The sequence below is a fragment of the Lineus longissimus genome, chromosome 12 (genome assembly GCF_910592395.1).
Source record: "Lineus longissimus chromosome 12, tnLinLong1.2, whole genome shotgun sequence".
Classification (NCBI taxonomy): domain Eukaryota; kingdom Metazoa; phylum Nemertea; class Pilidiophora; order Heteronemertea; family Lineidae; genus Lineus; species Lineus longissimus.
In genome coordinates this window covers 8,025,383-8,140,486 of record NC_088319.1, presented here as the reverse complement: position 1 = coordinate 8,140,486, position 115,104 = coordinate 8,025,383, and the positions used below count along the sequence as shown (strand labels likewise).

General features: G+C 42.3%; 2 protein-coding genes and 1 long non-coding RNA gene across 4 annotated transcripts in view; 1 reads left to right on the top strand and 2 right to left on the bottom strand.

The window, feature by feature from the left end:
- The first annotated feature begins 19,326 nt into the window (after positions 1 to 19,326).
- On the top strand, positions 19,327 to 56,567 carry LOC135497139 (uncharacterized). Its single transcript, XR_010448771.1, has 3 exons — positions 19,327 to 19,363; positions 19,677 to 19,778; positions 56,429 to 56,567. It is a non-coding gene; the product is annotated as an uncharacterized LOC135497139 (long non-coding RNA).
- Positions 56,568 to 85,971: 29,404 nt separating this feature from the next.
- On the bottom strand, positions 85,972 to 86,598 carry LOC135496512 (uncharacterized). The gene has a single exon (XM_064785872.1). It carries the CDS (start codon positions 86,596 to 86,598, stop codon positions 85,972 to 85,974), a length of 627 nt encoding a protein of 208 aa, XP_064641942.1.
- A 17,342-nt stretch (positions 86,599 to 103,940) lies between these two features.
- Positions 103,941 to 115,104, bottom strand: part of LOC135497081 (uncharacterized) — a 17,395-nt gene continuing 6,231 nt past the window's right edge. For both annotated transcript variants that reach the window (XM_064786790.1, XM_064786789.1), the window contains exons 3-10: positions 114,138 to 114,303; positions 112,861 to 113,034; positions 112,219 to 112,249; positions 111,382 to 111,455; positions 109,700 to 109,816; positions 108,099 to 108,192; positions 107,165 to 107,293; positions 103,941 to 104,770 (exon numbers count right to left, since the gene is read on the bottom strand). In XM_064786790.1, the coding sequence (XP_064642860.1) occupies positions 104,211 to 104,770; positions 107,165 to 107,293; positions 108,099 to 108,192; positions 109,700 to 109,816; positions 111,382 to 111,455; positions 112,219 to 112,249; positions 112,861 to 112,977 (1,122 nt within the window). In that variant the 5' untranslated portion in view covers positions 112,978 to 113,034; positions 114,138 to 114,303 and the 3' untranslated portion in view covers positions 103,941 to 104,210. The remainder of the gene's footprint in view (positions 104,771 to 107,164; positions 107,294 to 108,098; positions 108,193 to 109,699; positions 109,817 to 111,381; positions 111,456 to 112,218; positions 112,250 to 112,860; positions 113,035 to 114,137; positions 114,304 to 115,104) is intronic.

Here is a 115,104-nt window from a genome sequence, read left to right as displayed (position 1 = left end):
GGGACGTACTGTACCTGTCATTAAAATGTACCTGGGGCAAAACAAAAGGCATGAAAAGGTAGCTCAGATCATGTACTTTCAATTTCAATAGGCGGTGTTTAGTGATAATTCTGTTTGATGCACGAAAATTGACAAAAGACTTAGCCTATTTTGAGGGATAATGCATGTTTTTTTAAAAGGAAAATGAGTAGGAAATGGTTAACAGCCGTACCCCAAAACTGTGGGGTTATATTCGAAACCAATCCACCAGCCTTCATAGTACCCTAGGACAGGTCTGTGGTAGAAATTACAACTAGATCTGTTGACCCCCCACCTTGCCACCATTTGCATGATCCTGCATGGTGGTATCATGGACTGACACTTAAAATTACCCATTGGCTTTCTGATATCTTCATGTGACTGACGTTGGCTCATCGCTTTTTTCTGCGTGTGGTCCAGTGAACACAGTAATTTAAAACAAGGAGGGTCCAACGCTTTTGAGAGGCCCTCTTGAAATTAGCAAATTTGAATTGATGAACACACACCCAGCTTATCTTGCTTATATCGTTTTAGAGGCCTTCTCAAAAGCGTAGGAGACAGGCCTATGACTTTTAAAGATGATAACGCCTGTTGAGAATTGTAATTGTTTGCCATGACCACGTGTATGCTAGGCTAATAGCACATGATTATCTGTTTTTGTTTATTTCTATATTGTTTTGTTTGTCAGGGAGTCGAATCCATCACGCACTATACAGAGAAGTGTCGAACAATATTGGTACACTAGACTAGCCCTATATAGGCTATATAGATTGTTTGTTTCAACTGTTCGAAATCATTTTTGGCATATATTAGCCACTTTCAGATCACTGGACTTTTTATCAATGTCTGCACCCGCTTCAGGAAAAGCAGTCGCACTCACACAAGTAATTACTCGTAATTACCTTAATTACCGGCGGTAGGCCTCTCTTTCTAAATAAAAAAACACAGAAAGACTTTGATTATGCAACAGCCCAAAGCCAATATTTGCCAAGGGAATATTTGCCGAAATTGTGTGGCTTTTGCCTAACCAAAGTTTTTCTGTGAATCACATTAGGCAGATCAATTAATCGCTATAGGGCCTAGGGCCTAGTGCAAAGTCCCGGTGCAAAGTCAAGGAGGATACCGCGGTGACGTCACATCACGTGATCCCGACCCATATTAGTGATCGCTATGGCCAATCAGATTCAGTCTACTGACAGCACCAGCACTGAACACATCTCCACGGCTCACTGTCTGGTGCGCTCCTGTACACAAAAACACCAATAGACATGAAATATTGCAATACCTAGTATGGATTCTTCCTGTGTAGAATAAAATTTACAGAGCAGATTAACTTCCACGAATAAAAAAGACGTTTGGCGTGGCCAAAGTGCGGAAATAATGGGAAATAATGTATCCGCTAAAATACACTACGAAATACACTAGGCAATGCACTACGCGATACACGGTAGAGATGCAGTTGAGTTCGTTATTGTTTTGACTTAGAAGCCCGCCCATATCATAATATATTCATGTATTCATGAAGTATGAACTCATTTCTGTCCCATACAACTCTAAGAACAGTCAATTTCTCCTTAAATCATCACCGAAACCGCGATATCCGCAGGAAGATTTCGTTCTAGTGTCCGAAAATGCATGATCTTACAGGGGCGCTCACTCGACAAATAGAGGGGATCTATGGGGATCTATGCGAGTTTTAGGTATTACAGGTCTCGAACTTGTAAAATCTGTAAACATACCTCCAAATCCCATTATGATAATGAAGAGATTGCCCCATATCTGGGAGACTGTTTTGAAACCATCGCTAATTTTGGAAGATCGGTGCCGGCTATTTGGTTTAAAAAACCCTATTTTTCCCCATCAAAACAGCACTTTTCATTATTCAAATGATAGCTTATTGTCTGAAGACTTATTTCATAGCAGAAAAGTACTAATAACTCTGATTTGATGCGAAAAATCTAACTTTTTTGATGACTTGATTTTCCCTTGGCCGTGGATCGAGTTTGTTTACAATATGAAGCGCCATCTTGGAAAAGCCGTGACGTCACCGCGGTATCCTCCTTGGGTGCAAAGTGGTACATTTCCTTGACGTGACCGTTTTTGCTGGAGCAGGCCTAAGAAATCCTGACAACAAAGATGGATGGAGGTCATTTGTTGTGTACTGGTCGACCAATCCACTGCCAGTGTAAGCTTTCCCATTGTTACATACATTAAGAGGTTGAGCTCCCAGGGTAAAGTAGTATTCAATGATTCATGTGGTGGCCGAAAAAGAGGCGATGTACGGTGTATATCGTGTTCCCTTTCCTAAGACATCCACCTGAGCTGGCTAGTTTAACTGAGAGGCGGACATTAGCCAGGTTAATAGCGAGGTTATACTCCCGTGGTTTAAAAACATAATTCGATCACTCTGCATGAATATTAATCAGGGTACGTCTTCAAGTGGGCGAATTTAAATCCCCGATGAATGCTCGCCTCACAGTTAAACCAGTCAGCACAAGTGGATATCCTAGGAAAGGGAGCACAACACCGTAGATTCACTTTTCTAAGACCAGTTCATTACCTTCATAAATTAACATTTTGGAAAAATAGCCACACTCATCACCAGGGAAATAGGTGGTAGGCGTGTCACACAGGCCTTCTAGCCGTCATGACGACTGGTTGGAGTGGCCAAATGAATAATAAATAGTGGTCAGTTTTTGCATATTTGGCAGTGGTATTAGAAAAGTGAATCTGCGGTATGTACACAATAAATTGTTGTTCAATGTTACTATAGGGAACGCTTGTGGTGATGTCCAGTCAAACACCATTGTTTCAGTTCCAAAAGTTCTCCCTAATCACTCTTGCTCTTGTAGCTGCGCCATCAGCATCATCGTCTATGACTGGGTTGTTCACATCAAGGTCAGGATTGCCACCAATGACGGGGCCTGCGCCGGGGGGGAACTGGCACACCACGTTCCTCACAAATATTGTGCAGCACTGCAGCGGCAACAATGATTCTGCAACAACGCTCTGGGCGGAGTTTGAGGACACCACCTGCAAATAGAAAGGGTTTCAAAAATATTTGTTTGTTTGAGATTAAGGGGGGGGAGCAGCAAAACATTTTAAGAACTAGAGCTGATTTATCAAAATAAAGAAATCGAAATACTGACACAATGTAGCTTGCCGTTATGTGTGCAGTTGAGTCTTTTGATTTTGAATGAGCTCATGTTGTTCAGAAATTTTTTCCCTTTTCATTCACCTCAATATTTCAATAAATATTGGGTGCCCTATCATTTATTTTGATATGTTGTTTATTACATGCGTACTTCGTGACAATTACTATTTCATGGGACGATTCAACGGTAATAAAGGGCATTTTGATAATTCAATGTAACCTTACCGTCCTTGTGTAAGCATTGCCATCTCCTTTTCCATCTGCTAAATGTACCCTCTATCCTTTGACGCATCCTTCGGTGATGGACGTTGTACCTGCGCTCAGCTTCATCCTCAGGGTTCCGCACGGGTGTTAAAACCCAGGGTCGAAGTGGGTATGCGGAGTCCGCAAGAAGATAACCATCTCCGAGACCATTGGCCATTTGTCGGTTGAGATTGGAGTGGCTCCAAATGAACGCATCATGGGTGGAGCCTGGCCACTGTACTACAATGTTAGTGAATCTTTTGTCATGTGAGCAGACCCCCTGTACGTTGATGGCGTGATAGTGATGTCTGCATATGTAGGCAGCTTCTTCTTCGGAGGGGCATTTTATTTCGACGATTGATCCATCAAGACATCCTAAAACGTTCGGGATTCTGTGTCGTTTATCATAGAAGCCTTCCTTGATACGATTCTGTGCCACACGGTCCCGAGGAAACGCAATGACTCGGTGAGAAATCCTTTGAAGTGCCGTGGCAACTCGAGTAACAATCCGGGAAACAGAAGGTTGGCTGATCCCACTCACATCGCCAGTTGCCAACTGGAATTGACCAGTTGCAAAGAATCGCAGGGCTACGAGGATCTGTTGAGTTGCAGGGATTGCATGTGACCGCCGTGTTGGGTGCTCAACTTGGTCTCGGATCAAGTCAATGACTTCAACCAGGACGTGCCTCGGCATTCTGTACCTGTCGATCAAATCTACATCGTCGTAGATGTCCAGGGGTTGAGTCCGATCGCGGAAAATGCGTTGCCGCCTTAATGCTTGCCGATTTTCTTCGGCAAAGAGTACAAACAAGGCCGCCATTTCAGCTGTTACGGAGCTTCCGTAGCATTTACGGGTACTCTGTCGCTCCCGCAAATATTGGCTGGTTTACGGTCGTGATTTGCGGATGCGTAAATTTACGGAAGCTTCGTGAATACCACATAAATCGTTACGGATGCCTTACGGTACCATTGGTGCTTACGGAAGCTTTTGTAATGTCCTTTGATTTGCCTTCTTTGGTACTCGATATACATGATATAGTGAACTAATGAACTTGCAAATCGGCTTTAATTCAACTCGTACTTTATTGTCTCGTCTCGCCCGTCGACTACAATAACAACAACAATGCACCGTTTTCGCCCCGGCCGCAACACGGGCCGAAGACAGACTGGGGTCGCTCGGGACACCACACCATCCCCCACAAAATTTGGTCAGTGTGTAACTGACCACAATGTTACAGAATTCAATTCACTAACATAACAGGGCTTTCATATGTTACCCAAACATAAAACACAAAAATAAGAGTTAGCGTCTTGCTGAGTTGGTTAGGGATTATCCTCCATCATGTCCATCCTCAGTATTGTCTTCTCCAAAATCATGATAATAATAATACTGAAATGATTTTATAATTATCAAATATAAAAAAAAACCATTACTAGCTCCGATCCTGAGCAATAAAATACACAAAACTATAGATCCAAGTACACGCAATAGTACATGAAATGAGTCCTGAGTCCATTTCTCTGCATAGAACAAGGATATACAAACACAACAAATATATCCAAAAATAGTCTTAACATGTGTTGATCAAACACACTAAACGAACAGATTGTCTCTATAGGCTTCCCTCAGTGCACTACTAAATGAATTTAAAAGTCTCTTATCCATTTACTAAGTCCTTATTGCTTCAGAACGAAAATCCTCCTGTGAGCGGCAGATCAAAGGCACCTTAGTACCCTGGCATGAGGTAATGTAAATCTACACCTCTCCCTTCCCGGAGTACAGAGCGTCCCAGGTATAGGGGTGCCAGGTTACAAGTTACCAAATTACTTTTCCGTGGCCTCCATGAATTCAGGAATTGTTTAAAGCTACAAACAGGTTTTCACTATTAAGTCGTTGCTGAGATGCGGTTCAATTTTAACTTTCTGGCGCGCTTGAGCCATCGCATTTTGTTCTGTTGCATTGATGCGGAATCGCGTTGGTTTGTGTCACGCGCGGCGCAATCGATTGACAAACGGAAACGTGCAGGCCTCTGCATATCATTACGTGGTCTTAAGCAATATTTGTTCATGGGTACTTCGTCTGCTGGATCATACACAGATGAATCAATTGAAGAGGCGGTGCCATCCAGGTCTGGGTTTGGAATATCTATTGCAGATTCCCCATCTGGTGGATCTACTGCTCCATCTGATGGTCCCATCCCTGGACGTTGCACGTCGGGGGAACCAGATTGAGAGTTAGGGGTACCAAAGCGGCCCTTCCCTTCTGGTGTATCTAAAGCAGCACCAAGAGGGTCCCTCAAATCTGGTCTTGACATCAGCTTGTCTTGTCCACGAGATTCTGGGGTTTCTTCGCAAGACCTTCCTATAGGCAGTTTCAAAAATTCTAAAGGCATAGTCTCTACCTCTTCTTCAGACTCAGTCTCAGAGTTCTCAGCAGCTGACTCCATTTCAAGTTTCTCAATGAAATCCTTCTTCTCTGATGTTTTATTAGGATGATCATCCACCCGACGTGGCTCATCCTCCGTTCTAATGTAGAAGCGCCGCAAGTTGTTCAGATGGACCACTTTTGTTTGCTTGGTTTTCCCATCGAGAGGCACAATCCTATAGTTCACCTCTGATATCTTTTCCTTAATCTTATAAGGTCCCTTCCATGGCTTGTGGAACTTGTTAACCTCATCTGGCCGAAGATGATAGTCTCTCAAGAGGACTAAATCATCCTGGGAAAAAGAAGAATTTTTCATCTTCTGGTCATAGTACTGTCGCTGTCGCCTCTGAGCCGTCTTCAGGTTGTCCCTGGCATTTCGATATGATGTTTCAATTTTCTCTCGGAGATCCTTCACATATACTGTTGTTTCTGGGGAAGCAGAGCCACATGTAGATGTTCCAATCATAAGGTCAAGAGGTATTTGCATTTCAGCTCCGAAAGTCATTGCAAAAGGAGTTTCCTTTGTTGACTCATGTATACTGGACCTATATGCCATGAGTGCTGATGGTAATCTGTCATCCCAATCCCGTCCCTTTTCATCTACAAGGGTTGTTAGCATTTTCTTCAGGCTTTTATTCAGGTTTTCAACCTGACCGTTGCATTGCGGGTGATATGCAGTTGTCCTAGTCTTCTCAATGCCTAATAAGCTGCACATCTCTCCGAAGATTTTTGATTCAAAATTCCCCCCTTGGTCGGAATGTATACCCTCGGGTGCACCAAAACGCGAGACATATTCGTTGACTAGAACTCTTGCACAGGTGGAGACTTTCTGATTTTTCATTGGCCATGCCTCGGGCCACTTGGTGAACGCATCTTCCACCACCATGATATAACGGTTTCCCCTTCTGGAGGGTGGATTAATGGGCCCCACAAAATCGATATGCAACCTTTGGTTTCGTCTGCCCACTGGAATACTCTGTAAGGGGGCTCTTATTCCCTTGGGTGGTGATTTGCATTTCTGACACTTGGGGCATGTGCGAACAAAGTCTTCAACTAAACGCTTTAAGCCTGGTCGCCAGCAGCGAGATCGAAGTTTGGCATAGGTCTTCCTCATTCCCAAATGGCCACCAGCAAAGCCTTCGTGAGCTTGAACTAAGACTGGCTTTATCAATGCTACTGGGAGAACCAAACGGCTTTGGGTTGACTGATCCGGAGACTTGAAATACAAAACTCCCTCCTCTAGTTCCAACAATTGTCTCTGGGCCCAAACTGCCCGTGTCCGAGTACTGCATCCTTGCAAAACACTTTGTGGAATTATTGTCTCTTTGGAAAGGACATGCTGATAAACTTCGTTGATTTCAGGGTCATTGACCTGAGCTTGTCCAATTTTCTCAGCGGTCCAATCCATAGGCAGTTCCACTAGGGTTGGTACTTTTCTCTGTGGCTTGGACTTTGCACTTGGTTTTGCCTGGGTCACTGCTACACTTGCTAGGTTCACCGACTGAGTTTTTCTGTCCATTGGCGTTTGCTGATCGATTCTCTTTTTGTCAGTGGGCCCACATGATGGGCAATCTCCATGTTGTCTGACTCTACTGGGCTTTCTAGACAGGGCATCAGCATTCCCGTGTAGCCTTCCTGCACGATGTTCAATCTTAAAATCGAACTCGGCTAGGCACTCGAGCCATCTGGCCACCTGTCCGGATGGGTCTTTGAAATTAAGCAGCCAACGGAGCGCAATGTTATCTGTTCGGACCAAGAACCTTTTTCCCAGGAGAAAGTACCTGAAATGCTTAACAAATTTCACGAGAGCTAACATTTCCCGCCGTGTGGTGCAGTAATTATTTTCTCCACCTTGCAAACTCTTGCTGCCATATGCGATCACCCTTTCAGAGCCATCTTCTTGACGCTGGGACAAAACGGCACCTACAGCAAAGTCACTGGCATCAGTGTCCAAGACAAAGAGACCCGCATCTTCGGAGAAGTCAGGGTATGCTAAGACTGGTGCCTCAATCAATGTTTTCTTCAGTTTGGAAAATGACTGTTCACAGGCTTCTGTCCATTCGAAAATTGCATTCTTTCCAGTCAACTGGTGAAGTGGGGCTGCTATCTCTGAGTAGTTCTTGACATACTTTTGATAATATACAGCCAAGCCCATGAAAGATCTTACTTCACCCACATCCTTTGGAGTTGGCCATTCTTGGACCTGACGTATCTTTTCAGAGTCAGTGGCGATCCCGTCCTTGGACACAACATGTCCCAACCATTTCAGACTCCGTCGCAGCAACTTACACTTCACTGGCTTCAACTTCATGTTGGCCTTCCTGAGGCGCTCAAAAACCTCTCGTAACTGCTGAATATGCCGGTCAAACGATGGTGTATGTACGATTATGTCATCCAAATACACGAGACAGTACTCTACCCCCCCTAGCACGATGTTCATGAGCCTGGTAAAAGTTGCTGGGGCTCCAGTCAGACCAAATGGCATGGCCAACCACTCATATTGCTTAACTCCTGTCACAAATCCTGTTTTCTCTCGATCCTCGGGAGCCACGCCCACTTGCCAGTAGCCACTGGCACAATCAAGGCTGCTGAACCAACAGGACCCAGCCAGTCCTCCAAGTGTATCATCTATTCTTGGCAGTGGTTGTGCTGACTTCACAGTGCACTCATTTAGCTTTCGGTAGTCTACACATAGGCGAAAACTCCCATCATGCTTCTTAGCCAGTACGATAGGCGAGCTCCATGGTCCAGTAGACTCCTTTATGAGATTTTTGTCCAAGAGGTCTTTGGTTGTCTCATCAACAAAATGTTGTTGGTGGGGTGGTACCCTCCGCGGCCTCTGCTTTATCGGGACAGCATCTCCGGTGTTTATCCGATGTTCAACCACTGTGGTGTGCCCAATATCCAGATCATCCATTGAGAAAATATCCTGATATTCCGCTATGAGGGAAATCAGCGTGGCACGCTGTGACCCAGTCAGATCTATCTCGTCTATTTCCAATTTTTTCAACAGTTTTCCAAGTCTTTCTGATTGCAAAGGAGATTGGACAGGGTCTGGGGTACAAGGCGTCTCAACACTGGTTACTGCTATGGAAGCTGCAGCCAAGTGTCCCTGTCCGAGTATGGGAGAGTATACAGGGTCTGGGGTACAAAGCGTCCCAGCACTGGTTGCTGCTATATCAGCTGCAGCCAAGTGTTCCTGTTCCTCTCCATTCTCCCTGGCCCCTACATGTTTGTCGTCCTGATGTCCACTTATTTCTGTGACTGGGTGAAACCATCCCAATGTCTGATTGGTCCTCATCCTAATAGGGCTATCTGTGAAATTGGCCACACGAATGGGGAGTTTGCCATGGTTTGACTTCACCAAAGTACGCCCTGTCGTGAACGATGTCGGGCCCCTTTTTGCTTCAATCATTCCTGGTGTCAGATGACTAGCTTCACCTCCCCTAGCAAGTTTTCCTGGCACAATCATCTCAGTCTGTGCTGGGATCTTCACAGATCGCCCAAGGATGACTCGACAAATCTTAAGTTCATCTCTTTGGTGACGCAATGGGATTTCTTCATTGCCAACCTCCAATGTAGCACTTTCATATCGAATGGTACACTGGTGCTTTGCAAAGAAGTCGCTTCCCAAAAGACACGAGTGGCATAGCTTCTTGACCACCACCACTGGATGACAGTAAACATTGGATCCAATCTGTAAATCGGCATCAACCATCCCCATAATGTGCAAGTCTTCCTTGGTGGCTGACATCAGGGATCCCATTGCAGGTTCAAGGGTTTTCTTGGCCGAATCGAGACGGTCCCATAAATCACTACTGATCAATGTTACTGCTGCTCCAGTATCCAAAAGCATGGAAGTTGACTGGTCGTTTACTTTACCACTCAAATAGAGGCTGCTGTCAGCCAGCTGTATACTCCCAATAGTGACGTGTGAATGCCCAGGCTTGGGCTCAAACACTGTCGCCTTGGGGTTCAACATTGAATTCTCCACCAATGTTGAATTTTCTGCCGGGCTAACCTTGTTTTCTTCTTGGACAACGGAATCTACATGTGGGGCCACTACTGCTTCTTCGGGACTGTGCTGCCCCCCGACAATCCCGCCGCCTCGTTTCCCTGCTTGTTGGGGCAATCTTTGGAAATGTGGCCTTTCAAGTGGCATATGAAACACTCGTTTTGAGGGCATCGCCGAAATCTGTGATCACCGCCGCAGGTTTTGCAACCATCTCCCTTACTGGTACTGTGGTTTCCCTTTTGGCCTTCCAATCGCAAGATTCTCTCATTCATGGTGCTCAACAATTCTAATACCTTTGACATATCGGACATATCGGAGTTCTCCGCCGGCTTTGGCGCAACGCTCGCCACTTTCTGTTTTGGCTTGGCCACCTCCTGCTGGCTCGACTCACTTGCCCCCTTTTTCATCACTAGTTGGGCTGCCTCTAGTTGCCTAACCTTGCGAATGGCCTCGCTCAGGGTGGCGGGTGAACTCATTAGCAGCTGCTGTTTGACTGCATCTTCTGCTGTAACTCCGAGAAGAAACTGGTCAAGGGCCATTTCTTGTTGTAGTTCGAACCCACTACTTGGGTACGCGTTAAGGGCAAGTTCTTGGAGGGCATCTGAGAAAGTCTCGTATGTTTCATTTCCACGCTGTACTCTGGCTCTCATCTGTAACTTGTAATCCTCCCTTGAGGTATTATGAAATCGCTTCATTAGTCGAGTACAAAAATCCTCGTAGGATAGGCTTTCCTCCAGGTGTAAATTGTTGACCGCAACATAAGCCTGATGTTCTAGTCTTGAAAGGAGTTGTTCCCGACGCTGTTCATCAGGGATCTTGGCTAACTTCACAAAGTTGTCAAACCTTTCCAGCCAAATTCGGAAGTTTTGATTTAACTGGAAATTTTTCGGTGCCTGAATTTTCACATTTACGGCGGTGGTTGAAGCTGTAGTTGCCTTCACTGTTTCTGGCCCCATTTTGGTCCTCATCAGGTTGGTGAATGTTTCCAAAAATTCTGTCATAGCATCAGGATTAGCCTCTGCCCCTTTTGGGGTTCCACCTGGCCTCATCAGTTGCCTCGGGGTAGTCGCCCCCCTTCCACGTCCTATTGGAGTATCCATAATCACACTAATAGACCTACTTTCTAACAGAACACACTTTCTGTCTCCAAAAATAAACCCTTCAGACTTGTGAACTCCCACAAAATAGGCCTGCAACCACAGCTCAGTGGACTTAACCTGACCAAAATTTATTTATTGATCTTGCAATAATCTGCTCCCCACTGACACACTATACTACTATCAATGTATCTGTGACGACATGCCAGCGTATCGAACTCACTTCGGAAACTTAGGTCACCACGATTTCAGAACAGTGCATAATAATATCAAAAACAGTTCACCCTAACCGGCCTCCGTACAAAAACAAGCATGGGGTTCAAAAACAGTTTGTCCTAACCGCAACCGGCCTCCGTACAAAAACGAGCATGGGTTGGTCAATACGAACGCATGTACAATTACAAACGCAGTTTTCGGCTCTATTTTTGCTGTCACGAGTCTTTAACTAGCTTACACATCATGTACACATGCTAAATTACCGTAAGCAAGTTTCTATACGCGTTGCTTCATTGTATTTGACGGCACAAACAGGACAAATCTAGCTGTGGTCTCCCATTATGTTTACATGCATTGCATCACAATACGCGGGTCGAGCGCGGCAACCGAGCGCGATGACACAACCATTCCTGCCCTCAAATTTTAATTTGGGTTCTTTTTAAATCCTATACGCTGTCACCACTGTAATGTCCTTTGATTTGCCTTCTTTGGTACTCGATATACATGATATAGTGAACTAATGAACTTGCAAATCGGCTTTAATTCAACTCGTACTTTATTGTCTCGTCTCGCCCGTCGACTACAATAACAACAACAATGCACCGTTTTCGCCCCGGCCGCAACACGGGCCGAAGACAGACTGGGGTCGCTCGGGACACCACACTTTGTGAATACGGACCCTGGCCTCTCACAATTGCCATTACAGTAGGTCCCTGTGTGGATTCTTGAGCATCAGATGACTGGAATTCAATGTCAGGCTGACATCTCTCGACTGCCATTACAGTAGCATCTTGTTTCAATTCTGGATCGTCTGGCTCTAGGGGTGCAATAGCAGGGCACATTGGCCAACTCTCTGGTGACTCGCTCAGAAATCCTGGTCCACTGTAGTATTCTTGGCATTGGAGAAACTTCTCAACCGTCAGTCCCCGACTGCAGATGTCAGTTAATTCTGTGGGCCAGGAACATGCCTGATTTGGATTCTCAATTTCTGTTGTAGCTCTCGGATTTCGTGCAGCCTGTTGGCGCAATACGGTAAGAATCGCCTGCTCTGGTTCTTCAACATAGCCAAAACTGCTGTACTGTCTATCCATTGGTATATTTCACCCCATTTCACATCAGTCTGCTGTACATGTACTACAAATTCGATAGCTCTCATGGACAGTAATGCTGCTTGCAACTCGATCCTAGGGATAGTCTTAGTCTTCTGTGGCGTAACCAAAGCTTTTCCCACCAGGAAACTGACATGGATTTCATCTTCTTCAGTTATGTACCTTGCGAAAAGTACATAGCCATATCCAGTTTCAGATCCATCCGAAAATGCATGTAACTCACATCTGGCTATCTTCGCTCCTTTTGGTGCTGTGTTTCTTGGTCTTTTCACACTACCAAGCTTATCCAGGGACTTGAGCCGTGTCCTAACTGCCTTGGCCTCACTTGGCAATTGATCGTCCCATCCCAGTCCCTCTCGTCATTCTCTGTAGAATCTGTTTTGGTTCCAGAGTCACCAGTGCAATCGCTCCCTCGGGGTCAAACATTGACGCGACGTAGCCCAGCAGACCTCGTCTCGTGAGTGGGCGCTCCTTCTTCCTCATTTGGAATACAAATGCGTCCTCCGCCACATCCCATCCAACCCCAAGAACCCTGTCCTGGTGATCTTGGCTAGTTGAGGATTGTCCGAACTCTACAGCCTGCATCGAAGGTGCTCGCCTCTCATTTGTCACGAACTGGAGTAATATCGAGTCGTTTACCACACATTTTGCTAATGTGAAACCTCCTTCATCCAGTAAGTCGAAGATCTGCTCGATTATAATCCTAGCTATCTTTGGGCTGGCTGATTTCAATATGTCATCTACATAACAGTTGCGCAATCCTGTCTTGACGACCTCTGGCAGGTATTTCTCGGCATTATCCTTACAGGTTTTTCGCAATGCATATCCTGCATTTTCCGGAGCATGCTTTCCTCCAAAGAAGTTATGGACAGGTTGAAACTCCACGACTTCGCCATTGAGATTATTATCTTCAAACCAAAGAAAGCGTAACAGATTCCAGTGATGTCTCGACGTGATGGAATGGTACGTAGTTGACAACTTCATCTGTCTCTATCTCATCTGGAGGTATCATCCTGATATAGCCTTTCTTCCGATAATCGTTGAATATTTCGCAGTAAGCCTGATACTCTGTCTTGGATTCTGCTATCAGCCTCCCCGCCATGAGCTTTTTCTTTACTGACATCAGCCTGTTCTGCGCTAACGTTCTATTGTTAGGCATATTGACGTGAGATTCTTTCAATGGTATTGGTACATAGTAGTGTTGGTCACAGAAGTAGGTTCCCTCTTCGAATATCTTCCTAGCCTTGACATCCTCAGCTGACATGGGCTTTTGAAAATCATGCTTGGTTCCCACGTACTCAAACTCTGCCATCTCTATCAGCTTTTGATCCAGGGCTTCATAATCCTGATCCTCTGACTCTGAGATAAAGTTGCAGCTTGACTCCCCAAGTGAAGCTTCTCCTAACAGGGTCCATCCCCAGATGTACCTAACAGCAGCTGGGTCTCCTTCTTCAGGTCCTGGCTTCCACTCGAGTTGTCTATGAGCTTCTGGAACATCGCTCCCCACTAACAATCTCACATGCTGCTTTGGTGCTGATGATATGGGCACCTCCCTGAGATGATCGTATTGTTCCCAAACTGACCGGCTTATGCTTTTCTCCTATGGGCAGTTTGTCCCATGAATGAACGTCCTTCAGGGTGATCTTGGAATTAACGTCATCATTTAATCCTGTTTCGACGAGCTCGACTCTGGTACTCATCCCAGTCATCGCACCATGCATTGTATTCAAGAGCATGGGCTCATCATCTTCTGTGAGGTCCAACTCTCCAAGTAATTCCTTGTCACAAAAGCAGGCAGAGGAAAATGAGTCAATTCCCGCCCATACTTGTACTGTTTTACCTGTTACTGGAGAGCGGACAAGAAAAGGAAAAGCCGGGAAATAAACATTCTCCTTAACATCAGAGCAGTGTACCTCAGCATCAGCGTCATCTTCCCTTCTCTGCCTTTCATCGAAGTGAAACAACGTGTGATGTTTCCTGTCTGTTCTGCATCCCTTGACTCGGCACTCCTTAGGCAAAGGGCATTTTGCAACACCAGAGTGAGGCAGCTTCTCATCCACACTCAAGACAGTTGAAGCACACATTCCGTCTCTTGATAACTTTATGCTGCTGCTTGTATGGCTTGGCTTTAAACTCAGTGCACTTCCACAATGCATGCGGCGCTCCCTGACATAAACATTTCTTGAGATTTTCATCGGACGACTCGATCTTCCTTCCTGCTGAAGTTTCCCTTCTAGTTGATGAGGGCTGTTCCTTCTGTTTTGTTCCTCGTTTCTTCTTGGATGCATCATTCGACTTAACTGCAGCATTGGTTGTCTTATCGGAAGTGAAGTACACCTTTAAACCAGGCTTCTCACCCGTCGTCTTCTTGCTAGTATTCTGCCTCTTGTCGTCGCCTCCCTTCTTCTTATCCAGCAGCATTGCAAATTCAGTGTCGTTGACCTGGCATGCTAAATCCTTGACAAAGACTACAACATCTTTAAAGGTAACATCTCTGCCCGTGTCCCTGATCCTAGCAGTCTTCTTCAGCCATGATCTTCTGTCTGACAATGTCAACTTGCCGACTATCTCCAGCAGATACTCAGAGTGATCTAGAGCAGACTGTTTTCCTAAGCTTCTCAGTTATATCTCAACTGTTTCCAGTACGTCAGCAAACTTCTTGAGATCTCCGCGTTCTCCATATCTGATCTCTGCTGTCTTCTGTAGCCTCTGGTGAAATTCGTGAGTGGTCAGGTGAGGTTGACCGAATCGACGCCACAACTCCTGAGTAGCTTCATCATATGCAGTATCCGGCGGTAACATATCGAATTACTTGATCGCCTCGCAAGCTGCTCCTGTGCAATATTTTCTCAGGTTTTGGTACAATTCAGCTTTGGTCTGGGTGCTGGATTCAACGCCATTTCGAATCTGGCAAAGTCCAGTGGATCACCACTGAATCCTTTGATCTCTGGCTTTGGCAGCTCCAGTCTATTTTGCAAGTTGCGAAGGTGAGCAACCATCTCGGCCTCCATGTTGAACTGGCTCATACTGTTCTGGCTCCCACCATGTTGGCTCGTACTGGTTTGGCTCCCACTACGTTGGCTCATATTTGTCCGATTTAAAGACCTCTGGTAACCATCTGATGGCTTCCCACCCACAGCTTGACGAGTTGACTGCTCCAGATCTGGCGGCTGGTTACAGCTGGGCGACATCTTGCGATCTTCTGAGGACAACATATGGTGCCTGTATGACTGACTTTCAGGCAATGGCTTCACACCCTGAGATGACAGCAACTCCTGACCCGGCAACCTCTCGTTGTGGCCATTTGACGGCATCTGGTGGCATGTGGATGACATCTGGCGACCTTCCAAGGACAACATCTGGTGACCGTGTGACTGACTTTCAGGCAACGGCTTCACACCCCGAGATGACAGCAACTTCTGACCTCGCGACCTCTCGTCGTAGCCATTCGACAGCATCTGGTGGCATGAGGGCAACATCTGGCGACCTTGTGATGACAACGTGGCCATTTGACGGCATCTGGTGACATGTGACGAAATCTGGCGACCTTGTGATGACAACATCTGGTGATCGTATGACGACAACATCTGACCATGTGACTGACCTTCAGGCAACGGCTTCCCACCCTGTGATGACAGCAAATCCTGACCTCGGCAACCTCTCGTTGTGGCAATTTGACGACATCTGGTAACATGTGGACGACATCTGGTGACCTTCTGGCAGCAACATCTGGTGACCGTGTGACTGACCTTCAGGCAACGGCTTCCCACCCTGTGATGACAGCAACTCCTGACCTCGCGACCTCTCGTGGATGCCATATAACGGCATCTGGTGGCATGAGGACAACATCTGGCGACCTTGTGTTGACAACATCTGGTGATCGTATGACGACAACATCTGACCGTGTGACTGACTTTCAGGCAACGGCTTCCCACCCTGAGATGACAGCAACTCCTGACCTCGCGACCTCTCGTCGTAGCCATTTGACAGCATCTGGTGGCATGAGGGCGACATCTGGCGACCTTGTGATGACAACGTGGCCATTTGACGGCATCTGGTGGCATGTGGACGAAATCTGGCGACCTTGTGATGACAACATCTGGTGATCGTATGACAACATCATCTGACCGTGTGACTGATCTTCAGGCAACGGCTTCCCACCCTGTGATGACAGCAACTCCTGACCTCGCGACCTCTCGTCGTGGCCATTGGATGGCATCTGGTGGCATGAGGACGACATCTGGCGACCTTGTGATGACAACATCTGGTGATCGTATGACGACAACATCTGACCGTGTGACTGACCTTCAGGCAACGGCTTCCCACCCTCAGATGACAGTAACTCCTGACCTCGCGACCTCTCGTCGTAGCCATTTGATGGCATCTGGTGGCATGAGGACGACATCTGGTGACCTTGTGATGACAACATCTGTGGAGCGTATGACGACAACATCTGACCGTGTGACTGACCTTCAGGCAACGGCTTCCCACCCTGTGATGACAGCAACTCCTGTCCTCGCGACCTCTCGTCATTTGACGGCATCTGGTGGCATGTGGACGACATCTGGCGACCTTGTGATGACAACATCAGGTGATCGTATGACGAGAACATCTGACCGTGTGACTGACCTTCAGGCAACGGCTTCCCACCCTGTGATGACAGCAACTCCTGACCTTGATCGCGACCTCTCGTGGTGGCCATTTGACGGCATCTGGTGGCATGAGGACGACATCTAGCGACCTTGTGATGACAACATCTGGTGATCGTATGACGACAACATCTGACCGTGTGACTGACCTTCAGACAAAATGACGTCAAAACCTGAGACCACATCTCTTGGCTTCCTGGGGATCTCCGTTTTCCCCATAAGCATTGATCAGCATCTTCTTCTTCACCGTTGAAGCCATTGGCCCTCGAGTCTTCACTAGCAGATGTCGACCCAGCATCATCGACCAACTTGAGCTTTGCCTCTTAAGCCCTACGCGTAAGTTCCAACTGGGTGCGGTTTCTTTCGCAGATCACCTCGGCATTCTTTCTAGCTAGTGTGGCTTCCTGCTCTATCTCCAACAAGCGCTGCTCCGCAATCACCTCGGCCTGCCTCATTTCTATCCCTACTGTAAATTCTCTACTTCTTCTCGGACAAAATTCTAGCTGAACTCCTTGGGTTTCTTGAATAAACTCTTCTCTTTAATACTTCTTCACCTTACAAGTCCTTCCAAGGATCAAAAACTGTTTTTTGCCCTGGTAAACGTTACAATTCTTCTATTTTCATCATCTTGTCAAAAATGTGTGTGCAGAGTGCTTGACCCGCCATGCTAGCGCCAATCTGGACAGCCTCCAGTACTGAAGAAGAGCAAAGTTCTTGAAGGCGCGAAATTTGAATTATAAATGGTTGTCTTAAGACGGGCAGCCTCCAAAAACTTACAGACAGTGGCGCCCCTCTCGGGACAACTAGGTAAGTGGGTGTTCAAAAGTCATAACCATGTGCCATGTGACCAAATTGATACTCTCAACTTTTGTGATTATTTTCCTCCTTATTCAGAGTCTAAAACAAATAAATTTGAACTGTTGCTTGGAATATGGTTAAAAACATGTTTTCATAACTCAAGCGAAGTTAGGTTACTGAATTCCTCCAATAATTGAGTTTTGTGTACATCAGTGTACTTTTTTGTACAGCATTGTATACCTCTGTTTGTAAACAACCCCTTGCAGGTCACGCATCTGTAATAAACCAATCAGCACGCGGTTGTAATACGAGACAAGACCACAATTGATTTTTAAGCCTTTTAGCAGTTAAATTGTCAATGTTTGACGCGACGCATCAAATAATGCGTGGAGTTGTGATACTGAAATTCGGATATGATATACGGGTTAGTCTTGCGAGTAACTGGTGCGATTTAAATTGGTGATTGACCACGGAATTTTTTTTTTTAATTGACAAGTTTGACACAAGTGGACATTTTTACCCATTTCGGCCATTTTCACTCCAAATTTGAACCCCCCAGGCCAGGTTGTCAAAATTCAAAATTATTTTTTTTACCAAACAATTTATTTATATCTGTAGGCTTGCCACAGCAAATATTTTTTCAATACCTCTCCAAATATGTACTTGAGAGTAAAAAACATGCACTCGTCTAATTGATAGGCCTCCAACCTATGAATATTCATTAGTGGTCTTGTCTCATACACGAAAATAGTTCAGTTTGAGATCAACGCGTGGTCTCACCATACCAGTTAAGATAATAATTTCTCTAAAATTGAGAATAAGGTGTGTTTAAAATGAAGAAAATTATGAAGTTTCAGTCCAATTGGCTACTTATGTGGTTTTGAGGCTCAAATTCAACCCGTCGTGGTGAAAAAGCTGACTCGCGGGTCAAAAGCTGTAAAAAATCCCCCCCCCCCCCCACTTCAGACCTCCCAAACCCTGAAATTATCATGCATAACGTGCGTGTAACCCCTGCATGCTATTTATAGCTCAACAGGAAGTTGATAGAGACTGGTTCCTGTGACATTGCACATGTTCTCAAGATAAAATTTCGTGGGCAATCTCAAACAAAAGCAGCAACGACACCCTATTTTTATATAAAAGATTGGAAGAGTTTACAGTTGGCTTTCTAAAGGTGATGAGTAGATGTGTATGAAGTTTTTTTCACCATCCTTGATAATCTTGAAGTTATAAGGCATAATGTTAAAATTTTTCAAATTTGTGTTAACATACAGGGTATCTCATGCATTGTGATTCATCAGTCTATGCATGACTGTATGTCTGTCTATACGACGTTGAAACTTGGCCAGATGTATTTTAGAAGTGACGAGCTGTGCAGAAATGTATAGGTTTGTGTGAAAGTAAGGTACTGCCAAGTCTACAGCAGCCGCTGGAACAGAGGTATGCATGAAATGACGTCGCGTCTTTTTTGGAAGCAGGTAGGCTTGGCCTCCGCACTGGCTAGTGAGACCTTAATTTCGGCACTGGGGCGAGCTTGCCGTTGATCGGGCTGCGCATGCTAATTATACTAAGCTCAAGAGGAAGTTCGTATAGACCAGTAGACTGGTTCCTGTGAGGTTGCACATGTTTATTGGTCAAGGTAAGATTTCGGGGGAAAAAACCACAACGATACCCTATTTTTATACAGAAGATTGAAGTTGTCATTTGGCTTTCTCAAGGTGTTGAGTAATAGATGTGTATGAAAATATTTTTTCACCACCCTCTTGAAGTTAGGCATAAAAAAGGTGAAATATTTTAAATATTGACGTCCCATTCCTGCATTGAATGCATTGTGCTGCATCAGTCTATGCATGACTGTATATCTGATATAGTGTATGTCTAGACGACATTTAAACTTGGCCAGATGTGTTCTAGAAGTGACAAGCTATTCATAAGTGTATACATTGTACTAGGTTTGTGTGAGAGTAAGATACTGCCAGGTCTACAGCCGCTGGATAGAGCATGCAGGGGTATGCATGAAATGACGTCGCATCATTTATTTGGACTGGAGGCAGGTAGGACTGGCCGCGCACTAGTCGAATAAACATAGACGTATAGGCCTATTGGCTGAGACAATCGGATTTACGCCATATATACATCGATGCAAGGATGTCAGAAATACCGCGTAGATGAAAGCACGTAGAAATGTGCATTTGCATATCAAAGAACCCGGAAAAACGCTACGACTAGGCCTATGTGCAAATTTTATAAAAAGTGAACATGTTTCTACAGAATCTACCAAATTAATATTGTTCTTTATGTAGCTGTACAGTGTTTATATGCACCAAATTCGAAATCAACTAAGGCCATTCAAAATTAATTTTTAGATTTACGTCACTCAGATCTGAAAAATTTGGTTGAAAAATAGCGTCTGACAGGTGGCGCGCGCTTGCAATATTAATAGTAACTTCAAAGACCGTTGATTTTTTTATTGAACATGCGCGCCGTACGTGTGTTCAGAGGCTGGCAACTTTATTAAATATTCAAAGCATCCCTGTAGACAGGAATTATCGCAGTGACTGCATGAAATTTTTTGAAGGTTGCCTACAATAGTTTTCCCGCCAAAAACGAAGCCGCTCAGTCGTCTGTCACGTGTACGCGGCAACTCTACCCGATCATTAGTCCCAGTACGCTATCTTTCCAAGTTCATAACTCAGTTCATATTGTTCTAATATCTTTGTCAAAGATATCATTTTGAAGCTTAGGACTATACTAATTGACTGAAACGCAAATTCGCGGCATCCGTGTCCTCCTCATGCAGCGGTCAATTGTAACTCTGACCCCCCCCTTCAGACATTCGACACTTATGCGACACCTGGAAGATATAAGGACGTCCAGGAATCGACACTTGTTCACCCAGAACTTTTAACTTCTACTCCAGGATTTCACTCTTTCTTCCTGTGGTCAAGTTCAGAACGTCACCTTTTTTCCACCTGACAGAATCCTGAAGTTCAGAATGTCACCTTTTTTTCACCTGACAGAATCCTGAACGCCAGGAATTCAACACCAACTCACAGGTATAGCATATTAATCGGCCAAATTGACGATCTCTCAACTGCTTCCGGTCGGAGACATGGAGGCCGCCATCTTGGAATATTGTCAATTTTGACGGCTCAATTTCACACAAAAACCACCTCCGAACTCCGTGAATCACCAATGTCTTCGCCAAAAAAAGGAACCATAACAATCTACAGATATCCCGACGCATGACACTGCTGGAGAGATCAATCAATCTTTGCACTACAGCTGGATATACTAGAAAACATTCTAAGCACTCCACTCACCTGCTGTCCATGATGCTGCCCAGCTCCAAAAACGTGTCTGGGCATGTCTGGGATGGGCCGTGGCAGTTCGTCAGGAATGCGACGCTTGTTCGACATGCCTGTCGCAACTTCGTCGACAGGAATTCACCAAAGACAATTGCTTTTAATATCAGACCTACGACGGAAATTCGATGCTACTCTTTTCCCAATACGCCAGAGGTTCGACTGTCTGATTTTTTCTTAACCCTCAGGAAGCGACACTAATCCGGCGTCGCATTAGCGTCGACGCCTGAGGTGGGGGGTTCAGAGTTAGAATTGACCGCTGCATCAGTTCGAAAAAGATGGAAGAACCTTTCACTCTAGTCTATTCCCGCAATGCGGCGTCGGTATACTATTGCGTACTACATCTAACCGGAGTTGGATATTTTGGCTAGTAATTGGTCATATAAGCACTGTACCGAAGCTATCCCTTTGAGGAGTTGTGCCAGTAGGGCCATAAAAAAGGTTTCCAATGGGCTTCAAGACTGAACTAATACAAAAAAAGTTTTTTTTTAAATTTAGCAAAAAACAAAAAAATATTGGGATGGAGGCAAAAACCGGGGCGGGCGGTAACGTAAATCTAAAAATTAATTTTGAATGGCCTAAGAAATAAAGTCATATTATTGACGAGAAAATCGCAAAGCCGGCATCTTCCACCGTCAATATTATTGTCACGTGCAGTAGGCCTTATCAATCTCCACACCAAAGAGTCGTTCTCTACCCAAGTCTTTCATCCCTGGCAGCAATATGTGAGGAGGTGACCGATAACGATTGAATAAAAACAAAAATTACATCAAATTTCTCAATAGGGTCATTCCATTGGTGATAGATAATATTCTTTTGTAATTTCAGAAAGATAAAAAAATATATCTTGATGCTCTTTTTTCTTCACTGCAATTTTGATGATGTTAAAAAGTGCGCCATTTTGCACAAAATGGCGCCGTTGTTGTCAGCGGTTTACACATATAACATGCAATGACATGTTTTCCCGAGGAGATGTAATCTCTAAACCTATTTTTAGACTGTCTGAAACGAGCCGTCTTCGAAATCAAGTTGGTTTCGAAACGGCCTCCAAATTCACTTGAGATTTTAACCAATTTCCGTCTATGGATTTGACTTTAAAATAAGTTTTTCATCAACCGCAAAGGGTACTTGTGTACTTAAGTGTTTTAAAAGCAATTCATGTTATGGTTTAAGCGCATGCAGTGTGTTTATTACGTCCTCGGTTCGACTACGTTTTTTCTGACTAATGGCCGCTGTTGAGAGAGTTAAGACGGTAAAAGAAGCTTCTTTGAACTTACCGGTAGTGTTTTTTAGCTCAGCTGACTAAGTCAGCCGAGCTTGTCAAATAAGTTGTTCAGTGGCGTCCGTCTGTCCATCCATCCATCCATCCATCCATCCATCCATCCATCCATCCGTCCGTTAAACCCATGGTGCACATTTTGTAACCGTAAGACCTAGAGACTTCAATTTTGCATTTCTGGATACTTCTGGTCAAACTCTACTTTCAAAACAAAATTTGTCGCCATTCGACCTACTTCCTGCGAGCGAGAGTGCATGAAGGAAACTGGCCTATATCGGCCTAGGAGCAGCAGAATTAGTCGAAATATGCTCTAATATTAAGATAAAATTCTTGAAAATCTATTTTATTGAGAAAAAGTTCAAAATTTTAACAGGAGAGGGCGCTACCTGCCTTTTAATTATTTCTGCCGATTCAAATTCCCGCCCGATGACGTCAGCCATCAATGAAGTCTCCTATTTGCCAGTTCTCAAAACATGGCAGCTACACAACAAAAGCAGTAGCTCCAGGAATAAATCACTGTTCACTTCAGCTTCGTAATCGATTGTACCCCCACTTTATTGTGTTTTGTGTGGTGTTCCTATTCAATCAACGATGTAAGGCCTTATTATGTTGGTTTTAATTGAGAAGGTGCATTATAAGCGGCGTACGAAATACCGAAGCAGAGACAAAATGGCGGCATGTTGTTTACGCTATGTGCAATAATCTTGGAGCTCAATGACACTCAAGTACCCAATTTTCTGCTTAAAAAGTAGTCTGGTAGGCGATATTATCACTAGTTCGTTTCAGTGGTAGTCATAAGGTCTTTAGGGACTAAATTCAGAAATTAGTTCTTGAATATTTGGCGACATTTCTGTGAAAACGATATCGGAAGTGCATGCTCTGTTCGCGATGACATCGCCGATGTATTTTGAAGTGGAGAATTCCCACAGTATGTGCAGTGAATCGGCATGATTCTGTTCGCCTATTATGTTTTAGTTCTACGATTCTTTCATGAGTAAAAAGTAGACATTCTAAGCAATACAATAATGTCACTCCCATAAAAATTGATTGGAAATTGAGGGAGCTACGGCATTCTCTTCGGCAACTGGCAGCGCTGAAAAAATACATTGCATACTGTACAATACCAAATGGCACATTTTAAAAAGCGCTCATTGGACAACGTAGGGAATCACCAGAAATGACGTCATCGCTGGTCTAAATAGAAAACTACGGTGGCGCAGTAGAGCACAAGAAAAGGTTTAGCATTAGCTTCAGCAACAAAACGATTTCTCCTGAATGATTTATTTGATCATCATCAGCTTGTTTCCCCTGATAGATAAAAAAATGATTTACAATTTCCATCAAAGTTTTCTATTTTGTGTATAGTCACATGTTATTTAACTGGCAAGGAGCCAAGCAGTTTTGAATATTCGCGGGAAAATACTTCGTACTTGTAAACGAGGCTATGACAATGAGTATCCTCATTCATGGCATAAACTTCATGTTTCGGTAAATATTTTCATACGATGATTTCACCCGAATTATGGTCAGGATTGAGGAATGAACAGTGGCATAATTATGTCAACCAAAAACATTGGTACCGTAGTGAACGCAAAAGGATACTAAACACCGGGAAGATATTAATGATATTAACTCAGCTGAGCGCCAGGCCCTTGGGCCTCTTGTTTCTTTTATCGTCTTAAGTTTTAAGACTACCTCCGCACTGGCTAGTGAGACCTGTCTAATTTCCCCCACAAAATCAACCTCATTTACCCAGGGGTCATCACATGCTTCTATGGTCGCTTTCACTGCGCCTGGACCTATGGTCACTTGTTAAAAGTAAAACATTGATTGGTCAACAAATAACGTTTCACAATGACGTGCAATTCGAATCTGCGAAAAGGGCGACTAATCAGTCTACAAAGCCATTTATCTCAATGGCAATTCGATCACGGAGATCACAAATAAAATGACGGCATGAAAGAACTTAATAGACACGGAAAATATTGTGAGCTAATGCTGATATAAAGCAATAATTGCCTTGACAATAAAATTGCGTCTTTTACTTAACTTAGTCGGGCACTTGAAGCAAAAAGACCAAAGGAGCATGTGTTACAAATGTCAATCGCGAGCAACTACTGTGAAAATATTTTTTCAGAAATCCCTACAGATAATTTATTTTTATATAAGGATAAGGACTCTTTATCTGTATACTCCCTGAAGTAATTGCTCAGTTTCAGTCACAATTATTTGTTCGGCCCCAAACGGTTTTGGTCATGTTGAAACAGTGCTGGCACGTGAAGTAGAGCCCGAATAGACGGGTCATAGGTCAAACATACTATGTCACCCCCAGATTTTGGTGGTGACACGGCATGTGACGTATGGTCACACACCTGTATTAAATCAATCAGCACGCGGTTGTAGTACACAAAAAAAGTTCAGTTTGAGATCAATGCGTGGTCTCACCATACCAGTTGAATGGCATTTTCCATTTAAGACATAATTTTTCTTAAATTGAGAATAAGGTGTGTTTATAATGAAGGAAATGATGAAGTTTCAGTCCAATTGGCTACTTATGTGGTTTTGAGGTTCCATTCAACCCGTCGTTGTGAAAAAGCTGACTCGTGGGTTAAAAAATGTAAAAAATCACCCCCCCCTAACTTCAGACCCCCCAAACCCTGAAATTATCATGCATAACGTACAACGAAAATTTCCAGGTCTGACAGGCTAGGATAGGTCTTTTTGGATTTGAAAGCGTTCCTCCTGGATTACGTCTCGAAAAAAAGTTATGAGCATGTAGAAAGTACGGTTTTAAAGGGAAAACGGCTTAAAACTTTATTACATTTACAGGTGCGTGGTCTATTAGGTCACGCACTTCTATCAAAACAATCGACACGCGGTTGTACACGAAAATAGTTCAGTTTGAGATCAATGCGTGGTCTCAGTCTCACCATACCAGTTGAATGGTATTTTCCATTTAAGACATAATTTTTCTTAAATTGAGAATAAGGTGTGTATAAAATTTAGAAAGCTGACGTGTGGGTAAAGCCGTAAAAAATCACTCCCCTAACTTCAGACCCCATCAAACCCTGAAATTATCATGCATAACGTTGTAACGAAAATTTCATGGTCTGACAGGCAAGGATAGGTCCTCTTGGCTTTGAAAGTGTTCCTCCCTGATTACGTCTCGAAAAAAGTTATGAGCATATAGAAATTACGGTTTAAGGGAAAACGGCTTAAAACTTTAGTACAGGTATGTGGCCGTATGGGTGTTACCAGGGGCTACGATGCAGCCATTTTGAATTTCTTATCGAGTAGTCCCAGGTTGGAGAGGTTGCCACAAAATTTGTGGACCCCTGAACTTCAGGGAAATTGCTGTATGATCCCTAGAGTGCCTCATCCACTCTCTCTATCTTGACGCTAGAGGCGCTGATCCGGTTCCTTACAAATGTAATTTTCATCACAGTGCGAGTTTGCCACTCTCTTGATTACATGTGGCCGCCTCAGTGCCACCACACTGCACGTTTTTGCCTCAAATACTTGTGGCAACATTGGCACTGTGGTCAATTTCCATTCTTATGAAAATACTTATAGTCCAAATCCATGGTCCAAATCGCAGGGTAAGATTAAGAATAAGGTTTTACCAGTCAGCACATTATTTTCAAACAAGAAATTTTGGAAATTTTAAGCATATATGTACAGTGACAGTGACAGTGACAGTACAGTTTATTTTGTACACAAAATTTTCACCATGATGATGCATGTACGGTACCGGTAGTAATTTTTGTTCAGCATTGGAATTCTCAGAAAACCACGATGGTGAGAGATTGGTAGAGAGTTTGAGACCCGCAACTTATAGCAAAACTTATACGTATACAGTACAACCTCTCTATTGCGGACACCCATGGGACTGGACCCAGGTGTCCGCAATAGAGAGGTGTCCGCAATAGAGAGGTTATGCCAAATCGTCCGATAGGTGGATTTGAAGTTCCCGCCTTGCAGGTCTTGGTTTTCTCTGTGTCGACATCTAGCGTAGAAACTTTAAACCTGTTGGCTGATCGGTATTTGCTTGTGATGTTGCGTTGAATGACGTGAGGTACTTTGGAACTCAGAAAGTGAATAATCTCTCTAGTAAAAGGTGCCCCTTTTATAGCAAAATCTCCTTGACATGTAATAATGTGTGAAAAAACACCATAATTTCTGTCCATCAGCCACCTTTGATTGATGATTAATTTTTATGCCTCCGCTTTAGCGAAAGCGAAGGCATTATATTTTCGGTTTTCCATACGTCCGTCCGTACGTCGGGCCGTACGTCCGTCCCGACCAAACTTTTGGTGTCCGTTAATTTAACGGAGAACGATTGAGCAGATTGATTACATTTTTGGATGGTACATTTGTACATACTGGGGGAATGTTGCTTTCGAAACTCGGCATCATCAAATGACCAGTATGGCCGCCATGGCAGCCATCTTGATTTTGGTGTCCGTTAATTTAACGGAGAATGATTGAGCAGATTGATTACATTTTTGGTGGTACATTTGTACATACTGGGGGAACGTTGCTTTCGAAACTCGGCGTCATCGGATGACCAGTATGGCCGCCATGGCAGCCATCTTGATTTTGGTGTCCGTTAATTTAACGGAGAACGATTGAGCAGATTGATTACATTTTTGGATGGTACATTTGTACATACTGGGGGAACGTTGCTTTCGAAACTCGGTGTCATCGGATGACCAGTATGGCTGCCATGGCAGCCGTCTTGATTTTGGTGTCCGTTAATCTAACGGAGAACGATTGAGCAGATTGATTACATTTTTGGATGGTACATTTGTACATACTGGGGGAACGTTGCTTTCGAAACTCGGCGTCATCGGATGACCAGTATGGCCGCCATGGCAGCCATCTTGATTTTGGTGTCCGTTAATTTAGGCCTATGGGATAAGTTGAAAAGATGAGTAAACAAATGCCGCGGCTTAATTAGGATACAAAAACACAATACCATGGAGTAATTACGTTGATTAATTACGCAAATATCACACCTGTCGGGCTTAGAAACCATTGTTTTTGCCTATTGTCCGTAATTGGGAGGGAATTGGACCAAAAATTGGCCATCGCCCTGTCCGCAATTCGAGTAGAGAAGTGTCCGCCGTACAGAGGTTATTGGAAATGACTTAGAAAAAATCGGGACTGGCCGGACGTGTCCGTAATGTCGAGGTGTCCGCCTGGCAGAGGTGTCCGCTAAGGGAGGTTCTACTGTACATGTGCTTATAGACATCTGCTTACGTTGGAAAGTATATAAAATTGAAATGAGAAAACAATGACATGTTCATACAATAATGTAACATGCTGTGTGCTTACACTGTCACTGATGACTATGAGACACAGCTTCCTTGAATAATCCTCGAATATGAACAATTATTAAATCCACTTAAAGGGAAGCTATGGGAATAATTCCCCATTCGACCAACAGTTACAACCTTAACATCTACGTAAACTGCGTATTCTTAAAAACAACTGTGGCGTTTTAATGAGTGAAATGGATGATTTTAATTGCTTATTTTTGAATCAAGTATGCCGCCATCTTGATGGATTTTAATCTGGTCTCTCCTCCAAACGGAGAGCTAATGATGTCATGGATGCAGCCATTGTGACAATCAGCTGTTCGAACAATGGCGAATGCTTGGAATATCAGATGACAGTTCTTCGATTTCTTCGGGTTCTTCGTCGACGTCCAGCGATGAATCCTTCGATTACAACCGTGCATCAGCAGAAGAACGAGCAGGTCTAGTTCCCTATGCGTTTGAGCCAAGGTACCAGGGCAGAAAAAGGTCTGGAAACCTTGTGGAAACTTTTATCAGGTAGCTAAATTTTGGAATACTAACGCGAGCGCGGTTTCAGGTGCACCTGGGGTAGCGAGCATAAAGGGGTCGTAAGCCTACGTCCGGACTAAGCCAGGCGTAGAACTTAGGTCGTAGAGTTAATATGGTGAGCATAAAGGTGGGCGTAAACTGCGCCTGGGTATAAATCTGGTTGTACCTCTACGCCTGCTTGGTAGGAGGCGTAAGTCATTTCAGACCAGTCGTAAGTCGATGGGTCATATTAATAAAGTCTGGTAAATGCTTTTATTTAAGAATTTTACGAGGTTCACCAATGCATATGTACAGCCGAATTCAAGTAAAAGCATTTACTAGCTTTTTTCATATCGTATACAAGAAGGTGCATTTGGAATAGAGTTTAACTGCGCCGATTTGGGCCGCATTTACAATACACGGGAATGCATGTACTTCTCGAAATCAAATTGCCTATGAATTCGTAATGGCCAGACTTATACGGCTTGCGGATGAGTTTGGGCGTCGTCAGATGAGACGTGAGAGGGTTTTCAGGGATAGAACGAATCCACTCGAACGGTACGATGATAGCGAGATCTATGACCGATTTCGATTTCGGAGGGAAGACATCTTCGAACTGATGGACATGCTAGGGGATGAAATTAAAAGTCAAACTAACAGAAACCATTCGATTCCGCCAGTTTTGTGCATGCTTACGGCACTGAGATTCTACGCAACCGGCAATTACCACCTTGTCACAGGAGATTTGTTCGGGATACATCGAACCACTGCATCAAGAATGATCAGACGGGTTTCGGACTCTCTGGCACGCAGATTGGACGAGTACGTTCATTTTCCACCCGAGGGAGATGGCGTGAGGCGTATAAAGGCCGCGTTTTTTGATATAGCAGGATTTCCAAACGTATGCGGTGCCATCAATTGCAGTCACATCCCCATTCAAGCACCAAGTCAAAATGAATTTGAATATGTGAATCGGAAAGGGGTACATTCTATCAATGCTCAGGCAATAAGTGACTCGGGAAACATATTTCTGAATGGTGTGATTCGATGGCCTGGCAGTACCCACAATTCCCGCATCTTAACCAACAGTGAAATATCCTGCGACTTCGAAACTGGACGGATAAGTGGCTTCCTAATCGGAGACAGTGGGTACCCTCTTCGACAATGGCTGATGACGCCACTGTATGTGGCAGCAAATCGGAAGGAGAGGAATACAATACGTCACACAAGCGAACCCGTAGTGTTATCGAGCGCACATTCGGCATATGGAAACGTCGATTCCATTGTCTTCATAACAAACTACGAATGACACCAGAGAGATGCTGCGTAGTGATCGCTGCAACTATGGTATTGCACAACATTGCCATGAGGAAGGGACTGCCAGATTTTGATGATGAAATCCCAGATGAAATGGAAGATATACATGGTGAATACGACGGACAGGAAAACGGACAAGAAATAAGGCGACAGCTCATTGACAACGTTTTTGCGTAGGTAACATTTAATTATCATTTTGACAGAAATGCACATAAAATCTGCTTTTGTAATTACATCAGAGCTCTCCCTACAACCTAAGTTGTTATGTCCTTTCTGTCCATTTTGTCCATTTCCAGCTTTAGTTTCTTCTCTTCCAGCTGAAGCACCTTGCTGTAAGGTACGGACCTGCGGGCGGTAGCAGGAGTTGCAGACGCGTCCTCTTCCGAGTGATGTGAGGAACTGAATGAGGCTTCTCCATCACCATTGGAGTCGCAGTGTGGGGACTGGTTGCCTTGGGTGAAGGCGGACTCATCTGCACCATCATCTGATGTAGCTTAAAGTAAAATAAGAAACATTTCCTAAAATATGCAAGTGCTGCTGATAAAAATAACATTCTAACATGATTAGCACTTATTACTGAACTTTATACTGCTTCTACCCTATTGTATTGAAAGAGTTAATAACATGTTACTGCCGCATGAAAATTTTTCAAAAAATTATTTTGTCGACTTTTTGCTATGAAAATGTTTCGTCTTGTTTCCAATTTGTAAAATACATATTGGATGATGCCACCAATTTTCTACCACCTCCAATTTTCGACCAGGTGGTGTTATTCTTTCCAGTTGATCAAAATATTTTCGATTTCATGAAAGCTCTACCTTCATGTGCATGTCATCTCCACATAAAAATCAAATATTTTTAATCAGACATAAGAAAAACGCGCCTTGGTCGAAAATTGGAGGTTGTCAAAAATTGGTTGTACTGACATACCTTCTATTATGTCTGCTGCCGAGGTCGCCGCCGGTGCCTCAGGTCGAGTAGCCGTTGGCATCCTCGGTCGTTTGGCAGATACCGACGAATGGATCAAGGCTGTGGTGATCCCGGGTCTTAAGGTCGATGTCGGTGCACGAGATATAGTAGCCGTTTGCATCCTCGGTCCTTGGTTAGATATTGATGGGCGAGTTGTCACCGGTATGGTCATTCTTGACCCATGGGTTGACAGTGGTAAACGAGATGTTGAGGGTGATGTGATCTTTTTCTGCTGAGCAATAGATGCCGATCTAGGAGGCTTTGACATCGGTTGACTTTGCAGTATTGCTGCTTTGGTATGGCGCGTGCGGCTCTCAACGCCCTTTAAGCCTGTGAATGATACAGCATCATCTCCGTAGACATCCAAAATCGAAATATCCGAAATTGGAGTTGCTGGTCCTCCTCCAGTGGGCGGGTTCTTGTTTTTTGTGACCTCTTTTTTGGCATCAGAAAGCATGTCTTTCCATTTTTTCCGGACTTCGTCTACTTCTCGTTTCGCCCGTGGATTCAGCGCGTTCACTTTGTTAGTCATTTCCGTCCAAATTTGATTCTTCCGGGTATTCGTAACTGTATTGGAATGTCTGGACGTTAATACCTCGCGGAACTTCGCGAATTCTTCCACAATGCATAGCTTTTCTTCCTGTGAAAAATTCGCCTTTCTTTTGCCACGCTCGGCCATCCTTTAACGTCTCCTGAACAAGGCGCATTCAGAATGCCCCCTAATATAAACGCAGATGGACACCATTGCCCATAAGCAGCCCATACACCATTAAACATTATTATTGGTCCATATGAAGAGCCACGACAATTTAAATCTATTGTTAAACCTTGTTCATACCATTATAAAATTCTACCATCCCATTCTGAAAGGCTTAGGTAATCGGTAATTAAACGCGCCATTCATAGTTTCGCCAAAGGTGCGCCTCCGTCTTAGCGTTATATCATTACGACCGCTTTTATGCTCTCCTTCTAAATCAGGGCCGTAACCTTTATGCTCACCGACTAAAAATATTTACACCTGGTCCTACGTCCAGAGTTACGACCGACTTTAGGCCCTGACTTACAACCTCTTTATGCTCGCTACCCCTGAAGCCTAAGAAAATGTGCAGCCTAAGAGCTGCTGCAAACCTGACTGTAAATGCTGGTATTATTCTACACACTTTGCAAAGACCACAAGCACTTTTTTTCCTGAATGAATATTTCCACTCCTTCCTTGGAATGAATCTCCTGAATTATTCAAATTGAATAATGATACGCTTGCCTTCAGTCAGATGGTAGCTGCAAACCATCAATCTTGACAATACTTCACAACCTGATGACAGCCTGCTGTTGGCGTATCTCCTCGAACCTTTTCTTCGTTGCAGGTAGGTTTTCACCGATCATTTCAACGTATGCTTTGACGTCCTGTGCCAATTCTACCTCGGCAGTAGATGGCGAAGATAACGGTGCTCTGGACAAGGCATAAGCAGTGTACAAATCTTTTCCCAGAACATGTACAATGTCATACGAGTAACGCATCGTACGCAGTTTGAAACGTTGAACTCTTGTGGGTAATCCGTCGACACTCTACGTCCCCAGAAGAGCTAGAAGTGGCTTATGATCTGTTTCTAGAGTAAAGCGCATACCTAGAAGATAGACTTGGAACCGGTCACAAGCCCAAGCTGAAGCCAGTGCTTCCTTTTCCACCTGTGCATACCGTTTTGCGTTTGTTGGCAATTTATAAGAAGAAAGGAGGGTACACGTAGTCTCAAATAACTACTGTCAATCGAAAAGTTTTGAAATCACTGTTCAATTGCACCATGAGCTGGAGCTCACTTTACATTCTCTTGGACTACACATACCTCAGCCTTCATGGGCAATCCAGGGTTCCGGAGATAAATGGATATTTACTTTCAAGTGGAAAATATCTAGTCGTATGATACAGACGTTTGGAGAGAGTGTTCAGCATGTTCAGGGAAACCTGATCAAGCCACTCCCAGTGACAAGGAAATCTGCACGAAAATGTGATCGCGATAGGAAGCGGCTGTTGGAATTCCTTGGGAGAAAAAGAGAAAAGAGCAAAGACCAACGTCGAGAAAAGTGCTGAGGAATTACCTAATATAGTAAGTTACAAGAAATCTGATAATAGTGTACTCAATATAGATGCTGTCCCGTTTAAATCCAGCATCACGGAAGTGGAACCGTCAAACAAAGACTGTAAATCCTTCACACGGGACCAGCAATCATTGAACACTGGCATGCAGACTGATAACGCTATTCAAGAAAGAAATGGTGCATTTCCGAAATCATCAGTTAAGCAATTCAAGTCAAATGCCAGTGGTAGTTTGTGTAGCCACACTTAGCCTTCAAGCTCAACGTGTGGTGGGGTTCAAACACTCTAAAAAAGGAACACGCACAACTTCTTGTCTGAATCTATCATTTTTAAAACATATCAATACAAGAGGTTAATAATCATGACTTATTTACAAAATTATTACTTAATTGAATTATTATGGGCCCCAGACCAACAGTCTGGGGACCATATTGAGATTGCTGGAAGTTCTACATTATTCTATCTGTTCACCCACAAACATTATTGTGAGTGTTCTCTAAAACACCTAAATAAACCAAAAATCTTTCTTCCGTATACCACCAAACATAACCCCAACCATTCATCGTCACCAAAGACTTTTCGAAATTTGGATAATTTTGATGACTTTGAAGCGTTTTTATGCGCCTTTTTTTTTTCTGATTTGCTTTCAAATCTCCGGCACGACACGTACATTAGCATATAAGCTCCGCCCCGTAATGGTGACGTCATATCCTCATGCATCATGGCGGCGGTATCTCTTTGCCGAAGTGACGAGCTGTCGAGTATTTTGAGCAAAGAACGACGGTTGAATGTAGGAATAAAATAAAGGAATAGCCTTAAATGCTTATCGATGATCCATCCTGCCCATCTGAAAAGGTTAGGGTGTTGTTTAAATGTTATTGAGCGTGTGATTTTGAGAAAGCGCGAGCGTGTTTGTCCGGAAATAGATCATCCGCGAAACGGAATAGACTTCAATCCTCCATACGTGTAGTGTGTGCGCCCGTGGGGGCTATCAAATTTGCTGACAAGCAAATTTCAAATTTCTAGTAATCTCTTGTATCTTTGTTATTCATATTCTATCAAAAGTATAAAAAAGGATTTAATTGAATTGTCATCTCAAAACAAAACGTAGTACAGTAGACCTCACCTTAGTCGAACCTATTGGGACCATAGATTTTTCTTCGACTTACACAAAGTCTACTTGGGTGATGATTATTCAAAAGAAAAGCATGAAATTTGCTTCAACTTAATCAGATCTCGGCATATGCAAGTTCAACTTTGGCAAGGTTGACTGTATCTTTAATTTTCATGACACGGCATACCTTTTCAAATGACAACTCAATTATTCCTAAATGGACCAAAGCAGCTGTGCCTGCCATGAAAACCACCACCACTAGCCAATTCTGAGGAAAACCAGATGCTGCTACTATGTTAGTCCTATGGACAACTCCAAAATACAGAAGTACTTGATTTAATCCCACAAAGCAACTACCTTCTTTGCTCTTCTACCCAGGTGCCTCCCTACCTCACAACTTCCATTGTACATCGTCACACCTCCCTCAACCCTAATAAGTGGGGACCATTCAATTTGCTGCCAAGCAAATTCTTAGTTCTAGTTGAAACATTGTTCTTCCAATCACCGGAATAGATGGACCTTCAAGTCTGGAAATACCGCGCACAGGTACTACATATGAATAATTAACGCGAAAGGATAATGTCCGCGCGGCGCGACACGAGTATGCATACGCGAGGGCCCTATATATATATAATTGTAACGAAGAAGCTCTCACCAGCTGGACTGTCCAATCATATCCGATATATCCATCATCCTTCCGAAACTCTGCATGAAAACTGACTATCACGAGCCTTAATCACACATCTCGTGTATGAATATCAACGTCTAACCGCCAAGCAGACACGTCTTGCCTCTCCCTGTTCCTCTGAACAACAACGTTCTTACAATACATGTAGCAAATTGCAAAAGATAAATAAAGAGCCAATTGTTCTCTTAATCTTAAGCTGGCCCCTGGGGGTATAATCATGTACCCCCAGAAGTAGCATGATTAAATCCTCCTCCCAGCCGGAAATGATTTCCCCTGAAATCACCTTATATCAAAATAATCGGAACGATAAGTCTATTTTAAACTTCGTGAAATACTTCGGATAAAATGTCTCCTCATTTGAATCATACGCGCAGAATATATACTCTGAATAAGAATGTCTTTCAGACGGATGACACTTAGCGGAATACTCTGAATAAATGTTCTTCAGGCAGGTTGTACTCGCGGAATGTTCTAAATAAAACGTCCTTAGAATGATCTTAGAAATGTCAATGAGAAACTTCATTTCTAATCTACATAGTCCAAAATGCATATAAAAAGTACTTGACAAGCGCAGTTAACTATCAATGTTATGGTCACGAAATTCTAATCATATAATGTTGCAAAAATCATCATCTTCTTCGTGAACTAATATCTCAAAAGTCCAATCATTCACTAAGCTCTACAATGCGCTACAACATATAAACCTTTAACTGTTATCAAAAGTAATGAGTTCAAAATACCTAGTGGTATATACGACTTATCAACATATAGCAAGTACCAATATATATATATACAAACAGTCATACAAGACAACCCATGTTATCTTGAACAACTAAAACACAATATACATGTAAACTGTTCACAACACAAATTAAGTCCTACTCATCAAACCACGATTTGCAACAAGCATTGACGACCTCTGATAACTGAATTGAACGACTTAAACCATTGACGAGTATTTATACTCATCCAAACAATGACAGAGGACATATTGTACAAATACCAGAATCGGACCACCGAGCTTATGAAAGAACCGACACCGCCTTATATAAAAACTCTCCTCTGAGACGCTCCACATCTAAAAGAAAGAAACAAAACATACCAAAGATTCATGAGCTACTTCTAACACAGAAGCAATCTCAATATACCTGTAGATACAATGCCAATCATGCAGTGACCCAAACAGGATGCAACAACACCATCAGAATCATCATTATTTCAACGGCAAACTCTCACATAGGAATTATTACTTTTCCCAGTAACCAGATGATGTCATGGAAATGGACCATTTTTAATAGGGCCGACATCAAACAACCATCAAAACTTCTAAATTCAAGAAACAACTTGATCTCCTAGACGCTTTAACAACAAGGTAAAGAAGCATGTGAAAACAGAGAATCAAATTCAAAACAAAACTATCAATCAATATGGATTTAAGAGCAACCAACCGATAACAACCGAAAGCAGCTCGAATACAAATCAATGAATACAATTCTTATAGATGATGGAATGATCAGCAAAATAATTTCAAGCGAATGTCAATTTTTACCCAATGAAACTTACTGGGTATTTTGGGAATTTTTGCTAGCCTGTTGATAAGCCTAATCCAATGTCTTCCTAAGGTCCTTAACATAGGTTGATGTAGTGCCTCCGTTCTCGTTCAGATCCTGGTAAGGTAATTGGAAGTACCAATCTATTGGCAGTCGTACCTGACGCTCAAACATGAGTTCGAAAGGGCTGTAACCAGTGGCGTCATTCCGTGTGCAGTTGTACGCATGAACTAACGGCTTCAAGTGCTTTGACCACTCAACCTTCTTTGGCTCGTCCAGCGTTCAAAGCATTTCGATTAGTGTCTTATTAAACCTTTCAACCTGCCCGTTACCCTGAGGATGGTAAGGCTTGGTGAGAGAACCCTTTACACCAACTAGACTGGCCAACTCCTTTGCTAACGAACTGGTGAAACTCGCGTAACTCACCTAGCGTGAGTGATGGAAACTGCATGACAGCTTAACACACAGGAATTGTCTCTATGGCGGGAATACCGTCTGCCTCCATTACCGAGCTACTAACTTCCGCGAATGTAGAGAACTGTGACGCTTCAACAACCTCGGAATCCATGTGTTGTACCCTATCCAGAAGACTTGCGATACGCCTGTTTTCCCTAACCTGGTCAGGGTCAAGTTCCCCGTCCTCGCCATGAGGGATACGTGAAAGTCCATCTGCATCGGCGTTTTTACTCCCAGCCCGATACGAGATTGTGAAATCATAATTCGCCAATTCAGCCAACCACCGGTGACCTGTTGCATCTAACTTAGCTGTTGACAAGACATAAGTCAGTGGGTTGTTATCAGTGATGACCCGAAAGTTTGCACCATAGAGAAAATCGTGGAACTTGTCACAAACGGCCCACTTGAAGGCTAGAAACTCTAACTTGTGGGCAGGGTACTTCTTTTCAGAAGATTTAAGACTCCTGCTTGCATAGCAATTGGGTGGAGCTTACCATCCCGTTCTTGATAGAGAGCAGCACCTAACCCAATACCACTAGCGTCCGTGTGAAGCTCATAAGGCTTGGTGTAATCTGCGACGATAAGTGTGGGTGCCTCCACTAACTGCCCTTTCAGAGTAGTGAAAGCCTGCTCACATTGAGCAGTCCAACTCTCCCCGAATGGTGCATTAACAGCCTGGTGGTCGGTCCCGATCTTATCATTAGATTTCCTGCAAACATAACCCTTTAACAACGCATTTAAAGGGTCCGCTATCTTAGAAATGTCCTTCACAAACCTCCTATAGTAACCACAGAAGCTTAGAAAACTCTTCAGTTCACGCATATTCGACGGACGGGGCCAATCTTTCACTGCAGATACCTTCGAGGGGTCAGTCTCCACTCCCCACTCTGAAATCATATGTCCAAGATATTTAACCATCCTGCGAAAGAAAGAACACTTCTTCGGCGACAACTTGAGTTTGCTCTTACTCAGACGCTCGAACACCTTTCGTAACCTAGCTTCATGCTCCTCCAGCGTAGCAAAAAAAACGATCAAATCATCCAAAATTGCTAAAACCTCCCTCAAATTCATGTTCCCGACACATTTCTCTATCAACCGCTGAAATGTACTAGGGGCGTTGGAGATGCCTTGGGGCATACCGACCCATTCATAGAAACCAAGAGGACAAATAAAAGCTGTTTTAGAGGAATCTGAAAGTTTCATCCTGACCTGGTAATACGAAGATTTCAAATCCATAGTTGAAAACCACTTACACCCTGAAAGCTTTGTGAAAGCGTCTTCGACCCTAGGTAAGCTGTAATACTTGCAGTGTAAGCATCGCGAACTGTGCGACTGTTCAAACGCCTATAATCTCAAGTTAAACGCAAAGAACCATTTCGCTTCCAACATAGGACGATAGGCGAAGCGTACGGACTAGAAGAATCCCTAATGACACCAGCATCCAGTAACCCTTGAATGTGCTGACGCGCATCCTCAATGTCTGCGGGTGGAATGGGACGAGATCTTTCCCAAAATGGACGAGAATCCGTCAAGTTAATCTCATGCTCAACATCTATGGCCTCCCCAAAATCCATGTCATGCTTTGAGAAAATGTGATCATATTCCTTCAACAAAGAGAGTGCTCTATCCTTCCACTCAGATGAAAGTGATGGATCAAATGAGTCATGATCAAATGGAAATTTAAAATCCTCCGTTTGGGGAACCTCACCAGACTTCTTAGGAATAGTGGAAACATTGCATGTAGCATCCCCCAAGCCCATATCACTCGCAGTATCCTTTCCAACAGGACAAACCCACTGAGGCAAGAACAACTCCGCGATGATGGTTTTAGGCTGAATTGTGATTGTGCGCACTGATAAATTCCGTACAGGGACCCTAATCTTTGGCCTAACTATGCCTGGAATTGTCAATAGGATACTCTCTACAAACAACCTCCCTGAATTCGTGTATCCTCGCTGTGATCGAGATACGCAGGATATGGACTCTTTGCACCTTTAACATTCGCTATACAAGACACAAAGGCTGATGCGACAGGTTCTTAGGTGACGCCCTTGTCGCCTAAAATCCTAACCTTACCCAGACGACCAGTCTCACGATCACAAAAAGACGCCGAAACCTTTACAGAATGGTGCAAGTTCTGCACTGAACCAGGTAACTTCGAAAGTTCACCAGGACAATTCCTCAAGATGTTCGTCCCAACCAACACAGGGACATCCTTCGAATACTGGGTGTCCGGACAGACGAAAACAAGTGAACTCCCAGCCTGAGACAGGGAATCAGATTGTATTAAAAGCACCAGGAAAATGTACAACGGCCTCTATAAACCCGAGATAAGGAATGAGATGACCACCTGCACCAGTGATGTTGATAATACAGTCCAACCCTCGTAACATCACCCTGGGCCTGCGCGAAGCGAAAACCCCAGTTAGTTTCTCTGGTTTTGGCGGGAACTCCTCTCGGCTCGCTCCAACAACTTTTGCTGGACTAGCTAAGCATTTGGCTGCCCTGTGCAGTCAGACATATAAAGTGAGTCTAAGCCACATTGATAACAAAAACCTCGTTGCTTCTGTCTTCCTACAGGCGCCGGCGGCTGATCTCTTCCCCGGGGCCTATTCTCAGGTGGGGCTTTGTCTCGTGCTCTCCCTCGTCCCGCACCATTGGACGGCGCAAATCCCTTCATCGTGTCAACAAGTGTCTTCGTGTGAGCGTTGAGGGCTTGTGCAAAGACGTCGCTTAGTTTCTCAATATCTGATTTCTCCGGCAAAGCAGTTGCGGCAGCTGACTTGACATGGGCAACCTTGCTCTTCTTGGCCTCGCCTGGCTCGTTCTTGCGGATATTCTGTCAGTCTTCTCCTTTTTCTTCAGTTCTGCTGCTTTTACTGCCGAGAACAAAGCGCAGAACCCTGGGAACTTATCCGGCTGCGACTCAATGCTAAGGCCTTGGAGCAGTAAATTGTCGCAGCAACCCCGACAAAATTGTTTTCGTAACGATGAATGTTCGGTTTCTGTTGGGATTTCTGTTGTGTCAATGACTTGACGCAACAAGCGTTGCAGCCGCTGAAGGAAATCAGCACAAGTCTCATCCTTGCGCTGAACAGAATCATAAAACCTCATCAAAATGCTATGGCCATCCGAAGGTGGACCATAAGCGACCTGCAAGACCTGAAGGATCTCTTCGAATGAAGCGTCAGGGCCTAAACTCCTGACCAAACCAGCAGCAGGTTGGACCAGACTCTGTACCACGATGGATATTTTAACATCCGCTTCCAGTCCTATCTCATCTTTGATCTTTTCAGCCTGGAACTTCCAGGAATCAAAGTCAAGTTCGCCAGAAGATGGGGACTTTTTTCCAGAAAAAGATTTTAGACGTCTCATCAAGTCAAGGCCCGCTCATCAACCCTGCGCTGAGCGACGGCAGGACCACCTCCCACAGCTCCATTGTCATCGTCCCCAGCCATATTGTGAAAAAAGGTGGGATACCTGGGCAACACCATAAGGGTAAAAAATACTGACTGGGTCACTGCACAATGCTACCTGTGAAAATCCTGGGAGTATAATTACAGTACTCCCTATTTGAAACAAGTAAAACCTCTACACCTAAGTTGCATTTCTAAAGAACCCAGGAAGCAATCCTACAAAACAATGCCAGCAGCACTTCTCAGAAGTCAACCTGATACAAAGGACTCAAAGTACCTAGGATTCAACCACACCCGACAAAGGCTGACCATGCCGAAAAACTACAATGGCCCTTATACAAATAATACAGGGTAGCTCAAACAAAATGGAGCACATACCATTGAACTTAAAACCTGATGAAGACAAGAAATTGTGTGTTTCGAAATACCACTCTCAACATTATGGATTAATGCCTGCTTGTACAAGTTTGACCAGATCAATCCACCTCAAATTTTAACGGGACAAAACATTTGAAAATATTATGCCCCACGTTGGGTGCCAAATTTGTAGCCACACTTAGCCTTCAAGCTCAACGTGTGGTGGGGTTCAAACACACTAAAAAAAGGAACACGCACAACTTCTTGTCTAAATCTATCATTTTTAAAACATATCAATACAAGGGGTTAATAATCATGACTTATTTACAAAATTAATACTTAATTGAATTATTGAAACATTGTTCTTCTAATCACCTGAATAGATGGACCTTAAAGTCAGGAAATACCGTGCACAGGTACTACATATGAATAATCAACGCGAAAGGATAATGTCCGCGCGGCGCGACACGAGTATACATATGCGAGGGCCCTATATATATATAATTGTAACGAAGAAGCTCTCACCAGCTGGACTGTTCGATCATATCCGATATATCCATCATACTTCCGAAACTCTGCATGAAAACTGACTATCACGAGCCTTAATCACACATCTCGTGTATGAATATCAACGTCTAACCGCCGAGCAGACACGTCTTGCCTCTCCCTGTTCCTCCGAACAACAATGTTCTTACAATACATGTAACAAATTGCAAAAGATAAATAAAGAGCCAATTGTTCTCTTAATCTTAAGCTGGCCTTGGCCAGGGGCGCAATGTTCCCTGGGGGTATAATCATGTACCCCCAGAAGTAGCATGGCTACATTTGCATGCAGATGAACGAGACCATCATAAAACAGGATACACAGATGATCCACAGACCGAGTCCGACAATCACAACTCTTTACCAACTCAGAGCATGCCATTTCTCGACACAAAAATACTCTGGAGATCTGAATGATGCAACCCCTATCACGGACACATCAAGCATCAGAAACAGTCAGACGACTACATGTACCTCATCAGTCTCCAGTCTTGAAGTTTTATCACACCAAATCTACTGTATTCAACCCGTTGCATGATGACTGAACTATCGGCTGTGACGCTCTCAATGGACAAGGCCTCCACCATTTCTGACTGTGTAAGGCAGTATAGCGAAACTGTTTTGAAGACCAGGAAACATATGTTCGAAATATCAGTTCATTTTAATCCTTTTCAAGGCAAGGAATTTGAAATAACAGACTGCATTGTGCAAATAGGAGATATACCTTAATGACACCAGTATTGCATCTGACTTTCAGATGGTAACCATTCAATCATAGGATGCTGTCATTTTGGGATACGTGACTGTTTCAGTGTCACAAGGAAGGATTCGTGTAAAGACTAGAATTGTTATCAAAGAGAAGAAAATATGCTTGTCACACCAAACGTATTAGGACATTTCAATTTTGGATGTATGGACAAACTATTTTAATGATTTACCTGACTTATGAAATTTTAGATATCTGGTAATTGTTTCTATTCAAGTGCAGGCCACGCATGCTAGGTTTTGGTTATTATTGTAAAGGGTCAACGCTCTCGCTGGACTCACGGATGTTATTTTGGTGAATCGATTCTTTCTCGAAGGGGGGAACTGTTGAAGAGCCCAGCTCTGATAAGAAGTGATCGTAGCCCTTATTCATTATATCACCGAGACCTGCATTTTGACTTGTGTAAGGTTTGATAATGTAGACTTTGAATATCGAATGATAGTGTTTATCAGGTTGACCTGGGGGATTTGCAATATCGGCATGTAAATTAAACGGCAGTATGGAGTGCGATAGCCAGGCAAACGGATCGGAATCCAGTCTTTGAGGCCTAGTGTACCGACTCAATTCCCGATTCGTCTATTAAAGTGACCTTGATATTGGAAGATTGACGTCAAGAGTATATATTACTACTGATGTTCACCTCGGATCTTCTATCGTTCCGAGGGAGAACAAGGACCCGTTGGCGAACCACGACATAATACACACTCTCCTGTTTCACTGTTATGTTCTCACAGCCAACTTGGCTTTGGTCTTGGGACTTACTCTCCCCAAACATGCCTTCAGGCCTTCATTGTGCTCCATTTCAGGTCTGACTCTGCTGTCAAAGCTAACTTCCTATCTTTTCGTTCAAGCCCAGCATTGTCCAAAAGTTTGAAAGATAAAACTGGGTCTGGGAGCTCCATCTTATGCTTCTTCCACAGGTGGTCGAGTCTTTCAAATTCTAATATATAATCTGTCATGCTTTGAGCCCCAGTTCTTCTGTAATTTTAAAATATTGTGTACAACGAATACGCGAAATCAACTTCATCTAGATTGTATCACTTGTATTCTCTGCTACCATGAAAAGAGGCTCAGTTCGATCACGATATACTCACAACACAACTCTCAGTCTTGTTGGAAACCATTACTGCTTTGTCTCCATAACCACTGGCGTTTCCTCTAACATGTATAGCGATACACATGTATGTAATGCAATACATGCGGCTGAATACACGTCTTGAGTCTCCTCGTGATTAAACATGAAACCCTGAATGAATGCTGGCTGGCCAGGCTCATGTCCCGTTCAGCAATTCGTGCCAATACTTTATAGATATAGCTTTGTCTCAAATAAAACTTCGGAATTAAAACGTCCCAACACCAACACCAGCTGAACTCCGACTGTCCGAAACTGGTCTCCACAAAAACACCCCCTCTCCCACTGCGCATGCACCAGTACACAAAGCTTTGTTATTATCATGAATAAGTCTTGTATTGAGTTTTGTATTTAGGTAAGGGCTGCATATAAGACTTTGACGGATGGAACACAGAAAAGGACCCACAAAACGAGCCTTTTTTCTCTGTCTGTGGTTCTGTTGGCGGTTGTAATTTGATATGAGCTAATATAGTTTCCTTACTTATTGAAGTCGTGTTTTCCATTCGTGAGTCAACAGTCCGAGCATTTTGATCCAGGCTTGAAATTCGACTTAAATGTGCAACTTATGATGGGAAAAAATCAGTCCCATATTTGATGTCGTATTAAGTTTTGTTATAAGTTGCAGATCTCAAACTACCGATCTCAAACTCTCTAATAGAGAGTTTGAGATCTACAACTTACAACAAAACCTACATATACTTATAAACATCCGCTTACATTGGAACGTATAAATTACTTGAGAAAACCCCGACTTATTCATACGATAATGTAACATGAATGCGGGTGATTCCACCAGTGCCTTGTGACCAATTACATCTCGCCTTACAAATGCACGATATTTTGGTGTACAATAACGCAAGAAATGTGAATTATCATACACATTGTCATTCGAGGCCATTCAATGTATTCAAACTCAATCTGGATGGACAATGGGTTGGCCACACAAGTTGCCCGATGGTTATTACGTTACCGGCTGTGCTGTCTTCACCTTTGTGTCAATTTGACTAGTCAGAGTCTTTCAAATAATTTATTTGAAAGACTCTAGATTAATCAACGAATATATGGGTCGATGTATACGCCAGCTCTTATACTTATGAGCTAGATTTTGAAGGTACGCTGTTCATCAAACTCATTTTTAGCTCACCTCTGGGGAGGTTATACAATACTGTGGCGACCGTCTTCCATCATCTTCGTCTGTTGTCGTCCGTTAGGGGAGCGCGTTTCGTCACCGCTAGGGCTAGATGGCTAGAACTTGGAGTGATGGTAGCTTTGGGCAATTTGTCACAACCACTGAGGTACGTTTCATAGACGACATTTTCTAAATCTGGACACATTCAAGGGAGGATTTAGAACACTATAGCTCACCTCAATGGCAGAATACCCAGCATTAAGTTCACTGCCGAGATTTCAGATAAACAGGTCAGCTTCCTGGACACCATGGTCAAAATCGACCATGGGTCTTTTGTGACTGGACTATACTCCAAACCAATGAACTCTCACAATTATATATTCATGTAAAAGGGGTATACCATGCTGTCAATTCCTTCGCATCAGACGCATCTGCAGTCGACTGGAGGACTATGACACCCACTCAATAGAACTAGGGGTCACTTCCTCAGAAGAGGATATCCATTGGACCTAAACGAGGTGCAATGGTGAAGGCTAGAAGGAAAGACAGACACAGGCTACTCAATGGAGGTGGCCCATCATTCTACTTCATCACAACCTTTGCTGGTCCCACAACATTATTAAAAAAAACTGGGACTGCCTTGCCAGATCCAAAACCACACAAAAGGTTCACCAAGCTCCCATTATTTTTGGCCATAGGAGACCAAAAAACCTGAGGGACTTGTTAGTCAGGGCGAAACTGTCTCCACCACAGGGGACACACCCAGGGATCATTGGTCCCATCCCTCTTACCCAGATTGACCAAGGGCTCAACACCTCTCATCCTGGTAGGGGGTTACCTCCTCCCCCCCCCCCCCCCCCAAAGATCTGGGTGCACTTGAGCATCATGTGGATACTGCATCCTACTCGACACCTCCTGCTCTATTCGCAGCCATGTCACGTCTAGGACATACACAACCAGGACAAACATAGATTGTGAAATGTCTATCATGCATGACATGTGGACTACAATATGTGGGTCAAACAAAAAGAAATTACTGTGCACGACTTTGCGAGCACTTCAGGAACATCACAAAAACAATAAAGATGACACTGTGGGTAGCGGTTCAACACCCCGAGACATAAGGGTCTGGATGACATCAATGCGCATGTGCTGGCCATCATCCGTCTTCCACCGAACTCTCAGGAAGCCCTGCAAAAGAGATTGATGACAGAACTTGACTGGATCCACCGCTTACACACACCAGCTTCTTTTGGTGTAAATTTACTGGACTAATTATGCCCCCGCTAAAGTGGGGGCATTATGTTCTTAGGTGGTTTCCGGCCGCGTCCGCCGCACTGAATTCCAGACTATAACTCAAGAACCCCTTGCTCGGCTGACTTGAAATTTTTAGGGGGTGTAGGCCTAGTGTGTCAAAGGGTCCCTATTGTTTTTTGTCGCGTTCCAAAATCCAATATGGCCGCCAGCCGCCATCTTAGATTTTCGCATTCCGCTCGTTTACTAGAGAACCAGAGGTCCAACAGTCTTCAAACTTTTGTGGTGTGATGGTCTATGGTAGGGGAGGTTCCCTATCGATTTTGGGCCCGAACCGAAATCAAAGATGGCCGCCAGCCACCATCTTAGATTTTGGCATTCCGCTCGTTAACTGGAGAACCGGAGGTCCAACAGTCTTCAAACTTTTGTGGTGTAATGGTCTATGGTAGGGGAGGTTCCCTATCGATTTTGGGCCCGACCCGAAATCAAAGATGGCCGCCAGCCACCATCTTAGATTTTCGCATTCCGCTCGTTAACTGGAGAACCGGAGGTCCAACAGTCTTCAAACTTTTGTGGCGTAATGGTCTATGGTAGGGGAGGTTCCCTATCGATTTTGGGCCAGACCCGAAATCAAAGATGGCCACCAGGTCCCCGACTTGGTGATTTGTATTCCGCCCCGTAAATTAAAAACCGAGTGAGTGACAGACTTGAAACTTATGTGGTGTTATTACCTAGTGTAGGGGAGGTGCCCTATCCATTTTGGGCCCGATCTGAAATCCAAGATGGCTGCCAGGCCCGACTTGGTTTTTCGCATTCCGACCTGTAACTCAAGAACCAAGTGAGTGACAGACCTGAAACTTATGTGGTGTGATGAGGTTGTGTAGGGGAGGTTCCCTGTCGATTTTGGGCCTGACGAAAAATTCAATATGGCTGCCAGCAGCCAACTTAGATTTTGTTATTCCGATTGTTAACTGAAGAACTGGAGGTTTGACACACTTCAAACTTTTGTGGTGCAATGGTCATTCAGGGGATGCTCTCTATCAATTTTGGGCGTGTTCCAAAATCCAATATGGCTGCCAGCAGCCAACTTAGATTTTGGTATTCCGATTGTTAACTGAAGAACTAGAGGTTTGACACACTTCAAACTTCTGTGGTGTAATGGTCTTCAGTAGGGGAGTTTCTCTATCGATTTTTGGCGCATTCCAGAATCCAAAATGGCCTCCAGCCGCCATCTTAGATTTTTGCTGAGATGAGATAAGATAAGAGATGAGAAAAATTAAATAGCCACGCAGTTGCTATTCATTGATATCCGAGCATTGGATATTCTGTGACAGACATCAGGAGATGAGATAAATAGCTAGGCAATTCCTATTCATTGATATCCGAGCATTGGATATTCTGTGACTGACACCAGGAGAAGGGATAAATAGCCTGACAGTTGTTATTCATTAGCATGTAAGCAATGGATATTCTGTGACTGATTCTAGCAGATTGCACTAGCTACCCGGCAGTGACTAGTCTTTAACTTCCTGAGTACCAGATATTCTGTGACTGATTCCAGGCGATCGCATAATTGATGCTGTTCCAGTAACAGGGTCAACAGCTTGCCCACTGATCTTCTGTGTAAATTGCTAGCAGGCAATCGCCTTGGAAACGGCAAAAACTTAAAAGATCAAGGAGATGACAACGGCGAAAATAGTATAGACCACGCTTCACCTCTGTAGTGAGTAAATGGGAAAACCAACCTCTGCTGTTCACGTGCATGTCTATTGTCAGACCAACTAGCCCAGTCAACAGCCATATTATTGTGGATGTCATTTGAGAGCCTCCACAAAATTTCATAAATAGCCACAGAGAAGATATTATCGTATTTATGCGCTAAAAAGCGCATTGCGCTTATATTCGAGGTGCGCTTATAGCCACAATTTCATATTTATAGGCTAAATAACGCGCGCAATGAACATATTAACACACCGAACACACCAGAGCGGGGGCATACATTCGCAATTTGCCCCAATTGCGTTATATATTTCTAGTTAGTCACCTGGTGTGTGATACCTAACCTCGTCCCAATATATCAATGACCAAAACTGTTCTCCCCATATCCGCTGCAAATGACATGCGTTAACATTACCCAAGGTGAGCACATGGTCGGTGGACCATTTCATTTTGCACTTGCCACCTATTTTTTTGAGGATTTCACAAATTCAGACATGAATTTTTCAATTATCTTTATGTATTGTTGGTATTCAAAATCATGTATTACAAGTTATATTCATATATAAGCTAATAAAATAAAGAAATTATATATGAAATATTTTTTTTTGGGGGGGGGGTCAACTTTTGGTGAGCTTGACAAGGATGTCAGATTCCCCATATGTAGAGGTCCTAAATCATCATCAGAGTCATCGAACTTGTGAATAATTTGATCTAATCGTTGTATATTCCTTGCTTTCTCAGAGCCAAACTCACTTGATCGCTATAGAAAGATGCAAGTGACAACCTTACTGCAAAAAAATGGGCCCACAATCCGGGGATTCCCCATCGTTATTCCCCCCCCCCCCCGTGATTCCCCGACTCCAAGAATAGATGCCCACATATTTTATTCCATATTCGGATAGCCCGGTGCATCGGCTCAATAATTTGAAAATGATGACGGGGGATTCCCGTTTTAAAGGACATTGTCGATATGGCGGTTCAGCGTGGTCGGGTTTGTGGTCTTGACGTTACACAGTGCAGCATTGTGAATCATGTTAAAAGTGGCCTTGCTACATAATGTATTAGAAAAACAAAGTTCGGTGAATATCCAAAAAATCGAACTGAGTTTGGTGCATTAATTTGGGTGATGTCGATTGAAGTAGGTTTTGGTATGTTGAGCTAGACGCAAGGGCCCAACGCGCCGCGTAGCGGCAAAAAAGCGAAGCTGGCGAAACATTTATAACGGGTCACCGTCACTTATTATTGGACTTATAGCGCATTTACGGGGTTGCAACTATTTTGCTTTATAGTGTCACCAGGAAAGAAAAGCATGCGACCTAACGCCGATCTATTTGTATAAAGTGATAATTGGAAGGTATATAGTAGGAAATATCAATAAAATAATCATTCCATGTCGTCTTTTGAGGGCATTTTTGATTGTAAAAAATATATGTGTACGTCACCGTAGTCTCTGCAATGATAATTTTATCAGAGCAGTCTCGCGCAAGTAGAAGTTCTTTACCTATTAGTTCTTCACTTATTAGTCTCAACGTCTGGCGCAAAGCCAGACGTTTTCCATTACGATTTCACTACGATGTTTGACAAGAAGGAGCAGTGCGCGAGATATGCTAATGAGCAGACTTCCCTCGCTTGAGTTTCTGAAGAATGTTCCATATCGCGCTAAGCTCATCACTGCTGATTTATGACAGGCGTGCAACGGTAGGTATCTGCTCCCCAACTTCCACCCGAATACGGTACAATAAGTTACCATTTGATGGGAATGGGACAATGCCCTCACTGTGTATGGAGTCATAGGGATAAGAAGACATTATTCATTAGTGTTGGTACAAGTGATTTTGCCCAAAAAGCATGCGCATTCAAAAAACAAAATATGCAAGGTATCACGTACATGACCATGACGACGTGCAGAAAGTGCACTGGCCAGTGCATACCCTATGGCTATGTACTAGTAAACATGGTAAACATGGTAAACATGAACAACATCATTATTCATCGGCAGTTCATTTTACTCCGAGCTTTTCCTGAAACATATAGCCATGATGATTTATAGGCCTACCATGTACCATGACCAATAACAGCACTAGATCATGTAGATGTCAACAAGTTCACATGAACCGTATAATCCCGCATGGCGCATGTGGGGCATGCGTCTAAACCAAAGCCCCAAAATCACTTGTTTTGGTCTATTTCACTTGTGTTTCCCCCGTCTCCCAGTCCATAATACATTTACAGTTTACAATCCCCGATCATGGCCCAACAAAAGGTCATCGGTTGACTAAAGGAACACAACTGTTCAATGGATTTATAGTTGAATGCGATCAAACTACGTCTTTTCAATCATGGATTGTAAATTTAACCCCATGGGCCTAGGGAAGGCCCTATAACAATACTTTCGACACAGTTATTATCTCCGCTGCCTCCACCATGTTACACACAGTGCTCACTGCTGATTCTAAAATGCGCCACCTAGTCAAAACAGGACATATGTTCTTCTAGGAATAGATCTCTTTCCAGTATTTCGTCATTCCACTATCGTCATCACCTCATCATACTTTCATTGACATTACAGGCACACATCCACAGAGCACTCTTCAAATCATCTAGTGGTTATCCAACTAGGATTATAAAGGTAATTTCTTAGCCCCACACAGTGGGTTTCAGTCTTGATAAAGGGGCACTATTGCTAGCAGCTAGGTAGGCAAGATAAAGTTAGCCGAAGTAGCCGATAGGGGTCTCTCACCCCTGAAAGTCGTCACAACTATTCAAGCTTGTACAAGGAATACATGCAGCGCTGACTCTAACAAGACCCAATGGGAATGTCGCACAGTCATCTGTCAAAAACAAGACCTATGTTGTAGTATGATCTCTTGCCAATATTTAATAATTGCACTATCGTCATCACCTCATCATACTTCATTGACATTACAGGCACACATTGACATAGACCACTGTTGCAATCAACAACACAGTCGCTATCCAAGTAGCATTATAGAGGTAATTATCATTGTCATACCTCATTAGCATGTGAACCAATCGCGTCGCGTCCTTTGCGATCACGGCAAAGCCTCATGGAATAATGTCTTTCACCGTTGAATAATTTTTCATATTCCATGCCTACAACTTCAATTTCTTCATATTCCATGGCTAGAAGTTCAATACTAATATAATATCCAAGATAAAGTTACAAGAAGTAGTCAATAGGGGTCTCTCACCTCTCACTGTATGTCCACACTATTCACGCTTGTACGAGGAATACATTCAATGCTGAATCTAACAACACCCAGTGCCCTTACTCTGTATATTAGTCACTGGAAGATGGCCCATTTCACTCCTTGCTTCTACTTCACCTATAGTCTCATTGCAAACGCCTCAGTTCTATGATATCACATTCACTTTCAGCTGTCATGCAACGCAACAACTGTGCTATCTGCCATCGCACATCAACGAAGAAGTGCAGCCGCCCACATTCCACCTCACGTCTGTCCGACCAGCTGCAATCCTCGAGGACGCCCCACTGTACCACGATTTCACTACGATGTTTGACAAGAAGGAGCAGTGCGCGAGATAGGCTAATGAGCAGACTTCCCTCGCTTGAGTTTCGGAAGAATGTTCCATATCGCGCTAAGCTGACCACTGCTGACCATGACAGGCGTGCATTGGACTGGTACAGGTTGGAACTGAACATTGAATATGCTGGTGGTGACGCTTTCTGATGAGAAGTTGGTCGTGACTGATGCAGTATCCTTGGACTTGTCCACAGCATCGTTCAATCATTGCTCTCTGAGCTGCCTTGATTCTGTACTTACCCAAATACTAAGACCAAATGCCTCTTGACTGTGCTTTAAGAGAGACTGGCGCCATGCCTAGAGATATGACTGACCCCTATTGGCAAATTTGTATGACTTTATCTTGCCTACCTAGCTGCTGCCTATAGTCTCCCTTTAACTGCGGAACACTTCAAAGTCGATAAAATGCCATGTTCCACCTTTTAATGTGTTCAGACTGCCATTTTCAAAATAATCAAGTCAGGACACTGCCTTCTCGTCTCATAATAAATTTTGCTTTCCTCAATAATAACATTTTCTTCTTCTTCAATGCTTTCATCATTCCAAACTTCTCCTCCTCTGACTTTTACAGGGGTACAGTCATGGCAATCAAAACCCAAATACTGAGACCAAATGCCTGTTGACTGTGCTTTAAGAGAGACTGGCGCCATGCCTAGTCTCTCTTAAAGCACAGTCAACAGACACCAACCCCCTCAGACTCAGAAACCACAAACGCCCAACCCTTCCTGCTACCTTAATACTTCTGGGTGATACAGTTTGGATATAAGGCTACATGCCCGCCAGGGCTTGATAAAGCTCCCCATTATGCTGTGAATTTATCTGCACCATACATGTACATGACGAGTAAAACTGGAATAGTCGAATCGGCAGGTGCTAGCTTGAAGCTTGGTTGGGCTATAACCAATTACCTAACTGGCATATTTAAAGTCATTTTTGGCTCACCGTATATGACACCGCAGTGTCCGTTGTCGTCGTCGTCCATCATATTTTATTTCAAAAACAGTGGCACGTTTCTAAACCGCTGAGGCAATGGACTCAAAACTTTGTATACATGACCCCCTAGGTCAGATGACCTTTGACACTTAATTTTGGTCCGGTCTGATTCTTAACTTGGCCACAAGGGGGCCAAAACTGAAAACATAGATAGTGTGATATCTCACTTATTGGCTCACCGTTCGGGGAGTCTATACAATAGCGCTGTGTCCGGCGTCTGTCGTTGTCGTCGTCCGTCGTCGTATCCTGTGGCACGTTTCTTAACCGCTAGGGCTAGATGGCTAAAACTTGGTGTGATGGTAGCTTTTGGCAATATGCCCAGATTTTTTTTTCTTTTTCGCAATATGACCTACTTTCTGGCCTCCAGGCGGCCATCTTGGAAATTGGTTTTTTGCCTTTTTGAAGCTAATGATTGTACGTAGAGTGACAAAATTTTTATAGTGCGTGTATCTAATAAGGTTAAGTAACATATCACCCGGGTTTTTGATTTGACCCAGGCGGCCATCTTAAAAATTAAGCAAAGTCCGATTCAAACCAAATTTCATGTGATTGTGTATCTGTGTACTCTCTACAACGTCCCTGATTTTCAGTCAAATCCATTGACCAATATGGCTGCCAGGCGGCCATCTTGGAAAGTAAACAAAGTCCTATTACTCCGAAACTAATGATCGGATTGCAACCAAATTACTTGTTATTATGTATCTATGTAGTCTTATCAATATCCCTAATTTTCAGTCAAATCCCATGACAATTATTTGCCGCCAGGCTGCCATCTTCAAAATCCAACAAAGTCCTATGATGGAGCGGCCAGCCATTTCTTTGTTGATCAATGATGAAACGAAAGTCTTGTGCCATTTCCTATACACACACTATGTGTTCTTTATTTACATACTGTATGTGCACGTGGTTTTCTGAAATAAACAATAATGAACACTACTTAATAGGGCTGTTTGGACGACATGAAAAAAACCACATGCGATCCGATTGAATCCGAATGCGTTTTAAATTTTTCTCGTCTAAATGCAAAATGATCCGGATCAATGTGGTCCCATCCGGATTAAAAGAAAACCATCGATCGAGGTAGTTTTAATCTGGATGCATCCGGATCAATAGTGTTGTCTTAACCCAAATTGATACCCAATCTGGTTTCATTCTACCTGGGCGCATGCGCACTAACGTGTGAGTTGTTACTTGAAACGTTTTGCGTTGCACAAGAATTGTGTTTTTGGCGCGGAGAGTGAGATTGTGAGTTGAAGTGTTTTTTTCACGGACTAATTTGCGATTTTTTTCAATCAAGCTATGGCTAAGGCGGATCGGTTTACGGATAGCGATGTGTTCGATCCCGCGAAATTTCCCGCGAAGAAATGCGGTGCAAGTACCAAACCAATTTTTTTACACCTCCACAACCAACAGGTATTGGAGAGTTCCAAAGCTATAGAAATGCGTCCAAATGAGCTCGGATTGCGCTGATCGTCTAAATGCGCGCAATTTTCGAGACCTGAATGTGGTTCAATCGGATCGCATCCGATCCAATCCAAGTGTGGTTTTTCCGCCTGCCGTCTAAATGGCCTTTATATTAAATCTCTTTAACTCTTTCGCGTCCGCTCCCGGGCATGCCGGGTTGCGTTCCCAACAGTTGACAGCCGCTCCCGGCCATGTCCGGGACCCTATCTTCCCCGATTCAAATGCTTGTAGAGCCTACTATGTGTACTAGGGATAAAATACGAGCACACTGTCTGCTTCGTAGATAGTATCGCCATCTATACAAATTTTGACACCTTATATTGGCGGTTTGGGAGCTGGTATTGACCTTTTAGTCGGGCATCTTACCACGTGCATGGTGTGATATTTGTTCCTGGATTTCGATTTTGCTAGCCATAGGTAAAAGCCCTATTTACACATGTAACTGTTACTAACACGTAGTTTTAAGTCCAGAAGTCTCAGAAATACATTGATTGCCAGTTTTAGCTAGGATTTGAGTGGTTTTAGTGATGTTTTTGTGAGGCCACGTGCTGAACAGTTCAGGCCTATGCTATACAGCCTCCCTTCTTCATCAGATTATACGATTTGTACACTATATTTTTCTCTCTTGCATGTTTTATGCATTTCTCAGTGATCTCAAATGCATCCTGAGGATTGTGATTTGCCAAGGTATGGGTGTTTGAAGGCTTCAGGTACCTTTTTGTTGGAGTGGCCCAAACCCTGAAGTATAACAGGACATATATATTGTAATGTTTCTCATCATCAAAGTGCACTTGTCCCTGCAGGTATTTTGTGAGCCGAATCAAAGTGGCTTAGTTAGAAAACACTTACCGGTATTCTTTTCAGAAAAGATGGAAACTGATGAGATAGCCCAGATTTTTATGCATATGGATTCTGAAGATGATTTTGGGGGAGATAGCGACGATGAAGACGATCAGATGGATTATCAAAGTGCAAGCCCTGAACCTCTGATTCTCTGATGCAGGAGATGCTGTGAGGCTGGAGGCAAGATACTCTGAGCATTGGCCTGAAGATCTTCCTTTTCAGGATGCTACACCTGGGATGAAGAGACGGAGGAAGTTGCGCATTTGTGCACAATGTCGAAAGGATCCAAATCCATATGTTGTGAACCACGACCTTCCACGTGCTCTCCCCAGGCCGGAGTCATCAGTCCAATGCCCTAAGTGCCAGGTAGCCCTCCACATCACCCCCTGCTTCAAGCTGTGGCATACATCTGCCTAATTAATTCAACAAACAAGCTGGTAATTGAAAAGTGTTTTTTTTAGCATTTATCAGCTATGATCCGAATCATGCCCCCTACGACCCCCCCACGACCCCCAAGCCCGGGGGGGGGGGGGGGGGGGATACAACAAAAGCTTGTCTTCTATATTGTTCTTTGAATGTTTCCTCCCAAAATTTAATGTTTTCAGTGATAAATAACTAAAGGTAAACCATTTTGATTCATTTCAAAACCGTTCATAATCATTGAAAAATGTGAAAAAAATTTCGACCCTTGCACTCAGTTACTGTAATATTTTGCCTACAAGGGTTTAATCTTTTGACCTGAAACACTACATGCTATTAGCTTATGTTCTTATCATCATTTCCTGAAAGTTTCAAAGCTGTATTGAGTGAAATAAACTTTCTAAACGTTTTGAAGTAAAAAATAAAAAAAAAATTCCCTTTTTGCACCAAATGACCCCAGATTTTAGACCCCAAGGGGTTAAAATTTTTGAAAACTTTGACTATGTTCATGTAGCTAAAGGTCTTGCCATTAGTTTGTAAAAGTTTCGCCTTCATATTCCAAGCAACAAAAGTTCTATGATTTTTTTAGCAAAAAATTTCATTTTCTGCATTCTTCCAAAAAAGTATGCGGCCAGAGACTACGGTACACTATAAAAGTATGTGGACGCGAAAGGGTTAAATGAACTACATGTGCTTCTTCTGTATATCAACCTTAGTTAACATGGTTAAGCTAAACTGAAGCTACTTTCCCGGGGCTACTTTAGGACATTACGATGGATTGTTCTGTACATGGTATATCAACACACACTTACGGATGTTAAAGACCCTACGGCTGATGGCCTCTCCACCGTATACATTATTTTCTTTGCCCTGAAGTGATTCTTTTAACATCTTTTGACATTTCTTATACAGACAATGCAACGCATGGCTAGAAAAACGAACATCCCATAATATTCTTACGGAAATTACGTCACAAACAAATACTACCCGAAACACGGGCAAATCAAAATTACTAAGGATAAAGCGGGTCAAATATCTCACACCTATTACTCCTAAACTGTTGAACAGATGTCAACCAATTTCCATGTGACATGTACACTCTTCAATAACCCTGAAATTTAGTCAACTTTTTAACCAAAATGCTATAGTTAGATGGTACCGGTTATTTTCTCTTCTGCCTTTGAGCCAAGAAGAATAATATTATTCAATGGAATCAAAACTGGTGAAACTAGCCAGAAACTGTTCTCCCCATATCCACTGCAATTGACATGCATTACATTACCCGAGGTGAGCAGATGGCCCCTGGCACATGGCCCTATTTCATTAGTGATTTGTTTTTGATGAAATTTTTATGGTAGGTATTCCTAGCAAGGATATATCACATATCATACGAGTTTTTAATTTGACCTACTTTTCAAGGTCACAGAGGTCAAATGGCGTAAATTTGCTGTTTGAGTGTAACTGTGGCACGTTTCTTAACCAATAAAGCTATGAATTGAAATTTGGTACACATGACTCCCTAGGTCAGATGACCTGTGACACTGATTTTCGGTTCGGTCTGATTCTTAACTTGGCCACCAGTGGGCCAAAACCAAATATTTGAATAGTGCCATATCTCGCTTATTACTGATTCGTTTTTTGAAATTTTTTTATGGTAGATACTGTTGGCAAGGATTCATCACTTATGATATGGGTTTTTGTTTTGACATTCTTATCAAGGTCACAGAGGTCATATGGCGTAAATTGGGCATTTGAGCGTAACTGTGGCGTGTGTATTAACCCCTAAGGCTATGAACTTGAGACTTTGTGCAAAGGACCCTCTAGGTCAGGTGACCTCTGACCTTGAATTTCAGTCTGGTCTGATTCTCGACTTGGCCACCAGGGGGCCAAAAGTGAAAACCTAGAAAGTGTGATATCTCGCTTATTAGTGATTCTTTTCAATAACATTTTGATGGTAGGTTTTCCTAGCAAGGATACATCACATATCATATGAGTTTTTGATTTGACCTGCTTTTCAAGGTCACAGAGGTCAAATGGTGTAAATTGGTCGTTTGAGTGTAACTATGGCATGTTTCGTAACCACTAAAGCTACGAACTTTGGTACACATGACTCCCTACGTCATGTAACTTCGGACACTGAATTATCTGATCTGGTACTCAACTAGACCACCAGGAGGCTAAAACTAAAATAGGTAAAAAGTGCAATATCTTGTTTATTAGTGACTTGTTTTTGGTGATATTCTTATGGTACTTACTCCAAGCAACGATACATCACATGTCATACCGACTTTGGTTTGACCTATATACTATACATGTACAATGTTTCTTTACTAGGATGAATTCCAAAGCATCAAATAACTATATGATGAGCACAATGGCCCATGGCTGTTTCATTAAAGTCATATTTCCAGAAAATTAGTGAATGAGTTCCTTTTTCTGCTCAGTTTCAGAAGTGAAATGAACATGATTAGATCTGTTAGTCATCTCGCAGCATTTTGCAGCAGCTCCTTATCCCAGAGGATTTATGGTAGATTTGTATCATCCACCTTCACTACATCTACGAGAAATTTTGCCACAGATTATGATCCTAATCCTGAGTTCAAGTCGCCATCTCCTTACAAGAGTCCAGAACAATACAGATTTGGTTATAAGGGAAAGATATACACGGGAGGTAAGCAAAGGCCAATAGTCCTCATGAGCTACAGTCAACCTTACATGAGTCGAAATCATTGGGACAAGTAAGTTATGAAAAATTCGACTTGTGATTTATGTGTAGTTCTGTCGTAACCAAAATGTTCTGTGGATAAGTGTGAAAAGATTTTTGGAGAAATTTTATCTGGTATTATTGTAATTGAACAGTACTGAATTATGTAGTAGAACAGACACCTGTCATTTAAAAGCCAATATTTCAGTGCGCCCTCATCACATTTAAATGAAATCTTTTACTAGTATGACTTCTGATGCCAATCCTTCTTTGCCTTTTAGTTCCAAAAAGTGCCACCAGGGGCAAATCTACAGTTTTTTTAAATGGGAATTTTGCTCTCCTTGAGATTGCATAATTGCTAAGAAAAGGGATAATGGGGCTGAACCCCACTTAAATCTTTATAGGACTGTTAGTACACATACAGGGCTACCTGGTGAATAGATTTCATTCAAATGTGATGAGGGCGAATGAGATATTGCAATGTTTTCAGCAACTTTGGCGCCACCTATACTCTCACACCCTCATTGTCCCACAATAATTTCAAGTGACATAGTATTGGACAAGCTATTGGAATCCTGTCATGCATTAATAAGCTTGGGTTGTTGAGGGTGCAGTCTAGGAATGCCTGAAACTAAGTGAAATACATGTGTCATGTCAGAAAAAGCATTGTTTTGGAGCGCCCCCCTACAGGCCACGCCCTCAACAACCCATGGAAACTTTTCAATTTTCTGCAGCTCTTTCAATTATAGACTGACATCTATCAAAATTAAGCTGGGCAGTCACTGGCACTTTAAGATATTTCAACAAAAGTTATTTTTAGCTCACCTCTTAGCAGAGGTGAGCTTATCCCATGCCGTGGCGTCCGTCGTCCGTCGTCGTCCGTCGTCCGTTAGCAGGGCACGTTTCGTAACTGTTAGAGCTATTGAGTTGAAACTTGGTACACATGTACCCTTATGTAATGACACCTGGGAGACCAAGTTTCGGTCCGATTCGTTTCATGGTTTGGCCACCAGGGGGCCAAACGTTAAAAGTGAAAATATGCATTATCTCCCTTAATAGTAGTCGGGAAAAAAATATGGTAGGTACTTCTAGCAAAGGTGCATCATATATCCTCCGGGTTTTTGAATTGACCTCCTTTTCAAGGTCACAGAGGTCAAATGGTGTAAATTGGCCGTTAGGATGTAACGATGGCACGTTTCTAAACTGCAATGACTATTGATACCAAATTTGGTACACATTTACCCCTTAGTCAGGTGATCTCAGGGACCGAAGTTTGGTCCAATATGATTCACCACTTGACCACCAGGGGGCAAAATCCAAAAACCTTAAAAATGTGATTATTCCTTAACTTCTTGCCCGATTGCCACCAATTTGATATCATGGGTACATCTAACCACCATACAGTATATGTCACACAGGTTTTTAATTTGACCTTCTTGTCAAGGTCACAGAGGTCAAATGGCCTAAATTCGCCGTCAGGCCGTAACTATGGCACGTTTCTTAACTGCAATGACTATTGATCACAAATTAAGTACACATGTACCCCTTGGTCAGGTGATCTCAGGTACCGAAGTTTGGTGCGATCTGATTTGCCGTTTGGCCTCCAGGGAGGGGGCCAAATCCTAAATTCTTCAAAATGCCATTATCCCTAGTAATGACTTGCCCGATTGGCACCAATTTTATATCATAGGTACATCTAATTCTAACAACCATTCAATGTGTCACCCGGGTCTTCTTTGATTAGACCTACTTTTCAAGGTCACAGAGGTCGAATGTACTGTAAATTGGCCATTTTGGGGAAATTGTAATTGCTTGGACCTACATCAAACCTAACACTACATGACACAAGACCATGCTCTTTATCCATCTTTCCTCCACATGAGGTGAGCACAATGGCCCTGGCCATTTCATTTTACCAAGTCCAACTTTGACCCTCTCATGCTAGGAAACAAAAAAAGGGATCCATGAATGAGTCTGAAGAAAGCAAGCCCAAAAAGACCAATCTTGTGAAAAGCCAATTAAAATTCTATTGTTCAGATGAACATGAAAAGGTTTCGTTCTTTAACATAATTGTCAAGTTGAAGTTAAAGTTAGGGAGTGTAAAATGCTCAATGATGTCGAATTACAAGTTTCTAAACCGAGTGATTGACTTTTACATCGAAAACAACAGCACGGAGAGCAACAAAACTGCTGAGGATAAGTCTGCTGTCCCCAACAGCGCACCAGCTTACCAGCTCACGACAAACCACACGAAGGATTTCCGACATGATGGACATGTAGGATGTATCAATCTCTCATGCCAAGGAACAGAGAAACATGATATGCATTGGGCATCATCTCCCCACATCAAGGAAGGACAGTTCTAGTGAATGTGAATGCAAGAATAGCGCATGGGTTTTTTACCCCTCAGCCCAAATGGGCTAGAGGGGTATTGTCGTCACGTGCGCCGTCCGTCCGGGCGGCCCAGCGGGCGGGCGGGCATCTGCTACTTGGTTTCCGTTGATTTCTAGGAGAACGGCTTTGACAATCAATTCAATTTTTGGTGTGTACATTGGGGGTGACTAGAGGAAGGTTCCTTTCGAAAACGGGCTTGTTCCGATTATCAATATGGCCACCAGGGTGGCGTGTTTGAAATTGGTTTCCGTCCATTTCGAGGAGAACCGTTCGTCGCAAGTTTCTGTTCCGTCAACAGCCCGCTGCCCGTTATTTGCACCTGGTCCATGGAGATTTATTTCTGACATTTTGGGACTTCCCCATGAAGCTGTGAAGGTAGTTGGAGAAGGCAGCTTGAAGATAGACAATAACGGTGTGTGGCTGATGAGAACCACTGTTAGGCAGGTAAAACCTGACCTAATCGTCGTAGAGTTGGGAACTAATGACCTGGCGGAAATGGACTGTGACAGATTGTAAATGTGTGGACTATTAGTTCTGTAGTACCACCTGTCCTACATGAAATGACAATAGGCTTGTGCTTGTTGAGTTTCTGCACAATAGACTGAATTTCATGATTTGGTTGTTCATAAACGGGGAATTGTTTCACAACAAGTGACAATGCAGCCTACTAGTGTATACTAGATTTACGGGATACGTTTATACCATGTTTCACAGCTGTTTCAGCTAGAATTGACATACAAGTTTTACCAGAATACGCTCTACAGGGAGGTGCGACACCAAAGGGTTAATTGCTATCCCAATCAGGCATGAGAGTTTTCCGGTAATTTCGGTAAATCCGGTTATGAAGTATCCAAAAAGTTGGGTCCCGAGATTCGCGCAGATCTGCAATAAAAATTAGGGGGGGGGGGGTGGGGGGGTAGAGGTGTTGACCTGAACTGAAGAGCCAGCCACAAAACTTTCCGCCCGGCATCAAAATTGTCCGCATTATTCCCGCTAAAGCCAGAGCTAAAGCCATTGAATCACCACGCGCCTTGGCATTAGGCAGGCCGCATAATGTATATCGCGCTGTAGCCGTCAGTCTCTGAATCAACCGTGTGACTCGGCCTTGACAGTGCTGTACCGCCAATGGAACGCATGTGCAAGAGACTAAAATATTGATCGATGCCGTGTGCTGTCTAAAAATAGCGCTGACCTCATCTTCACCGTACAAACAGCCAACGAACTGACGAAACTTGGGGAATCCCCTCACAGCGCAAGGCACTGTGGGATAGCCTCGCCTCATGATCGAAATGGCGCCATGAACACTTATAGCTAGTTGGGTGAATAATGGTGAATTTTAAAAAGAAACCACGCATGAAATCTTTCTGGGGAGGACCCCCACACAATAAACAGAGCAGAATAACTCTGTAATTTGCCAGAAATTACTCCCAATGCATTTGAAATTTGAACTTCTTCAGCGAGTAAGGCACCCCCTTGAACCCTCCCCATCAGAAAAATTTTCAGGTTGTGACCTCTCAGCTCACTCTCATGCCTGCCAATAAACAGCCCAGTTCCTCACCCCAGACAGCTTTCGGAATGTGCGAAGATTACATAATAGGCCTGAATTCACCCATGTATGCCCTCAGTTTTGCTGTAGTAATTAGGATTATATGTATTGATTAGAATCAACTTGGCGTGAACCAAGTTTTGTGTATTTTATTTCGGCTGCCATCTTGAATAGTAGGCCTGGGCCAGCATTGCGAAGTTAGCTAAGGGATGACTTTGATGGCATTTTTCTGTGCAAACGTTGATGATTGTTTACACTCCCTTTAAGTTTCAGCAGATGCACTAAATCTTCAGAAAATGACAATTATATCCATGACGGAGCATATATCCGTAACCATAAATGCTGGGCATTTCATCTCTTGGTGGTTTGAAGTGTTATGGTACCATTGTGCCTTTTGGCAGTTTTGACGGTTTTCGACCTACACTTGGCCCAAGAGGGCGCTTTATGCGCAAAAACTACTTATGGCATTATCTCATGAATTATGCTAGCTTGAATAATGATATTTTTTACTGAGGACAGTACTCATGAGACTACATCACATAATACCCGGGTTTTTGATTTGACCTACTTTTCAAGGTCACAGGGGTCAAGTAGCGTAAATTGACCATCAGTGGTTTCCGGAACAAATATCCGTAACCATAAATGCTGGGCATTTCATCTCTGGGTGGTTTGAAGGTCTTATGGTACCATTGTGCCTTTTGGCAGTTTTGACGGTTTTCGACCTACACTTGGCCCCAGGGGGTGCTTTATGCAAAAAACTACTTTTGGCTATATCTCATGAATTATGCTAGCTTGAATCATGATATTTTTACTCAGGACAGTACTCATGAGACCACATCACATAATTCCCGGGTTTTTGATTTGACCTACTTTTGAAGGTCACAGCGGTCAAATAGTATAAATTGACTATCAGTGGTTTCCGGAGCATATATCCGTAACCATAAATGCTAGGCATTTCATCTCTGGGTGGTTTGAAGGTCTTATGGTACCATTGTGCGTTTTGGCAGTTTCGATGGTTTTCAACCTACACTTGGCCCCAGGGGGCGCTTCATGCGAAAAACTACTTTCGGCTATATCTCAGGAATTATGCTAGCTAAAATCATGATTTTTTTTGGTATGTGCGCTCACATCCTCAAAATAAGTTTCCACAATTTTTATTTCCATATGCAAACTAGCCACTCCACTAAGCCAACTTCACCATTATCTCACCTTCAACCTTAATAGGCTGAGGGGTTATGCTCGCTTTGCGATGCTATTTTTATATGATGGGTACTCTTTATAAGGATACATCACTTATCTTGCGGGTTTTTGATTTTACCTACTAATCAAGGTCACAGAGGTTAAATGGCATGAAATTTGGCTATTTTTGGCCATTTCATTATATACCATAGAGGTTATTCACTGATGTTACATGATGACATTACCAATTTTTTTGCACTGCCATATTGGCCGTCACACGTGGTGGTCATGGCGTAAAGGAAATGCATTCGCAGGTGGCCGTCAAAACGTCACGTCGTGACGTCACATGAAGAACCTCAGTAGCCATTTTGCTATATCCATAGCCACTTGGCTATATACTGTATGCCACGGTTCCTAACTAGCATGAATTCTGAACCACCAAATATCTATACGGTGAGCACTGTGGCCCCTAGCCTTTTTATCTACTAGCTGAAACAAAATTGGAAAAGCATCAAACACGTTCAGAAAAATAGTTTACCGATGAACCAGAGGTACAACAATCCGCTGCAGTAAAAAGCCGCCCATTCCTTTATCTGTTTTCATGCCAAAACTGCTGGAAAGAAAGTGTTTATGTCTCATTTAAATATCTGCTTTTTCAGGACTCTTGCCGCGACATGATGATGTTGATGTTAAACCACTTCCTCTAAATGATTACCGGCCAAGAGATGTGTGGGCTGTGAAGAGAGGACTGTTTGGACAGAATGATTATATTGGTGAGGAATTGAATGCATTTAATTTTGAACATGTTGAAACCCTATGTTTCTGACGCATCGCTCTTTTTGGTCCGAAACGGTTTAAGCAAGTTCTTTTATCAAGCTCTGAACATAGGAAATAAATTGTGTTTTTACCTCTATGCCCATTAAGCCTACAGGGGTATTGGGATGGTGGCTGATGTTTGTTTGTCTTCCTGTCATACTTGTTTCTGGAGCAGGTCTCAGTTTCTATTGATACTGGACTTTAATCTAACGGGTATGAAGGTCCTATACAGGGCGAGTCCAAAAAACCCACATTTCTAAAATGAATTGTCCATTATTCATTGATGGGACTATGAGTATGAGCAAATGTGGTATATTCATGTTAAGTGACTCTTCCTGTTTGATTAGCAACCACATTTATGGAGTTTTCCTTCACGGTTGACTGCACAGCAATCAATGTATGTAGCGGGGCCAAAACCTACTTGTGCCAACTGTTTCAAGTGAGCAGAGGAAGAAACAATTAGGTGATTTGTTCTTTCAAATCCTTTATTTAAAACATTTTGGCTTTACAGTTAACTTGGAGTTTAGATGCAGCTATCCTCAACCACAGTGCTGTTATTCATCTCATTCCTAATCCTCCATATGTCCCCCGTTACATTGCACACAAAGTTGAGCATGACAGATCATATCCTCATAAGCTCGAGGTATCAGTCCCCTGTCTTGCCGAGTAATGTCCACTTCTGCAGTAATTCTTGCCTGCAGTTTGTCAAGGCTTGCTGGAGGGGTCTGGTACACCTTGGATTCAGATCATTGCGAGGTAGTCATCACCATTAACATTATCCCTGAAGAAAAAAGGTCCTATGAGGGTTCCGTTTCCAATAAGGCCTATTTAGACTATAGGTTTTTGGCAACAGTCCCTTTTTAGCTCACCTCTTAGCAAAGGTGAGCTTATCCCATACCTTGGCGTCCGTCGTCCGTCGTCGTCGTCGTCGTCGTCGTCGTCGTCGTCGTCGTCGTCGTCGTCGTCGTCGTCGTCGTCCGTTAGCAGGGCACGTTTCGTGACTGTTAGAGCTATTGAGTTGAAACTTGGTACACATGTACCCTTATGTAATGACACCTTGGAGACCAAGTTTCGGTCCGATTCGTTTCATGGTTTGGCCACCAGGGGGCCAAACGTTAAAAGTGAAAATATGCAATATCTCCCTTAATAGTAGTCGGGAAATTTTGAAAAAAATATGGTAGGTACTTCTAGCAAAGGTGCATCATATATCTCCCGGGTTTTTGATTTGACCTCCTTTTTAAGGTCACAGAGGTCAAATGGTGCAAATTGGCCGTTAGGATGTAACGATGGCACGTTTCTAAACTGCAATGACTATTGATACCAAATTTGGTACACATTTACCCCTCAGTCAGGTGATCTCAGGGACCGAAGTTTGGTCCATTATGATTAACCACTTGACCACCAGGGGGCAAAATCCAAAAACCTTAAAAATGTGATTATTCCTTAACTTCTTGCCCGATTGCCACCAATTTGATATCATGGGTACATCTAACCACCATACAGTATATGTCACACAGGTTTTTAATTTGACCTTCTTTTCAAGGTCACAGAGGTCAAATGGCGTAAATTCGCCGTCAGGCCGTAACTATGGCACGTTTCTTAACTGCAATGATTATTGATCACAAATTAAGTACACATGTACCCCTTGGTCAGGTGATCTCAGGTACCGAAGTTTGGTGGGATCTGATTTGCCGTTTGGCCTCCAGGGAGGGGGCCAAATCCTAAATTCTTCAAAATGCCATTATTCCTAGTAATGACTTGCCCGATTGGCACCAATTTTATATCATAGGTACATCTAATTCTAACAACCATTCAATGTGTCACCCGGGTCTTCTTTGATTTGACCTACTTTTCAGGGTCACAGAGGTCGAATGTACTGTAAATTAGCCATTTTGGGGAAATTGTAATTGCTTGGACCTACATCAAACCTAACACTACATGACACAATACCATGCTCTTTATCCATCTTTCCTCCACATGAGGTGAGCACAATGGCCCTGGCCATTTCATTTAACCGCTAGAGCTGTGAACTTGTACACAGGACCCCCTGGTCACATTTTTTTGCATGCTGTTTGCCACACGTGCTTTTTAGATTCGTCCCTGCCATACTGCACATGGGCAACGGGAGAAGAATCTCATGTCTTGACTTGAGGGGACAGATCGACGCAGTTTCGATCAAGGATTAGAAACGTACAACTGCGCTCTGCATCGGCATAGGCATACCTCCTGGTAAAGAGTCGACCGGAGCGGCCCTTCCCCCCCTTCCTGTCTATGTACATGTAATACTTAAACAATCCCTTAGCAGCCATACTCACAGAACCAGCGAAGCTACCAGGCTGTTAGGCCTCTAGTTTCTGTCGTGTCATTGAAAGTTTTGTTTGCTATCAATTTAAAGTTTGGGAGAAAATAGTGTTTTTGTCACCATTTTCGAGGTTATTTTCAAATGTGATGGTTTGCGCATGATAACTGTCTTTAGAATCCGTAATGAGATTTTTGGCTCACCTTAGGCGAGTCTAATACCGCTGTATCTGTCGTCGGCATCGTCGTCGTCTATCCTGTTTCAAAACCAGTGGCACGTTTCTTAACCACTACAGCTATGAACTTGAAACATTGTACAAAGGGACCCACTATGTCAGGTGACCTCTGAAACTGAATTTCGGTCCGATCTAACTCTTGACTTGGCCACCAGGGGCCAAAAGTGGAAACCTTAAAATATGATATCTCTCTTAGAAAGTGATTTGTTTGAGTGTAACTATGGCAGATCTCTTAACCACTAAATCTATGAAATTGTAATATGGTACACATGACTACCTACATCATATAACCTCTGACAACGAATTTTGGTTCGATCTGAATCTTGACTTGGTCACCAGGGGCCAAAACTAAAAAAGGTCAAAAGTGCAATATCTCGCTTCAATGATATTTTGATGGTAGGTACCCCTAGCAAGGGTACATCAGATATCATACGGGTTTTTGATTTGACCTAATTTTCAATGTCACAGAGGTCAAATGGCGTATATTGGTGGTTTTAGTGTAACTACTAACTATGGCAGGTTCCTTAACCGCTAAACCTATAAACTTGAAATTTGGCACACATGACTCCCTACGTCATGTAACCTTTGACACCTTTGATTCTCGACTTGGGCACCAGGCGGCCAAAACTGAAATGAAACGGCCAGGGGCCATTGTTGTCATGGTATTGAAAGGAGTGGTGGTAAGGAATTCATCCTGGTTAATAAATATGCATGTATAGAACATAGGTCAAACCAAAGTCAGTATGACATGTGATGTATTGTTACTTGGCGAACCTACCATTGAAATATAATCAAAAACAAGTCACTAATAAGCGAGATATTGCACTATTTACCTTTTTGTCTCATCATAGGAGCGTCTATACAACAGCGCAGTGTCTGTTGTCCATCGTCGTCGTCTGTATCTGCCCCCTTGTGGCCAAGTAAAGAATCAGATCAAACCGAAATTCATTATCAGAGGTCACCTGACCTTGGGGTCCTGTGTACAAAGTTTCAAGTTCATAACTCTAACAGTTAAGAAACGTGCCACTGTTTTTGGAACAGGATACGGACGACGACAGACAACGACGGACGACGATGGACACAGCGGTGTTGTATAGACTCCCCTTTGAGCCTAAAAGGAAAAAGTGCAATATCTCACTTATCATGTCCAGTAACTATGCTGGACATATTGAATCCGCTTGTTTTCTTTCTTCATCCCATTTTTGGCTCACCGTAGGGGAGTCTATACGATACCGCAGTGTCCGTCGTCGTCGTCGTCGTCGTCCGTCGTATCCTAGTTCAAAAACAGTGGCACGTTTTTTAACCGCTAGGCCTATTAACTTTGTACACATGACCCCCTAGGTCAGATGACCCGTGACACTAAATTTCTGTCCGATCTGATTCTCTACTTGGCCACCAGGGGGCCAAATGTGGATATCTAAAAAGTGTGATATCTCGCTTATTAGTGACTTGTTTTCGATAAAACTTTTGTGGTAGGTATTCATAGCAAGGATACATCATATATCTTACGGGTTTTTAATTTGATCTACTTTTCAAGGTCGCAGAGGTCAAGTGGCGTGAATTCGCCGTTTGAGTGTAACTATGGCACGTTTCTCAACCACCAAAGCTATGAGCTTGAAACTTGGTACATATAACCCCCTATATCAGATAACCTCTGGTGCTGAATTTCAGCCTGATCTGATTCTTGACTTTGCCACCAGGGGGCCAAAACAGAAAAAGTAAGAAGTGCAACAGCCTGCTTATTAGCAAATTGTTTTTGATGAAATTTTTATGGCAGGGACCCCTAGCAAGGTTACCTCAGATGTTGCACGATTTTTCGGATTTGACCTACTTTTTAAGGTCGCAGAGGTCAAATGGCGTAAATTTGCCGTTTGAGTGTAACTATGGCACGTTTCTCAACCGCAACAGTTATGAACTTGAAACTTTGAACAAATGACCCCCTAGGTCAGTTGACCTTTTACACTGAATTTTGGTTCGGTCTGATTATTGACTTGGCCACCAGGGGGCCCAAACTCAAAACTCAAAAAGTGTGATTTCTCGCTTATTACTGATTTGTTTTTGATAAAAGTTTCATGGTAGGTACTCCCAGCAAGGATACATCACATATCTTACGAGTTTTTGATTTGACCCACCTTTCAAGTTCACAGAGGTCAAAGTTGTAAACTTTACTGTTCTTGGTACGTTTTGTCGTTGTTCAATGTAAAGAGTTTTAATTTTGTGTAATGATGCATCTAAGAAGCCACTATTTGTATGCCAAGTTTCAGCCAGATCGGAATTCAAATATGGCCGAAATTGCATGTTTTGTGGGTTTTTCCTCGTATTGTGGCAATCCAAAGGTCATGAGTTCAAACCCCGGTCAATATAAGGACAGCCAAAAATATTTTTATTTTTCATCTTTTCCTTTTTAGCTCACCTCTTAGCAGAGGCGAGCTTATCCCATACCGTGGCGTCCGTCGTCCGTCGTCGTCGTCGTCGTCCGTCGTCGTCCGTCGTCGTCCGTCGTCCATTAGCAGGGCACGTTTCGTAACTGTTAGAGCTATTGAGTTGAAACTTGGTACACATGTACCCTTATGTAAAAACACCTTGGAGACCAAGTTTTGGTCCGATTCGTTTCATGGTTTGGCCACCAGGGGGCCAAACGTTAAAAGTGAAAATATGCAATATCTCCCTTAATAGTAGTCGGGAAATTTTGAAAAAAATATGGTAGGTACTTCTAGCAAAGGTGCATCATATATCCTCCGGGTTTTTGATTTGACCTCCTTTTCAAGGTCACAGAGGTCAAATGGTGTAAATTGGCCGTTAGGATGTAACGATGGCACGTTTCTAAACTGCAATGACTATTGATACCAAATTTGGTACACATTTACCCCTTAGTCAGGTGATCTCAGGGACCGAAGTTTGGTCCAATATGATTCACCACTTGACCACCAGGGGGCAAAATCCAAAAACCTTAAAAATGTGATTATTCCTTAACTTCTTGCCCGATTGCCACCAATTTGATATCATGGGTACATCTAACCACCATACAGTATATGTCACACAGGTTTTTAATTTGACCTTCTTGTCAAGGTCACAGAGGTCAAATGGCGTAAATTCGCCGTCAGGCCGTAACTATGGCACGTTTCTTAACTGCAATGACTATTGATCACAAATTAAGTACACATGTACCCCTTGGTCAGGTGATCTCAGGTACCGAAGTTTGGTGCGATCTGATTTGCCGTTTGGCCTCCAGGGAGGGGGCCAAATCCTAAATTCTTCAAAATGCCATTATTCCTAGTAATGACTTGCCCGATTGGCACCAATTTTATATCATAGGTACATCTAATTCTAACAACCATTCAATGTGTCACCCGGGTCTTCTTTGATTTGACCTACTTTTCAAGGTCACAGAGGTAGAATGTACTGTAAATTGGCCATTTTGGGGAAATTGTAATTGCTTGGACCTACATCAAACCTAACACTACATGACACAATACCATGCTCTTTATCCATCTTTCCTCCACATGGGGTGAGCACAATGGCCCTGGCCATTTCATTTCTTTTCTGAGTTCTATCTTACATTTTCTTCATTTTTAGCTCACCTCTTAGCAGAGGTGAGCTTATCCCATACCGTGGCGTCCGTCGTCCGTCGTCGTCGTCGTCGTCGTCGTCGTCGTCGTCGTCGTCGTCGTCGTCGTCGTCGTCGTCGTCGTCGTCGTCGTCGTCGTCGTCCGTCCGTCGTCCGTTAGCAGGGCACGTTTCGTAGCTGTTAGAGCTATTGAGTTGAAACTTGGTACACATGTACCCTTATGTAATGACACCTTGGAGACCAAGTTTCAGTCCGATTCGTTTCATGGTTTGGCCACCAGGGGGCCAAACGTTAAAAGTGAAAATATGCAATATCTCCCTTAATAGTAGTCGGGAAATTTTGAAAAAAATATGGTAGGTACTTCTAGCAAAGGTGCATCATATATCTTCCGGGTTTTTGATTTGACCTCCTTTTCAAGGTCACAGAGGTCAAATGGTGTAAATTGGCCATTAGGATGTAACGATGGCACGTTTCTAAACTGCAATGACTATTGATACCAAATTTGGTACACATTTACCCCTTAGTCAGGTGATCTCAGGGACCGAAGTTTGGTCCAATATGATTCACCACTTGACCACCAGGGGGCAAAATCCCAAAACCTTAAAAATGTGATTATTCCATAACTTCTTGCCCGATTGCCACCAATTAGATATCATGGGTACATCTAACCACCATACAGTATATGTCACACAGGTTTTTAATTTGACCTTCTTGTCAAGGTCACAGAGGTCAAATGGTGTAAATTCGCCGTCAGGCCGTAACTATGGCACGTTTCTTAACTGCAATGACTATTGATCACAAATTAAGTACACATGTACCCCTTGGTCAGGTGATCTCAGGTACCGAAATTTGGTGTGATCTGATTTGCCGTTTGGCCTCCAGGGAGGGGGCCAAATCTAAATTCTTCAAAATGCCATTATTCTTTGTAATGACTTGCCCGATTGGCACCAATTTTATATCATAGGTACATCTAATTCTAACAACCATTCAATGTGTCACCCGGGTCTTCTTTGATTTGACCTACTTTTCAAGGTCATCGAGGTCGAATGTACTGTAAATTGGCCATTATGGGGAAATTGTAATTGCTTGGACCTACATCAAACCTAACACTACATGACACAATACCATGCTCTTTATCCATCTTTCCTCCACATGAGGTGAGCACAATGGCCCTGGCCATTTCATTTGATTTATTTGGTGCCATAGATTTAATTAGGCGGCCATCTTGGAAATCGTTTTTTGCCGATTGCTGTAGTGTAACGAGTGATGAAATTGTTATGGTCAGGTGGATGTGTCTACATCACATATCACCCTGGTTTGTTATTTGACCTACCTGTCAGGGTCACTGAGGTCAAAGTTAAAAATATATTCGCCATTGTCATGGAGTGGCACGTTTCTTCACTATCATTTTCACCTAGACTCTACAAGCTTGGAACCACAAGTATGGCACAACATGGCCTACATGAAGCTACTGGTAATGTAACTGTGAATTCAGAGGCAATCTAGCAATTGACAATGTTGTGAGAGCACTGCAAAAGGAACTATTTGTTTACAGCTTAAAGTCACCTTTTTCCGATTGGATTTTCCACGCACTGTGTTCATTTCATGTGCAGTCGAATATCGGACATGTCGGGTATCTATTTTCGGACATGTCAGTATCTTATTATTTTCGCCTTCGAATGTGTCTGGTATCAATTTTCGGAGGTGATCAAATCATAAATACTTTTGGCCTATCCAACCTTTTGGAATCATTGATTTCTACACCCACCAATCCCCATGAAACTAAGTACCATGTCAACATATGTGCACATCACATAATTCACAATTGATGACTTTCAGACTCTGTTTCTATGTACCAAATTTTCAGTCAAATCCGTCAACGGATTTCCCAGGCGGCCAACTTGAAAATCAAACCATGTCCTATTACTCCAAAATGAATTGCAACCAAATTTCATGTGATAATGTATCTATATGCTATTTAAAATATCCTTAACCCTTTTGCTGCCAACTTCGCATTTCTGCACAATGACTTTTGTTCCTTTTGCTGCCAACTTCGCATTTTGGCGAAATTTTCCTATGTGGTGAAAATACATTGATTTTTCGTCTGCTAGCGTCGTTTATGGTATATACCTATAGATGGCGTGGTAGAGGAGTTACCACGCTACGTTTCTACTGTACATGTTATATATCGATTTGCTGAGATTTCGGGTGAAAATCACTTCCAAAAGTTCACAAAATGGCGAATCGGATGTCATTATCACAGGTACTCGATGAATTGGATATCATGCATGATTCAAAGAACTGTTTCGAAAGGTACCAAGCAGTTGTCAATTATTAGAATAGAGTTATCTGACTGCTACATACATTCTATGACAGGACATTTGGCTGAGAAATCTACTATTAGTTCTCTGGTAGCACTAAAAAGGAGCTCTAGGGAGTGAAGGTATGTAATTTAGTCCCAACATATCACCATAAGTAGTAATTTTTGGTCTACAAAGTAAATGGCTGATCATTGAATTTTGAAGAATTTTGCTCGATTTCTGTAAATAACGCATCGGTATTTCTTGGCAATTTTGTTACAAAGCAATACAAATTCAGGGTTTACAAGGTTATGGACTTAGAAAGGAAAGAGTAAAGAAACATGCAGATGCATAAAAATAGTTTTATTAGTTGTATTATTACATTTATTCCAAATTACAGTGGTTTATTCTACAAAATCTTCAATTCTCATTAGTTATTTAAGATGGCGGCATGCAAATTAGGGCGTGACCTACTTTTTAAAAATTTTAATTTGAAGTCCAGGTCATACTGAACAACTTCCATGTGCATTGTTTTGACATATCTCCAATAGTTTTCTCAGGAAAAATATTTAAATTGATCATATCAATTTTTTTCAATTTAACCTAAAATTGTTTGGCACTGAGGACTCAAAAAAAAAAAATTTGCTTGGCAGCAAAAGGGTTAACTTTCAGTTAAATCCGGTGACAAATATGGCTGCCAGGCCGCCATCTTGAAAATTCAGTGAAGTCCTATTACTCCTAAACTGTGCAACATATGTCAACAATTTTCCATGTGACATGTTCAGTCCTTCCAGAAAGTAAATGTCCACCGTTTTTTTTAAAAATCACAGAGATAAAATAAGATATTTGAATGCGGTTTTCAGCAGAGTGGTATATTCAGTTGATCATATATCTGTTGTATTTGGATGCACCCAATTCCATCCCTTCATTATGTAAGAGACATTTTTTAAAATGTCAAAAAATCCCTTTTTTTATTTCATGTGCCTTTTTGGCTCACCGTAGGGGAGTCTATACGATACCGCAGTGTCCGTCGTCCGTCGTCGTCGTCGTCGTCGTCGTCGTCGTCGTCGTCGTCGTCGTCGTCGTCGTCGTCCGTCGTATCCTAGTTCAAAAACAGTGGCACGTTTTTTAACCGCTAGGCCTATGAACTTAAAACTTTGTACACATGACCCCCTAGGTCAGATGACCCGTGACACTAAATTTCTGTCCGATCTGATTTTCTACTTGGCCACCAGGGGGCCAAATGTGGATATCTAAAAAGTGTGATATCTCGCTTATTAGTGACTTGTTTTCGATAAAACTTTTGTGGTAGGAACTCATAGCAAGGACACATCATATATCTTACGGGTTTTTAATTTGATCTACTTTTCAAGGTCGCAGAGGTCAAATGGCGTGAATTGGCCGTTTGAGTGTAACTATGGCACGTTTCTCAACCACCAAAGCTATGAGCTTGAAACTTGGTACATATAACCCCCTATATCAGATAACCTCTGGTGCTGAATTTCAGCCTGATCTGATTCTTGACTTTGCCACCAGGGGGCCAAAACAGAAAAAGTAAGAAGTGCAATAGCCTGCTTATTAGCAAATTGTTTTTGATGAAATTTTTATATTTTGATGATATTTTTATATTTTTCGGATTTGACCTACTTTTTAAGGTTGCAGAGGTCAAATGGCGTAAATTTGCCGTTTGAGTGTAACTATGGCACGTTTCTCAACCGCAACAGTTATGAACTTGAAACTTTGAACAAATGACCCCCTAGGTCAGTTGACCTTTTACACTGAATTTTGGTTCGGTCTGATTATTGACTTGGCCACCAGGGGGCCCAAACTCAAAACTCAAAAAGTGTGATTTCTCGCTTATTACTGATTTGTTTTTGATAAAAGTTTCATGGTAGGTACTCCCAGCAAGGATACATCACATATCTTACGGGTTTTTGATTTGACCCACCTTTCAAGTTCACAGAGGTCAAAGTTGAAAACTTTACCGTTCTTGGTACGTTTTGTCGTTGTTCAATGTAAAGAGTTTTAATTTTGTGTAATGATGCATCTAAGAAGCCACTATTTGTATGCCAAGTTTCAGCCAGATCGGAATTCAAATATGGCCGAAATTGCATGTTTTGTGGGTTTTTCCTCGTATTGTGGCAATCCAAAGGTCGTGAGTTCAAACCCCGGTCAAGGACAGCCAAAAATATTTTTATTTTTCATCTTTTCCTTTTTTCTTTTCTGAGTTCTATCTTACATTTTCTTCATTTTTTTGATTTATTTGGTGCCATAGATTTAATTAGGCGGCCATCTTGGAAATCGTTTTTTGCCGATTGCTGTAGTGTAACGAGTGATGAAATTGTTATGGTCAGGTGGATGTGTCTACATCACATATCACCCTGGTTTGTTATTTGACCTACCTGTCAGGGTCACTGAGGTCAAAGTTAAAAATAATCACCATTGTCATGGAGTGGCACGTTTCTTCACTATCATTTTCACCTAGACTCTACAAGCTTGGAACCACAAGTCTCGGATTCACCACTTGGCCAGGGCCGGCTCTGAACTGGTCACAGATGCATGTATAAATTATGAGAGGCCTACATACTGTAGCACTTTCTGTAACTGTCTACTAACAATACTTACGGTGAGCACAATGGCCCCTGGCCGTTTCATCAACAAAATCACACAACCCCATGAACTGTGCTTTATGACCATCATTTCATGAGGAAACCAGCCCTGTAAAAATTATCTCCTAACCATCCCCCACCAACTAATGGAAAATGCCTTAGAGGCCGGGGGGGGGGGGGGATGGATATTTGATGAGGGGAGAGTTTCTGAGGAATAGTTTATTGACTTTAGCTCTCAGCTTATCTGAGCCAGGTAACCTCCTGCTGAGTTGCCGGACCAAAGGCTGAGGTCAACATAATGTTGTTACATAACCGATCTTGCTATCACATCCTGGTTGCCTTGTAGTCGACCAAGTTACTTCTAATTTTGCCTCATCACAGTAAATTAGTCATGAGTGTTATCACTGGTTACGCTGGCCATTAGGTAGATAAGGTAAATATGCCGATCATCACTGTGTGTAGTATCAGCGGGGTACTTGAAGTTGGAGGGCGACTAAATATTTTACAGGGCTGGTTTCCTCATGTTATGGCACTTGCAATTTCAAAGAATGTGTTTGATAGTGTCAAATCACAGTTTTGATTCGAATTTTTATGTTATGATTTTAATCTCATTACCTTTGATAAAGACCCCCAATCATTCATGTTTGAACTGAATTGGCCAAGGGTCATTCAATTACAATAAAATGAACTCATATTAGATTTCCTATTATGAACATGATCGATCATATTCAATGGGTTTCTAAGTAAACACTACCTGCTTTTGATTGAGACTGAGTTCATCGGGGCATTCAGGGAGTAAGTATGTATCGAGGGAAATGGCCTGATATTGCAATAGGATGGTTTTCGAGGCCACAGGGCTCAAATGGCAAAAATACTTTTCTTTTTGCTATACGCTCTATGATTTGTAGCATGTTTCTAAGCCAGCATGGTCTGTTGTTTACTATTGTTCACTGTAGGAAGCCAGGTGAGCACATAGCCAATGGACCATTTCATTGGGTATAAGAAGGTTAAGGTCATAAGATTCTACCAGCAATATAATTGACAAATTTTGAATTTAAATTTCAGATATCCTCAGTGATGGAGATCTTGAACCGCGTCATTTGACTCGAGGACCAAAATGGTTACGTGGTGGATTCCAGGGTGATGAGTTCATGACTTTAACACGGAGGCTGAAATATCAGTATTTAGAATTACAGGAATATCAGCCAACAAGGTATCATCAAATTAAAAAAAGGGTAAACTATCTTTACAGAAGGCTAAATCATCGCAGTCATAGAGGCTGGTATAAAGGAGAGTATTAGAGACATTGTTGCGAGTACATATAAAGGAAAGTGACTTTGGGTGAATTGAATTCAGTGTTAAGTGAGAGGGCTAGTGTAACAGATCTGTGCCGCTAACAGTAATTGAAAACTCGTTGACCTTTGAACCCTGTAGGCTACTTAAGTGGCCTGAACGTTTAATGAGCCCCACCGTAGTGGCCGCTTAAGCAGCCTGGCATACATACATGAGTGGTACAAGGACTTTCCGAGCATAATAGCAATTCTCAGGTTTGGTTTCGCAATTAGACGGTGGATGTCTCCGCTAAACCCTTGGAGATTGATAGCAACAATCAATGATAGGTGATTGGCTCTAGATTCCTTATTTTCTTGATCGATTTGTGTTCTGAAAAACTCAGAAAAATTAGCTCTTTTTCATGTTCTTCAATAAATGAGTTTAAAAAAACAGCTAATTATATTCCCCTATAAACTTAGTACCAAGTGAAAGAAGAAAGACCAAGCACGAAAATAAGACATGTTCCATGTCTATAGCTATTATAGTTATTTTTTTTCAAAAAGGGTGCCCTGCAGCGGTGCTGAAAAAGACGCACGGGATAAAAGTAAAAAAAGTAAATGCTATGATGTTCACTGATAAAGCTTTATTCTATCTAAAAGCAGGTGGATGGATGAATACAGTACATCTAACTCTATAAAGCTACCTCTCCTAGTTTTTAGCTCACCTCTCTGAGAGGTGAGCTTTTGCTTTGGCGTGGCATCCGTTGTCCGTCGTCGTCCGTTAGCAGGGCACATTTCGTAACTACTCGAGCTATTGACTTGAAACTTCGTACACATGTTTCCCCATGTAATGACACCTGGGTGACTAAATTTCAGTCCGGTCTGATTCCTGATTTGGCCAGCAGGGGACCAAAACTGAAAAGTGTGACATGTCTCTTATTAATGATCTGTTTTCAATAAAAATTACTTTTCAAGGTCACAGAGGTCAAATGGCGTAAATTGCCCGTTAGGATGTAACTATGGCACGTTTCTAAACTGCAATGACTTTTGATCCCAAATTTGGTACACATGTACCCCTTAGTCAGGTGATCTCAGGGACTGAAGTTCGGTCCAATATGATTCACCACTTGACCACCAGGGGGCAAAATCCAAAAACCTTAAAAATGTGATTATTCCTTAACTTCTTGCCCGATTGCCACCAATTTGATATCATGAGTACATCTAACCACCATACAGTATATGGCTCGCAGGTTTTTAATTTGACCTACTTTTCAAGGTCACAGAGGTCAAATTGCGTAAATTGACCGTTAGGCCGTAACTATGGCACGTTTCTTAACCGCAATGACTATTGATCACAAATTAAGTACACATGTACCCCTTGGTCAGATGATCTCAGGTACCGAAGTTTGGTGCGATCTGATTTGCCGTTTGGCCTCCAGGGAGGGGGCCAAATCCAAAATTCTTCAAAATGCTATTATTCCTTAATTACTTGCCCGATTGGCACCAATTTTATACCATAGGTACATCTAATTCTAACAACCATGTGCGCACCTAGCGCACATTTTTTTAGCGCCGTGTCTACAAGGAACAACGATCTTGTATGTACTTAATCGAATTCTTTTTTAGTCATCACAAAACACGATTTGGATCGAATTACATCTTCATAACTTCTATTTTCGTCTTGCTTCCCGTGACACCGAGTGACACTCTGCTAAACTTGAAGTACCAGCAACCTTACAAAGACTGATTCCGCGCAGGCCGGAGTTCTCACTGTCTTCGGTGTTCACATTCTCCCCCCAATGGGCAGTCTTCAGTAAGGATCCATTTAACTGAGCGAGCGCCACACAACACTAATATGCAAGTCCAGAATAATAAACGAGATACACTTGGATTCACAAAGAGAGAAAGCGCTCTCTAAAACGTAACTAATAGTAAAAATGCAACACTATTGCGGCAAGTACTCCAACTAAAGAAACGATGAAAATCCTCGATCACACAATGATCCCCAATGGATCTGATAGTCCACTAAATAACGGTCCTACAACGGTCCATCACTAGGCGAGCCACTGACTACAGTTGGCTATAGTCCAAACACTTTCGATATGATAACACAACACTAACGAACGAACGCGAGTAACGAATATAAATCAAGGAGGGAATTTGGTTCGACGATCACAAACCCAAGGAGTGCAGGGATTATTCTGCCCTGAAACTACACCACTCCTGCGCGAGTAACACTAGTAGGCGGTACGTAATGCGGCACGTAAATCTCTATTTAGATACCAATATAAATGAGAGTTGTCATAGTTTGTCCGGCCTACTCTCTGTTGTCTCGAACTCTACAGCATATACTTTGCCTCTGGAACATCGATATTATGAATGGGAAGGTTGTTTTCTATATTCCGTTGCAATGAAATCACCAGAAAGTTGCCTTTGGCAAGGGAATTCCCTTCCTGACTTGCAAATCTATTTATAGTTCAAGGGATTCCAACACATCGTACGCTGCCATCTGGTGGCGCCAGTTGGTACCTGTACTCTCCCTGTTTGAGTTTCAACCAGAATAGTCCAATAGAACTGATTCTTGCTGTGTTCCCAAACATCGCCACCAACTACACCAGTTGTAATTGGTTGTCCGAGAGAGCGATTTTTGCCCCACGAAATGATGCCGTCAGACACCTCAACAACACGCTACGCTCCTTCAACGTCTTCCTACACAAGAGAAGCTGTACACGTCCACTGACACTGTACCCGACATCGATCAAACCGTTCACTATCCATTTGAATTCCTCAATTCACTCCAACCAAGTGGCATGCCCCCCACATGACCTCAAATTGAAAGTTGGCTGCCAAATAATGCTCCTCCGCAACCTCGATGCCCCAAGATTGTGCAACGGGACACGCCTCATCATTTCAAGGCTTCTAAGCAACATCATTCAAGCTACCATTGCCATCAGCGAATATGCAGGATCAACAGTCTTAATCCCCCGGATACCGCTCATTCCAAGTGACTGTCCATTTCAGTTCAGGCGATTCCAATTTTCCGTGACACCCCCTTTCGCTGTGACAGTGAATAAAGCCCAAGGTCAGACACTAAAAGTCGTTGGACTATCGTTATCCACACCATGCTTCTCCCACGGACAGCTTTATGTAGCATGCTCCAGAGTTGGCCAATCGTCTGCCCTGTACTATCACGCAAACGAAACTAAGACAATAAACATAGTTTATCCAGAGGTACTTCAATAGCAAGAAACGCTACATCGACACCACACAGGTAAACTGCTGGCACGCCCAAACCTGTCACCGACGGGTATCATGCTAGTAGTCTATATACGATTATACGACTCGAAATGTCTTAGTCCTTTCCGCTAGCCTCCAACATGCACAGCTTGTGCACTGGTCTACGGAAAATCATGTTTCCTTTCGTCTTCACCTCTACTACACCTACTTGGCCGTCATCCCCTGGGAAAGTTTGAGTGACCCTTGCGAGTGGCCATTGGCCTCTAGGCGTATCGTCATCCGCGATCATAACAAGATCTCCTACTGCAACGTTCTCCTGCTTCTGTCTCCATTTCGATCTCTGCTGCAATGTTGGAACGTATTCCTTCAGCCATCGCTTCCAAAAGTGTTCTGCTAGAAGCTGGCAACGCTTCCACTGCATGCGGTGGTACTTATCCTCCTTGACGAAAGTACCAGGCGGAAGTGAGATAGCTGGTTTCTGAAGCAAGAAGTGACTCGGCGTGAGTACTTCGTCGTCCTTCGGATCATCGCTAACTTTGCAGAGGGGCCTGCAATTTAGGATTCTCTATGCCTCTACGAAAGTTGTTGTCAGTACTTCATCGGACACCAATGCTTGTCCAAGAAGAGCTTTCAAGGTTAGCTTGACAGACTTGACAAGCCTCTCCCAAATCCCTGACATATGAGATGCTGATGGCGGTTGGAAATGCCAACGAATCCCGCTCTGGGCTAGTTCGTCGTCAACGTGCTGTTCATTCAACTTCTCTCAGCTCCCTCTCACCGCCTGTAAAGTTCGTCCCGTTATCAGACCAGATGTCCTGAGGGTCCCCTCGTCTTTCAAGGAATCTTCTTAGTGCGTTGATGAAAGAGCTGGCATCTAACGACTCTACCACTTCCAGGTGAATGGCTCGAACATTGAGACAAGTAAAGATGGCTCCCCAACGCTTCAGCTCTGAATGTCCTCTCTTCACGGTGAGGGGCCCAAAGTAATCCAGTCCGGTACGGGTGAAAGGCGGTTCGTAGGCGATTAATCTCATCGAAGGAAGATCTGCCATCATCTGGCTTAACCTGCTTGCTAAGCGACGTCTGCAACCAATGCAGGAGCGTATGATCTTCTTGACCGATGAGGTGAGTACCTCCAGGGATAATCATTGGGAATCTTGCATCGTAGGAAGTTGGGGCTCTTGAAAATCGCCCGCCAACACATATGACTTCTTCCACGAATACTGGATTCAGCGACCAAAACCGACTTGACTGCTTCACCTTCCCTTTGCTCTTGAGGTCTTCGATTTCTTCTGCGTAGACTTGTCTCTGGGTGTACTTAACGGTCGCAACAACTGCTCTCTCCAGGTCCAGTTCTGGCTTGTCCACCTTTCTGATGATGTCCGCAAACTTCAGCAAAATGGCAACCTTTCTCTGGAGACCAATCCACGAGGAGTGATAACTGATCATTTTATCCAATGAGTAAGAAGACGCTAGTAGCAATCCAACGATCTTCTCCTCACGGACTTCCGGAACATTTTCTCCCAGTCCGTTTACCTCCGTAACTGGCCACATCTCCTCTTGACTGTCTGAGAAACTGCGGTCCCTGGAACCATCTGCTGTTCTTCTTGAACGATTCTACAGACTGTCCCCTAGATATGTCATCCGCTGGGTTCTCTTTTCCCGGGACGAGTCGCCATTGTGCTGGTTTGCTTGTATCTCGAATTTCTGTAACTCTACTGGCCACATACGTTTTAAATCGTTGACTCTCATTGCAGATGTATTGGAGTGTAATCCTCGAGTCGGTCCAAAATACGGAGCGGTCGATCTTCAGTTCAAACTCTCTGTAATTGCGAATAGCATGTATAACATATAACTTCAACGAATATTGACCCCTTAAAGAAACACTCCTTATTAAGGCCTTATTGGATCCTTCATTCAATCGTAATCGATACATCAATGGTGATCTGCATGACGTTAATCCTTGCGTTACGGCGGTCCAGTAACATCATATGGCGATCAGGTGTTAGGCGGTTAAATCCGTAAGATAATTGCTAAAATAAGCTGTTGTACGAACTAGCTAAAAGATATGAATCTAAGAAATCGACAATAAATGAGATAAATCGGGAACCGGAATTACACTTACAAAGCTGGGGACTCTAAGTTTCTCCAAAAAGGCAATATCTAAATCTTGCTAATAAAATGGTGTTGTAAATGATGTAGCTTAGACATTTCAATTAACATCTTGTCTTCTCTGCTTCTGATACCTCAATGAACCCAAAGGAGCGGGACCATGCCGTGGCCGCCCACAAAAGGAACCAAATTCTTTCCTAGGAATTTCCTGTTAATTATACATTTGTTTCTTAAAGTACCAGTCACCAGAGTACGTCCAAGCTATAGGCCTATCATTGCTAATTAATTTTCCCTGAAATGTCCTGTTTGAGACCATCGTAAAGTTTGACATGCATGACTCCAGTGAGATGCTCAGAATCTCAGGTCACTTGGTTCAAATTAGATTTTGGCTGTAGCATTCCGGCCCCATAAATGCGTCCTAATCTAGCATTTACCTATTAATATTATTGAAATCTAAGTGAGACAAATCCTAAATAATTCTACATAAAATGCTATCATATTCATAATGAATAGTATCCAGAAGTATTAAGGTAGCAGGAAGGGTTGGGCGTTTGTGGTTTCTGAGTCTGAGGGGGTTGGTGTCTGTTGACTGTGCTTTAAGAGAGACTAGGCATGGCGCCAGTCTCTCTTAAAGCACAGTCAACAGGCATTTGGTCTCAGTATTTGGGTTTTGATTGCCATGACTGTACCCCTGTAAAAGTCAGAGGAGGAGAAGTTTGGAATGATGAAAGCATTGAAGAAGAAGAAATGTTATTATTGAGGAAAGCAGAATTTATTATGAGACTAGAAGGCAGTGTCCTGACTTGATTATTTTGAAAATGGCGGTCTGAACACATTAAAAGGTGGAACATGGCATTTTATCGACTTTGAAGTGTTCCGCAGTTAAAGGAGACTATAGGCAGCAGCTAGGTAGGCAAGATAAAGTCATACAAATTTGCCAATAGGGGTCAGTCATATCTCTAGGCATGGCGCCAGTCTCTCTTAAAGCACAGTCAACAGGCATTTGGTCTTAGTATTTGGGTAAGTACAGAATCAAGGCAGCTCAGAGAGCAATGATTGAACGATGCTGTGGACAAGTCCAAGGATACTGCATGAGTCACGACCAACTTCTCATCAGAAAGCGTCACCACCAGCATATTCAATGTTCAGTTCCAACCTGTACCAGTCCAATGCACGCCTGTCATGGTCAGCAGTGGTCAGCTTAGCGCGATATGGAACATTCTTCCGAAACTCAAGCGAGGGAAGTCTGCTCATTAGCATATCTCGCGCACTGCTCCTTCTTGTCAAACATCGTAGTGAAATCGTGGTACAGTGGGGCGTCCTCGAGGATTGCAGCTGGTCGGACAGACGTGAGGTGGAATATGGGCGGCTGCACTTCTCCGTTGATGTGCGATGGCAGATAGCACAGTTGTTGCATTGCATGACAGCTGAAAGTGAATGTGATATCATAGAACTGAGGCGTTTGCAATGAGACTATAGGTGAAGTAGAAGCAAGGAGTGAAATGGGCCATCTTCCAGTGACTAATATACAGAGTAAGGGCACTGGGTGTTGTTAGATTCAGCATTGAATGTATTCCTCGTACAAGCGTGAATAGTGTGGACATACAGTGAGAGGTGAGAGACCCCTATTGACTACTTCTTGTAACTTTATCTTGGATATTATATTAGTATTGAACTTCTAGCCATGGAATATGAAGAAATTGAAGTTGTAGGCATGGAATATGAAAATTGAAGAGTGCTCTGTGGATGTGTGCCTGTAATGTCAATGAAAGTATGATGAGGTGATGACGATAGTGGAATGACCAAATATTGGAAAGAGATCTATTCCAAGAAGAACATATGTCCTATTTTGACTGGCTGGCGCATTTTAGAATCAGCAGTGAGCACTGTGTGTAACATGGTGGAGGTAGCGGAGATAATAACTGTGTCGAAAGTATTGTTATAGGGCCTTCCCTAGGCCCATGGGGTTAAATTTACAATCCACGATTGAAAAGACGTAGTTTGATCGCATTCAACTATAAATCCATTGAACAGTTGTGTTCCTTTAGTCAACCGATGACCTTTTGTTGGGCCATGATCGGGGATTGTAAACTGTAAATGTATTATGGACTGGGAGACGGGGGGAAACACAAGTGAAACTGAAATAGACCAAAACAAGTGATTTTGGGGCTTTGGTTTAGACGCATGCCCCACATGCGCCATGCCCATGCGGGATTATACGGTTCATGTGAACTTGTTGACATCCACATGATCTGTTAGTGCTGTTATTGGTCATGGTACATGGTAGGCCTAATCATCATGGCTATATGTTTCAGGAAAAGCTCGGAGTAAAATGAACTGCCGATGAATAATAATGATGTTGTTCATGTTTACCATGTTTACTAGTACATAGCCATAGGGTATGCACTGGCCAGAGCACTTTCTGCACGTCGTCATGGTCATGTACGTGATACCTTGCATATTTTGTTTTTTGAATGCGCATGCTTTTTGGGCAAAATCACTTGTACCAACACTAATGAATAATGTCTTCTTATCCCTATGACTCCATACACAGTGAGGGCATTGTCCCATTCCCATCAGATGGTAACTTATTGTACCGTATTAGGGTGGAAGTTGGGGAGCAGATACCTACCGTTGCACGCCTGTCATAATCAGCAGTGATGAGCTTAGCGCGATATGGAACATTCTTCAGAAACTCAAGCGAGGGAAGTCTGCTCATTAGCATATCTCGCGCACTGCTCCTTCTTGTCAAACATCGTAGTGAAATCGTAATGGAAAACGTCTGGCTTTGCGCCAGACGTTCAGACTAATAAGTGAAGAACTAATAGGTAAAGAACTTCTACTTGCGCGAGACTGCTCTGATAAAATTATCATTGCAGAGACTCCGGTGACGTACACATATATTTTTTACAATCAAAAATGCCCTCAAAAGACTACATGGAATGATTATTTTATTGATATTTCCTACTATATACCTTCCAATTATCACTTTATACAAATAGATCGGCGTTAGGTCGCATGCTTTTCTTTCCTCGTGACACTATAAAGCAAAATAGTTGCAACCCCGTAAATGCGCTATAAGTCCAATAATAAGTGACAGTGACCCGTTATAAATGTTTCGCCAGCTTCGCTTTTTTGCCGCTATGCGGCGCGTTGGGCCCTTGCGTCAAGCCTAAAACATAGGCCTACATGCATACCATAAAACATATCATGGGTGATTGTATGTCGACCAGGCTGCACGCATCAAACCATTCAATGCCAAAATAAACACATTTGGCTATGCTCATTAGATATATGTCACATCAGTTCATTTAGACACCAGCAGACGACTCAAGTAAACAAAACTTGCTAATAGGTCTCGTCAGCTGATTGTGTTGCGTTTTGACTTTGGCTGACCTTACCTGACCATCTTTTGCAGGATAAGTTTCTATGACTCGTCCCAGAGACCAGGAATTCCTGGGGGGGTTGTCATCAACAATCAGAACCAGGTCGTCTGGGCTCAGGTTTTGGCTAGCATGGCACTTCTGACGTTCTTGTAACGCAGTCAGGTACTCCTTCCTCCATCTATGCCAAAACACGTCTGCAAGGTATTGAACTTGCCTCCATTATCGTCTGTATAGGTCTGTCTCGTCAAATAGTCCAGGTGGTAGACACGATCCTGGCCACAAGAGCAGCAAGTGGTTTTGTGTCATGGGTTCTAAGTCATCAGGGTCATCTGACAGTTTTGTCAAGGGTCGTCCATTTATTATGGCTTTAACTAGACACATCATGGTATGAAGCGTATCGTCAGTCAAGTTCTGAAGCTTCATAATCCCGTCCAAGACCTTTCTAACCGACCTGATCAGTCGTTCCCATACACCTCCCATGTGGGAAGCTGCTGGAGGATTGAACTTCCATATGATCTCCCTCTGCCGCATATATTCATCTATTTGTTGAAGATTCCAGGCCTTTATGGCATCCTTCAACTCTTTCTGGGCACCAACGAAATTAGTACCATTATCGGAATGGATCTTGATTGGTGTACCTCGTCTGCTTATGAATCTCTGCAAGGCATTGATGAAGGAGTCTGTTGTTAGATTCTCCGCCACTTCAATGGGTGATTTTACAATCCAGTGTGTGTTAGGTGTTGGGTGTTAGTGTTACTGATCTGTAACAGATCTGTTAACAGATTCGCTAATCTGGGCTCCTCAAACGGTGCTCAGATTCAACAGGCTGTTAACAAGGTGTTAACACGGTGTTAACAGGGTGTTGAGAAAAAAGTTTTTTTTAGATTACCTGGTAATCATTCAATGAAACTGCATGTGTACAAATCACTGCTACTGTGGCATCACAACTTTTTCCATTGTGACCACAAAAATAAGCATTTCCTGCATGGTCCGGCCTTTGAATGCGAATGATGACCCCATCAATAGACATAATCACAAGTCTAACGCGACCCTCAACATCCTCAAGATCCTGAGCAAGTTCATCGAATTCATCTGGTCCTGGTAGAGATATGTGCTGCGGGGCGATGTCCATGAAGAATGATACAACCTGTCGAATATCGGCAAATGATGTGGAGGTTGCACGACCAAATGCAAATCCGACCAGCCTGTAGTACCCCCCAGACGACACATAATGCAAAAATGTCTCTATCATTTTTCTGGATACGTCATGGCGAGCCTGTCCTTGGTCTCTCCAGGCATGAAATTCATCCGCCAGCTCCTCCACTTGGGGCTCTGTTAGCCTCATGTGTTTCTCTGTAGGCTATGTGCTGGTAGCTGCTGTCCTCACATGATTTTCTTCCCTGTTGATGGCTATGGCTTAGAGAAATGGCTCGAACATCATTTTGACAAGGAAAGCAAATTTCTTCACTTCTAAAGAAAATGGCCGCTAACAGAACACCGAGTTGTGAAATCATGACGGTGTTACACCTCCTTAACCTCTAGAGGTTAGTGTTGAAAGATTTTCCTAAAGTTTGTATTGGTCAAGTAAAGTGAAAGGTACTTATCTATATTGAAACATAGTGATTCTCTAAAAACATTAAATGAGAGATAATGAAATTATCTTAAGAAATATTGAATTAGAAGAAAAACTCGCTTAACAGATTTCAGGTTGCTGAGATTAAGTCAACACCTCATGTTACATATCTGTAAGGTGTTCGTGTTAGTGTGACAGCTCTGTTGAAATTTTGCTATTTTCAACAGATCTGTCACACTAACATGACACTAACACTAGTGTGACACCGGTGTTTGTATCAATTTCAGAACCCAGTGTTAGTGTAACAGATCTGTTACAGATCTGTTACACTAACACATCAACACCTAACACACACTGGATTGTGAAATCACCCAATGTGAATGGCCCTGGTAGTGAGGCAGGTGAAGATGCAGCTGTATCGTTTTATCAAACTTCGACCTCGTTTGGCATGGTATGGCCCAAAGTAGTCCAGTCCCACATGACTGAACGCTGCTCTTGGAGACGCTACTCGATCAGTCGGTAGATCCGCCATCTGCTGGGTCATTGGTTGAGCATTCCTCTTCCGACAACGCATGCATTTGGTGATGTTTCTTCTAACTGCAATCCTGGCCTTGACTATCCAAAACTTCTGTCTGACTTCTGTCAGCACCCTTTCTGACCCGGAGTGGCCAGTCAAGTGGTGATAGTGTCTAACTATCAGGTCCACCACGTGGTGCTTCTTTGGCAGTATGACCTGGTACTTCGTCTGATCAGGCAGGTTAGAGTTTCTGAGGCGACCACTCACCACCATTTGCATCCAATATGGGATTCAGCTTCCTCAGTACACTGCGCTTTGACTGGACATCGTCAAATGCTTCTCTTTGCACGAATTTCAGGACCTCCCGCTCGGTTTCTCGCAATTCACTCACCGTGAGGCTATCACGGGGAGAGGCTGGGGTTGCCTGATCATCTTTGTCCTTGAGTCTCTTGCGTAGCAGCTTCTTCAAACGCATCCACGCCACTCCTTTCTTTAGCCTGTACCAGCAGGAATAGTGTTTTACCATCCTGCCGATAGGATCGTTAGGGTTCTCTCTGGAAGCATGGTAGACCTTCACCTCAGCTTTGACCTCTTCCATCCCTTTGGCCTGGCTCTCTTCAATTATGTCGGGTTGTTTTGGCCAGTCGGCTTCTGGCTTCTTGAGGAACTCTGGTCCCTGCACCCACCTGTCGCTGGTAATCAACTCCTCAGCTGTCATACCCCTGGATACATCATCAGCGGGATTCTGATCAGTGGGTACATGCCTCCATTGAGTGGACACAGTACTCTTATGAATTTTAGCCACCCTATTGGCTACAAAGGTCTGGTATCTCTTTGACTCGTTCTTGATGTAAAACAGCACAATCATGCTGTCTGTCCAAAATACCGACTCTGATATTGGGATTTCAAGTTCGCTGCGCAGGAGTTTATCAGGTTTCACAGCTTCGAAGGCAGCAGTCAGCTCCAGCCTTGGAATGGTAGTGGTCTTCAATCAAGGGAGCCAACTTTGCTTTGCTCATAACTAATGGGGCATCTTTTACTAGAGAGATTATTCACGCTCTGAGTTCCAAAGTAGCTCACGTCATTCAACGCAACATCACAAGCAAATACCGATCAGCCAACAGGTTTAAAGTTTCTGCGAACACCTCTCTATTGCGGACACCTTGGCCCAGTCCCATGGGTGTCCGCAATAGAGAGGTTGTACTGTATATTCCTCCATAATGTGTCTTCGGATCCCACCACGGCTCATGTGGAATTCGTCCAAAAGGTTTATTGAAATCTCAAAAAAAAAAAAATTTCTCTAAACGCCTGCCCGGTTTTTGCTTGATTATTCGGGATTATATCCATTTTAGGCCAGAGCCCTCTATTAAAACCTGTGTACATTACGTGTACATTGTTGTGCATAAGTTTTGGTAAAAAAGTACACCTTGGACCAATCAATCTGCACAAAATTTTATATGTGTCAAGAAGAACCCTTTGCCAATAGCATAATAAAGTTTAAAAACATTCCTTAACCGATTGCCTGAGAAAAAAAGATTTCCGTACACCATAGCCATCAAAACGTCACTGGCGCATTGATATGGCCCTGTCAAAATACAAGTTCTAAACTGACCAGTGAGACCACATTTTCTTGAATATATCATCAAAAAGCATATTTCTGTGATGGCCTGACTCTGTAGATTAAGAATCAACCACAGATTGAGAATTAATTCCACTTTGGTCCATCCCAGCCATGTATTTACCACAACTTGACATTTGGATAAGCTCTATGTGACTGTGCCACACTTCCGGTCGTGGATGAATACATGTCTCTGCCCAAACGCCTGCCCGGTTTTTGCTTGATTATTCGGGATTATATCCGTCTTTTGGATATTGTTACTAAAGTCTCAAAAATCAAAACACATTTGTCTAGGGGGGACCCCCCTCCCCCCCCGAACCCCCCAGAAATTGAAATTTGATTAAAAAACGGTGAGAATAATCGTGTGGTTCTCTCTCGGCGCTCAGAATTGTCGAGTTGCCTCATTCGCGCGTTTATCTCTTTTGGGTGACCTTTGGTGACCTTTTAAGCCATCTGAACCGAATCCATGGACATGAGAAACATTGTTTACATTCGATACGTGTACACGTAAACTATAGTAATGCTTTTCTGCTGCGCACTTATGAAAAGCAGCATGTTTTGTATTTTACCACCAACAGTTTTGAGAAGTAGTGATAGTGATGATTTGAGAATAATTTTCGAAACTTGTTTTCCTTTTCCACATTGTTGCATATTTTTGTGGTAAGCAGTTCTGTATGTTGTCAGTGCTTATGTAGCTTTAAAGAATTTCCATGGATTCATCTGCTTTGCAACCCATAACCAAAGTTCGTAGAACAATTTGGATTTCCTGTTGCCTATTATATCTAGCACTGAAGTAGCACCTGTACGATGTCGGACAATTCATGCAGAGTTTCTGAAACTGGGGGAACTGTTCAACTGTGTGACAGTGGATTGCAGTGCTTGAAGGGAAAAGTCACCAAGTTTGGTCAAGGAAAGCTGTGGTGAGCTGATTTTTGGCTCACCTCGTGGGCCTATGCAATGACGTGGCGTCTGTCATCATCGTTGCGACTGATGGCGTATGTTAACGTGGCACGTTTCGTAACCGCTTGAGGTCTGGACTTTAAACTTGGTATACGTGTACCCTCGAGGCCTTGGGCAATTCACACCAAATTTTGTTCTAACATTTTGCTTGGTTTTGGCGACCAGGGGATGAAATGCAAAAACGTAAAACATGCAATAGGACCCGTGATTTTGGTCTGATTTTCATGAAATGTTTTTTGTAGATACTCCTTGCAAGGATACATCATATATCATACAGGTTTTTGACTTTTCAAGGTCACAGAGGTCAAAGGTCACAGAGGTCACAGCATAACATTGGCAGCAAGGCTGAGTGCGTGCTATATGGAATGTTGAAGAGTTTTCTAATGCACTTTCTCCAGGTAGTTGAGAATCTTTTCAGAGATCTGGCGGAGAAGACCATAAAACGCGACCATATAAACTCATAACATAGGTTTTAAATATCCGATACTTGACCTCCATATCACAATGCCCAAAGGTACTAATTATTGCGTTTGTTTTAGGGCACATAGACATAGCCTCAGTAATCACGACATGTTCAACATTAGGACCAATAATGTGTCCTTAATGATTCGCCCTATCCTCAGCCTCAAGCCGTTTGTTGCGCCACTGTATGAATATATCCAGTCTTTCTGTGCTAAAGAGTAGAAAGTGAGTTTTTATAACATTGAACAGGAGTCTGTATTCTTCCGAGAATTCGTCGCATATCCTCAACATATTGCTAAGACCGTGTCGTGTCGGACATATCCAGAAGTATTAAGGTAGCAGGAAGGGTTTGGCGTTTGTGGTTTCTGAGTCTGAGGGGGTTGGTGTCTGTTGACTGTGCTTTAAGAGAGACTAGGCATGGCACCAGTCTGTCTTAAAGCACAGTCAACAGGCATTTGGTCTCAGTATTTGGGTAAGTACAGAATCAAGCCAGCTCAGAGAGCAATGATTGAACGATGCTGTGGACAAGTCCAAGGATACTGCATCAGTCACAACCAACTTCTCATCAGAAAGCGTCACCACCAGCATATTCAATGTTCAGTTCCAACCTGTATCAGTCCAATGCATGCCTGTCATGGTCAGCAGTGGTATGCTTAGCGCGATATGGAACATTCTTCCGAAACTCAAGTGAGGGAAGTCTGCTCATTAGCATATCTCGCGCACTGTTCCTTCTTGTCAAACATCGTAGTGAAATCGTAATGGAAAACGTCTGGCTTTGCGCCAGACATTGAGACCAATAAGTGAAGAACTAATAGGTAAAAAACTTCTACTTGCGCGAGACTGCTGTGATAAAATTATCATTGCAGAGACTCCGGTGACGTACACATATATTTTTTACAATAAAATATGCCCTCAAAAGACGACATGGAATGATTATTTTATTGATATTTCCTACTATATACCTTCCAATTATCACTTTATACAAATAGATCGGCGTCAGGTCGCATGCTTTTCTTTCCTGGTGACACTATAAAACAAAATAGTTGCAACCCCGTAAATGCGCTATAAGTCCAATAATAAGTGACGGTGACCCGTTATAAATGTTTCGCCAACTTCGCTTTTTGCCGCTACGCGGCGCTTTGGGCCCTTGCGTCAAGACAACGTCATCTTCATACGCCAGGGCACCCAGAAATAATTGTCCAATATAACATCCGGACCCGTTTAAGCTCTGTAACATTTTCTCCGTATATATACACTGTTAGAAAAACCTCCTGTAATTTTACAGAAAAGTGCCTGCAGCAGAGTCTCTTGAACGATTCTGTATTTTTACAACTAGTCTGTAAATTACTAAAGTTATATCATCTGTAATTATATTTTACAGATATCTGTAAATTGGTTATAGGAACACCACTTTTAAATTTACAGATATCTGTAAAGATACAGAAAGGTGCCAGAGACTCTGCTACAGGCAAATTTCTGTAGATTTGCAGATTTCATTCATATTATAATCAATTTACAGTTATCACAAATTCTGTAAAAAAACAGAATAGTTCTCAACACTCTCCTGCAGGCAAATGAAGATAAAACGGAATAGTACATAGATGTACTTAGAAAAGACAAATATGAAAAATAATTCTTCATTTTAGACATTTATTCAACAAATTATCAACATATTCACATGGTATGCAGTTGACAGAGGAACCAATTTATGACCTTTCATGACCACTTTTTACCCTAAATTTATGACCTACGCCGACATGTAACCATTTTGTCTATTCCGTTTAAGCCAATAGTTAGTATATTCCCAACATCTTCCTGGTCCAAACACTCGTCATCTACATAGTTCCCCCACAAACATGAGGAACTATAACAAAAACATCCTCTCAGAATTAAAACTGAAAAAACCAAATATCACCAGCTATTAAATACGTTTTGCTAGCTGTCAAATTTACATCCAAGCACTCTGTCAACACGGGCAATGCACTGTTTATGTGCTTTCAATAGCACTGTTTACATAGTGGCTGACTTTTACAAGAAAGGAGGTTTGAAGTTTTGATTAAAACAACACAAAAGCTTTTCTATTGTATCATTTTTCTTTGAGAAGAGCAAGAACTATATGATTCATGACCTTTATGACCATTCTAGACAGATATTGGTAATTTTATGGACTTCTCAGGCCCTAAATGACTGGGGGTCCAATACCTGACTTTTTAAGAACTTTTAAGGATCCGCAAACACCATGGATATAGAAACTTTATCGTCATTCGAGCCATGGTGAACGCTGCACGCTTTGCCAGTCGTGTGGGGTGCATCGATTGGTGCACAGAGCAAAGATACCAACTCAAACTGGCTAGCGAGACTAAATTACAACTGAGTGAGAAATCTATATTTCCCTATAATGATATACTAATACAACACTTGAACTTGTAAATGCCATAAATGCCCGGCATAAACGTCAACATTGTGGAGGCCAAATCAACAATAATCAAAGATTATTTTCCAATTTCAGGATTCCCACACTGGAAGTCCCAAATAAGAACCTAAATCTTAAAATTACAACTGAGTAAAAAAATCTAAATTTCCCTTATGATATACTAGTACAACAATTGAACTTGGAAATGCCTTTCTGGGCATAAACGTCAACATTGGGAAGGCCCAATCAAAGATTATTTTACAATTTCAGGATTCCCACACTGGAAAGTCCCAAATAAGAACTTAAATCTTAAAATCACAACTGAGTAAAAAATATAAATTTCCCTTATGATATACTAGTACAACACTTGAACTTGAAAATGCCTTTCTGGGCATAAACGTCAACATTGGGAAGGCCCAATCAAACATTATTTTACAATTTCAGATTTCCTACACTGGAGGTAGGGAACTTAAATCGTAATTACAACTGAGTGAGACATCTGAACTTCGATAATAATATTCATACAACACAACAGAGGGTTTTTGCAGCAGAAAGGTCACAAAAAAGATAATACAATGAGACTTGTGCACCATTGTAGCCTGTACAATAAGGAACAACTTGGTGAAAAATTCTGATTAGAAAATTTTGCTTTGTGTTTTTTGTATCGTGTACATTTCTCTGTACTTCAATGTACTACTAATGTGGGGCTCCAATTGGTTTTTCGAACTTAGTTTTTGACACTAAACCAATGTTGAATTCATATTTATTTTCCATGAAGCCAGGGACTGCATGGAACTACTCTATAAACACAGCAGATTAAAATACAACATGGCGTTATTGGTATTTTGATTTGCTCAAATTTGTCATATTTCAGTGTTTCCGATTAATGTCCAACCTAAAGGAGTAAAATACCTTATTATAAATTTTACAAATATTGACCCCATACACCGGTAATTGTTTCAGTCCCAGGCTCATGGATAACTTAGTGAAATTAGCTTTCAACATTGTTGTAGGGTCAAAAACTGAGACTGAAAAAACTACATGAAGCCCTGTATTAGTAGTACATTGAAATACAGGGAAATGTACATGATATAAAAAAACTCAAGTAAAACAAAATTTTCAAATCAGATTTTTTTCACCAAGTTGTTCCTTATTGTACAGGCTACAATGATGCATAGGTCTCATTGTATTATCTTTTTTTCTGACTTTTCTGCTGTTAAAACCCACTGTGGCACTTCAACTTGTACATATGCTATAAACGTCAACATTTGGAAGGTAATTTAGGACTCCAATACTGGAAGTCCAAAATAAGAACTTAGATCTTGATTACAACCGGGTGAGATACCCAAATTTCCCTACTCTGTAATGATGTTCATACAACACTTGAACCTGTACATATGTCATAAACGTCAAGGATTCCTATACCGAAAGTCCAAAATAAGAACTTATCTTAAAATTACAAGTTTCCCTGATGATATTCATACCCCGATTCATACACTTGAACTTGTACAGATGCCATAAACATCAACATTTGGAAGGCCAACCAGGATTCCAACATGTATACTGGAAGTCCGAAATAAGAACTTAGATCTTGATTACAACTGAGTGGGAAATCTAAATCATTTCAATTTAACACTTGAAACTGTTGAGACGCCTACATTGGGAACGGCCAATACTTGACTTGACAAACTCAGAAATGAAGCACCTCTCGCGGACAAAGATAGAACAACTCGACCTATTTTTCAGCGGTTCTGACGCACGCGCAGCAGCGAAACCGGTGAAAAAATGTCGAGTTGTTTTATCTTTGTCCGCGAGAGGCGCTGCATTTCTGAGGTTGGCAAGTCAAGTATTGACAGTCCTTCTGCTTGCACAATTCTTGCATCTACATTGGGCATCCCCAATCGGACTCAAAGTCCCGAATTCCATTAAACAAACTGACAATCCTTGGATGAATTGGCGACTTCTTGGCATGCTTCTTCCGTTTTGTGTTCGTATTATCAGGATTGATTCCGACAAGTTCCCTGAAAAAATCAACAGACTGTTGTCGTCAGCTTAAAAGGTCACAACATCCACTGGTTGTTCGTCCCCTGCATATGAATCAGGGAATATCCTTTCAGCATCATTAAGAGTAGAGCCGAGTAGAAAACACCCAACTTACTGGGTAATAAAATGACAAAGGAACAGCAGGAATATCAAGTTGTTTTTAGCTCAGCTCAGCCGAGCTTGTCAAATAAGTTGTTCAGTGGCGTCAGTCTGTCCATCCATCCATCCATCCATCCATCCATCCATCCGTCCATCCGTTAAACCCATGGTGCACATTTTGTAACAGTAAGACCTAGAGACTTCAATTTTGCATTTCTGGATACTTCTGGTCAAACTCTACTTTCAAAACAAAATTTGTCGCCATTCGACCTATTTCCTGCGAGCGAGAGTGCATGAAGGAAACTGGCCTATATCGGCCTAGGAGCAGCAGAATTAGTCGAAATATGCTCTAATATTAAGATAAAATTCTTGAAAATCTATTTTATTGAGAAAAAGTTCAAAATTTTAACAGGAGAGGGCGCTACCTGCCTTTTAATTATTTCTGCCGATTCAAATTCCCGCCCGATGACGTCAGCCATCAATGAAGTCTCCTATTTGCCAGGTCTCAAAACATGGCAGCTACACAACAAAAGCAGTAGCTCCAGGAATAATCACTGTTCACTTCGGCTTCGTAATCGATTGTACCCCCACTTTATTGTGTTTTGTGTGGTGTTCTTATTCAATCAACGATGTAAGGCCTTATTATGTTGGTTTTAATTGAGAAGGTGCATTATAAGCGGCGTACGAAATACCGAAGCGGAGACAAAATGGGGGCATGTTGTTTACGCCATGTGCAATAATCTTGGAGCTCAATGACACTCAGGTACCCAATTTTCTGCTTAAAAAGTAGTCTGGTAGGCGATATTATCACCAGTTCGTTTCAGTGGTAGTCATTAGCTCTTTAGGGACTACTTTCAGAAATTAGTTCTTGAAAATTTGGTCACATTTCTGTGAAAACGATATCGGAAGTGCATGCTCTGTTCGCGATGACATCGCCGATGTATTTTGAAGTGGAGAATTCCCACAGTATGTGCAGTGAATCGGCATGATTCTGTTCGCCTATTAAGTTTTAGTTCTACGATTCTTTCATGAGTAAAAAGTAGACATTCTAAGCAATACAATAATGTCACTCCCATAAAAATTGATTGGAAATTGAGGGAGCTACGGCATTCTGTTCGGCAACTGGCAGCGCTGAAAAAATACATTGCATACTGTACAATACCAAATGGCACATTTTAAAAAGCGCTCATTGGACAGCGTTGAGAATCACCAGAAATGACGTCATCGCTGGTCTAAATAGAAAACTACGGTGGCGCAGTAGAGCACAAGAAAAGGTTTAGCATCAACTTCGTCATGCAAGCTTCAGCAACAAAACGATTTCTCATGAATGATTTATTTTATCATCATCAGCGTGTTTCCCCTGATAGATAAAAAAATGATTTACAATTTCCATCAAAGTTTTCTATTTTGTGTATAGTTACATGTTATTTAACTGGCAAGGAGCCAAGCAGTTTTGAATATTCGCGGGAAAATACTTCGTACTTGTAATTAACGAGGCTATGACAATGAGTATGCTCATTCATGGCATAAACTTCATGTTTCGGTAAATATTTTCATACGATGATTTCACCCGAATTATGGTCAGGATTGAGGAATGAACAGTGGCATAATTATGTCAACCAAAAACATTGGTACCGTAGTGAACGCAAAAGGATATCAAATACCATGGAGCATGCCATTTTCATGCATAATGAACTAAACACCGGGAAGATATTAATGATATTAACTCAGCTGAGCACCAGGCCCTTGGGCCTCTTGTTTTCATGCTTTATACCACAATTGTCCAATATTTGGCGTGCATACTTCGTATCAAGACCATACAAATGTGAAAGAAGTTCTCAATATTATTTTATCAAATTACCATAGAAGGAAAACATCCTCAATGAACAAAGTCACACCAGCTCACCTCTGAATGAATTCCAGTGTAATTTCAGCTCCTCCAGGGTACTGAATATACAGGACATAAAATGATGCGAAGACGACAACCAAAGCTTCAAAGAATGTTTTCAGCTGATCATTCACAATTTCGTTTTCGACAACGAGGTAGAACAGGAACCTTCCACTGAAGATATCACGGGGATCACCTTGAAAAGGAATTAAAGAAATTGGTGCTATTTTTATGAATGGAACACATACTTGGCTCTAGCTCTGCTGAGTCATATCTAGACTAGCAACCCGGTTGGCATCATCGAAAATCCAGAGTCAGTCCTATCCTCCTTCCCTCGCGCACGTTGCTGACCCTGGCATGCCTGGAGTAACCCGAAGGTTATTCGTGGGATGAGGCGGACAAATCTACTATGCCCAATCAAAACAGTTCTTACATATTTTCCTTGGAACTCAGTTACTATGGAAAACAAAAGCATTTTGTAAAACTCGCTTTTATTGGCTGATATAGGAAAAAACTTGGGACGCAGCTGCGGAATTCCCTGTAATTGCACTAGCTTGAGATGAGCATTCCTCCTCCCCTCGCAATCGGAGAAAAACCTCGAGAAATATCTCAAAAGAACCATATAAGTGTCAATTGAGACAAGCAATGTACAGAATATGACTTATTGAGCAAAGGGAGCAGTTTACAGTATATTCACTTGAAATGTGGTTGAGGCAACAAATGGTACATGTACACATTTTATCATTAAACCGCGTGGGTGTTGTGATTTTAAGAGAACAGCCGGTAATCCCGCTGGAAGCTTGCGGGTCTATTCAGGGCACAAGCTCGATCGTTAGTGCCAAGTGTTGGCCTTAGTTCCGGATGCCCAGTCTGGGTCTTTGCTCCGTCTGCCGTTCGGCAAAGCGAGCAGAATTCACCACAGCTCAAATCACGACAACCACAACACTTTTTTTGAGCCAATGAAAAGGCTGGCTATTCAAGGAGCGGTATTTGATTTTCTCAACGGCATAGCCGGCACTATACCAGAGTTGTGGTTGCTGTGATTCAAGCCGAGGTGAATGCTCACTTTGCCAGTCTCGTGGGGAACCCAGATTGCCGGACGGAGTGAGGTCACCGACTGGCTTGCGAGTCTATAGTGGATAGTCTATAGTTTATAGTGGATTGTAATAGACTGAGACTATATAAATTTAAATCATGGTTTATCCACACTTATCAATGACTGCAATAAATGGTGTCTGGGGTTTTTCTTCATCTTTTTCGACTGCCTGTCTATTACCAGTGACCTGGAAGTAAAGTAATTCAATATGGCTAATTTTCTTGCTTTACACTTTTTAAAGGAAAATGTCAGAAACCAAATACTAGCAGTGTTGACATTTGCCGGCCAGACCATGGTTGACCTTTTCCATCCAAGTATCCTACACGAATATGGGCTGGTGAACATAATTTTATGACTTTCGCTTACCAGGGGCTGGGTCATAGAAGTTAGGCACAGGATTTTCGCCTGCAGTGTATGGATGGCCTGGTGGAGCAGTTACAGAACACATAGCCTATGTATGTCCTAGGCTGACTATGGAGTCAGACATAACAAATTCAAGAATATCACTTACCCCATAGAAGCGGAAGAGTACACCCTCATCTTCTTCAAAGTAATGCATAAGCATGAGTACCACCGCCTGGCACTGTGGTTGTATATTCTTTGTTGCTTTTACCTCATCCTTCACCAGTGAAATCCAAGTTTTCAGTTTGTCCAATTTCTTCAAACCAGATGCAGGTGATACCAAGGGTATATTTGGTTGTATTTAATTTAGTTAAATTGTCATTATTAATTGTGTTGTTAGCCCTATGTTAGAACCACTGCTAGGCTTGTATTTCTACAACAAGGAACTGGATTAGGCATTCCATGTTGGTATTACGTATGGGGATCGTCGATATAACCACGTTGTTACCACAACATGGGTGACCAAAGTCTTGCCAAACTTCCGGCTGGACTTAGCTTTACCCGTGCGTCACTGGTCAAGTTCCTAGAAGTTGTAGGTGTATGTTGTGGTTCGATACATATGACTAACAGAATGTTGATGATTGCTAGGACTTAAAGCTAGTCTCTCTTAGAAACAACCCCATGACTACAGAATGTTTGGCGTATTCGCCCACTCAATTCTCTGAATTGAGTTCCTTATTTTGGTCATTCATGTCATTAGTAACCTAAAACAAAACACAAAATGATATAAATTCTAGCTTGATTCCTAGTTCTAACAGACAGAGATCAGAGGTCAGGATAGACCAGAGTAGACGAGGTCCACAATAATCTATGTACAACAAGACTGATCCAATAAAGAAGCATATAGACGAATCCTGTTGTCCGGCTGTTTAAAGATCAACCAAACAAGAAGGATGTTGGTTTTACAGGTGAGCTCAGGAATTCCCAAATTCTGAAACCCTTATTGCGGGCAACGAGCGATTCTTCAAATGCCGAATCAATCTTAATCCCCGTTAGATGTTCGAAGTGTACTGAAAGACATTCGTACTTGAAAAGGAATGGGCACTCTTCCATCAGTTCTTTCACCGTTAAGTTCTCACATATATTCTTCCGTTGCAGGAAGTAGGTTTCACTCATCAGGCGGGCGACTTCTTCGGAGTCATATTCAGAACCAAAGCTTTTTAACGTACCCTACTTCTCTTCTTGCGTTTGGATTGTCTCTCCTTCAGGCATCTTTGGCTTCCACTGGTGTTCAATGCAACCATAGCGACCTTTATTGTCATCATCTTGGGCCTTACGTTTGGGTGCCTCTCCTGTTTTTAGTTCACTTTGTCTCTGTAGCCGTCTCTTTTTCTGACCTTCATTGTAGATCTTATTTTCCAACTTTGTAAAGAGCGACTGATACCCATTACCCAGTCTCCTCCCGTCCGTGTTTTTATCCTCTAACGATTCAGGGTACTTCGCGACAATATCCTTCGCAACTCGTTTAATGGTCGCACGTTTCGTACAGCCCAGTGCCATCATGTCACCACCGATTAAACCTATAAGATCGCGTCTCTCACTTGGTGTTGGCCTCATGCCGCGTTTGCAGTTTGTCATTAGTGCCTTTGGGAACTTGCTCCATGGAATGCAGAACTCGGGGGAACAATCTTCTATGTCTGTTTCTGGAACTACATCGACAGCATTGGCAGATACACTGGAAATCGAGGAGGGCAGGCTAAGTGTACTTCTTTCTGCAGCAGTTGTACCACAACCTGGAAAGAGAATAATGATGCCACTTCATAGTTCTAGAATAACACTTGAACAGCCTAGAAGCAGAGTTGGCTAACTCCAAACCTTAAAAATTTCAGTCAAGCCCATTATGGGACAATTTTTGTATACCTTTGTACTTGACAGAGGAGACTAATCCGCAATATCTGATTTCTATGTACAATGTTTTACAGAATAACAACAATAATCATAAAACACCCTGGCAGTTTTTTATATCATCAAATGACTTCAACAAAATGACTTGGACAAAAAATGAATGTGGGTTAGCCCACTCTGCTTCGAAGCGCTTCATTTGTTCATTCATGAAACCAGCTTCACACAAATATGGGAAGGCATGATTTGCGTGACCCCAGTGGATAAGGATGGATTGTATTTCTAAGTAATCAACTTTTGTTGGAGTCAGTACACACCAGTCTGAATCCACAAATAACAGTAAGGGAAGATCTCCATGATAATCTGATTTAAGCTATTTCAATTGACAACAACATTACAACATGTACATGGTTCTTGACTGCTTGCAGGTATAAGCTATGGTATAAATACTAACACTCATTCGCAGCACTTAGGAGTCTCCTTTTCTGTAGGGGCTTTAAGAACTTGAGGTCGCCCTCGGTAGCGTACTGTAGGTCTGATGGCTCATAACAACCAAGTTGATCAAGTTCTAGTTTCACTTTGCCTATCTCATCTTCACCAAAGCTCGGGAACACCTTTGCGAGAAAGCTTTTGAGAGGTTCTGGCGTGGAGGTTCTGCTTCTGTCATCCATTTGCACCGACACTGGCTGCACCGCACTACCACCAGCTTCCAGAACAACATCAGTATCCATCGAATCGATTCTGAAATGACAATTTTACAGCCTCATGAAATACAGTTTACCATTGCATTACATTTCTTTCCTTCTGGAGATGGACCATGCGTAGGCTGTGACACTTCATACCAACAGAGCCTGTGGGTTACCCTAGGTTTTCAGCAAAAAAAACATGATTTTGGCCGAAAAATGTCAAAAAGGATCATTTTGCCTCTCCAGAGAACCTTTTCCCCCCCCCCCCCCCCGACCAAAAAGCTAGCTACATGTGTATGCCCCCAATAAGGGTTTTAAGTTCTGATCACTTCATTCTCCCAACAGGTAAAATGTGGCATTATTAGCATGGCACGGGGAGGCTGACAAAACAGCTTTCCGCCAGTTTAGAGAGGGGTGGGGGTGTCAAAAGTTCTCTCCACCAGCCGGAGGGGTAGGGAAGGGGTAATAGCGGTGTAGGCCAGTAGTTTGTTGTTCTTGAATTATCCCACCTTAACATGCCCGTAACACGGGTAATTTGCTAGTCATATTGGTCGTCGCGAGAGCAGACCCTTATTGTCAGGTTCTGTCATTATGTTTGTGGCAGCATGTGCCTAGCAACCATGCCTAGCAACGGGCATTTTACACTAAAAAATATCTTTAAAATAATTTTTTTTAAAATTTGGTTCCGAGGAATTGTTTGCAGTACATTCAGCCTCTTTGTCACCAATTTTGAGACAAATCGGAGTAAAAGTGTAGACGCTGAATCGATTTGTTTCAGGTCCGTTTAGCTAAATGGCGAGATTGACTATGAATGAAGATAGTTTTAGCCCTAGGATGCTCGGCAGTTGTTGAATTGAAATGCAAATTGCGTTGCCAGTATTTGTCCTATTGTAATAAAACTTAAGTTTTCATTAAAGTTCGTTATCTTGTTCATTAAGTCCTTCGTCTCATGTAAAATGCGAAATGAATAAAATTATTAATTGGGAGCTCAAAATTGATGAGCGTGTATACGTAGCATGCAGGAATGTTGTGCTGGCCAGCGAGCAGTATGGTGAGTTTCTTCACAAAGCTACGTGTCTTTATCGATGATGTATGAAGAAACTACGAAGACCCAAGGTAAGCAGTAATCTAATCTGTAATACTCTCAAATTTCAACGAAACCAATCAAGTATTTGCCGAGAAATTAGAAATTACGCACAACTTTACAGGATCGCGTCAGCCATAATAATGACATTAATGTACATGCAAATGAGGACTGTCACTTGCTCGTCAATACCGAGCAGCTAATCACGTGGGCATAATTATGATAATAAGGTACAGCGGTGGAAAAATTCAAATTCAAATTCAAATTCTTTATTACTCTAAAACGCTAAATAGTCTGGTTCTCTGACCTCAATCTCCGGGCTTTTGGTAGGGTTAGGATCGGGTCAGGTAACAACAACCGTCTACAAATAACACGGCAGAAAAGAGGAGTGTTATTTTTAGATTCAGCCATTGTTGTAATTTCCCGAGCCAATTATCGTTTTACGGTCGAATTGAGCGCTGTATCTGTTCTAGGATTATGCACTATTATTGAACACATCATTCTACACTGTAGAAATACCGGAATTACTCTTAAAATGCGCGATTACGGTTATTCATGTTTCAGACAAAGGGGTTTCCCCATATAATGACGTCACTTTTAGCGATATTGTCATTTTCGCAAAAGTACGATTTGGGACGCTAAACCTTGACCGATTGCGTTGGTTTTTGCAGGATAGGTTTTTCATAATATTAAAAAAATTTAGGCATAAGAATTTTTGTGGAAATGGTGGTTTAAGCTATCTATTTATAGATTTTTTTTATTGCCTGACCTACGACAGCGAGAGTGAGGTCAGGAGCCCAGACTATAAAACGCCCACTAGGGGCCAACGGTAACATAAAATGATTACAAGATATACAATATAAAGTTACAGGGTATACAAAATAAGATCACAAATATTTAAAGACAAAAACATAATAATGGAAATCAGGACAATATAGAGTTACGCAGTTTAAAGAACTCGTTGATAATCGCAGCAGAGGGAGGTGAAGGATGTTCCAGAAAATTTTTTGTCAGATCCGACAGAGACAGAAAATGGAGATCACTTCTATTACAACTGCAATGAGTTTTGCTGTTTTGACGCACTCCACAATTACTTCCAAGGATAGCCCTGACAAGAAGGATATAAAGTTAACATCAAGTGCCAGGATTCAAGCCATGCCAACTCTACCATTCGCACATGTACCACCACCTGTCATCACCACTCCTCTACAAGAGATCAGTGCACTGGAAGAAAATACCATCATAATATCTCTCTACTACATAACTTTTATACTTTCATTTCTTATGATTACAACTTGTGATTACAATCATTGTATATGTATAATTCTCCAATATCTTACTGGTTAAGTCTAATCATTGCCATCCATATTCCTTATCTTTTTGTACTGTTCATATTTGCTGACTTCTTACTCTACTCCCATGTTTATTTTGTATATATATATATATAGGCGTACAGTGCCAATTATGGGGTATTGAAATGAGACCTAGAAATCCCGCATGAAAATCAAACCTACATACAGAGGTTGTATATATTATATATATTATATATACCCCACTCATTTATATGTCCAACAACATATATACAATATATATGCCCACCAATTTCCCACTACTATATGCCCTGCAATTTTCCACCACCGTAATTGGGCTTGTTTTGACAATCTGTTTGAGAGAATTTTACTGTATACTGCTGCCACCTGGGGTCACACTATTAATTATTCTTTTAAGGTTGTGTCCCTATATACCCCATAATTATGTCCATCAAAAAACGACCTATTTTACTTTCCATCTCAATTTTGATACAATTAAGATATTTCCAATTTTCTTTCACCAAATTCTTTCATAAGGATCACCATTTTGCAGAAATTAGAAACTTTTTAGGTAGTCAAATTTCAATGATTGATATTAATGTGCTATATCCAGGGCAGCAACACGAACAGACTCTTGCAATCATGTCTGCCGGAATGTTCCTTAGTAACCTCTGAAATGGTCGACCAATATTATTGTCTCCAACACTCCCAGTCTCCTTAAACTTAGGTATCAGGCGCAGGGGTGGATCCAGGAATTTCAGCAGGGGGCGGTCGAGATGGGTTTTCCGGTATTTGAGAACATCAAAAATTGCAAGATTCAGTTGATTTTAGGATGTTTCAGGGCCGTAGGAACGACTTGGGATGGGAGGGGGCTGAGGTGGGTTCTTCAATAAAACATTCACTGTTTAAAGGTCCGGCTCAGGGTGGGGATGTATAGGTGAACCGCCAGCGGGGGGGAGGGGGTCTGATCACTGTCCCCGGAAAAAATTGAAATTTAAAGACCGCAGATGCGTTTTACCGACATTTCAGCACTCTCATTTTCACAACACTGACAAGCCAAATATGGGGGGGGGGGGCAGCTGCCCCCTGCTCCTACGAGCTTGCTTTTTTCCTTGGAAAAATAGTGACGAACTTCAAAACTTTTTCTGACAGTGACCTGACCATGTTCCAGTGTTGTGGAAAGTAATCCATGATGTACAAAAATTTTAATATAATTAGGCGCGACCCGACCGCAGAAGAACACGTGGTCGAGAAGACTTAATTGGTAGGATGAGTTTCGGCCCGAGTTTCCAAAATGACTCGGGGGGGGGGGGGGGGGGGGGTCTGAAAGAGGCTTACTAGTCTTTTACAAAGATTATGGTCATGAAGGTATGCCGTTAATTAGGCTGTCTGGTCACGGAAAACTGGATCCGCCCTTGCAGGCGCTCCATAGTCCGTCTGGTCGGCACATTGTCCCCTTCCAAAATCTCTTGCATACTGTCTTTGCGTCACCACTGATTTTATCGCCGAGTATAGGCCACAACGATTTATATCCGGTGCTGGGCATCTACTCAATATCAGCAGAGCATAATGGAGCAATATTATTAGGAACTTTTTTTAGCGGGAAAACAAATTAGGTAGTTTTTGATAGACCACCCTGGAATTATCTTTTCGAAGATGATGGTTAGGCTGTGCCCTTTCCAGTGTAACTTGGTAGAGGATGAAATCCATTTTATTCTGTCATGTCCAAAAGTTTTTAACTTTAACGAAACCTTTTGTAGAAGACCCTCACAATGGTAGAAGTTACTCTTAGTCCCATTGATTTGTTTATTAAGGTTCTTTACTCTCGCAAATTAATGATATTATACTAAAAATATCAACATTTGTCCATTCACTTTACTGTCTCCAGGCTCTGTCCATTGTTATCTTATTGTAGTTCCTTGTTCATATTACTTGGACAACATCACCAAGATGCCTTTTATCTCACTGAAACAGTAGACCGAGACAGAAACGTCATCTCTCTCCTGGACCAACAAACACCTGCTTTTCCTATAGGCTGTACGGACAATAACAGCCTTTCAAACATACGTGTACATTCAGCAGGGGTTGGTGAGGACTGAGCTAAAACGATGTCCTGCTGTTTATAGGAATATGGTAATATTGAGAGTTCCTTCACCATGCTTTGCCTGGCTTAAAATTCTCTCTTTGATAATCCTCAAAGGAAACTACAAATCAACACATCAAAAGGACATGTTATAAGAAATCAAAATAGAGAATCAGAATTGACTTAAGTATTCTTTTATTTAAAGAGTAAAACATAAAACAGATTTGATTAAAATATAGAACTACAAAATGATCAAGGTAATATTGATATGATGTGCTCTTTGAAACTCGTACAGTTCTTTACTACAACCCACATTTCCCTCTTACATCTGCCAACATGTGTGATTAAAATATTTCCAAAAATAAAGAAATTGTATACTTTGTGTACATTCCTAATTAAAATAGCCCATCCCAATTACAGGGTACTTCTAAGAATCAAACCTTTCTTGCGGGACATTTCAAAACTATGGGGCATACATAATGCCCCACAACCACTTAAGCTGTACTCACAAACACTGCATGTAAACATCTATGTTTCTGGCTCAAATAATAGTTTTGAACAGGAACATTTTCATGAGAACTGTTTGCACTTTGATGGGGGCATTTCTGTTTCATTGCTTTTGGTGTGCTGAATGAAACTGGTGATACAGGAAAATTACTATCAGTTACATCTTGCATATCAATTTCAATGTCTACACAGATAGTAGGCCTAGTGAGTGGTACCAATGCCTCAGTCTTATCACCATCATTTTCAACATTATTTGAATCATCAAAAATATGTTCAATGGTGCTGTGTAGTGGAACTCTTCCCACTGATTGGTAAGTTTGTGAATACCTCTCATAGTTCGCGCCACCCACTCCGACACAATGTGGATCACTATCCTCCTGTGTTACCAAGATGACGGTTTCTTTGGCATTGTCCTCAGATGAATTGCCTTGAAGTTCCTCTGTGACTTCTTCATCATGATAACATGTAATATGAGGCTGCTTTCCTACTGCACGATCCCCATTTCCATTACTCCTATGAGAAGTATCACTCTGTTCTGATAATGTCACTGCAATCATATAAACAAGACAATATACCGTACTTTTTGTTATACCTTCAATCTAGACATTGTCAATGATTGTGAGCAATTATGGAGATACCCCAGCCTGCCTTGCTCCATGTGTGCATCTACACTACAGGAAATAACCGTAACATATATTTGTTGGAAATGAGCAGAAGCTATTTAAGATGGCCTAAGGCTAGTAGCCATATTGGATGAGGGATGTTGAGTCAACACCAGTTAAGTGAACTTGGTTATAAAAAAAATTATATATTGTTATTTTGAACACACTTTGACCTCGGTGACTTTGAAAATTTTGTCAAGGACAAAATACACACTTTACATGTTATGTCTCGTTAAGAGATCCACATTCCACTGAATTTTGGGAAGCTGCAACAGACTTATCACGTTTTGTGTTTTTGCATTCTGCCCCCTATTGGCTTTACTCCAAGTTGAAACAACGAAACCTTGACAAGGCACTGATACATAACCACTAGATGAACATATACCCTAGTTGTTATTGAGAAACTGGGACACACATTTGGCAGCCACCTGCCCGACTATACCCCAAGTCAAGCAAAGGAAATGCAAAAAAGCGGGAATTCAAAAAATTTGAAAAAGGAAACTGCGTCAAGAAAAAAAATCACGTATCATATGATGCAGGGACATGGGCAGATCAATAATCAAAAGTCATTATGGTTCTAGATAGCAGCATTTGCAAGATATGGCCAAAAGAGTTTGAATTAGGGCCGTGAATTTGAGCACCACCTGGTGGCAAATTAGGGCACTCAATTCAGCGGAATTTCGGTTTCCTATTAGAGACCCCCAGGGGCTACCTCTCCACCCCATGTTGACGCCACACACATAAGCCATTTGAGCCATTTTACTAGTACCAGCTCTGCTGACTTCGCCAGCTGAGCTAAAAAATCAGTCGGTCCATTTTCTTTTAAATGAAAGACTATGACACTGACACAATATGCACACTCATGATACCTATAACACATCACCCAAGTATGGGGTATATTTACCAATGAAACCCTCCTTGTTGGGCATTCAAATATATTGGGCATATGAATATAATGCCCCACAATTCTGCACATGGCACGGCTCATGACAAGATACATCTTACTTTATTAAGGCGTGGGTATAATAATGTAATTGTAACTGAGCCTCATCCGACCCTATGACATAAGCAATGCAGAGCGTGGTATGCCCCTGAAAAGGCAACTTCCTTAGAGAGTCAGCTGACTATTTTCCTTTAAATGAGAGGTCTGCACACTCATACTCGGAAGTACGTGTAGCATGATAATCATGTACGGGATATTTTCAGTTTCACCAATCAAACCTTTCATGTAGGGCATATAGAAATAAGGGGCAGATTGTTATCTGGGAAACGTTTGCCTGCATTTTACTTTTGTGACAATTCATGACCTTTATTGCCTGATTAGTTTCCAGAAAAAAAAATCTTTGTCCTTTCTATTTTTTTGCAAGCCATCAAAATTTGACAAAAATAGGTGAATTCCAGTCACATTGGGAAAACTCAAAAGAAATTCGGACACCGAAGGTTTTAAGAGATTGTCGACCTCTGAATGCTGGAATGAAAACAAAAATTGAGGAAAGGTCTGAAAGTATCAAGTAATGAGGGGAACCTGTAATCTAGCCTACAGGTGACTCATGGGGCAAATACCCCCTTTAAACTGAACAGAGGTCCAAAATACCTGCGAGTATGACTAAAGGCATTCAAGAAGTATCCAATTATCTTAATTCCATGAAGGTATTTAGACAAAACACTGGTGGATTTGAAGGGTAATTAGGTCAGGTGCATGTAATAGTGGGGCATTATATATGCCCCATATTTTTTAAATGACCCACAAGAAAGGTTTCATTCTTAAAAGTACCCCGTAATTGGGGTGATACTATATATGCTATTATCACATTTTCTTCATTGTTTTCTGATTTTTTTCTATAATTTCTTGCATTAGTGTGCATTGTTCAGTTAGAAATCAGGGGCCATATTCACAAAGCCTTGAGTTCTTAACTTTACACAGTACGTAAGCTATTGTTAGGCCGGGAATGAACAAAAGGAAACCTGCAAGTGGACAATAGTTTACGCATTGCGTATAGTTAAGAGGGCTTCGTGAATACAGTCCCAGAATTAATGTCTATTGTTCCAAATTCAAAGCCTGCTTTTCTCAAGTTTATCAACTTGAACATGGATTTTATTTTCACTTTGTGCTGTTTGCAATGGGTTTCAGTGGTTTTCTTTAATCAGTGATCATAATCCATGCAGTGGATCTGTTTTGTGACTTTTGAGGGACTGCAACAGCCAAATGGCGCTACGTGCTGACAACACTACACAAGTTACCTTTCATCAAATTCTGTGCAAGTTTTTTTTTAAATTACCTTTGGTTCGGTGTATATCCGATGTTTCAGTCACATCCTCCTGATTAATTGGCCGGACATTTTCTTTCCCTGGCTGATCAGACTCGGTCATAGCACTTTTACTTCCGTCAGACAGGAGTTGCGACTTTCCTGAAAGCAGTCAATTCAAAAACTAGAATTGGAAATTTGCTTGGCAAATTTGATGAACACCACGGAAGACTATATCCGACAAGAGGACAAGGATCAGACTGTTACGGTTAAAACAAATACCAAAGTTTACTTGAAAGCCGCTGTAAGTGACAATGGGGGCAAACCTTCCTCTGAGATAGGTGGTGCTCATAATTACAAAATATCCAGACCAGAGGAAGTGGCGCAGTGGCAAGATCCACGCCTGTTACCACCGAGTTGGCTGGTTCGAATCACAGTCCGACATCAGGCCTCATGTGATAGAAAGGGCGATTCTCTTTGACAGTGTAGGTTTACTCTGAGGACTCCGGTTTCCTCCTACATAGCACCAAATTTGCCCAATTTGTCTAAAGTGCTAATAATGCTGTATTAGGCACTCAGCTCTATTCTCAATATCTTTGATAGAGGCAGTGGACAACACATCACAACCATTAGTTACTGTTAGTGCATACTGAGACTACCTCTCTGACTGGTTTTGAAAGTTCTTCAAGCAAATCTTTTAAGAAATATCTTCTCATTATTACCTTTGAAAGAAAGGTGGAAATCTTGCAGCAGGATATCCATCAGAGTTATCAATAGGCGCCCATTTTCATCCTTCAATTTTCCTGTGGTCAACAGCTCGCACGAGATCATGTTCTCCGGCAACAAAAAGTCATTGCCGGAGAACATGACCTCGTGCGATCTAGTGACTCGGATCACCCATTCGGGCAGTTTTATTATTATATGACTAACTCAAGAGCCTTCATTTAATAACAATTCACAATCTTACCTTTCTTAACATTGCCAGGTCTATCCCCAAGTTTGAATTTGGTAAGAAGGCCTTTGGCTTTCATCCTTATTTCCTCATCACAACTGGACGCACACTGTAAAAGAAAGGATTAGCATGCAAGCTCATTTTCAAAAGCAGCCTTCCTCTACTCACAAACAAGATTAGTTGAGTGGTGAATGAACTCAAAGGCAAATTCACATCTATATGGTTCGAAATAAATTTCAGGAATTCCTACCCAAAGGCAATAGTTGATTGACAAATACAGTAATCAAAGTTCTATTAGAATTGCTAAACAAAATTTTGATATGGCGTCATTGATTTAGATTTTAAAATGCAAAATTGCTGCATGGTTGGAATGAAATGGCCAAGGCCATTGTGCTCACCTCATGTGGAGGAAAGATGGATAAAGAGCATGGTATTGTGTCATGTAGTGTTAGGTTTGATGTAGGTCCAAGCAATTACAATTTCCCCAAAATGGCCAATTTACAGTACATTCGACCTATGTGACCTTGAAAAGTAGGTCAAATCAAAGAAGACCCGGGTGACACATTGAATGGTTGTTAGAACTACATGTACCTGTGATATAAAATTGGTGCCAATCGGGCAAGTCATTACTAGAAATAATGGCATTTTGAAGAATTTAGGATTTGGCCCCCCTCCCTGGAGGCCAAACGGCAAATCAGATCGCACCAAACTTCGGTACCTGCGATCACCTGACCAAGGGGTACATGTGTACTTAATTTGTGATCAATAGTCATTGCAGTTAAGAAACGTGCCATAGTTACGGCCTGACGGCGAATTTACGCCATTTGACCTCTGTGACCTTGACAAGAAGGTCAAATTAAAAACCTGTGTGACATATACTGTATGGTGGTTAGATGTACCCATGATATCAAATTGGTGGCAATCGGGCAAGAAGTTAAGGAATAATCACATTTTTAAGGTTTTTGGATTTTGCCACCTGGTGGTCAAGTGGTGAATCATATTGGACCAAACTTCGGTCCCTGAGATCACCTGACTAAGGGGTAAATCTGTACCAAATTTGGTATCAATAGTCATTGCAGTTTAGAAACGTGCCATCGTTACATCCCAATGGCCAATTTACACCATTTGACCTCTGTGACCTTGAAAAGGAGGTCAAATCAAAAACCCGGAGGATATATGATGCACCTTTGCTAGAAGTACCTACCATATTTTTTTCAAAATTTCCCGACTACTATTAAGGGAGATATTGCATATTTTCACTTTTAACGTTTGGCCCCCTGGTGGCCAAACCATGAAACGAATCGGACCGAAACTTGGTCTCCAAGGTGTCATTACATAAGGGTACATGTGTACCAAGTTTCAACTCAATAGCTCTAACAGTTACGAAACGTGCCCTGCTAACGGACGACGGACGACGACGGACGACGACGACGACGACGACGACGACGACGACGACGACGGACGACGGACGCCACGGTATGGGATAAGCTCACCTCTGCTAAGAGGTGAGCTAAAAAGTAATTTCGAACCTTGCACCATTGATGCTAGACTATGACCAGGGAAAAGAAACAAGACTCGGAGAACAGAATACTTGCGACTGTAATGTCATGACTCACCTTGTCCAATGTTTGCAAAAGTTTAGGGTCTAATTCTTTAAGGCCAAGTAAAAATTGAGGTGTTGCCTCTATATCATCAAGTATCAGAGTCAATGTCCTTCTTGTAAAAAGTACTGCCTGTAATTACAAAAAGGAGTACGATAACAAAACAAATAGTTAGATATGGGATGGAGATTAGTTTTGGGACACATACCTCTCGTTGGGGCTGATGAGTTCAAGAAGTTTGAGAACTTTAAACAGCGCCTGTCAACATACTGAGGGGCTGACAGTCATTTTGAAACTATGCTGTTACATGTACCGGTATGTGATTTTTTTCCTTGCTGTGATAAGTAGACTATCAGCTGGGAATTAAGGGGTATTTCAAAAACCCCACAGTATTGGGCTGCAACCTGCATAGCACCTGCCGACTTTCTAAAATGTGACAAATCCTATGCAAAAATCCCTCATTTCTGAGGTAATTCAGTCCCAAAAGGGTTAATCAAAATACTCCATACATCAAAAGTTCCATTGGAGCAGGGATATCCATGATTCACTAGTAGAAAAATGAATCTGACGTCCCTCTGTTTTTTAGCAAATTTTAGAAATATTACGCCTAAAGTGCCCCCTACTAGTGAAAACTGGTCTGATCAGGACTGATTTCTGGTTTCCCATCAGAGCTCCTAATTAAGGGCTACTCTCCACTAAATTTGAGGTTCACAGCTCTCCAGATGACAAAACATCCACCCCATGTTGACGAGTGGATGGATGCCAAGGACATCCGATGTCATTTGAACCATTTTACCAGCTCTGCCAGCTGAGCTTATGAAATGGACCATGTGCTTACCTCGAGAAAATTGACACAGTTGGAATGCCCGAGTTGGGGACATGGTGGAATTTTCTAGAGGACCAAGTCAAATATACAAGATGGCCTCCTGGTGGCCATATTGGATATCCAATCTGGTCAAAGTTTGGTCACACGGTAGAGGGTACTTTGATACATGCTCACACAAGCCCAGAACATTCTGGCATGTATAATAAGTGAGTAATAGGACCAAGTCCAATTTTCAAGATGACCACCTTGCAGCCATTTTTTGTATCCAATCAGGCCAAAATTAGACGACATGGTAGGAGGTACTTAGATACATGCTCACACAAGCCAAGAACATTCTGACTTAATTAGTGAGTTACTGGATGAAGTCAAATTTTCATGATGGCCGTCTGGTAGCCATATTGGATGTCTGATCAGCCTCAAATTTAATGACATGTTAGAGTCAACTTAGATACATGCACACACAAGATTAGAACACTTGAACTCTGACCTCGGACAGTGATGTCTTGAACTTTTGACCTCTGTGACCTTGAAAAGTAGGTCAATCAAAAACATGTTTGATATGTCATGTGTCCTCTCTAGATACACATACCATAAAAATTTGATCAGGTTACAACCATTCGTTTGAGAGTTATTGCACTTTTTCTGTTTTTACATTGCACACCCTTGTGGCCAACCAGAGAATTGGATCGGTCCGAAAATATGATATGTGGGGAGATTTGACCAAGGGGAACATATGTATGAAGTTTCAAGTCAATCCCTCCAGTGGTTACGAAACGTGCCAAGCTAACGGACGACGACGACGGACGCCATGTGATTGCAAGATCTAAGACTAACACTCCAGTGCTTAGAGGGAGTATGTGTGGTCACTCACCTGTTCAACCCCTTCAGCTGCCTGTTGTTGGCCAACACAAAGGTCGTGATTGAGCTGAACCAGAAACAGATACCCTGAAAATGAAAAATGCCACATGTACCGTACCAGATGTGTCCATCGCATGGCATAAACTATGGTCAGCAATTCATTCAGTACATTTGATGAGCATCACTAGTGGTGAAACTGAATGCGCATTACGAAAATGAGCCCTCAGCCAAATTGGTAGCAAAATTCAATATCAGATTGACCTACTTCAAGCTAATAAATGCCCTAGCTGTTATAGTGTTATTAGATAAAACAATAGGATTAATGTGCCATACAACAAACCATTCTTATCTGACCCAGTTTGCACCAATAACTTATGTATCAATTATGCGGGGATTATGCCCTTGTAACAGACCAGTGTTTTTGCCAAATGGCAAATAAAGGAGAACAAAGTTTTTAGATTTTCGTAATGTAACTGGACATCCTCAAATTTCCTTTCATGTATGCACAGGGCACAATATGGCAGGTAAAGATGGGATGCTCATTGTCAACTTAACATTGAAAAATGATGGGAAATGGAACTAGTGCTGCATACATCACTGTCTACAATGTCAATTTAGTTCCAGTTTCACCCCCTAAGCCTAGATTGATGATGGTTATCCAAAGGATCTATCAGCCATCAGATTTCATAAAAAGCTACGTAAGGCAACCACCAGCCTGGCTTTGGCCTCTGTTTTTTGTGGCAAGGTTTGGTACTAAAGAGTTGTTGGCAACCTCTGAAAGGAATAGCATCAAGCATTTTTGTCATGCTATCTCATGGGAGATAGTTTGGTAATTTAATTCACTACTTACAGAAATCATCCACTCTGATTTGCTCTGGCTCCTGAAATTAGAATGAGTCCATTCAACTGGTGCTTCAACTAGGACCTCCTATAAAATATGTTATCTATGGGGATGCACCTGTAATAATCATGCTAGAACAAGGCACTGGCCTGGGGAGTGATTATTGGCAGAACAAAATGCCTTAAAATCATTTTTTCTGGCAAAAAAAACTATTCAGTTCTGATGATAATTTTCACTACCCCTGTGGCCCCATGCAGAAAAATGGATATTCAGATTTGGTGTAGCTGTAATACCATGGCTACATTTCTCACTGGCTGCATTTCCCCCTTTCAGCTGTTTGATGACTCAGTAAGGGGGATTCCCTATGTCAGTCCCTACCATCTTTAACACTATCAACACAGCAATTTATTAACAACTGACTGGATGCATTCAATTAAAAGCAGAAAAAAATACTGGCTTATATAACATATGTTTCAGATAAAATTGGTGGCTAGACTAACATTTATGAATGGAACTGGTTTTGAAACCCAATCTAAATATTGCATTCATTGCATTGGTATATGGATGAATGACAAACCAGAATAATCAGGGTTTATTGTCGCATAGTATACCACAATCAACCCAGACTAAAAATTAAATAACCGAACAAACCTTTCTCCACTCCAACTCTTTTTCTCCATAATCATATAAAACTTCATCCCCTTTCTTGATTTCTTTGGTAGCATAAAGACAGAGATGAGGATTGCCATTAGTGATTATTTTCTTCATTTTTGCATTCCATCATTCACCAGCCTTGCTAGGCATATTTCTGAAGTGGCATCGATGCTGAAAAAAGACGACGCAAGAATCATACTCATGATGAAAAAGGATGACAAGACAGATGGCCTAAGCCAATCCAAGTTTGAAATAACAAGAAAACCAACATCTATGCGCTCGAGCCATATATCTAAGTGGACATGAAGAAACCGTGAAGACCACCGCAATGAAACCTTCCTTGCGAGTCATTCCAAAAATATGGGGCATACATAATGCCCCACAACTCCCAACCTCCAAGCATTCACTGGGCTACATCCATTTTTTTGTAAAAAGGCTGAAAATCGTAATTATACTTGACCTGAGACAGAATTTCCTGCAAGTACACAGTAACTGTAAGGTCAAGGGAGGTCGCCTGGATTTTTTACATACTTTTTCATGTCATTTGACTAAAAACATGCTAAGTTTTAGATTATGCAAACTAAAAGACATCTCAATGCTATCAGCAGGTGATTCATCTAATTCATTGCTCATTTGATAAATCAACATGACCAACCTAACCGGTATTAAACTAGTGAAGAATGGATGGAGGCACTAATTTTACAAATATTCTGGGCTTGGTTAATCAAACCGGGTTTCTATAAAACATGGCGAATTGGCAAATATGCAGCTTGTGGGATTGAGCCACCATGCCAGCTTGGCAGCCATAGCATTTTTTTCTGCTATTTAAACTAGCACGGCCTAGTGGCTCAATCCCACATGCTCGAAAATGTAGGCCTATGGCTTACCAGATGATACTCAGCCTTCCCTGACCTTACATCTGAGTACCAGTACAGTAAAACATCATGACATGACATCACAGGCCTTTCAATTACGGCATTTGGGCTACACCCTCTATTTTAAATGGTCCCCAATAAATTTGGGCTTTTTTGCCCGTGAATGTAGTTTGTGACATGGTTGAACTCAGTTACAACTATAGGCTTTTTTCTCCTATTAGTCCTAAGCAATAAAGACTTTGACTCTAAATAGTTAAATTGGTGACTTTTAAGACAAAGAGAAACTTAAGCATTTTTTTTTCTCATTTTGGGTGCCCAATTTGGGCCTACAACATAACGTCCTGTTTCATGTAATTGAAAAACCTGCATCACGAATCCAGATGCAAAGCACAACCCTACCAGTATTCCTTGCCACTGTGTGAAAAGTAATATAAGTAATTTCCCAGTTGCAGCTCCTTATATTCTTCACACCTCCGGTCTCCTTCATCAGCAGAGATAAGATCCCCACTGTATCTTAGCAGAAATTGCCCAGGTTGAATACTGTCTGTAGCAATAACACCTCTACCTGAAACATAAAAAACGTAACAGTAGGTGGACTTGGGCTTGGGCTTTCCATTGCCAAGATGAACTAGAGTTGAGTACCAGGTTTTTAAAACGGGGGGGGGGGGGGGGGTCAATACGTATAATTTTTAAGCCATCAAGAAGGATTAGGCCTAAGCCAATTGAAAGTACATTCCCCACCTATTTTGGCTAACTTCAGCTGATACAAACTCAATACAAAAAGACACACTTTTTGTTCCTTCTGACATGACCTGGCCCTTTAGCGGGACACTGCAGAAAGACCTGAAATTTTGCTTTTTTCTGCAGGGCACCCTTCCCATACTAACATCTGATATGAATTTCATTGAAATGGGGCGTGGGGGCACAGGGTTCATGCTAGGATTCTGAATTAGAGAGTAATTATTATCCCTGTGTTGATATTTACTAAGGCAGTCCAGTCAAACTAAAAAAAAGTGAGGTTTGCTAGAAACTCATTTTTTCAAGGGTTACTCATAAGAAAGAAATCAGTTTTCACTGATCAAATGAATGAATCAGAATTTTCCTTTGGATGGCAGTAAATGAGGTTCATGAAATTGATAACCTTTTTTGAAGGTTGTTAAAAACTTGATTTATTTGAGGTTTGCAGAACCCTGAAAAAGTGGTTTTACAATGAGAAACCTCATAAAATCAAGATTCCAATGAAATCTCATTTTTTCAAGGTATGACATGTATGAGAGGGACACAGGACTCACTGCAATTCTCGGAGTCCATAGAGTCAGTTACCCTTACCCTCACCGCCCTATATTACTAAATGGTTCTAAGGAGA

Bases quoted from the DNA above. Each gene is read 5' to 3' on its own strand.
- LOC135496512 (XM_064785872.1), bottom strand. From the start codon at position 86,598: ATGATTGTGCTGTTTTACATCAAGAACGAGTCAAAGAGATACCAGACC.